Source organism: Panulirus ornatus, chromosome 17 (genome assembly GCF_036320965.1).
Source record: "Panulirus ornatus isolate Po-2019 chromosome 17, ASM3632096v1, whole genome shotgun sequence".
Classification (NCBI taxonomy): domain Eukaryota; kingdom Metazoa; phylum Arthropoda; class Malacostraca; order Decapoda; family Palinuridae; genus Panulirus; species Panulirus ornatus.
Window position 1 is genome coordinate 22693983 of NC_092240.1, and position 140514 is coordinate 22834496.

Consider the following 140514-nt stretch of genomic DNA (forward strand, 5'->3'; position numbering starts at 1 on the left):
AATTTCCCAAATCTGAATGTTTATGAGTTCCACTGTCATGAGATTCAAGTCCCATTTCCATGCCAAGGTCATCAATGGTTGCTTTCACATCATTACCAGGAAAGGGTATATCTGTTCTCCTCATTTTCTTTATCTAAAAAAAGGGATAAAAAGAGGAAATTCATTCAGAATCATAAACTATAATATCCTCCATGACTTATCATTACTAGCATGGCCAGTAAGACAAACTTTCTAGAAAACCACTTCATATCCTACACTGCAAATACACAGAGAGAGCTCATTCAGAATTGAGTAAGGCTTGGCAAAACTGCTTGTTTAGTTAAGAGCATTATTGAAAGTAAAAATTACTGAGAGCAAATTGGAAAGAATACTGGGAGGCATATACCCTTGGCTGCCACTCCCAGATCCAAAGGCAACCCTCAGTAACAATTTTGTCATAAAAATCATCTAATTTTTCCTGAAAGTACAATAACCCCTGCCATCTTAAAACAAGCTTCAATAATACATAGATTTGGACATGATTTTTCTCTATTCCATACAAGTTCATAATCTGACAAGTGAGGATATATCTTAGCCATTTACATCAAAAAGCTGACATAGCCATTTACATTAAAAAGCTGACATAAAGACTGTGGGTCCAAGGTGCTAAACAACTGAAGTGGCTGCTCTGAATATTAATACCATGTGTTCTCAGTTTTCTAATATTGTTCCCAGAGTATCAGCTCATAAATTTTGTTAAGTGAAAAAAATATATCCTATGAAACTAGTTTTTGAGTCAAAGATTCGCAGAAGTGTACCTGCATTCTTAGTTATTAAACTTTCTTCACAAATGACCAAGACCGGATTTTACTGTTCACTTGGAGTCTTAATGAAAAAATCTTGATGATAAACCCAAGCCTTCTCTGATGTCAATGAAAGATCATCATAAAGAAAAATCAATTAATGAAGCCATCAACCTGTATATGTGTTATGAAGCCATTTACTTTAAGAAAAAGATACACACACACACACACACACATTGTAATGTAAGCATCTATTGTTGATTCTAAATATTTTTGTTAATAATTAAATGAAAACTGGACAACTCACCTAGTAATAAATATCAATAGCAAACAAAAACACATTTGTCCAACACACACATTGTTTATACACCTAAAACAATTTTGGTAAATTTCATCCACAAAAAGAGAATTATTTCATAGATATCAAATCTTAATGCTAACTAAGCTTACAAAACACTTGATACTTATAATTCTTCACTGGCTTCCTGAACCTAATAGATGCATACATCTAATTCTCACTCATTTAATCAAGCCAGGTGCAAAAGCTTTGCCTCCTCTATGATCCCCAGCCCAGCCCGATACCTTGCCTATCTACAGTCCAATCAAGCAGAGGGGATTAGTCCAGTGAATTACATGACCGGAAGATGTGAGATTAATAAAATTCTTACTGTGAATAAATATTGCATTTCAAGTAATACCTATGATATTTAAATTACACAATGTATCATCAAATTATGACTAACTTTAGACCAATAAATAAGTGCACTAAGATAATTGAAACCATTACATGAACTGCTCACCTTTTCACTTGTCTCTTGTGGAGCTCCAGTATAAAAATCAGTTTTTCTGGCCAGAAAGCTGAAGAAGGTGTCCAGCAACTGAAAATAAAGACAAACAATATATATATATATCATCCAAGAAAGAAGTCATCAGTAAGGTTTTTCCACTGTGGTTTCTACTGCCAACTGATGGTTTACTTTCTATGGTCCTAGCCACAGTGAATTATTTGGTATCTTTAAAAATCCTGTATATCAAATATTTTCAAGGAAAATCATACTCAATGTAATACCACGTTTTCCTGTGAGAGCAAGCACTTTTTATGAAACCTCACACATTGGTCCAATTTTGCACATCCCCATAAGTGAAAGCAGTTCTCAAACTGCACCTTATCAACTTAAATATCTACAAGTATTATTTACAGTGATAAGTACCTGGATGCAAAGATACAAGAAACATGGACTTTCCAGGAAGCAAATCATCAGAGCTCTGATGAGAGCAAAAAAATAAAAACCATACAAGACATTATGAGCAAAAATTTTATTTGAATCTGAGATGGCAGAATACTTTGACAGAAAAAGTATCTTGATATTATTTCTTAAGAGGAGTTCAAGGTGAGAAGTGAACAAAATGCTGTATCATCTCATCTTTAAGTATTCAAAATCCTACCACTGCATTCTTTTCCTAACAATATTACTTAATTTTTCAGCTCATGCTTTTTTCTTTGGTTATCGATTTGTTCACATATGTGCAGTAAAAATGAAGCAGAGGATATTTGACTGAGAGTCCAAGCTGAATTACAATGGGTTACTTAACCAGGGTTATTGCTCAACAAATGAGAGATTATTTGATTATGACCTAATTAAACAGCCACTGGCTGTTGTACTAGGGAATATGTATGATTTTACCATGGCTTTAATATGCATTGTATAATCATCATATTCCTACGTAAATATCTATGATTTCTCTGTATTTTAGTAAAATATTGCCATGTAAGTATGTTTGATTTTATTGACGTATACTATGAATACAATTTTAGTAACTGGTAAATCAATATGCCAACTGATGTCATTAATAACTTTTGATGCATACTTTGATCAGGTCATAGTACTAAGTGCATGAATTTTCATCAAAAATATAGAAAAGGGACATTTAATGTCATCAGCCAATGCTGAAACATGGATATACAATAGTTCACAATCTAGTGCCTTTTACTTTTCATACTAGTTTCCCCAATAGAACATTCAGCTAAAAAAAATAATACTTATGGTCTATGTTGATGACATATGGTATGGGTGTTACATCAGTAATGGCATCTCCTACACTTGTGCAGTATTTTGCTTCTATATGCCATCATGCAAACAGAGCTCCCAATTTTTCTTCTCTTTTTATGGGTATTTTTTCTAAATATGCTTCTGCTCTTCACCAGATTATTGTCATTAAAAAGAAAGTTCCTAACTCTCTTTGCAATTTCCTCTTCATGTGGCTGTTGTAGCTATCTTCTTCCTCTCTTCTTAGAATTCAGAGCACCAAAGCACAAGGTGTGTAAGGTCTTCATTCATGGTGCTGCACAGAGTATGTCAAGAGCCTTTTCCTGTGATTTAGGAGGAGACTATTGCTTCTAGCTTTTCAGGTTACAGATGATGATCTGTTGTCATAAATTTCTCATTCACAGGCTTTCCTAAGTCTTGCATTTCTTTAATGTTTCTTTTGTGGCAAGTTCTTCCTCCCAAACTTTTTTATATACTAGAGGCTCCATTCAGGGTCAAAAGTCCACATCAAAGCCAGGCCTCAAACGAAATATAGAAAGGCAAAAAGAAGAGAAAAGGAAAAGAACCTACAAATTTTGGAGGAAGTGAAAAACCTGTCTTTTAAAAAGAGATCATACTTATTGGGAAAGACGAATGGATAGAGAGTAACATGCTCTTGCCTTATCTTTCCTTCTTCCTTTGAAATCATTTTCAGCTCTGTAACTTAAGGGGAGTGTTTCCAAGTATGCTGTTGTCTCTTCCATCCAATTGTTGCCTTCATCCTTCACAGATCCTAAAGATCCTTTCAGAAGCAGATTGTCTCCCTCCTTGATGCTTTTCATACATTGCAGTATGTCATTCATTAGCCTTGTCTGCAATTGCAGTGTCAAAGTTTCCACCTTAATATACAAGTCAGTGCATATCCTGGGGCATTAAGGATCTTTCTGAGCTCACCATTTTCTATATTTTGCAGTTTATTTGTCTTTTCTTTCCTTCTTCCTTTGAAATTATTTTCAACTCAGTAACTTAAGGGGAGCGTTTCCAAGTACGCTGATGTCTCTTCCATCCAATTGTTGCCTTCATCCTTCACAGATCCTAAAGATCCTTTCAAAAGCAGATTGCCTCCCTCCTTGATGCTTTTCATACATTGCAGTATATCATTCATTAGCCTCATTTTCAGTCAAGGTTTCCTCCTTAACATACAAGTCAGTGAGTATCTTTGGGCATTAAGGATCTTTCTGAGCTCACCGTATTCTATATTTTGTAGTTTATTTGTCTGTTGTTCATATCCATGTTTATTCCATCCAATACAGCTAGTAATGTTAGATTCTTCCAATACATTTTTCAATCAGGACTTTGTTCCTCCCTCTGGCAAAAATTGGATAGATCATATCTCCCAATCTATGTGCCATTCTTAACATCACCTTTTCTTCTAGTATATAAAAGCTTTTACTATACTTGGTACACACATACTGGGTAGATTATGATAGTACTGTATACAAAATTTCATTGAAAAATCTCAAAGGGTCTTATAATAATACTAAGTGCTTCTGGCCACAGCAAACTGTACATCTCAATTTATCAATAAATTCAAAATATTACAAAAATACCAAATCAAAATAAAGGCTAAAAATGGATATAGGATAGAATCTGATTATAATCAATATCAAAGGTTATAATTGTTAAAAACACCAGGAGTGAAAGGCACTAAACTGTAAACTCTGAAAGACGCTTACTACAGTATTGGCTAGTATAATAACACAACCTTTTGAAATATCCTTTACAAAAATATTCATATCCCTCAATATCAAGACCTATTTGAGATGTATGACGAATGTCATTACTGAAAACAGGTATCATATCAATCAAGATATCATTACAAGACCAACTCAAAATTTGTGGCAAATGTCATTAATGAAAACACGCAATCTATCAAGTTATCAGTTATAAGGTCATACAGATAATATACATTAGTTAAATCAGCTATATTCTTTTTCATACTTGACTGAGTTAGCAAGGTAGTGCCAGGAACAGAAAAAAAAGGCCACATCCACTCACATCCATTCTCTAACTGTCAAGTGTAATGTATTGAAAAGCACAGCTCCCTATCCACAACTAGGCACCATAGACCTTTACATGGTTTACTTTGGACACTTCACAACATGTCAACCCCAATTTGCCACATCATTCCAATTCACTCTATCCTATGCATACCTTTCACCCTCCTGCATATTCAGGCCCTAATCAGTGATCATTTTTACTCCATCCTTCCATCTCCTAACTTGTCTCCCTATTCTCCTTGTTCCCTCCACTTCTGACACATATATCCTTTGTCAAACACTCCTTGCTCATTCTCTACATGTGTCCAAATCATTTCAATTTCAACACACCCTCTTCTGCTCTACCAACCACACTCTTTTTATCACCACACTTTCTCTCTTACCCTTTCATTATTTCCTAAATCAAACCACCTCACATCACATATTGTCTTCAAACATATCATTTACAACACATCCACCCTCCTCTCCAAAGCCTTATCCATAGCCCATGCATCACATCCAGATAATATTGTTGGAACTACTATTCCTTCAAACATACCTATTTTTGCCCTCCCAGATAATGTTCTCTCTTTCCACACATTCTTCAGTGCTTCCAGAACCTTTGTACCCTCCTCCACCCTATGACTCACTTCTGCTTCCAAGGTTCCTTTTGCTGTTATATCCTCTCCCAGATATCTTAAATACCTCACTTCTTCCATTTAAACTCACACCTCAATTAACCTGTTCCTCAATCCTGCTAAACCTAATAACCTTGACTGTGCTCTCAATCACTCTTAACTTTCTCCCTTGACACACTCTTCCAAACTCTGTCACCAACTTCTGCAGTTTCTTACTTGAATCTGCAACCAGTGCTGAATTATCAGCAAACAACAACTGACCCACTTCCCATGCCCCTTCATCCCCCACAGACTGCACACTCCCCATCTCTCCAATACTACTGTATTTACCTCCCTCACCACCCCATCCACAAAAAAGCTGAACAACCATAGTGACATCACACAGCCTTTCTTCCTACATGTACGCAAGCCTTACACCCTCAATAAAAATTTCTCACAGCTTCTAGCAGCTATCATCATCTCTCAGCTATAATCATAGCATTAATAAAGGCATTCATGATCAGCAATGAAGATAAGAAGCTTATAAATACATAGGAACGACAAAATCTATCTATCTATCTAGCTATATCTATGATGCCTGTTCCAATTTGAACTCCCTCAAAGGGGTGGCCATGGCAACACAATATATGTCATAATGCATGAAATTACATATTTACCATATTCATATAGTAAGGTTATATACAAATACAACAAAATCATAAACATTTATGGTAATATTGTGCTTATAAAATGAATATCAAAATCTGGGTAAAATCATACACAACCTCTAGTCCTGATCAAATAAGATTGGTTATTTAGTAGAAAACCAACACCTGTGGTTATTTAGCCAGAATCCCAGTCAACTAATGATTTAATCCTTCCAGTATTTATTGAACTACATTGATTAAATCATCAATAAAGCTCTCAATCATTGTCTCATCATTCAAAGACAGACATAATAACAGGGTTGGGATGATATTGCCATCATTTCCTTTTGTATATTTCATTTGAACAGTTTAAATAAATAATCATACAAACTGTCAATTATTGTCTGATGATCTCTTAACTATAATCATAGCATCAATAAGGGAGCTAAGATAACTAATGGTGACAATAAACTTAAAAATACATAATAATGAAACAAAATGCCATAATGCATGAAACTACTTAAACATCTTCAGAAGCAATATAGACATGAAGAACAAGGAGGAATTTGTGCTAATAAAAACAGAAGAGTATCAAAACTATAGAAATGAGATAACATTTTTAGGACAACAATGGTTAAATCATCCATAAAGCTCTCAATCATTGTCTCATCATCATTCAAAGACAATCATAATAATAACAGGGTTGGGATGATATTGCTGGTGCTAACATCTGAAATCATTTCCTTTTGTATATTTCATCTGAACAGTTTTTTGTTGTGCGTCTAAGCATGTACTAAAGTTAAATAAATAATCATACAAAATATCAATTATTGTCTGATCATCTCTCAACTTAATCATAGCATGACAACTATAATATTTCTCCCAGGGTAGGTGGAGGCCTATAGCATTTGTTTCTTACCTGTTCTAGTATCATACAAGTCTCATTCATTTCATATGAGAAATAGTTTTCCCCTTACTATTTTCAATATCTAAGTAGTACTTCATTGTTTTCAGAGACTGATCAGGGAAGCACAATAATTCTTTTTTCTTTACTCAAAATTCTTTCCTGTTTCATTTCAACCTTTCTTCAGTGTTTTATCAGAAAGAAGAAATGTGTGTATGTGTGTGTGTGTGCTTTAATTGAAGATTTTAATAAAAGTGGTACCAATGGATTCTACATCCCTTCAAAGAGGACAGGGTTTTGAAATACAGTAGGGAGAAACTGTGGAGTAAAACTTTCAAACCATAAGAAATTGATTGGTACCTTTCCATCAAAATCACACTAACAAGTAATATAAGAAGGACAACTACAGCACCCCAGGGTAGTTTGCAAATGTCATCCAGATAGCTGAGGACATACATCAGCCTGAACCTTGTTCAGATTCTGTACAGCATCTGGTTTGTAAATCAATGTACAAACTCATTACAACCTGCAGAGAAGGGTAAAAATTCATATAACATATAATGCAGTATTTTGTAGCTAAGCCACTACTTTCTCTCTTGCCTCCTCCACAGCAACATGCATACTTTGTCACAGTGGAAATGCAGTGTCTTCCAATTTAAATTCGCTTCAGCACTACAATGTGGACACTATGTTATCTTCTCAATTAACATATATGCAAAAAGGAAGGAAACTTATGAGTCTTGGTCTGAAACAGGGGCCACAGTTCAAAACTAGTAAAATCAGTCTTCAATAACTTATCCCATTATGGAATGCCAGAAAAGACACCATAAATCATATCATCAATCATAAACTTCTAATAACTAACCTATGGGGAAGTAAATAAAATATTCATCATTGACAAGTACTGGTGGCAGATATGAGAGAAACTGAGAAACTGCAGAAGTTGGTGAATGAGTTTGGAAGTGTGTGAAATGAGAAAGTTAAGAGTAAATGTGAAAAAAGCAAGGTTTAGAAGGATTAGGGGACAAGTTAGTTGGAGCATTGAGGGACAAGTTAGTTGGAGCATGAGTTTAAATAGAAAGAAATTGGAGGAAGCAAAGGGCTTTAGATGCCTAGGAGTGAACATGGCAGCGAATGTAACCTTGAAAGCAGAAGTGAGCACAAGGTTGGGGAGGGGACGAAGGTTCTGGGAGTGAAGAAAAATGTGTGGAAAGAGAAAACATTGTCAGGGAGGGTGAAAATAGGCATCTTTGAAGGAGTACTATTACAAAGATGCGAGGGATGGACTACAGATAAGGCTGTGTGGTGGAAGGTGGATGTGATGGAAATGTTTATGGACAATGTGCAGCGAAGTGGTTTGATCGAGTAAGTAAATCATAGGGTGAGAGATATTTTTTATTATTTTTATTATACTTTGTCGCTGTCTCCCGCGTTTGCGAGGTAGCGCAAGGAAACAGACGAAAGAAATGGCCCAACCCCCCCCCCCATACACATGTATATACATACGTCCACACACGCAAATATACACACCTACACAGCTTTTCATGGTTTACCCCAGACACTTCACATGCCTTGATTCAATCCACTGACAGCACGTCAACCCCGGTATACCACATCGCTCCAATTTACTCTATTCCTTGCCCTCCTTTCACCCTCCTGCATGTTCAGGCCCCGATCACACAAAATCTTTTTCACTCCATCTTTCCACCTCCAATTTGGTCTCCCTCTTCTCCTCGTTCCCTCCACCTCCGACACATATATCCTCTTGGTCAATCTTTCCTCACTCATCCTCTCCATGTGCCCAAACCACTTCAAAACACCCTCTTCTGCTCTCTCAACCACGCTCTTTTTATTTCCACACATCTCTCTTACCCTTACGTTACTCACTCGATCAAACCACCTCACACCACACATTGTCCTCAAACATCTCATTTCCAGCACATCCATCCTCCTGCGCACAACTCTATCCATAGCCCACGCCTCGCAACCATACAACATTGTTGGAACCACTATTCCTTCAAACATACCCATTTTTGCTTTCCGAGATAATGTTCTCGACTTCCACACATTTTTCAAGGCCCCCAGAATTTTCGCCCCCTCCCCCACCCTATGATCCACTTCCGCTTCCATGTTTCCATCCGCTGCCAGATCCACTCCCAGATATCTAAAACACTTCACTTCCTCCAGTTTTTCTCCATTCAAACTCACCTCCCAATTGACTTGATCCTCAACCCTACTGTACCTAATAACCTTGCTCTTTTTCACATTTACTCTTAACTTTCTTCTTCCACACACTTTACCAAACTCAGTCACCAGCTTCTGCAGTTTCTCACATGAATCAGCCACCAGCGCTGTATCATCAGCGAACAACAACTGACTCACTTCCCAAGCTCTCTCATCCCCAACAGACTTCATACTTGCCCCTCTTTCCAAAACTCTTGCATTTACCTCCCTAACAACCCCATCCATAAACAAATTAAACAACCATGGAGACATCACACACCCCTGCCGCAAACCTACATTCACTGAGAACCAGTCACTTTCCTCTCTTCCTACACGTACACATGCCTTACATCCTCGATAAAAACTTTTCACTGCTTCTAACAACTTTCCTCCCACACCATATATTCTTAATACCTTCCACAGAGCATCTCTATCAACTCTATCATATGCCTTCTCCAGATCCATAAATGCTACATACAAATCCATTTGCTTTTCTAAGTATTTCTCACATACATTCTTCAAAGCAAACACCTGATCCACACATCCTCTACCACTTCTGAAACCACACTGCTCTTCCCCAATCTGATGCTCTGTACATGCCTTCACCCTCTCAATCAATACCCTCCCATATAATTTACCAGGAATACTCAACAAACTTATACCTCTGTAATTTGAGCACTCACTCTTATCCCCTTTGCCTTTGTACAATGGCACTATGCACGCATTCCGCCAATCCTCAGGCACCTCACCATGAGTCATACATACATTAAATAACCTTACCAACCAGTCAACAATACAGTCACCCCCTTTTTTAATACATTCCACTGCAATACCATCCAAACCTGCTGCCTTGCCGGCTGTCATCTTCCGCAAAGCTTTCACTACCACTTCTCTGTTTACCAAATCATTTTCCCTAACCCTCTCACTTTGCACACCACCTCGACCAAAACACCCTATATCTGCCACTCTATCATCAAACACATTCAACAAACCTTCAAAATACTCACTCCATCTCCTTCTCACATCACCACTACTTGTTATCACCTCCCCATTTGCGCCCTTCACTGAAGTTCCCATTTGCTCCCTTGTCTTACGCACTTTATTTACCTCCTTCCAGAACATCTTTTTATTCTCCCTAAAATTTAATGATACTCTCTCACCCCAACTCTCATTTGCCCTTTTTTTCGCCTCTTGCACCTTTCTCTTGACCTCCTGTCTCTTTCTTTTATACATCTCCCACTCAATTGCAATTTTTCCCTGCAAAAATCGTCCAAATGCCTCTCTCTTCTCTTTCACTAATACTCTTACTTCTTCATCCCACCACTCACTACCCTTTCTAATCAACCCACCTCCCACTCTTCTCATGCCACAAGCATCTTTTGCGCAATCCATCACTGATTCCCTAAATACATCCCATTCCTCCCCCACTCCCCTTACTTCCATTGTTCTCACCTTTTTCCATTCTGTACTCAGTCTCTCCTGGTATTTCCTCACACAGGTCTCCTTCCCAAGCTCACTTACTCTCACCACCCTCTTCACCCCAACATTCACTCTTCTTTTCTGAAAACCCATACAAATCTTCACCTTTGCCTCCACAAGATAATGATCAGACATCCCTCCAGTTGCACCTCTCAGCACATTAACATCCAAAAGTCTCTCTTTCGCACGCCTGTCAATTAACACGTAATCCAATAACGCTCTCTGGCCATCTCTCCTACTTACATAAGTATACTTATGTATATCTCGCTTTTTAAACCAGGTATTCCCAATCATCAGTCCTTTTTCAGCACATAAATCTACAAGCTCTTCACCATTTCCATTTACAACACTGAACACCCCATGTATACCAATTATTCCCTCAACTGCCACATTACTCACCTTTGCATTCAAATCACCCATCACTATAACCCGGTCTCGTGCATCAAAACCACTAACACACTCATTCAGCTGCTCCCAAAACACTTGCCTCTCATGATCTTTCTTCTCATGCCCAGGTGCATATGCACCAATAATCACCCACCTCTCTCCATCAACTTTCAGTTTTACCCATATTCTCGATTAATATGGGTGAGAGAGATATGTGGTGATAAAAAGAGTATGGTTTGAGAGCTAAATAAGTTGTGCTTAAATGGTTTTGACATATGGACAGAATGAGGGAAGAAAGGTTGACAAAGAGGATATATGTGTGTCAGAAATGGAAGAAACAAAGAGAATGGGGAGACTATATTAGAGAGGTAAACCATGGAAAAGTCTGTGGAGTTGGTTAGGCATATGGAGCTTTGGTTCCATTGCATTGCAAATGGCAGCCTTTCTCAGTCTGTTCCTAGAGCTACCTAACTAATGCAGGAATCAGCAATTAAGAGTGAAAAGGAAATATTGACAAGTAATAATTTTCAAAGAAAAACAATAACAAATCCTACTAAATGGTTCATTCTTTTATTAATTCCAATTTTTCCAAATATCATGTCATTCCATCAATATACAAAGCCAAAATCACAATAATAAAGATGTCAGATTCTATCTGAAAGAAACACAATTGTATTCAGAGATGTCAATTACCCTTCAAAACACTGGTTAGGATATCTATCCCAGTGTCTTCCTCATAACACCCATAACAGATGCCCGCAAACATTAGCACCAACAACACTGGTATGTGTCCACCAAGATGGGGAAATTCAGCTAATATCACATAATACACATCTTATCAATAGCTCTTATATATCTTAACTATCACTTACTATCATCTAAACTCACGTTTTCCATAACTCCACACTTTATGTCTATTAATAGTCATCATCTTACCCCACATTATCCTTTCCCCAATAACCCTCTCACTATCAAGTTACTTTAAAGATAAGATATATGAGCAATAATGAAAAGCTCCACACTCTTAAATTATCTTTTATATTGAAACAAATAAATCCACAGTAGAAATCTCAAACCTAAAATATGATCATCCTGTTTCTGTTAAATCATTCTGGTATAATTCTGGTATAATTCAAAACAAACCTGCACATTACAGGGTTTGTGTGTCACACTCCCATATCATTCTATGCAACTATCATTCCTTAAATACTACACAAGCAGTCCAGGACAAGTTTGGTATTATTACCATTTTGTTCATCCAGTGAATTTCTTTAAGTAAGATTAGGTTAGGTTAGGTTTGGTTTGATTCGATTGATATTGTCTTCTAATGGTTTTTGATGTCTGAGTGACTATGACTTTCATTTCTATCACAAACAAGATGATGTTTATGACGGTAATCTTACCACAAAATCAATCTATCGTCAAAACAAATAGCAATACAGAGCTAATCTACACAATAACTTGGTTCTCACATTTTCTTTATAAATCTTTTAAACTTTAATTAATCCCACATATCTACTGTTATACACAACTCTCACTACTACCACCTTAACGCTGTAGAACAAAATACAATGCTCACAAACTATGCTCCACGATTCATATTGTATTCTCTAAATATAACGCTAGTGCTGCAGAGCAAAATCACTCGACATGCAAAGCAAATTTTGTCGCATGGTTTACTTGATAATATACCACCTGCCTCATATTAAATCATTTATACTGTGTGGCGAGTCCAATGACATATATTTCTTCTAAATTCTATTATTTCTGAGGTGCCTCTATGTAAAATCTATATCTTAATAACAAAGTCATCCAGCCCACAATCTCCCTAGGTCTAAATATGTCCAATTATTGGAAAATACGGGCCAAAAAATGATGTACCAAAGAGGCTAAATTAGTTAGAATTAACTAAAGTGATATAGTCCATATGCACAAACCTAACACCATTTCATATACCAAAATTTACCTGTTCACTACGGACGTGAAACTAACGAAGAATCGCTCACCATAACTGTCATTCAACTTTGAACTAATCTATATTTCACAGATATTCTTACCTCAATTACACCACCCGTGTGCTGCTGAGCCATGGCTAAAAGCATCCCGTCAAATTTTTCTTCGCTGTTCGCCATTTCGTCAGATGTTCTAGAATCGGCCGTGTGTTCCTGGCCAGCAGTTCGTACTTGGGCACCTCTCAGTCAGCCGCTCGATGTAAACAAACAGTCATCCACGTGAGTTACCACAAACCTATTGTCTGGAAATCTAAGATAAAACACTCTTGTAAACTTTAAAACATGATTCATGATGATATTTCATAAATATATACAAAGTCCAAACAAGTATTAGAATATAAGACTGTAAAGGATTTCATTTGTACCAATATCAATTTCCTGCGCAAAGTAGCCTTCAATTTATCAGGTAAGGGCGTGCAAGCTTTAGGAAAAATATCTAACATTTATTTACCCTCTTCCTTACGTCATTCATCCGTATACAGGAGCACTTTTATATTTCTTATTATTTTATTCATAACGTAAAATTGATTACCATATAAAGACAATATATCGTACAAATAATTAATCGGGGGAGGGGGGCAGGGAGGGGGGGAATGTTGTTGCCATGGACGCGTTGCTAGGCACAGAGTTTCATCATTGCAAGAAGGGCGTATAGCACAGTTTCTTTCCTTGACAGAACAACACAGAAAATCTAATCAACTATTAAATCAATATCATTTGCATTTTGGCCTACAGGATCTCGATTAGAAAATGATGGAAGAATTAACAACATACTATTCATTGAAAAGTTTAGTAGACATGAATACATGGGAGTAACGACATAGTGCATATGCAGGTATGCCCAAAATGGCATGCGACACATGCTTTGGTCACTTACATACGGTGGTTTAAATGTACGTTGTCCAGTCGCTGACTACTCGTGAAGGCCCGTGAACCGCTATGAACCTCGAGCCTATGGTCACAGAGTGAACTCAGGAGACTCGGTCTGGTAACAGGGTGTTTCTGGTGTGAAGATAACAGATACGGACTTATCAGTAAATTATTAATGGGGAAAATTTGAGGGGTTTAATCACATTACTTCAGAATTGCCGTACTCGGTTGGTGGTTATCTCTAGTTCATTTCACCATCTCGGATTATTTCAAGCCTAATTTTTCTCCGGATTGTGTTGTAATCGATAGCGACCGGTACCTCGACACGGAACCCTGCTCCCTCTCCCTGTGAGTGTCACATAATGAAATAGTTGTCTAGGGTTAGATTAACATCCCAGAGAAGGGTACATGAGTGGTGCTTTACCATTTAAAGGTTTCTTGAACCTAAACACTGGAGAGTGAGTGTACGTAGCTCATAGATATGTATTAAAAGAATGTTACACTATTTTCAGCAATTCTACTTAAGGGAGACTGATGGTGTGTGACCAGAATAAACATATAGAACGAACAGGAACTTTAGTTTATTACAGTGACATGATAGATTAGCCTTAATTATATCGTGATGTCCAACCCCCAAGGGCGTCGAAAACCTCCTGAAACCTTGTGGGAACATAATGGACGAGGCTTCTGCAAACACAGGCGGCGACGAAGACTGTCCGATACCTCGCGTGCAGTGACCATGATGCCTTGTCGGCTCTAGGTTCACCCACGTTCATGTTGCACCCTATTGTGGGCCAATCCAAGACGAATTTCCGGATGGGCACTAAACCACTCACACACTGCTCTACTAGTGTGTATTGAGCACATCCTGCACGAGCTTTATGATATTTAGCCCTTGAGCATGACACCAACAGAAGGAAGAATATCCTCTAATGTTTCAATGTTTTGGTGGGTGTTAAAGCGACCTTCAGTTCCTACCAGCTCGCCAGACGCAGTTTTCCACAAACCAACACGACACGAGAACTCTGCCACAGTGCTGAGCTCGGGGATATTATCAAAATTGTAACGGACATTTCGAGGGCACCAACACAGCCTGAAACCTATAAGAGGAAAATATTTTTTCATCCGTAAATATTACGTCTTCCCAGTAATCTCTCCCAGTCCGAAATGTTGTACGGCAAATCCAATTCGTGCTTCACGAGTGCTTGGTTCATTTCCTCTTTCTGAGCAGAAATGTGGCAGTGTACATATTGTTCCTGGAGATGGCTTATGGTGATGAGTGGATGACACTGTAGCTGTAACTGACAGGTCACGTGGGCTGCTGACATCATGGGTGTATCCCTCACGACCTGCCTCATCCGTTCATCCTCCTCACGCGTCCTGCACTGTGGTCGTCCACTTCGTGGCCTCGTCCGAACTGAGACTTCCTCCTGCCATCTTATCCGCAACCGAACTGGTGTTCGAGGCTTCCACATTCCAATTATGAAGGCCCAGCTGGTGATTAATGGCCATCTCTGTAGGGGGCAATAAAGATATGAATTAGAAATGCTGTTATTAAGGTATTTTAGGCAATTATACGGCAAATTATTAAAATTAAGCACAACAGCTAATTACATACACTAGTGCCAAACACTTAGCAACTCTTGGTCGATCAGTTTGGAATCGGGAACACTTGTGTAGGGCTATGTGACCATTTCACTTACCCTTTTGCCCTTGGAGACAAGGAAGCGTAACACTCAGTCTGGAGCACTTTCAAAAATACTCTCAGAAATACGTCTGCTCTCGTAGGTGAAACTACTATCCACTAAGTATGACACCTAAGCTTCCTATACCGACCGTTGTAGATGTTCGTAATTTTCCGAGTATCACCACTTTATCTAACCGTCCAGGAAATCTACCATCCATCACCTTGATAAGTTTCATGTGTGCATTTTTAGGAACATTTGTCCAAACAAAGTGTGAGACATTACGTTCTCCTGTGTGGCGGAACATTTTAAGGCTAAATGACAATCTTGGAAGCTGTGCGACTGGCCGAAAAAGTTGTCAGGTACCTGTAAAGTGAACTATTTCCAAAGTTGCCACACTCTACGTAACACACACACACACACACACACACACACAAGGACGGAGCTGTGCACACAAAATCTTTCATGTTCATGTGAGCCAAAATTCCCAATTCATTAAATATTACGTGGCTTCAATAATTCGGAAACAAATGAGTCTAGAAATAGCAAACATCTACAACTGTCACTATTTCTGAAACTTGACAGGAAGTTTATACTTAACTCAGTAAAGGCCTCACTTAAAAGCGATTCTCTCAGCAATATGCTCTCCTGCGAGGATTTATCTCATCATAAATATTCTCTCGTACGAGGTTGTAGCTGCATGTTATCGTAGAACTACAAAGGCACTCAGTAGGCCGCATATCACCGCCACACTCGTGACGGATCATTATTGTTACTTCTTAAACTGATCTTAGATATGAAGATATGGCCACTTTACGATTAGAGGAATGTACACTGAGTTTCACAGCAACATCTTATGATTCTTAACATTTATTCCCTACAGTTTAACAGAACATATAACTGAGACCACTTCAGGCCGCTGCACTCAAGACGTTAGCAACATCTGCAGGGTTTCGGTAAATCAAATATAGATACTGACCTGACCGAACACACATAACCTAGAATGCATTAAAACCAGGGTGGAGGTTGCGAAATATTGGAATGAATCACTGAAAGATGAGAGAAACTGTCTCTAGGTACAGGGTCGTTTAGTTTTGACGAACCCAGCAGGTTCCGATGGCACACGAGCGAGAGAAACCCATAAACAAAAGTTTGGCCCAACACTTTCAGCACAATCACTCTCCTTCGCACATTCTCATTTATAGTCCATGCCTTACATCCATACAACATCGCCGGGACTAAGATACGTCCAAACGCACCCATTTTCGCCCTCCCAGATAACAACTTTCCACAAATCTAGTGCTCGCAGAAACTTCGTACCCCCATCCACCCTATAACTGACTCCCGCTTCCATGCTTGCATTCGCTGTCGAGTGCACTTCCAGCTACTTAAAACACTCCATTCCCTCCAAATTTTCTCCATTCAAACTCACACCCTAACTAACCTGTTCCTCTTCACTGCTAAACCTCACAACCAAGCTGTTATGCATATTTACTCTCAGCTTCTTGCTCTCATACTGTCTCAAACTCAGACAAAAGCTTTTGCAGTTTATCTCTCAACTCTATCACCACAGTCATCAGCAAACAACAACTGACTTACTTCACATGCCCTCTCAATCCCTACAGACTGTATACCCGCCCTTGTCTCCAAGACCCAGTCCATGATCCAACAGCCATGTGCAGCAGACCCTCCTTCTCATAGAACCATTAACTCTCCTCTCTACCCACTCCCACATACGTTCTACCTTTTTGTTAAAAACTCCTCACTGCATTTAATAGCTTTCCTCCAACACAATATATTAATAACATTTTCTCTAAGGCATCTCTATAAAATCTTAACGCACGCTTTCTCCAGATCCATAAATGCTATATGCAAGTCCTATTTATCTTTATACACATTTACCAAAGAACACATCTGATCCGCAAATCCTCCTATCACATTGTTCCTCCCAATCCGGTGCTCTGGACATACCCTCACTTTCTCAATCACCATTTTCCCATACAACTTACTAGATACACTAACAAACTCATACCTGTAGAATACCCAATTCTAAACATGCAAATTTTTCTTGATCGCTTTGCTCTTGACAGGCAAACCTGCGATTATATGGTCGATGAAAACGGCATAAACTTAGCTTGGAAAAGGTTCAGTAAAACCTTCAAAACAGTGGAAGGAAGGTATGCGCCAATACATAGCAGACGGTCTATTTCTAGAATAAAGCCGAGGTTGTGGAACGGAGAAATAAAAGTGTCTGTTGTCTGCGAAAGTTGTCCATAAGAAAGAGACTAGTAACCAACATGATAGTAAGTTTTATAAATTTGCGTAAAGTAAGAGTTGTACAACAAAGTAAACGTCAATATAGATCGTATATTGCTGAAAATAGAAAAAGAAACCCTAAGGAGTGATAGTTATATTTGAAGCGACAGAGCCATTACCCAGTCAATTGGTGCAATGATTAGGGAAAAAGCTGACCTGGTTCAAAACAACGAAGCCATAGCAGAAATCTTATATTACTTTTTTGCTTTTTTATATATGATCGAAGAAACCTAATACACTCTAGAGAGAATAGTTGTTCCATGTTTACACGTTTGATTATGCAAAATTGGTCATTCTATTCCTACAAAGGTGAAAAACAAGGTTAACATATTACTCACTGCTTCCTGACCCAGTCATTGAGTTCACAGTCATCATTTGCTGAATCTTAGTCAAAAATTATTATCATTACTATATATTATTATTTTTATTTTTTTTATTTTGCTTTGTCGCTGTCTCCCGCGTTTGCGAGGTAGCGCAAGGAAACAGACGAAACGAAATGGCCCAACCCACCCCCATACACATGTATATACACACACGTCCACACACGCAAATATACATACCTATACATCTCAATGTACACATATATATACACACACAAACACATACATATATACCCATGCACACAATTCACAGTCTGCCTTTATTCGTTCCCATCGCCACCTCTCCACACATGGAATACCTCCCCCCTCATGTGTGCGGGGTAGCGCTAGGAAAAGACAACAAAGGCCTCATTCGTTCACACTCAGTCTCTAGCTGTCATGCAATAATGCCAGAAACCACAGCTCCCTTTCCACATCCAGGCCCCACACAGCTTTCCATGGTTTACCCCAAACGCTTCACATGCCCTGATTCAATCCACTGACAGCACGTCAACCCCGGTATACCACATCGATCCAATTCACTCTATTCCTTGCCCGCCTTTCACCCTCCTGCATGTTCAGGGCCCGATCACTCAAAATCTTTTTCACTCCATCTTTCCACCTCCAATTTGGTCTCCCACTTCTCCTCGTTCCCTCCACCTCCGACACATATCCTCTTGGTCAATCTTTCCTCACTCATTCTCTCCATGTGCCCAAACCATTTCAAAACACCCTCTTCTGCTTTCTCAACCACGCTCTTTTTATTTCCACACATCTCTCTTACCCTTACATTACTTACTCGATCAAACCACCTCACACCACGTCCTCAAACATCTCATTTCCAGCACATCCACCCTCCTGCGCACAACTCTATCCATAGCCCACGCCTCGCAACCATACAACATATATATATATATATATATATATATATATATATATATATATATATATATATTTTATTTATTTATTTTGCTTTGTCGCTGTCTCCCGCGTTTGCGAGGTAGCGCAAAGAAACAGACGAAAGAAATGGCCCAACCCACCCTCATACACATGTATATACATACACGTCCACACACACAAATATACATACCTATACATCTCAATGTACACATATATATACACACACAGACACATACATATATACCCATGCACACAATTCACACTGTCTGCCTTCATTCATTCCCATCGCCACCTCGCCACACATGGAATACCATCCCGCTCCCCCCTCATGTGTGCGAGGTAGCGCTAGGAAAAGACAACAAAGGCCCCATTCGTTCACACTCAGTCTCTAGCTGTCATGCAATAATGCCCGAAACCACAGCTCCCTTTCCACATCCAGGCCCCACACTACTTCCCATGGTTTACCCCAGATGCTTCACATGCCCTGATTCAATCCACTGACAGCACGTCAACCCCGGTATACCACATCGATCCAATTCACTCTATTCCTTGCCCACCTTTCACCCTCCTACATGTTCAGGCCCCGATCACTCAAAATCTTTTTCACTCCATCTTTCCACCTCCAATTTGGTCTCCCACTTCTCGTTCCCTCCACCTCCGACACATATATCCTCTTGGTCAATCTTTCCTCACTTATTCTCTCCATGTGCCCAAACCATTTCAAAACACCCTCTTCTGCTCTCTCAACCACGCTCTTTTTATTTCCACACATCTCTCTTACCCTTACATTACTTACTCGATCAAACCACCTCACACCACACATTGTCCTCAAACATCTCATTTCCAGCACATCCACCCTCCTGCGCACAACTCTATCCATAGCCCATGCCTCGCAACCACACAACATTGTTGGAACCACTATTCCTTCCAACATACCCATTTTTGCTTTCCGAGATAATGTTCTCGACTTCCACACATTCTTCAAGGCTCCCAGGATTTTCACCCCCTCCCCCACCCTATGATTCACTTCCGCTTCCATGGTTCCATCCACTGCCAGATCCACTCCCAGATATCTAAAACACTTTACTTCCTCCAGTTTTTCTCCATTCAAACTTACCTCCCAATTGACTTGACCCTCAACCCTACTGTTCCTAATAACCTTGCTCTTATATATATATATATATATATATATTTTTTTATACTATTCGCCATTTCCCGCGTTAGCAAGGTAGCGTCAAGAAGACGACTGAGCCTTTGAGGGAATATCCTCACTTGGCCCCCTCCTCTGTTCCTTCATTAGGAAAACTAAAAACAAGAGGTAAGGACTTCCAGCCCCCCGCTCCCTTCCCTTTTAGTCGCCTTCTACGACACGCAGGGAATACGTGGGAAGTATTCTTTCTCCCCTATCCCCAGGGATACATATATATATATATATATATATATATATATATATATATATATATGTATATATATATATATATATATATATATATATATATATATATATATATATATATATATATGTATATATATATATATATATATATATATATATATATATATATATATATATATATATATATATATATATATATATATATATATATGTTTGGATGGTATTGCAGTGGAATTTACTAAAAAAGGGGGTGACTGTATTATTGACTGGTTGGTAAGGTTATTTAATGTATGTATGACTCATGGTGAGGTGCCTGAGGATTGGCGGAATGCGTGCATAGTGCCATTGTACAAAGGCAAAGGGGATAAGAGTGAGTGCTCAAATTACAGAGGTATAAGTTTGTTGAGTATTCCTGGTAAATCATATGGGAGGGTATTGATTGAGAGGGTGAAGGCATGTACAGAGCATCAGATTGGGGAGGAGCAGTGTGGTTTCAGAAGTGGTAGAGGATGTGTGGATCAGGTGTTTGCTTTGAAGAATGTATGTGAGAAATACTTAGAAAAGCAAATGGATTTGTATGTAGCATTTATGGATCTGGAGAAGGCATATGATAGAGTTGATAGAGATGCTCTGTGGAAGGTATTAAGAATATATGGTGTGGGAGGCAAGTTGTTAGAAGCAGTGACAAGTTTTTTATCGAGGTTGTAAGGCATTTGTACGTGTAGGAAGAGAGGAAAGTGATTGGTTCTCAGTGAATGTAGGTTTGCGGCAGGGGTGTGTGATGTCTCCATGGTTGTTTAATTTGTTTATGGATGGGGTTGTTAGGGAGGCGAATGCAAGAGTTTTGGAAAGAGGGGCAAGTATGAAGTCTGTTGTGGATGAGAGCTTGGGAAGTGAGTCAGTTGTTGTTCGCTGATGATACAGCGCTGGTGGCTGATTCATGTGAGAAACTGCAGAAGCTGGTGACTGAGTTTGGTAAAGTGTGTGAAAGAAGAAAGTTAAGAGTAAATGTGAATAAGAGCAAGGTTATTAGGTACAGTAGGGTTGAGGGTCAAGTCAATTGGGAAGTAAGTTTGAATGGAGAAAAACTGGAGGAAGTAAAGTGTTTTAGATATCTGGGACTGGATCTGGCAGCGGATGGAACCATGGAAGCGGAAGTGAATCATAGGGTGAGGGAGGGGGCGAAAATTTCCTGGGAGCCTTGAAGAATGTGTGGAAGTCGAGAACATTATCTCGGAAAGCAAAAATGGGTATGTTTGAAGGAATAGTGGTTCCAACAATTTTGTATGGTTGCGAGGCGTGAACTATGGATAGAGTTGTGCGCAGGAGGATGGATGTGCTGGAAATGAGATGTTTGAGGACAATGTGTGGTGTGAGGTGGTTTGATCGAGTAAGTAACGTAAGGGTAAGAGAGATGTGTGGAAATAAAAAGAGCGTGGTTGAGAGAGCAGAAGAGGGTGTTTTGAAATGGTTTGGGCACATGGAGAGAATGAGTGAGGAAAGATTGACCAAGAGGATATATGTGTCGGAGGTGGAGGGAACGAGGAGAAGTGGGAGACCAAATTGGAGGTGGAAAGATGGAGTGAAAAAGATTTTGTGTGATCGGGGCCTGAACATGCAGGAGGGTGAAAGGAGGGCAAGGAATAGAGTGAATTGGATCGATGTGGTATACCGGGGTTGACGTGCTGTCAGTGGATTGAATCAGGGCATGTGAAGCGTCTGGTGTAAACCATGGAAAGCTGTGTAGGTATGTATATTTGTGTGTGTGGACGTGTATGTATATACATGTATATGGGGGTGGGTTGGGCCATTTCTTTCGTCTGTTTCCTTGCGCTACCTCGCAAACGCGGGAGACAGCGACAAAGCAAGAAAAAAAAAAAAAAAAAATATATATATATATATATATATATATATATATATATATATATATAGGAAACAGGAGTGGTGGGAGTATGTGATAAAGTGTAAGAAAGTAAATTCTAGATTGATATGGGTAAAGCTGAAAGTTAATGGAAAGAGATGGATGATTATTGGTGCATATGCACCTGGGCATGAGAAGAAAGATCATGAGAGGCAAGTGTTTTGGGAGCAGCTGAATGAGTGTGTTAGTGGTTTTGATGCACGAGACCAGGTTATAGTGATAGGTGATTTGAATGCAAAGGTAAGTAATGTGGCAGTTGAGGGAATAATTGGCATACATGGGGTGTTCAGTGTTGTAAATGGAAATGGTGAAGAGCTTGTAGATTTATGTGCTGAAAAAGGACTGGTGATTGGGAATACCTGGTTTAAAAAGAGAGTTATACATAAGTATACGTATGAAAGTAGGAGAGATGGCCAGAGGGCATTATTGGATTACGTGTTAATTGATAGGCACGCGAAAGAGAGACTTTTGGATGTTAATGTGCTGAAAGGTGCAACTGGAGGGATGTCTGATCATTATCTTGTGGAGGCGAAGGTGAAGATTTGTAGAGGTTTTCAGAAAAGAAGATAGAATGTTTGGGTGAAGAGAGTGGTGAGAGTAAGTGAGCTTGGGAAGGAGACTTGTATGGGGAAGTACCAGGAGAGACTGAGTACAGAATGGAAAAAGGTGAGAACAAAGGAGGTAAGGGGAGTGGGGGAGGAATGGGATGTATTTAGGGAAGCAGTGATGGCTTGCGCAAAAGATGCTTGTGGCATGAGAAGCGTGGGAGGTGGGCAGATTAGAAAGGGTAGTGAGTGGTGGGATGAAGAAGTAAGATTATTAGCAAAAGAGAAGAGAGAGGCATTTGGACGATTTTTGCAGGGAAAAACGCAAATGAGTGGGAGATGTATAAAAGAAAGAGGCAGGAGGTCAAGAGAAAGGTGCAAGAGATGAAAAAGAGGGCAAATGAGAGTTGGGGTGAGAGAGTATCATTAAATTTGAGGGAGAATAGAAAGATGTTTTGGAAGTAGGTAAATAAAGTGCTTAAGACAAGGGAGCAAATGGGAACTTCAGTGAAGGGGGCTAATGGGGAGGTGATAACAAGTAGTGGTGATGTGAGAAGATGGAGTGAGTATTTTGAAGGTTTGTTGAATGTGTTTGATGATAGAGTGGCAGATACAGGGTGTTTTGGTCAAGGTGGTATGCAAAGTGAGAGGGTTAGGGAAAATGATTTAGTAAACAGAGAAGAGGCAGTAAAAGCTTTGCGGAAGATGACAGCTGGCAAGGCAACGGATTTGGATGGTATTGCAGTGGAATTTATTAAAAAAGGGGTGACTGTATTGTTGACTGGTTGGTAAGGTTATTTAATGTATGTATGATTCATGGTGAGGTGCCTGAGGATTGGCGAAGTGGTTGCATAGTGCCATTGTACAAAGGCAAAGGGGATAAGAGTGAGTGCTCAAATTACAGAGGTATAAGTATGTTGAGTATTCCTGGGAAATTATATGGGAGGGTATTGATTGAGAGTGTGTGGATCAGGTGTTTGCTTTGAAGAATGTATGTGAGAAATACTTAGAAAAGCAAATGGATTTGTATGTAGCATTTATGGATCTGGAAAAGGCATATGATAGAGTTGATAGAGATGCTCTGTGGAAGGTATTAAGAATATCTGGTGTGGGAGGCAAGTTGTTAGAAGCAGTGAAAAGTTTTTATCGAGGGTGTAAGTCATGTGTACGTGTACGAAGAGAAGAAAGTGACTGGTTCTCGGTGAATGTAGGTTTGCAGCAGGGGTGTGTGATGTCTCCATGGTTGTTTAATTTGTTTATGGATGGGGTTGTTAGGGAGGTGAATGCAAGAGTTTTGGAAAGAGGGGCAAGTATGAAGTCTGTTGTGGATGAGAGAGCTTGGGACATGAGTCAGTTGTTGTTTGCTGACGATACAGCGCTGGTGGTTGATCCATGTGAGAAACTGCAGAAGTATGTATACATATATATACACACACATATATGTACATATATACACATGTACATGATTCATACTGTCTGCCTTTATTCATTTGCATTGCCACCTCGACACACATGGAATAACAACCCCCCTCCCCCCTCATGTGTGCGAGGTAGCGCTAGGAAAAGACAACAAATGCCCCATTCGTTCACACTCAGTCTCTAGCTGTCATGTAATAATGCGCCGAAACCACAACTCCCTTTCCACATCCAGGCCTCACAGAACTTTCCATGGTTTACCCCAGATGCTTAACATGCCCTGGTTCAATCCACTGACAGCACGTCGACCCCGGTATACCACATCATTCCAATTCCCTCTATTCCTTGCCTGCCTTTCACCCTCCTGCATGTTCAGGCCACGATAACTCAAAATCTTTTTCACTCCATCCTTCCACCTCCAATTTGGTCTCCCACTTCTCCTTGTTCCCTCTAGCTCTGACACATATATCCTCTTGGTCAATCTTTCCTCACTCATTCTCTCCATGTGACCAAACCATTTCAAAACACCCTCTTCTGCTCTCTCAACCACACTCTTTTTATTACCACACATCTCTCTTACCCTTATATTACTTGCTCGATCAAACCACCTCACACCACATATTGTCCTCAAACATCTCATTTTCAGCACATCCACCCTCCTGCGCACAACTTTATCCATAGCCCACGCCTAGCAACCATATAACATTGTTGGAACTACTATTCCTTCAAACATACCCATTTCTGCTTTCCGAGATAATGTTCTCGACTTCCACATATTCTTCAAGGCTCCCAGAATTTTCGCCCCCTCCCCCACCCTATGATTCACTTCCACTTCCATGGTTCCATCCGCTGCCAGATCCACTCCCAGATATCTAAAACACTTTACTTCCTCCAGTTTTTCTCCATTCAAACTTACCTCCCAATTGACTTGACCCTCAACCCTACTGTACCTAATAACCTTGCTCTTATTCACATTTACTCTTAACTTTCTTCTTTCACACACTTTACCAAACTCAGTCACCAGCTTCTGCAGTTTCTCACATGAATCAGCCACCAGCGCTGTATCATCAGCGAACAACAACTGACTCACTTCCCAAGCTCTCTCATCCACAACAGACTGCATACTTGCCCCTCTTTCCAAAACTCTTGCATTCACCTCCCTAACAACCCCATCCATAAACAAATTAAACAACCATGGAGACATCACACACCCCTGCCGCAAACCTACATTCACTGAGAACCAATCACTTTCCTCTCTTCCTACACGTACACATGCCTTACATCCTCGATAAAAACTTTTCACTGCTTCTAACAACTTGCCTCCCACACCATATATTCTTAGTACCTTCCACAGAGCATCTCTCTCAACTCTATCATATGCCTTCTCCAGATCCATAAAGGCTACATAGAAATCCATTTGCTTTTCTAAGTATTTCTCACATACATTCTTCAAAGCAAACACCTGATCCACACATCCTCTACCACTTCTGAAACCACACTGCTCTTCCCCAATCTGATGCTCTGTACATGCCTTCACCCTCTCAATCAATACCCTCCCATATAATTTACCAGGAATACTCAACATACTTATACCTCTGTAATTTGAGCACTCAATCTTATCCCCTTTCCTTTTATACAATGGCACTATGCACGCATTCTGCCAATCCTCAGGCACCTCACCATGAATCATACATACATTAAATAACCTTACCAACCAGTCAACAATACAGTCACCCCCTTTTTTAATAAATTCCACTGCAATACCATCCAAACCTGCTGCCTTGCCGGCTTTCATCTTCCGCAAAGCTTTTAATACCTCTTCTCTGTTTACCAAATCATTTTCCCTAACCCTCTCACTTTGCACACCACCTCGACCAAAACACCCCATATCTGCCACTCTATCATCAAACACATTCAACAAACCTTCAAAATACTCACTCCATCTCCTTCTCACATCACCACTACTTGTTATCACCTCCCCATTAGCCCCCTTCACTGAAGTTCCCATTTGCTCATTTGTCTTATGCACTTTATTTACCTCCTTCCAGAACATCTTTTTATTCTCCCTAAAATCTAATGATACTCTCTCACCCCCAACTCTCATTTGCCCTCTTTTTCACCTCTTGCACCTTTCTCTTCACCTCCTGTCTTTTTCTTTTATACACCTCCCACTCATTTGCATTTTTTCCCTGCAAAAAATCGTCCAAATGCCTCTCTCTTCTTTTTCACTAATAATCTTACTTCTTCATCCCACCACTCACTACCCTTTCTAATCAACCCACCTCCCATGCTTCTCATGCCACAAGCATCTTTTGTGCAAGCCATCAGCTTCCCTAAATACATCCCATTCCTCCCCCACTCCCCTTACCTCCTTTGTTCTCACCTTTTTCCATTTTGTACTCAGTCTCTCCTGGTACTTCCTTACACAAGTCTCTTTCCCAAGCTCACTTACTCTCACCACCCTACTCACCCCAACATTCTCTCTTCTTTTCTGAATACCCATACAATCTTCACCCTCGCCTCCACAAGCTAATGATCAGACATCCCTCCAGTTGCACCTCTCAGCACATTAACATCCAAAAGTCTCTCTTCTGCACGCCTGTCAATTAACATGTAATCCAATAACACTCTCTGGCCATCTCTCCTACTTACATACGTATACTTATGTATATCTCGCTTTTTAAACCAGGTATTCCCAAATCACCAGTCCTTTTTCAGCACATAAATCTACAAGCTCTTCATTTCCATTTACAACACTGAACACCCTATGTATATCAATTATTCCCTCAACTGCCACATTACTCACCTTTGCATCAAATCACCCATCACTATAACCCGGTCTTGTGCATCAAAACCACTAACACACTCATTCAGCTGCTCCCAAAACACTTGCCTCTCATGATCTTTCTTCTCATGCCCAGGTGCATATGCACCAATAATCACCCATCTCTCTCCATCAACTTTCAGTTTTACCCATATTAATCTAGAATTTACTTTCTTACATTCTATCACATACTCCCACAACTCCTGTTTCAGGAGTAGTGCTACTCCTTCCCTTGCTCTTGTCCTCTCACTAACCCCTGACTTTACTCCCAAGACATTCCCATAATATGAGTCCACAGGGAAAATGAAACACAATAAGTTCCTAAGTGGACTTTCATGTAATAATCACATCTTCAGGGGAGATACAACGAAGGGACGTAGCTAGGAAGCCATTCGGTAAACAAATGATTGTCGAAGACAGACAACAAGCGTATCATAAACTTATTATGTGGACAAGAAGGGGAAATGTTTACAAATTTTATCAACAATAAAACTATCCAATTTGTACAGACCTTCACTACTATTAAGGTTATAATTCTTTGTGTATTAAACAATACAGGATTCAATGATATTTCTCGTGGTACTGGAGTTAGAGCTAGTAACTGAGATGGCGTTACTCCAGTCAGTACAATGATAATAGTTTTTAACGTGATTAAACAAGGCATTTGATTCTCGTCCTGTCTTTACACTATACTTATATTGCTTAAGTCTAACTGAAATATCCTTACCAGTCTGCCCAACATAAAACTTATCACAATTTCTACATGGCACTTTATAGATGCATTCAGGAGAAATTTCTGGTGAGTTCCTGATTAAGATATTCTTTATAGGATTATTGTTGCTGAAGGCAACATTTACATTAAAGGATTTAAGCAACATGGGAAGTAAAATTATAAAATGGCATAAGATGGGCTATTGTGCATATTTTCTTTTTTGTCCTGAAAAATACACAATTGCAAAATATACGGTGTCTGCTCGCAAATTTATGTATTACTTTATGACGTATTACTCTCACCCGGAAAAAAAAAATCTTGATCTTTGGACTTTCCAGAAATCCTTGTTAATCACAAAAGTATCAAAATTGCATTAGACTTTACCATGACTGATGACTTACAAGGTAGACTGAACAGCACCAAATAACCTTCCTACCCCGGGCGAGGTCGGGGACAAACTGAAGTGATGGAGCTTGTCATGGGTGTTGGTGAGACCAAGTAACTGCCGATCATAACCAGCAGTTTGAGCATCAGATCACTACTCCTGCTGGGTTGTTACATGGGTAATCTTATTAAGCTCATTAGGAAATAATAATAAATATCTAATTACCACAGTAGGATTAGGTTTATACATGGTCTATTGTTTAACTGCTGTTAATGTAATAAAACCAAAGGATTTCATCGACCTCGGCCTGTGCGGATCTCAACCCATCAGAAATTATTAATGATCGTTTCATCAACTCAACGCAATATCTGTAGGGGTGGACTGCAACTGACACACACACTGACTACTGAAGCTTGACATCGAACAAGTTTTTATATTTATATGGGTGGACTGTGACCGACACACACACTGACTATTGAAGCTTGACATCGAACAAGTTTTTATATTTACATGGGTGGACTGTGACCGACACACACACTGACTATTGAAGCTTGACATCGAACAAGTTTTCATCAATCTTTGTCTCATCTCTCAATGACATACAATAAAGACGGTCTGAAATCGGTACCTAACTGACCGTAAGAGTTCAAGTGTCCGCCAAAAATAGAGGAGGTAATTTGTGTGATAGAAAGTATGTTATTCTGGGATATTTCATTAATTGTGGTGTAAAACTATGAGAAACCAAGAGGACAGTTAAATGTATTTACATCAATTTTCAATTCAGATGGTCTGTTCCTGCCCATTCGTTTGTTGCTTTTTCTTTGTAGAAATGAAAAATCCAAGACTTTCATGTGCTGAGCGTATGCAGTTGAGAACAGTCCGCATTTCACCATGTTTTGGTGTGCAAGAATATCATCATCATAACTAATGGTGATTATCTTGTGACTTTCTGGAATTAATTTCAATAATGCATCAACTAGTATAATGAGAAAAGTGGGGTTAAGTACTCCACCTTAAGAGGTGCCAAGTAACACATCTTTAACTTCACTTTTGTAACCTTTGAAACACAGCAGTGTATCTGTTCGAGATAAACCCAACATCTAGTGCAGGATCAAGCCACTATTAATTTTTGCTAAATTTTATCTTATGTATATAGGGAGAGAGACTGGAAAAGGTGAGAGAATTTAAGTATTTTGGAGATGTCTTGGGTAAGTTTGGAGAGAGCAGTACAGGGAAGAGTCACTGGGCCCCTTAACAGAACAATGAAGGGTAGAGGTGCAAGTACGAAAGTAAATAGTGGATTAGGGGACAACATAGTCCTCCCTACCCCGATCTATGCAGCCGAAACATGGACATGGAATAAGTTGCAGAGGTCAAGAATCCAGGTTGTGGAAATGAGCTATTTGAGAAGAGAATGATGAGTAATTAGATGGAATGAAGAAAGAAATGAACGTGTGTATGAGAGATGTGGTACGGCAGGGGATGCAAAAGGATTGAATTGAGGAATGGTAGTGCAGAAGAAACATAATTCTTTGTTTGAGCATGTGGAAAGAATGCAAGACTGGGAGTTTAAAAGGAGTGTGTATGATAGTACAATTAAAGGGGTTGGTAAGAGAGGAAGACCAGCTATGACATGGGCAAATAGAGTGGAATACTGGAGAGAGAAATGCTGGAAGAATGCCTTGTATAGTGTATGTGAGGGAGGCATGTAAGGACAGAGATGAGAGGAGTAACTCTTTTGCTGTGGCCACCCCTTGATAGAAGTTCCTGAAGGGAGTGGGAGTCAGTCAGAGATATAGATAGATAGACAGACATACAAAATAAATTACCTTTTAGTAATATCAAAAGCAGCTTTTAGGTCAAAAAAATGTGTACTCATGCCATCTGTCCCCATGGATTGTCAGAAAAGCAGTGATACAGTTGAGGAGGACATAGAAAATATGTAAGTTGGTGAGTTAAAATGATGAAGGGCTGTAACCTGAATTTCTGCTCTACTCAGACTCAGTGCATGATAATTCTAAGAATATCAGTTCTTTTACACACAATTTTACATATATCATAGTTGTATAAGCAGAGCTCTATAATGGAAACACTTTACAAGTGACTCCATGATTGCCTTCCTTTAGTGACAGGAAAGATTACATGAGCTTAAAATCTACAAATGGTATCTTTCTTCATAAACATTTTAAAATAACTTATTTTCTTTCTTAAAACAGTAATACTTACACTTGCTTCTATCAACTCATGCAACATGTTCCTCCACCTATTAATAATTCTTGTACCAAAGAACCTACTGTTTGAATTTATGCCTAATCTTAAAATACTTTAAGCTATTTATACCTGGGTTTAAGAAGCTCAAGAAACATAAAGCTACTGATATATTGAGTTAATTCAAGGAGCTTCAAGATGTCTATACCTTGGATCAAAAAGCTTCAAGTCATCTACAGCTACAATGAAGAAGCCTATATCTATCTGTTCCTCACATTAAAAAACTGTAGCTATCTTTACAATGGTTTACAATGTAAGGAGATACGTACTCTTATAGCAACATAGATATCCCTTGATGGTACATTGAAAAACTGTTAAATAACAGTCACTGCCATTCAGTATCTTAAGAACACCTCAATGGTAGAGTGGTTAGTATTACTTACTGTCATGGATGAAGTTGTGCCTAGGATGAACCGCATAAGTTCCAATTCTGGTCGTTGCAATTGGTCCACTGTCCACCCAGCAGTTCAATCTCACCTAGAGGCTGAACAACAGAATGGGCACCTGGCATAGGATTGGGTTTGTGCATACATGCATAGGAGTAAAAACATGGTACATACACTGGGAAACAACAAATAGTATTTTTTCATGATTGACTGCCGTTTCCCACATTAGTGCCAGGAACAGACGAAAAAAGGCCACATCCACAAACATCCATTCTCTAAATGTTATGTGTAATGCACCGAAACCACAACCCCCTATCCATAGCCAGGCACCACAGACCTTTCCAAGGTTTACCCCTGGTCCTTCACATGCCTTAGTTCAGTCCGATGATAGCAAGTTGACCACAGTAAACCACATCGTTCCATTTCATTCTATCCCGTGCACGCCTTCCACCCTCCAGCATGTTCAGGACCCTATTGCTCAAATTCTTATTCACTATTTCCTTCCATCTCCAAATTGGCCTCCCTGTTCTCATTGTTCCCTCCAATTCTGAAGTATATATCCTCCTAACCTTTCCTCACTCATTCTCTCCACATGTCCAAAACATTTCAACACACCTTCTGCTTTCTCAACCACGATCTTTTTTATTAACATCCATCTCTCTTACCCTTTCATTACTTACTCGATCAAACCACCTAACACCACATACTGTCCTCAAACATTTCATTTGTAACACATCCACCCTCCCCTGCACAGTCTTATCTATAGCCCATGCCTTGAAGCCATAAAATATTTGGACTGCTATTCCTTCAAAAATACCAATATTTGCCCTCCAATATAAGGTTTTCTCCTTCCACACAAATTTCAGTGTTCCCAGAATCTTCATGCCCTCCCCAACCCTTGAACTCATTTTCCACTTCCATGGTTCCATTTGTTGCCATGTCCACTCCCAGATATCTAACACACCTCATCTCCTCCAATTTTTTCTTTATCAAACTCACACCCCACCTAAACTGTCCCTCAACCCTGCTGAACCTAATCATCTTCCTTTAATTCACATTTACACTAAACTTTCCCCTTTCACACTCTTCCAAACTCAATCACCAATTTCTGTAGTTTCTCACTCGAATCTGGTACTCGTGCTGTATCTTCAGCAAAATACAACTGATTCACTTCCCAGGTCCTCTCATCCCAAAAGATGGCATACTTACCCCTCCATCCAAGACTCTTGCATTTATGTCCCTCACCACCCCATACATAAACAAATTGAACACCCATTGTGACACACATCTCAGCCACAGACCAACCTTCACATCATACCATTCACTCTCCTCTCTTCCTACTTGTACACAAGCCTTAAACCCTTCAAAAAACTTCTCTGCTTTAGGCATTTTTCCTCCTCCACCATATATTCTTAAGACCTTTCACAGAGCATCTCTATCAACCCTATCATATGCCTTCTCCAAATCCATAAATGCCACATATGGTCCATCTGTTTTTCTAAGAATCTCACACAATTTCTTTAAAGCAAACACCTGATCTACACATCCTCTACCACTTCCTTTCCAAGCAATTTCCATGCAACTTATACCTCTGGTTTGAGCACTCACCTTCATCCTTCTTACCTTTATATAATAGCACTATACATGCAATCTTCCAATCCTCAGGCACCTCACCAAGATCCATATACACACTGAAAATCCTTACCAACCAATCAACAACACACTCATCCCCTTTCTTTAAAAATTTAACCACAACACCATGCACTCCAACCACTTTGCCACGTTTCATCTCTCTTCTCCAAACAAATCTCCCCGACTCTTTCACTTAGCATACCATCCATCTGCCTCTTTATACCATCCATCTGCCACTCTTTCTTCAAACACATTTAACAGTCCTTCAAAGTACCTCACAAACTTTCTCTGTGTACATTGAGGATCTCATCTAGTAGAAAAACCCTCTATTTTTCAAACTTCAAGCTTCACTTCTCATTGCTGACAGGAAGCACTTGATTTTACTTAGCAAAACTGTAATATACTTTATCTGTGTTTGAGGGTTTAAGTCAAGTATCTGACAACACAATTTTCAAAAATATACAGACATTCATGCATCTGGGACACATCATGCAGGTGCCATCCTGTAATATTGGATATCTCACTTAACAAAAACATATCCTGTTTAATTTCATTGTATTTCTCATTCTAACTTATAATTTCTAATGAGATAAAAAAAGGGACAAAAAAAGATTGTACAATAGCTGGTTTATTAATTAACCATAATGCACTGACTAAAGAAAATAAGTCTGTTTCTCAGTATAACTCCTTAAAGCAGAGTCCAATAAGAATAACATGAAACCAGATTCTGGTCAACATCATCTGCTACACCAGGTAACAGCTGCTTTCCTTACATCTGTCCTTACATCTATTCCTCACTTCAGATGATCTTCCAATCCTAGGGTATTTGCAGGCTTGTATTATGCTTAACATACATATATCACAAGTATGTTACCTTTAACCAATGCACTCTAGCTATTTAATCATAAGATTACAAGACATAATCCAGTCATTCTACACACAGCAGATCGTATCATTGTCAAACAATCATGCACATTACAGATAGGATATTTGAAGAAAACATCAGAAAAGATGTTAAATGTCATCATATTTATAAATATATACATAAAATCGATCTATGAAAGGATGGACTTGCATAAACCACATAAACAAGTATTACTGAGTAACCCTAAAATATTTAGCTTCAGGGTTATACCACTCTTGTACATCAATTACTGACAAAATATTCACTCTGTAAACTTTATGCCTTAAAATTTCTTACACTTTTGATAAAAACTCCCTCAAGACATCACAGAGATGTTACTTATCAGACATCTATTTCCAATATCTATATGCTGTTTTTTAATGATAATTTCCAGTCACTTCCATCACTTTTACTATATAGCACAGCAGAGTCTTGTTTCAGATGTCTAAATAGAAACTTAGCATGTTCTCATTAAACTATTTTCAGAAATTCTACACACCTCAAATATTCAGATGTGCTTTACAACAATGATCCCATTTCACAAAATTGTTTCAATACTGTGTGCCATGGGGAGCATATAAAACCTTTCTTTTATATACCCAACAGTAAGAAAGATTTTACAAATATATAAGTATCCATAAAAGAAGAGAGATTTCTCTTTGTGTTAGGTATTAAAGAGAAAAGGTCATGAATGACAGAGATGTAAAGCTACTGTCTGGAATAATACAACTGATGAAAATTAGGTCAGAAATGTATCATTATTTCATTGACATTTTTAATGATTTGTAAATATATAACCCTAAGACTCCCACTTAAGGAGTTCCTGCAGCAACTAGGCTGTGTTACGATATGTAACAGGTAAAGGAATGGCTCTTTTGGAGTAAGAAGTTCTTCAATCAAATTTTACTTCACTTTTTCCATTGACAATGACAGTCTCACCAGGAAACGAACGAGGAAAGACCCATCCACTCATATACACACATATATACATACATGCATATGCATGTACATAAACATATCAACATATACATACACTTACATAGACATATACATATAATCACATGTACAAATTCATACTTGCTTGCCTTCATACATTCCCGGCAGCATCCTGCCCGATATGAAACAACAACGACACCCCTTGCATCAGTGAGGTAGCGACAGGAAAACAGACAAAAAAGGCCACATTTGTTCACACTCAGTCTCTAGCTGTCATGCGTAATTCACCAAAACCACAGCTCCCTACCTAGGGAGCTTTCCGTGGTTTACCCCAGATGTTTCAAAAGCCCTGGTTCAGTCCACTGACAGCACATCAACCCTGGTATACCACATCATTCCAATTCACTTTATTCCTTGCATGCCTCTCACCCTCCTGCATGTTCAGGTCCTGATCATTCGAAATCTTTTTCACTCAATCCTTCCACCTCCAATATGGTCTCCCACTTCTTGTTCCCTCCACCTCTGACACGTATATCCTCTCTTTCAATCTTTCCTCAATCATTCTCTCCATATATCCAAACCATTTCAACACACCCTCTTCTCTGCTCTCTACCACACACTTTTTATCACCACACATCTCCCTTACTCTTTTATTAATATTTCGTCAAACCACCTCACACCATAAACATTTCATTTCCAATACATCCATCCTCCTCAGTACAACCCTATCTATAGCCCATGCCTCGCAACCATATAATATTGTCGGAACTACTATTCCTTAAAGCATACCCAGTTTTGCTATCTGATACAACATTCTCTCTTTCCACACATTTTTCATTGTTCCTAGAACCTTTGCCACCTCCCCTGCCCTATGTCTGTGTATGTATATGTGTATGTGTATATTCTTTTTTTTATTATCATTTGCTATGTCACTGTCTCCCGTGTTAGCGAGGTAGCGCAAGGAAACAGACAAAAGAATGGCCCAACCCACCCACATACACATGTATATACATACATGTCCACACACAGCACATATACATACCTCTACATCTCAATGTATACATATATATACACACACAGACATATACATATATACCCATGTACATAATTCATACTGTCTGCCTTTATTCATTCCCATCGCCACCCCACCACACATGGAATAACAACACTCTCCCCCCTCATGTGTGCGAGGTAGCACTAGGAAAAGACAACAAAGACCACATTCATTCACACTCAGTCTCTAGCTGTCATGTAATAATGCACCGAAACCAAAGCTCCCTTTCCACATCCAGGCCCCACACAACTTTCCATGGTTTACCCCAGACGCTTCACATGCCCTGGTTCAATCCATTGACAGCAGGTCAACACCGGTATACCACATCGTTCCAATTCACTCTATTCCTTGCACGCCTTTCACCCTCCTGCATGTTCAGGCACCAATCACTCAAAATCTTTTTCACTCCATCTTTCCACCTCCAATTTGGTCTCCCACTTCTCCTCGTTCCCTCCACCTCCGACACATATATCCTCTTGGTCAATCTTTCCTCACTCATTCTCTCCATGTGACCAAACCATTTCAAAACACCCTCTTCTGCTCTCTCAACCACACTCTTTTTATTACCACACATCTCTCTTACCCTATTATTACTTACTCGATCAAACCACCTCACACCACACATTGTCCTCAAACATCTCATTTCCAGCACATTCACCCTCCTGCGCACAACTCTATCCATAGCCCACGCCTCGCAACCATACAACATTGTTGGAACCACTATTCCTTCAAACATACCCACTTTTGCTTTCCGAGATAATGCTCTCGACTTCCACACATTCTTCAAGGCTCCCAGAATTTTCGCCCCCTCCCCCACCCTATGATTCACTTCCACTTCCATGGTTCCATCCGCTGCCAGATCCACTCCCAGATATCTAAAACACTTTACTTCCTCCAGTTTTTCTCCATTCAAACTTACCTCCCAATTGACTTGACCCTCAACCCTACTGTACCTAATAACCTTGCTCTTATTCACATTTACTCTTAACTTTCTTCTTTCACACACTTTACCAAACTCAGTCACCAGCTTCTGCAGTTTCTCACATGATTCAGCCACCAGCGCTGTATCATCAGCGAACAACAACTGACTCACTTCCCAAGCTCTCTCATCCACAACAGACTTCATTCTTGTCCCTCTTTCCAGAACTCTTGCATTCACCTCCCTAACAACCCCATCCATAAACAAATTAAACAACCATGGAGACATCACACACCCCTGCCGCAAACCTACATTCACTGAGAACCAATCACTTTCCTCTCTTCCTACACGTACACATGCCTTACATCCTCGATAAAAACTTTTCACTGCTTCTAACAACTTGCCTCCCACACCATATATTCTTAATACCTTCCACAGAGCATCTCTATCAACTCTATCATATGTCTTCTCCAGATCCATAAATGCTACATACAAATCCATTTGCTTTTCTAAGTATTTCTCACATACATTCTTCAAAGCAAACACCTGATCCACACATCCTCTAAACACTTCTGAAACCACAATGCTCTTCCCCAATCTGATGCTCTGTACATGCCTTCACCCTCTCAATCAATACCCTCCCATATAATTTACCAGGAATACTCAACAAACTTATACCTCTGTAATTTGAGCACTCACTCTTATCCCCTTTGCCTTTGTACAATGGCACTATGCACGCATTCCGCCAATCCTCAGGCACCTCACCATGAGTCATACATACATTAAATAACTTTACCAACCAGTCAACAATACAGCACCTCCTTTTTTAATACATTCCACTGCAATACCATCCAAACCTGCTGCCTTGCCGGCTTTCATCTTCCACAAAGCTTTTACTACCTCTTCTCTGTTTACCAAATCATTTTCCCTAACCCTCTCACTTTGCACACCACCTTGACCAAAACACCCTATATCTGCCACTCTATCATCAAACACATTCAACAAACCTTCAAAATATTCATTCCATCTCCTTCTCACATCACCACTACTTGTTATCACCTCCCCATTTGCGCCCTTCACTGAAGTTCCCATTTGCTCCCTTGTCTTACGCACTTTATTTACCTCCTTCCAGAACATCTTTTTATTCTCCCCAAAATTTAATGATACTCTGTCACCCCAACTCTCATTTGCCCTCTTTTTCACCTCTTGCACCTTTCTCTTGACCTCCTGTCTCTTTCTTTTATACATCTCCCACTCAATTGCAATTTTTCCCTGCAAAAATTGTCCAAATGCCTCTCTCTTCTCTTTCACTAATAATCTTACTTCTTCATCCCACCACTCACTACCCTTTCTAATCAACCCACCTCCCACTCTTCTCATGCCACAAGCATCTTTTGCGCAATCCATCACTGATTCCCTAAATACATCCCATTCCTCCCCCACTCCCCTTACTTCCATTGTTCTCACCTTTTTCCATTCTGTACTCAGTCTCTCCTGGTACTTCCTCACACAAGTCTCCTTCCCAAGCTCACTTACTCTCACCACCCTCTTCACCCTAACATTCGCTATATATATAAATATATAAGTATGTATATGTGCATGTATGGGCGTTTATGCGTATATATATTTATAAGAGTGGATGGGCCATTCTTTGTCTGTTTCCTTATGCTACCTTGCTGATGCAGGAAACAGTGATCAAGTATAATAATAATAAAAAAAATATATATATATATATATATATATATATATATATATATATATATATATATATATATATATATATATATTCCCAGTGAATGTCGGTTTGCGGCAGGAGTGCGTGATATCGCCATGGTGGTTTAATTTGTTTATGGATGGGGGTTGTTAGGGAGGTGAATGCAAGAGTTTTGGAGAGAGAGACAGGTATGCAGTCTGTTGTTAATGAAGGCTTGGGAAGTGAGTCAGTTGTTGTTCACTGATGATACAGCGCTGGTGGCTGATTCGGGTGAGAAACTTCAAAAGTTGGTGACAGAGTTTGGTAAAGCGTGTGAAAGAAGAAAGCTTAGAGTAAATGTGAATAAAAGCAAGGTTATTAGGTTCAGTAGAGCTGAGGGTCAAGTAAATTGGGAGGTAAGTTCAGAGGTAGTAAAGTGTTTTAGATATCAGGGAGTGGATTTGGAAGTGGACGGAACCATGGAAGCAGAAGTGTCACAGGGTGGAGGAGAGGGTGAAGGTTCTGAGAGCAATAGAGAATGTGTGGAAAGCCAGAACGTTATCTTGGAGAGCAATAATGGGTATGTTTGAAGGAATAGTGGTTCCAACAATGTTATATGGTTATGAGCCATGGGCTATAGATAGGGTTATGTGGAGGAGGGTGGATGTGTTGGAAATGAGCTGTTTGAGGACAATACGTGGCGTGAGGTGGTTTGATCGAGTAAGTAATGAAAGGGTAAGAGAGATGTGTGGTAATAAACAGAGTGGGGCTGAGAGAGAAGGTGTATTGAAATGGTTTGGTCATATGGAGAGAATGAGTTAGGAAAGATTGACAAAGAGGATATGTCAGAGGTGGAGGGAACGAGGAGAAGTGGTAGGAGATGAAATTGGAGGTGGAAGGATGGAGTGAAAAGGATTTTGAGCGATTGGGGCCTGAGTATGCAGGAGGATGAAAGGCGTACAAGGAATAAAGTGAACTGAAACAATGTGGTATACCGGGGTGGACGTGCTGTCAATGGATTGAACCAGGGCATGTGAAGCATCTGGGGTAAACCATGGAAAGTTTTGTGGGGCCTGGACATGGAAAGGGAGCTGTGGTTTCAGTCCATTACACATGACAGCTAGAGACAGTGTGAACGAATGTGGCCTTTGTTGTTTTTTCCTAGAGCTACCTTGTGCGCGCGCGAGGGGAGGGGTGCCATTTCATGTGTGGCGGGTTGGTGACAGGAATGGATGAAGGCAGCAAGTATGAATAAGTACATGTGTATATATGTTCATGTCTGTGTATGTAAATGTATGTATACATTGAAATGTATAGGTATGTATATGTGCACATGTGGGCGTGTATGTGTATACATGTGTATGTGGATGAGTTGGGCCATTCTTTCATCTGTTTCCTTATGCTACCTTGCTAACGCGGAGGACAGCAACAAAGTATAATACAAAAATAAAAAATATATATATATATGTTGTAGAAGGTGACTAAAATGGTTGGGAGCAGGGGGCTGGAACTTCTCCCCTCCTGTTTTACTTTTGCAAAACGAGGAACAGATAAGGGGGCCAAGTGAGGGTTTTCCCTCTAAGGCAAAGTCATCTGTTCTTGATGCTGCTTCAATAACACAAATATGTATCATAAAAAATTTTCATGCTAGAGGTCTTAGTCATGGACGAAAGTCAACATAAAGGCCAGACCGTAATTGAAATTTAAAGAAATGGGAAAGAAAAGACAAGGAAAAGTATTTATGAACTTTAGAAGGATAAAAACCTGTCTCTTAAAAGTGCCACATCATAGTTACTGGAAAAGACATGGAAGGCTAGAGAGTTCCAAAGCTTCCAGGTGTAAGGAGAGAAAATTATCAAAATGGCCCATCCCTGAGTTGTCCTAATAACCTATTTGTACTGCACAGGCATGAGGGAAGGAGTCTTACACTCATGCTGACCCATTTCTTTAACATTCTCTACCATGCAACTTCTTTATTTCTCTGTGCTGTCTGAATTAACTATGTTTGTAGTTATTTCATTGCATTCATCCATTCAATTTGGGTAGAAGTTGATAGGCAGCCACTGACTAGGGATATATATTACTGGTACTACCTGTCTGGGTATCAGGAGGGTTAGTGATGGATGTGGAGTGAGCCAGTACTTCAGTGATCTTAAAGCTGCGTTCCTCTGACCTAGGTAGCTGTCTTCTCTTTCTGCATCACCCACACATGGAATGCTGGCATTCTGTCTATAGTTATACAATCTCCTTGTCACATAACATTTGACATCGCTTAACTCATACAGTAGTAGGTAGGAACATTAGACAGAAGCATTAGATTGAAACATTAAAAGTAGCAGGTAAGAACACAAGGTGGGAGCATTAGGTAGAAATAATAGGTAGTAGTAGTCAATAGGAACATTAGGTAGGACCCTCTGAAAACAAAGTGCTAGAGATACTCTCTGCCAATGGCATTAGGGGTAATGCACTAATGGCTAAGAAGCAGGATTGGAGTTCACCAGTTATGGAGAGGTTTGCTGTGGCCACTCCCTTGAGGGAGTTCCTGAAGAGAACGGAGGTCAAAAAGATCAACCACTCATCCACAACACAACTCTTACACTATAAAAACTCCTGCACAAGATTGCATTAAGTCCTCTAGTTGTTCTTTCCTTACATCTCTCAAAGAAGTCTTCACTGTCCATGTACCTGATCTGTGAGTGTTATCAAAATCTGCCTGTTTGGCTTGTGCTTACAAAGCATGTGAAAAGTCACCATTGATGTGGAAACATCGTCATCAGTTGACAAAAAGGAGTACAGTCTCCTTAAAGAACTACTCCATCCTAAGGAGTCCATCATCTTCTGATTGTAGTGCAGCCTTGATACAGCAGAAGCCTCATAAAAAGGATCCTAGGGTTATAAAATAATATCATATATATAAATTAATCTAAAAGAGTATTAATCCTTAGTCATCATCGCTAGCAATCAGGCTATAATAGTGATCACTGTCTACCTCTACTGACATGGGGCCCACTCTTCTCCTGCTTGATAACTTTGAACGTAAATCTAGCCTACTCCTAATATCTCTACCCTTTGGGGTTGGCACATCTGTTAACCTATCTTGAACCCCACCAGATGTTCGCGACTTTCTACCTGAGAGGCGATTCCAGAGGTCGCCAGATTTCTTAAGCTTCTTTTTCTTCTGCTCATCGTCAGCATACATCTTCATCCGAGGACTCTGGTAAAGAAATATGGAGGTCTTACTCAGAAAAAAACAGGGAATATAGGATAACCCATATCTAAAAACAAAATTATCTAAACTTTAACAAAGAATGTTGACTTTACTGTGTTACTTTATCAATCATCAACTACTTGCCTGTATCTATAACGTAAAGGCTTCTTTGAAAGAAATAAGAACACAAATGGTGAAACGGCTTGTTTTTCTACTGAAGCAGGATGCCTAACTCTGAAACCAATCATCAAATTCGAAAGTGAAATCAAAGATTCCACCAACACCTACAAAGAAGCCTATTGCAGCTCTCCAAATGCACCATAACTTACACCAACCTTCAGCAGGCAACCTAGTCTGTTACAAAGTGCTCATAAATCATGAAAACAACAATGGGATGGGATGGAAGCAAGTTACAGTTTGTATGCTTACATTCAACAAGCAGCTATCTTTTCAAAGCTATTTGTCTGTATCTAACATCTGTAAGCTGAAAAATTACTATCATGTATGAGGAGTTTCATTCAGTAGGAGGAGGAAACTCTTAATCACATTTTCCCAACAGAAAAAATGCTCAACACCAACAAAATTTCAAGCCGATTAAGGAGAATGCCATGCACATTTTCCCAAAGAACATTTCATACTATCCTTCAGTTCCCATTTCCATAAGGATTATCAAGTGTATATACTTTTTCAGTTCACTTATACATTATCTCAAATCAGGTCCAAGTTCATAGCTGTCATTCTTAATAAAATGTACCTTTTTCATTAACATTACATTTGTTATCCATCCTTTTCAGAAATACCACATTAAAGGCTTTTGTGCATGTTTCTCTCCAACCATATCTCCTTACCACATATCTTTTAACCATTTATCTGTGGCAATCATAATATCCAGGGATACTCTGTGTGTAGGAAATTCTTCAAGAGTTCGTTAACAGGAATGTAAATTTCTAAATAAAATGACATGAAACTTAACCTGGTAAGACATTCTTCAGATTTCCTTTGCGCCCTTTAACTTAAACTGCTTTACTGCCAAGCACATGAAGTACTCGGGAGTATTTTCAGGCATATGTTGTGAAATGCAAGGCATTTTTGTATGAGTTTCTGCCAAAAACAAATATTTACTATGAAGTTTCATCAGGAATATTTTACCTCATAACTGTGACTTTGTTTCAAATGTTTTTATATAACGTGACTGAGCACAGCAAAAGACACTTCCAATCCAAAACACTCCACAACTAACCACACACACCCAAGAAGAAATAAAAGCCTCAACCTGCTTTACACTTCAACAACATATAGATTCTCCCACCCACAATACACACAACACTGTCACTGAATTGTTCTAACAAGCACTGAACAACAGCTGTTCTCACTCAAGTCTTAAACATCACCCTTACAGACACACAGAGGTATCACTGTGCTTAGTCTTACACATTACCCTCACAGACATACCCATATGAAACCACATACCCCAGACAGATACAAGTTAAAATTTCTTGTCTATGCTCTGTTTCTTGTCTATGCTCTGGACATCATAAATCCCTTACAACATTACAAAACTGATCAAATATATTTCAACGCCCTTCAATCCCATGATGCAACTACCAAAATGAAAAACTTCAACAGCTGCAGCATGTTATCCTTGGGGATACTAGAATTCCCTAATATTCCCAGGTATCTCTGGTATCTGGGCAGTATTTGAATGAATACTGCACAGACACAAATATTTACTATGAAGTTTCATCAGGAATATTTTACCTCATAACTGTGACTTTGTTTCAAATGTTTTTATATAACGTGACTGAGCACAGCAAAAGACACTTCCAATCCAAAACACTCCACAACTAACCACACACACCCAAGAAGAAATAAAAGCCTCAACCTGCTTTACACTTCAACAACATATAGATTCTCCCACCCACAATACACACAACACTGTCACTGAATTGTTCTAACAAGCACTGAACAACAGCTGTTCTCACTCAAGTCTTAAACATCACCCTTACAGACACACAGAGGTATCACTGTGCTTAGTCTTACACATTACCCTCACAGACATACCCATATGAAACCACATACCCCAGACAGATACAAGTTAAAATTTCTTGTCTATGCTCTGTTTCTTGTCTATGCTCTGGACATCATAAATCCCTTACAACATTACAAAACTGATCAAATATATTTCAACGCCCTTCAATCCCATGATGCAACTACCAAAATGAAAAACTTCAACAGCTGCAGCATGTTATCCTTGGGGATACTAGAATTCCCTAATATTCCCAGGTATCTCTGGTATCTGGGCAGTATTTGAATGAATACTGCACAGACACCCTGAATGCTATAAAATGCAACTAAGAGGATCAGAGCCAAGGGGGTGGACATCCCTCCCTGTGTATTACCTTCCAAAAGAATGAAAAGAAAAAGGGGGAAGTGAGGATTTTTTTTTTCCCTATACGGCTCACCTAATTAATCTGAGGCTACCTCGCTAATGTGGGATATGTCAAACTCATACGAAACATGAGAGACTGAGAGCAGAATGGCAGATGAGAATCCATGAAGCCCATGAAGCCACAGGGATGGGTGAGGTATGGTAAATATGGAAGTATTGCTTACATATGTAAAAGTGTGTGGCATGCAGGAAGTGGAAGGTAGAAAAGAGAAGTGAGTGGTAGGATGAGGAAATTAACACACTGGAAATTAAATGTTTGAGTACATTATGTGGTGCGAGTTGGCTTGATCAAGTAAATACTGAAAGGGTAAGTGAGATGTGTGTTAATAAAAAGATTGCCCGGAAGTAGTACAAGTGATTGTGAGATGTACAAGAGAAAGCAGGAGGTCATAGGGAAAGTGCAGAGAGTGAAAAAGAGCAAATGAAAGTTGGGGTCAGTGAGTATAAGAACATCAGGAAGAATAAGAAAATATGTTGCAAGAAGATCAGTAATGTCAGAAAAACAAGAGAACAAAGGGAATATCAATGAAAAGGGCAAATTATGAAGAGGTAATGAGAAGAAATGAGGTGAAGAGGAGATGGAGTTATTATTCTGAAGGACTGCTGAATGTATTGGAAGACATGATTGAACATGTGGGATGTTTTGGACACAGTGGTATGCAAAGTAGTAAGGTGAAACGAGAGTAGGCAGCAAAAGCCTTGTGTGACGAAAAGCAGCAAAGTGCCTGGAATGGATGGGAATGCAACTGAATTTCTTTGAGGGTGATTGCATCATTGGTTAGCTAGTTATAATTTCTAATGTTGGCATGATGCAAGAAGCAGTGAAAAGTTTTTATCAAGGATGTAAGGCATGTGTACAAGTAGGAAGAGAGGTAAGTGATTGGTTCTCAGTGAATGTTGGTTTGCTGCAGGGGTGTGTGATGTCTCCATGGCTGTTTCATTTGTTTATGGATGGGGTTGTTAGGGAGGTGAATGCAAGAGTTTTGGAAAGAGGGGCAAGTATGCAGTCTGTTGTGGATGAAAGGGCTTGGGAAGTAAGTCAACTGTTGTTCGCTGATGATACAGTTCTGGTGGCTGATTCAGGTGAGAAACTGCAGAGGCTGGTGACTGAGTTTGGGAAAGTGTGTGAAAGAAGAAAGGTGAGAGTAAGTGTGAATAAGAGCAAGATTATTAGGTAAAATAGGGTTGAGGACATGTCAATTGGGAGGTAAGTTTGAATGAAGAAAAACTGGAGGAAGTGAAGTGTTTTAGATATCTGGGAGTGGATTTGGCAGCGGATAGTACCATGGAAGCGGAAGTGAGTAACAGGGCAGGGGAGGGAGTGAAAAGTCTGGGAGTTTTAAAAAATGTGTGGAAGGCGAGAACATTATCTCAGAAAGCAAAAATGGGCATGTTTGAAGGAATAGTGGATCCAACAATGTTATATGGTTGCGAGGCATGGGCTATAGATAGGGTTGTGCAGAGAAGGGTGGATGTGTTGGAAATGAGATGTTTGAAGACAGTATGTGGTGTGATCGAGTAAGTAATGAAAGGGTAAGAGAGATGTGTGGTAATAAAAAGAATGTGGTTAGGAGAGCAGAAGAGGGTGTTTTGAAATGGTTTGGTCACATAGAGAGAATGAGTGAGGAAAGATTGACAAAGAGGATATATGTGTCAGAGGTGGAGGGAACAAGGAGAAGTGGGAGACCAAATTGGAGGTGGGTAGATGAAGTGAAAAAGATTCTGAGCAATCGAGGCCTGAACATGCAGGAGGGTGAAAGGTATGCAAGGAATAGAGTGAATTGGAACGATGTGGTATACCAGGTTCAATGAGCTGTCAATGGATTGAACCAGGGCATGTGAAGCACCTGGGGTAAACCATGGAAAGTTCTGTGGGGCCTGGATGTGGAAAGGGAGCTGTGGTTTCAGTGCATTACACATGACAGCTAGAGACTGAGTGTGAACGAATGTGGTCTTTGTGGTCTTTTCCTGGCGCTTCCTTGCGCGCATGTGGGGGGGAGGGGGTTGTCATCTTATGTATGGTGGGGTGGCGACGGGAATGAATAAAGGCAGCTAGTATGAATTATGTACGTGTGTATATTTGTATATGTCTGTGTATGTATATATATGTATACGTTGATATGTACGTATAGGTATGTATATGTGCATGTGTGGATGTGTATGTATATGCATGTGTATGTGGGTGGGTTGGGCCATTCTTTCGTCTGTTTCCTTGCGCTTCCTCGCTATCGTGGAAGATGGCGGCAAAGCATAATAAAATAAAATATGAATAAGTTAGTTTGTAAAGTGTATCTGCAAAGTTCCCTGGGAGAGTAGTGATTGGGAAGGTGGTGGCATGCACAGTATCAGAGTACAGAGGAACAATGTGGCTTCAAGAGTGGTAAGGATTGTGTAGATAAGCTGTGTGCTTTAACAAAAGTGTGCAAAAAAATACTTAAAGAAAACAAAGGAGATGTATATGGAGTTTATGGATCTGGAGAAAGCATATGTTAAGGTTTAAAGAGATGCTCTATGGAAAGCATTACATATATATGGCGTTGGAGAAAAGCCACTAGAAGTATGAAGTTTTTATCAAGGGGTACAACAAGTACAAGTAGGCAGAAAGGAGGGAGAGTGTTCCAAGTGAAGGGTCTGTGGCAGAGGTGTTTGATGGCTCTGTAATTTATTTATGGTTGGGGAAGTGAGGGAGCTGGATGCAAGAGACAGGAGCAGGCATGCATTCTGTTGAGGGTAGAAGGACCTGGAAGTAAAGTCTGTTGTTGTTTGCTGATGAAATGGCTAGTTAAAAACTTGTGTGAGAAACTGCAAAAGCTGGTGTTTGAGTTTGGAGGATTGTATAAATGGAGAAAACTGAAATAAATGTAAAGTACAGTTACTAAAGTTAGCAGTGGAGAGAGACAAGTTAGCTGAAGTGTGAGTTGAAATGGAGAGAACTTCAAGGAATGGGGTGTTTTTGATATCTGGAAGTGAACATGGTTGTGAATGGAACCAAAGAATATAAATTGAGCCATAGGGTGGGTGAGGGGGTCAAGGATCTGGATGCATCAAGGAGTGTGTGGAAAGACGTCATTGTCAGTATGGGTAAAGATGGGCATGTCCCAAGAGTGTTATATGTATACGGGGCATGGGTTCTAGATGTTAAAGTTTACAGGAGGGTGAAGGTGTTGGAAATGAAATCCTTAGGGACAATAGGTAGCATGAAGAGGGTTGATTGAAGAAATGATAGGTTAAGAGAAAGGTGTGTTAATAAAAAAGAGTATGGTTGAGAGACCTGGAAAAGGTGCACTGAAATGGAAAGAGGATGGGTGAAGAGGGGTTAACAAAGTGGAGGGTACAAGAAGAGGGAGACTACACTAGAGATGAGTGGATGGAGCAGAGAAGGTTTTGAGTGCATGGGAACTAAACATCAAGGAAGGTGTATGTTGTGCACTGGATATTGAATTGGAGTGATGTGGTATACTGGGGGCAATGTGCTGTCAATAGGCTGCGCAAGGGAATATCAGTAAAGTGAAACCACATCCACGCACATGGATGAAGATACAGGGTTGTGGTTTCGGTTTCTCATATGAGACATACAAAGCAGATATAAGCAAATGGTATTCAATCTTTGTCTCTTCCTGTCACTAACTTGCTAACATGAGAAATAGCAAGTAAACATGATAAAAGTAATTAATAAACCATTCTTCCCTGAGGTGCCTGAGGATTGGCGGAATGCATGCATAGTGCCATTGTACAAAGGCAAAGGGGATAAGAGTGAGTGCTCAAATTACAGAGGTATAAGTTTGTTGAGTATTCCTGGTAAATTATATGGGAGGGTATTGATTGAGAGGGTGAAGGCATGTACAGAGCATCAGATTGGGGAAGAGCAGTGTGGTTTCAGAAGTGGTAGAGGATGTGTGGATCAGGTGTTTGCTTTGAAGAATGTATGTGAGAAATACTTAGAAAAGCAAATGGATTTGTATGTAGCATTTATGGATCTGGAGAAGGCATATGATAGAGTTGATAGAGATGCTCTGTGGAAGGTATTAAGAATATATGGTGTGGGAGGCAAGTTGTTAGAAGCAGTGAAAAGTTTTTATCGAGGATGTAAGGCATGTGTACGTGTAGGAAGAGAGGAAAGTGATTGGTTCTCAGTGAATGTAGGTTTGCGGCAGGGGTGTGTGATGTCTCCAGGGTTGTTTAATTTGTTTATGGATGGGGTTGTTAGGGAGGTAAATGCAAGAGTTTTGGAAAGAGGGGCAAGTATGAAGTCTGTTGGGGATGAGAGAGCTTGGGAAGTGAGTCAGTTGTTGTTCGCTGATGATACAGCGCTGGTGGCTGATTCATGTGAGAAACTGCAGAAGCTGGTGACTGAATTTGGTAAAGTGTGTGGAAGAAGAAAGTTAAGAGTAAATGTGAATAAGAGCAAGGTTATTAGGTACAGTAAGGTTGAGGGTCAAGTCAATTGGGAGGTGAGTTTGAATGGAGAAAAACTGGAGGAAGTGAAGTGTTTTAGATATCTGGGAGTGGATCTGGCAGCGGATGGAACCATGGAAGCGGAAGTGGATCATAGGGTGGGGGAGGGGGCGAAAATTCTGGGGGCCTTGACGAATGTGTGGAAGTCGAGAACATTATCTCGGAAAGCAAAAATGTGTATGTTTGAAGGAATAGTGGTTCCAACAATGTTGTATGGTTGCGAGGCGTGGGCTATGGATAGAGTTGTGCGCAGGAGGATGGATGTGCTGGAAATGAGATGTTTGAGGACAATGTGTGGTGTGAGGTGGTTTGATCGAGTGAGTAACGTAAGGGTAAGAGAGATGTGTGGAAATAAAAAGAGCGTGGTTGAGAGAGCAGAGGAGGGTGTTTTGAAGTGGTTTGGGCACATGGAGAGGATGAGTGAGGAAAGATTGACCAAGAGGATATATGTGTCGGAGGTGGAGGGAACAAGGAGAAGAGGGAGACCAAATTGGAGGTGGAAAGATGGAGTGAAAAAGATTTTGTGTGATCGGGGCCTGAACATGCAGGAGGGTGAAAGGAGGGCAAGGAATAGAGTGAATTGGAGCGATGTGGTATACTGGGGTTGACGTGCTGTCAGTGGATTGAATCAAGGCATGGAAAGCTGTGTAGGTATGTATATTTGCACGTGTGGACGTATGTATATACATGTGTATGGGGGGGGGTTGGGTCATTTCTTTCGTCTGTTTCCTTGCGCTACCTCGCAAACGCGGGAGACAGCGACAAAGTATAATATCTTCCCCTTTACCCTTGAGCTTCGTTTCACTCATCCAGAACATCCAGGTTTCTTTCCTCAAACATACTACCTATCCCTCCTCTCTTCTCATCTTGGTTACATCCACACACATTCAGATACCCCCAATCTGAGCCTTCACAGAGGATGAGCACCCCCAGCTTGACTCTTTCTTCTGTTTCCAGCCCATTTTATCAACTTCTATGACATGTGGGGAATGTGGAGGTAGAATCCTTTCTCCTCTACTTCTGGGTAGTGTTGTAGAAGGCAACTAAAAGGGGTGGGAGTGAGGGATGAAAATCCTTCCCTTCTTGTGTTTCAATTTCTAAAAGAGGAAACAAGAGTCAAGCGGGAAGTGCTCATCCTCCTCTAAGGCTCAGATTGGGGTGTCTGGATGTGTGTGGATGTAACCAAGATGAGAAGAAAGGAGAAATAGGTAGTATGCTTGAGGAAAGAAACCTGGTTGTTCTGGCTCTAAGCAAAACAAAGCTCAGGGGTAAAGGTGAAGACTGGTTTCAAAACATCTTCACAGTAAAGTCAAGGGTTAGTGAGAGGACAGACTTTGGAAGGAGTAGCACTATTCCTAAAGCAGGAGTTGTGGGAGTATGTGATAAAGTGTAAGGAAGTAAATTCTAGACTGATTTTGGTAAAAATGAAGGTGGGTGGCAAGAGATGGGTGATTACTGGTGGTTAAGCACCTGGTCATGAGAAGCAAGTAATTTGGGAGCAGCTGAGTGGGTGTGTCAGCAGTTTTGGTGCATGAGACTGGATACAAGTGATAGGTGATTTAAATACGAAGGTGAGTAAGGTGCCAAATGAGGGTATAATTGGTATGCATGAGGTATTGTGTTATGACTAGAAATGGAGAAGAGCTTGTTGATTTTTGTGCTGAAACAGTAATGCCACCCCATGTGTTAGTGAGGTAATGCCAAAAAACAGATGAAGAAAGGCCACATCCATGCACCCATTCTCCAGTTGTCATGTGTAATGCACTGAAACCACAGCTCCCTATCCGCATCCAGACCCCACAGACCTGTTCATAGTTTACTCACTCTATCCCCTCACTTCATCACTGCTTGTTATTACCACCCCATTTGCCCCCTTCGCCAATGTTCCCATTTGTTCCCTTGTCTTACGCACATTATTTACCTCCTTTCAAAACATCTTCTATTCTCCCTGTAACTTAATGATACTTTATTACCCAACTCTCATTTGCCCTCTCTTTCACCTCTTGCACCTTTCTTTTGACCTCCTGCTGCTTTCTTTTATACATCTCCCAGTCATTTGCACTACTTCCCTGCAAAAATCGTCCAAACACCTCTCATTTCTCTTTCACTAACAACTTAATTTCTTCATCCCACCACTCACTACCCTTGCTAATCTGCCCACCTCCCACCTTTCTCATGCAACATGCATCTCTCGCACGTGCCATAACTGCACCCCTACAAACATCCCATTCCTCACCCACTCCCTTCACATCTTTTGCTCTCACCTTTTGCCATCCTACACTTAATCTCTCCTAGTACTTCCTCATGCAAGTCTCCTTTCCAAGCTTACTTACTCTCACCACTCTCTTCCCCATGACATTCTCTTCTTTTTTGAAAACCTCAACACATCTTCACCTTAGCCTCCAAGAGTAGGAAGAAGGGAGAGTGATATGTTCCCAGTAAAGGCTGGTCTGCGGCAGAGGTGTGTGACGTCCCCATGGTTGTTTAATTTGTTTATAGATGGGGTGGTAAGGGAAGTAAGTGCTAGAGTTTTGGAGAGAGGGGCGAGTATGCAGTTGGTTGGGGATGAGACGGCCTGGGAAGTGAGTCAGTTGTTGTTCGCCGATGATACAGCTCTGGTGGCTGATTTGTGTGAGAAACTGTAGAAGTTGGTGACTGAGTTTGGAAAAGTGTGTGAAAGGAGAAAGTAGAGAGTAAATGTGAATAAGATTAAGGTTATTAAGTTCAGTAGGGTTGAGGGACCAGTTAAATGGGATGTAAGTTTGAATGGAGAAAAATTGGAAGTGAAGTGTTTTAAATATCTGGGAGTGGACTTAGCAGGAGATAGAATCAGAGAAGCAGAAGCGAGTTGCAGGGTGAGGTAGGGGGCGAAGGAACTGGGAGCGATGAAAAATGTGTGGAAGGAGAGAACATTATCTTGAAGAGCAAAAATGAGTATGGTTGAAGAAATAGTAGTTCCAACAATGTTTTATGGTTGCAAGGCATCGGCTATAGATAGGATTGTACAGAGGAGGGTGGATGTGTTGGAAGTTCAATGTTTGAGGACAATATGTGGTGTGAGGTAGTTTGATCAAGTAAGTAATGAAAGGGTAAGAGAGATATGAGGAAATAAAAAGAGTATGGTGGAGATAACAGAAGAGGGTGTGTTCAAATGGTTTGGAGATATGGAGAGAATGAGTGAGGAAAGATTGACAAAGAGGATATATGTGTCAAAGGTGGAGGGATCAAGGAAAAGCAGGAGACCAAATGGGAAGCGGAAGGATGGAATGAAAAAGATTTTGGGTGATTGGGACCTGAACATACAGGGGGTGAGAGGCGTGCAAGGAATAGAATGAATCAGAACAATATGGTATACCGGTGTTGGCATGCTGTCAACAGACTGAACTAGGGCATGTGAAGCATCTGGAGAGTAAATGTGCATAAGAGCAAGGTTATTAGGTACAGTAGGGTTAAGGGTCAAGTCAATTGGGAGGTAAGTTTGAATGGAGAAAAACTGGCGGGAGTGAAGTGTTTTAGATATCTGGGAGTAGATTTGGCAGAAGATGGAACCATGGAAGCAAAAGTGAATCATAGGGTGGGGGGAGGGGGGCAAAAGTTTTGGGAGCATTGAAGAATGTATGGAAGTCGAGGACATTATCTCGGAAAGCAAAAATGGGTAAGTTTGAAGGAATAGTAGTTCCAACAATGTTATATGGTTGCAAGGTGTGGGCTTGAGATAGAGTTGTGCGGAGGAGGGTGGATGGGCTGGAAATGAGATGTCTGAGGACAATATGTGGTGTGAGGTGGTTTGATCGAGTAAGTAATAATAGGGTAAGAGAGATGTGTGGTAATAAAAAGAGTGTGGTTGAGAGAGCAGAAGAGGGTGTTTTGAAATGGTTTGGTCACATGGAGAGAATGAGTGAGGAAAGATTGACCAAGAGGATATATGTGTCAGAGGTGGAGGGAACGAGGAGAAGTGGGAGACCAAATTGGAGGTGGAAAGATGGAGTGAAAAAGATTTTGAGTGATCGGGGCCTAAGCATGCAGGAGGGTGAAAGGCAGGCAAGGAATAGAGTGAATTGGAACGATGTGGTATACCGGGGTCGACATGCTGTCAATGGATTAAACCAGGGCATGTGAAGCGTCTGGGGTAAACCATGGAAAGTTCTGTGGGGCCTGGATGTGGAAAGGGAGCTGTGGTCTCGGTGCATTATTACATGACAGCTAGAGATTAAGTGTGAATGAATGGGGCCTTTGTTGTCTTCCTAGCGCTACGTCGCGCACATGAGGGGGGAGGGGGTTATCATTTCATGTGTGGCGGGGTGGCAAAGGGAATGAATAAAGGCAGACAGTATGAATTATGTACATGTGTATATATGTATATGTCTGTGTGTGTGTATATATGTTGAGATGTATAGGTATGTATATTTGCATGTGTGGATGTGTATGTATATACATGTGTATGTGGGTGGGTTGGGCCATTCTTTCGTCTGTTTCCTTGCACTATCTCGCTAACACGGGAGACAGCGACAAAGCAAAATAATACAAAAAAGAACATGTACATATTCATACTTACTTGCCTCTAATTCATTCCTGGTGCCACCCCACCCCACAGGAAACAGCATCGCTGCCCCCTGCTTCAGTGAGGTAGCACCATGAAAACACATAAAAGAGGCCACATTCGTTCACACTCAGTCTTTAGTTGTCATGTGTAACACACCGAAACCTCACCTCCCTATCCACAGCCAGGCCCCACAGACCTTTACATGATTTACCCCAGACATTTCACATGCACGACTCTCACCCTCCTGTATGCTCAGGCCACAATTGCTCAAAATATTTTTCACTCCATCCTTCCATCTCCAGTTTGGTCCCCAACTTCTCGTTTCCTCCACCTCTGACACATATATCATTATTTTGTGGAAGCGACAGTGAAGATTTGTAGAGGCTTTCAGAAAAGAAGAGAGAATGCTGGGGTGAAGAGAGTGGTGAGAGTAAGTGAGCTTGGGAAGGAGACGTGCGAGGAAGTACCGGGAGAGACTGAGTACAGAATGGAAAAAGGTGAGAACAAAGGACGTAAGGGAAGTGGGGCTGGAATGGGATGTATTTAGGGAAGCAGTGATGGCTTGCACAAAAGATACCTGTGGCATGAGATACATGGGAGGTGGGCAGATTAGAAAGGGTAGTGAGTGGTGGGATGAAGAAGTAAGATTATTAGTGAAAGAGAAGAGAGAGGCATTGGGACAATTTTTGTAGGGAAATAATGCAAATGACTGGGAGATGTATAAAAGAAAGAGGCAGGAGGTCAAGAGAAAGGTGCAAGAGGTGAAAAAGAGGGCAAATGAGAGTTGGGGTGAGAAAGTGTTATTAAATTTTAGGGAGAATAAAAAGATGTTTCGGAAGGAGGTAAATAAAGTGCATAAGACAAGGGAACAAATGGGAAAATCAGTGAAGGGTATAATGGGGAGGTGATAACAAGTAGTGGTGATGTAAGGAGATGGAGTATTTTGAAGGTTTGTTGAATGTGTTTGATGATAAAGTGGCAGATATAGGGTGTTTTCGTCGAGGTGGCATGCAAAGTGAGAGGGTTAGGGAGAATGATTTGGTAAACAGAGAAGAGGCAGTGAAAGCTTTGTGGAAGATGAAAGCCGGCAAGACAGCAGGCTTGGATGGTATTGCAGTGGAATTTATCAAAATAGGGGGTGATTGTATTGTTGAATGGTTGGTAAGGTTATTTAATGTATGTATGACTCATGGTGTGGTGCCTGAGGATTGGCAGAATGCTTGCATAGTGCCATTGTACAAAGGCAAAGGGGATAAAAGTGAGTGCTCAAATTACAGAGGTATATGATTGTTGAGTATTCCTTGGAAATTACATGGGAGGGTATTGATTGAGAGGGTGAAGGCATGTACAGAGCATCAGATTGGGGAAGAGCAGTGTGGCTTCAGAAGTGGTAGAGGATGTGTGGATCAGGTGTTAGCTTTGAAGAATGTACGTGAGAAATACTTAGAAAAGCAAATGGATTTGTAAGTAGCATTTATGGATCTGGAGAAGGCATATGATATAGTTGATAGAGATGCTCTGTGAAAGATATTAATATATGGTGTGGGAGGCAAGTTGTTAGAAGCAATGAAAAGTTTTTATTGAGGATGTAAGGCATGTGTATGTGTAGGAAGAGAGGAAAGTGATTGGTTCTCGGTGAATCTTGGTTTGTGGCAGGGGTGTGTGATGTCTCCATGGTTGTTTAATTTGTTTGGGGATTGGGTTGTTAGGGAGATGAACGCAAGAGTTTTGGAAAGAGGGGCAAGTATGCAGTCTGTCATGGATGAGAGAGATTGGTAAGTGAGTCAGTTGTTGTTCGCTGATAATAAAGCGCTGGTGGCTGATTCGGGTGAGAAACTGCAGAAGCTGGTGACTGAGTTTGGTAAAGTGTGTGAATGAAGAAAGCTGAGAGTAAATGTGAATAAGAGCAAGGTTATTAGGTACAGTAGGGTTGAGGGACAAGTCAATTGAGAGGTATGTTTGAATGGAGAAAAAATGGAGGAAGTGAAGTGTTTTAGATATCTGGGAGTGGATTTGGCAGCTGATGGAACCATGGAAGCAGAAGTGAATCATAGGGTGGGGGAGGGGGCAAAGGTTCTGGGAGCAATGAAGAATGTGTGGAAGGCCAGAACATTACCTTGGAGAGCAATTATGACTATATTTGAAGGAATAGTAGATCCCACAATGTTATATGGTTGCAAGGCATGGGCTATAGATAAGGTTGTGCAGAGGATGGATGAGTTGGAAATGAGATGATTGAGGACAATATGAGGTGTGAGGTGGTTTGATTGAGTAAGTAATGAACAGGTAAGAGAGATGTGTGGTAATAAAAAGAGTGTGTTTGAGAGAGCAGAAGAGGGTGTAATGAAATGGTTTGGTCATATGGAGAGAATGAGTGAGGAAAGATTGACAAAGAGGATAAATGTGTCGGAGGTGGAGGGAATGAGGAAAAGTGGGAGACCAAATTTTAGGAGGAAAGATGGACTGAAAAAGATTTTGAATGATTGGGGCCTGAACATGCAGGAGGGTGGAATGATGTGGTATACCGGGGTCGACGTGCTGTCAATGGATTGAACCAGGGCATGTGAAGCGTCTGGGGTAAACCATGGAAAGTTTTGTTGGGCCTGGATGTGGAAAGGGAGCTGTGGTTTCAGTGCATTATGCATGACAGCTAGAGACTGAATGTGAACGAATGTGGCCTTTGTTGTCTTTTCCTAGCGCTACCTCACACACATGCAAGGGGAGGGGTTTGTCATTTCATTTGTGGCGAGGTGGCGACGGAAATGAATAAGGGCAGACAGTATGAATTATGTACATGTGTATATATGTATATGTCTCTGTGTGTATGTATATATATATGGTGAGATGTATAGGTACATTTATGTGCGTGTGTGGACGTGTATGTATATACATGTGTATGTGGGTGGCTTGGGCCATTCTTTCGTCTGTTTCCTTGTGTTGCCTCGCTAACATGGGAGACAGCAACAAAGTATTATAAATAAATATAAAATAAAAAAGATATTTTGGAAGGAGGAAAATAAAGTGCGTAACACAAGAGAAAAAAATGAGAACATTGGTGAAGGGGGATAATGGAGAGGTAATAACAAGTAATGGTGAAGTGAGAAGGAGATGGAGTGAGTATTTTGAAGGTTTGTTGAATGTGCTTGAGTGGCAGATATAGGGTGTTCTGGTCAAGGTGGTGTGCATACTGAGAGGGTCAGGGAGAATGGTTTGGTAAACAGAGAAGAGGTAGTGAAAGCTTTGTGGAAGATGAAAGCCAGCACGGTGATGGGTTTGAATGGTATTCCAGTGGAATTTATTAAAAAAGGGGTGACTGTGTTGTTGACTGGTTGGTAAGGATATTCAATGTATTTATAGTTAAGTGCCTGAGGATTGGTGGAATGCATGCATAGTGCCATTGTAAAATGGTAAAGGGGATAAAGGTAAGTGTTCAAATTACAGAAGTATAAGTTTGTTGAGTATTCCTGGGTAAGTGTATGGGAGGGTAGTGACTGAGAGGGTAAAGGCATTTACAGAGCATCAGATTAAGGAGGAGCAGTGTGGTTTCAGAAGTGGCAGAGAATGTGTGGATCAGGTGCTTGCTTTGAAGAATGTATGTAAGAATTACTTAGAAAAACAGATGGATTTGTATGTAGCATTTATGGATCTGGAGAAGGCATATGATAAGAGTTGATAGAGATACTCTGTGGAAGGCATTAAGAGTATATGGTGTGGGAGGTAAGTTGCTAGAAGCAGTGAACATCTTTTATCAAGGATGTCAGGCATGTGTACAAGTAGGAAGAGAGGAAAGTGATTGGTTCCCAGTTAATGTCGGTTTGCAGTGGGTGCATGATGTCTCCATGGTTGTATAATATGTTTATGGATGGGGTTGTTAGGGAGATGAACGCAAGAGTTTTGGAGAGGGCCAAATATGCAGTCTGTTATGGATGAGAGGGCTTGGGAAGTAAATCAGTTGTTGTTCGCTGATGATACAGTGCTGGTGACTGAGTTTAGTAAAGTGTGTGAAAGAAGAAAGCTGAGAGTAAATGTGATTAAGAGCAAGGTAATTAGGTTCAGGACGGTTGAGGGACAAGCTAATTGGGAGGTGAGTTTGAATGGAGAAAAACTGGAGGAAGTGAAGTGTTTTAGATATCTGGGAGTGGATCTGGCAGCGGATGGAACCATGGAAGCGGAAGTGGATCATAGGGTGGGGGAGGGGGCGAAAATTCTGGGAGCCTTGAAGAATGTGTGGAAGTCGAGAACATTATCTCGGAAAGCAAAAATGGGTATGTTTGAAGGAATAGTGGTTCCAACAATGTTGTATGGTTGCGAGGCGTGGGCTATGGATAGAGTTGTGCGCAGGAGGATGGATGTGCTGGAAATGAGATGTTTGAGGACAATGTGTGGTGTGAGGTGGTTTGATCGAGTAAGTAACGTAAGGGTAAGAGAGATGTGTGGAAATAAAAAGAGCGTGGTTGAGAGAGCAGAAGAGGGTGTTTTGAAATGGTTTGGGCACATGGAGAGAATGAGTGAGGAAAGATTGACCAAGAGGATATATGTGTCGGAGGTGGAGGGAACGAGGAGAAGAGGGAGACCAAATTGGAGGTGGAAAGATGGAGTGAAAAAGATTTTGTGTGATCGGGGCCTGAACATGCAGGAGGGTGAAAGGAGGGCAAGGAATAGAGTGAATTGGAGCGATGTGGTATACCGGGGTTGACGTGCTGTCAGTGGATTGAATCGGGGCATGTGAAGCGTCTGGGGTAAACCATGGAAAGCTGTGTAGGTATGTATATTTGTGTGTGTGGACGTATGTATATACATGTGTATGGGGGTGGGTTGGGCCATTTCTTTCGTCTGTTTCCTTGCGCTACCTCGCAAATGCGGGAGACAGCGACAAAGCAAATAAATATTGGTGGCATCAGCAGGCAAATGAGTCAGTCATGATAGGGACCTTTCACTTGGCATGGGTAGATGGCAACACCTACTGGGTGCCCGTGGCATCCATATGATGTCCATAAGTTACATATATTAAAGTTTAAATAAAGGTATAAAAGAGAAAAGATATGTAAATCATTAGAAGGGTGACATTACAGAGTGAACTGCTCATTGTTGTGTATGAGGTGTTCAAACTTAGGTGCAGGAAGAAACAAAACTATCTGGGTTCTCAAGGCCATTTTCTGATCATAAAAATTTTAGCCAATGGCAGAGGCTGTTCAAACTTTTCTATTTGCTGCTGACTTCCACCATTCTTCATAGTGAACTGTTGTCCTGAGTTGACGATCGCAGACAAAAGGCTGAAGAAATGATAATGCTAAAAAAAACAAGAATATAGCAGACAAGACAACCCAGCAGCACACTACTGTTGACGGGAAAAGAGGAAAGACAAATCTGCCTAGGAGGAAGCTACATATCATGGAACAAAGTGATAGAGAAAAGCAAAAGTTGAGCTTGGAGGTTAGAACTTGATGCCCTACCCATCAAAAGCTTTTGACACATCAAGGGCTACAATATTAAGATAATTTGGAGGCTCTCAGAGATTAACAGATATTAGCAAGATAAACGACGATATAACTGGAGGATCTTGCCTCACAAAAGCCATCCTGGTGATCAAATAGAAGTGAGCTTCAAGAAATTTCAGGATATTGGAGTTTCGAAGAGATTCAAAGACTTTGGATATAGAAGTCAAAGAAACAGGATGACAGCAAGAAGAGTTAGAACAGTCAAAATTCTCTGAAATAGACTATATCAAAGCATGTTTCTTAGAAAGAAAAGAGGACAAGAGGATGGATGCCATCTGGTCCAATTGTCTCGCTTGTGTCCACAGCAGAAAGTGCTTTTTGGACTAAGGAAAGAATTTATAGGCAGGGGCATAGAATTAGTAAATGAAGTTAATCATCCAAGGTGGAGTTTGAAGAGAAAAAATCCAAAAACAGTTGTTTTATCAATGGAAGAAAGAGCAACAGTACTGTCAAAGCAAAAGCATCGGAAAAGCAAAGGAAAGGCAGACAAGAGATATTGTTATGGATGCTTTTGGTTAAGGACCCAGATAGACCTATCAGTACATGAAGAGGAGAGGTTCTTGCACTTCCTTCAGATAAAAGCATGTTTTATATCATGGATAACCCAAGTTCAATGCTTTTCAGCAAAGAAGAATGTTGAACACAAGTCTGAGGAAGGAGGATTTTTCTAGGCCTGGTAAGCCAAGTCCCTTGTCCAAAAACAGGAATGTTGAAATCAAAGACAGGAAGAAACAGTCATCATTAAAAAAGAGGGGATGTATGCTTCCATTACCATTACACTAGCTTCTGCAACATGATAAGCAGAGGCAGTAATCTAACCAAGAATAATAATCTTTTCATGTATGTTCACTGTAAGGGAGAATAAATACTTTCCATGAACTCCCTTTATGTCACAGAAAGCAAGTAAGTGGGGTGAGAGCAGGCAGCTGGATACTGTCCACTTCTTGTATTTCAATTTCTAGATGATGGAATGGAAAGGCAATCTTTTTCTTAAATTAGTCCAATCAATGCTATTAACAGTGGATGTACATAAACATGGCCTTTGTTCATTTGTTCCTCCTGCTATTTCATGTGGTAGAAGTAATTAGGTGTAATAAATCATAAAAACATTCAATGTCACTAGTACATGAAATGAATCTATAAGCAACAGAAATTCACTTGATACTGTACCATGTTTCTGGTGCTGCCGAAGGAGTGCTTGATAATCAAATCTGTCCTCTTCCTGACTCTCCTTTCGTCCCCAGTTCTGCGCAAGTGCTCCCCATGGGTTCTTTGGTCCGTCATCTACAATTCTATCTTCTCTTCCCCACATGCGGCTTTCTTCAAGTTCTCTTCTTCGCTGTGCTTCACGTATTCGTCTTCTTCCACTTTCACTAAGCAAACCTTTAATTCCTGCAAGAAGCCATATAACTTGAGTGAAATTAACAATGTAACCAAATCATAATCAAGAAACTCTACCTCTCATTTCTTCCATAAATTAAGGTGAGAGTTTTATCAAAAAGAAGCAAATGTCACCTTCAGCAGGTAAGTTTCAAAAACTGAAAACCTTTTCCATATGAAGCAGTTCCCACGAGTATGGGATATATTCTTTTGGAAACTATGGGTCTGGACCTTCCAACCCTCAGTAACTGCGATGAGAAAACACAAGCCTTCTTTCACACTTTGCTTAAAGCACATAATCACAATCATGGCATCTCACTTGTTCCAAGCTTGCCATCAGTCAATGTGTGTCCACCACTGGACTAATATCATCAACTTATGAAACCAAATTATAATCAAGAAACTCTACCTCTCATTTCTTTCATAAACTAAGGTGAGAGTTTTATCAAAAAGAAGCAAATGTCACCTTCAGCAGGTAAGTTTCAAAAACTGAAAACCTTTTCTATATGAAGCAGTTCCCACGAGTATGAGATATATTCTCTTAGAAACTATGGGTCTGGACCTTCCAACCCTCGGTAATTCTGATGAGAAAATGCAAGCCTTCTTTCACACTTTGCTTAAAGCACATAATCACAATCATGGCATCTCACTTGTTCCAGGCTTGCCATCAGTCAATCTTTGTCCACCACTGGACTAATGTCATCAACTTATGTCCAGTGTATCATAGCTCACCACTTGCAGGTTCAAGATGTCAAGGCAAAGGTTTTCAACAAAAAAAATAAAGGGGGGGGGGGGCAGTGTGAAGCAAAACCAGAAAAAAAAAATGCTTGTGATACACAGCTTCAGAAAGAAATGCCTTTTCAATCTTAAAAACCTATAATTCTTTACTCTGGGGTCTGTTCAACAAGCATGAGAGGATACCAACAAGGAGATGGGTTTGAGGAAAATTTTCAGAAGCAACCAAATCAAGAGGCAAAGAAGAAAATAAATAGTGAACAGGAAGTACACTGACAATCCTGAAAAAGCAATCCCCATACCCACTCAGGGAAGATGTGCAATAACTAAACTAAGTTACAGTACCATTTGAAGAAAACAGAAGACGTCTGCCAAAGAACACTTTTCGTGATTTTCTCCAATGGAAGGCTTTGAGGTTGGCTAAGGAATAGACCACCTTCTCGCATCATGTGCTCCAGTGTAAAGCCCAGGATGAGCCAATGAAATGAGTTTCTAAATCCATATAGAAATATTCCTTGCCAAAGGGGGTTTTAAAGTTCCTGGGTGAGCAAATACAAGGTTTCCTCATCTTCTGGGTATGTCCAATGGGTCTCTAAGAGATTTCACCGGGCATAAGACAATGACACTCTCTAGATAAAGTTCATTATAATAGAGCTATCTATAAATGTAAAAATTTTATCCTCTGCCAAAAGTCTATGGCTTTATCTTAATCCATAAATGATTGGAAATGAAGCCAAAAGATTTTATTGTATGAAAATGATGTGAAATTCACTAACTCCCCTCCTAAGGACCTACGCTATAACCTCTCACCCTCCTCTCTAGCTGCTAACACATGCCTTACTCTCTTACTAAAAACTCATCATTAGCTTCTTACAGCTTTCTTCCCACACCATACATGCATAGTACCTTCCACAGAGGATTTCTACTAATGTTATAATATGCTTTCTCTAATTTCATAAATGCCACATACACATTCTTCTGTTTCTCTAAGTATTTCTCACACACATTCTTCATTGCAAACATCTGATCCACAAATCCTCTTCCACTTCTAAAACCACTGTTCCTCCCCAGCTGGATGTTCTGTGCATGCCACCACCCTGTCAATCACCACCCTCCCATAAAAGTTACCTAGTTCACTCTCAACAACTGAATACCTCTGTAATTCTAACATCCACCCTTGTACTCCTTGCCTCTATACAATGGCACTATACAAGCATGTTGCCAATCTTCATTCTAACATTCACCCTTATATTCCTTGCCTTTATACAATAACACTGTACAAGCATTTTGCTAATCTTCAGGATCTTCAACCGGATTTATACACACAATGAAAATTCCAGCCAACCAATCAACAACAGTCACACCCTTTCCTAAAGATATTCAATTGCAATATCATCCACACAAGCCACCTTACCACATTTCATCTTATGCATGGCTTTCAACAATTCTTCTCTTTTCTCCAGCCCATTTCCATTGACTCTTTCACTTCAAATACCTCCCAAACCAAACATCCTATATCTACCACCCTATCATCAAACAGATTCAACAGTACTCACTCCATCTCCTTTTCACCTCATCACTGCCTGTTACCTCTTGCTCATTTGCTTTCTTTACCAGGTTTCCCATTTGTTCCCCAGTTTTTTCCACTCTATCAACCTCCTTCCAAAACATTTTCCCATTTTCCTTAAAATTTGTTGAAAATCACCCAAACTCTCATTTGCCACCTGCTTACCATCTTTTCTCCTCCACATATACTCATGCATGTTACTCTTTTTGAACCAAGTATTCAAAATCATCAGTCCTTTTTCAGCAGACAACTCCACAAGCTGCTCCACATTTCTATTCACCTCACTACATACCCTATCCCCAATCATACCCTCAACTGTCACATTATCCACATTTGCATTCATATCTACTATCACTAATGCCTGACCACTTGCACCAAAACTGCTGACACAAACTAAGTTGCTACAAAAACACTTGCTATATTTTTTCTCTGTCATCCACCTCATGGCCAAAAGCATATTCAATAATAGTAGTAGTAGTAATAATAATAACAATAATAATAGGGGAGAAAGAATACTTCCCACGCATTCCCCGCATGTCAAAGAGGGCGACTATGGGGGACGGGAGCGGGGGACTAGAAACCCTCCCATCCTTGTACTTTAACTTTCTAAAAGGGGAAACAGGAGTCACACAAGGAGTAATCATCCTCCTTGAAGGCTCAGATTGGGGTATCTAAATATGTATGGATGTAACCAAGATGAGAAAAAAGGAGAACAGGTAGTATGTTTGAGGAAAGGAACCTGAATGTTTTGACTCTAAGTGAAATGTAGCTCAAGGGTAAAGGGGAGGAGTGGTTTGGGAATGGTTTGAGAGTAAAGTCAGAGGTTGGTGAGAGGACAAGAGCAAAGGAAGGAGTATCACTGCTCCTGAAGTAGGAGTTGTGGGAGTATGTGACAGAGTGTATAAAAGTAAACTAGAATGATATGGGTAAAACTGAAAGTGGATGGTGAGAGATTGGTGATTATTGGTGCCTATGTACCTGGGCATGACAAGAAAGATCACAAGAGGCAAGTGCTTTGGGAGCAGCTGAGTGAGTGTGTTAGCAGATTTGATGCATGAGACCGGGTTTTAGTGATGGGTGATTTGAATGCAAAGGTGAGTAATGTGGCAGTTGAGGGAATAATTGGTGTAAAGTGGGTGTTCAGTGTAGTAAATGGAAATGGTGAGGAGCTTGTAGATTTGTGTGCTGAAAAAGGACTGGTGATTGGGAATACCTGGTTTAAAAAGAGAGATATACATAAGTGTTTTAGATATCTGGGAGTGGATCTAGCAGCGGATGGAACCATGGAAGCGGAAGTGGATCATAGGGTGGGGGAGGGGGCGAAAATTCTGGGGGCCTTGAAGAATGTGTGGAAGTCGAGAACATTATCTCGGAAAGCAAAAATGGGTATGTTTGAAGGAATAGTGGTTCCAACAATGTTGTATGGTTGTGAGGCGTGGGCTATGGATAGAGTTGTGCGCAGGAGGATGGATGTGCTGGAAATGAGATGTTTGAGGACAATGTGTGGTGTGAGGTGGTTTGATCGAGTGAGTAACGTAAGGGTAAGAGAGATGTGTGGAAATAAAAAGAGCGTGGTTGAGAGAGCAGAAGAGGGTGTTTTGAAGTGGTTTGGGCACATGGAGAGAATGAGTGAGGAAAGACTGACCAAGAGGATATATGTGTCGGAGGTGGAGGGAACGAGGAGAAGAGGGAGACCAAATTGGAGGTGGAAAGATGGAGTGAAAAAGATTTTGTGTGATCGGGGCCTGAACATGCAGGAGGGTGAAAGGAGGGCAAGGAATAGAGTGAATTGGAGCGATGTGGTATACCGGGGTTGACGTGTTGTCAGTGGATTGAATCAAGGCATGTGAAGCGTCTGGGGTAAACCATGGAAAGCTGTGTAGGTATGTATATTTGCGTGTGTGGACGTATGTATGTACATGTGTATGGGGGGGGTTGGGCCATTTCTTTCGTCTGTTTCCTTGCGCTACCTCGCAAACGCGGGAGACAGCGACAAAGTATAATAAATAAATAAATAATGTATGTAAGTAGGAGAGATGGCCAGAGAGCGTTACTGGATTACGTGTTAATTGATAAACGCGTGAAAGAGAGACTTTTGGATGTTAATGTGCTGAGAGGTGCAATTGGAGGGATGTTTGATTATCATATTGTAGAGGCTAAGGTGAAGATTTGTACAGGTTTCCAGAAAAGTAGAGAAAATGTTGGGATGAAGAGAGTGGTGAGAGTAAGTGGGCTTGGGAAGGAGACTTGTGTGAAGAAGTACCAGGAGAGATTGAGTACAGAATGGAAAAAGGTGAGAGCAAATGACGTAAGGGGAGTGGGGGAGGAATGGGATGTATTTAGGGAAGCAGTGATGGCATGCACAAAAGATGCTTGTGGCACGAGAAGCGTGGGAGGTGGGCAAATCAGAAAGGGTAGTGAGTGGTGGGATGAAGAAGTAAGATTATTAGTGAAAGAGAAGAGAGAGGCATTGGGACAATTTTTGCAGAGGAAAAGTGTAAATGACTGGAAAATGCATAAAAGAAAGAGGCAAGAGGTCAAGAAAAAGTGAAAGAGGTGAAAAAGAGGGCAAATGAGAGTTGGGGTGAGAGAGTATCATTAAATTTTGGGGAGAATAAAAAGATGTTTTGGAAGGAGGTAAATAAAGTGCGTAACACAAGAGAACAAATGGGAACATCAGTGAAGGGGGCTAATGGGAAGGTAATAACAAGTAGTGGTGATGTGAGAAGGAGGAGTGAGTATTTTGAAGGCTTGTTGAATGTGTTAGATGATACAGTGGCAAATATAGGGTGTTTTGGTCGAGGTGGTGTGCAAAGTAAGAGGGTCAGAGAGAATGGTTTGGTAAACAGAGAACAGGTAGTGAAAGCGTTGCGGAAGATGAAAGCTAACAAGGCGGCGGCAGGTCTCGATGGTACTGCAGTGCAATTTATTAAAAAGGGGGTTGACTGTGTTGTTCACTGGTTGATGAGGATATTCAATGTATGTATGTATGGCTCATGGTGAAGTGCCTGATGATTGGCAGAAAACATGCATAGTGCCATTGTACAAAGGCAAAGAGGATAAAAATGAGTGTTCAAATTACAGAGGTATAAATTTGTTGAGTATTCCTGGGAAATTATATGGGAGGGTATTGATTGAGAGGGTGAAGGCATGTACAGAGCATGAGATTGGGGAAGAGCAGTGTGGTTTCAGAAGTGGTAGAGGACGTATGGATCAGGTGTTTGCTTTGGAGAATGTATGCGAGAAATACTTAGGATTGGCAGAAAACATGCATAGTGCCATTGTACAAAGGCAAAGAGGATAAAAATGAGTGTTCAAATTACAGAGGTATAAATTTGTTGAGTATTCCTGGGAAATTATATGGGAGGGTATTGATTGAGAGGGTGAAGGCATGTACAGAGCATCAGATTGGGGAAGAGCAGTGTGGTTTCAGAAGTGGTAGAGGACGTATGGATCAGGTGTTTGCTTTGGAGAATGTATGCGAGAAATACTTAGGAAAGCAAATGGATTTGCATGTAACATTTATGGATCTGGAGAAGGCATATGATAGAGTTGATAGAGATGCTCTGTGGAAGGTATTAAGAGTATATGGTGTGGGAGGCAAGTTGTTAGAAGCAGTGAAAAGTTTTTATCAAGGATGTAAGGCATGTGTATGAGTAGGAAGAGAGGAAACTGATTGGTTCTCAGTGAATGTTGGTTTGTGGCAGGGGTGCGTGATGTCTCCATGGTTGTTTAATTTGTTTATGGATGGGGTTGTGAGGGAAGTGAATGCAAGAGTTTTGGATAGAGGGGCATAGATGCAGTCTGTTGTGGATGAGAGAGCTTGGCAAGTGAGTCAGTTGTTGTTCGCTGATGATACAGTGCTGGTGGCTGATTCGGGTGAGAAACTGCAGAAGCTGGTACCTGAGTTTGGTAAAGTGTGTGAAAGAAGAAAGCTGAGAGTAAATGTGAATAAGAGCAAGGTTATTAGGTACAATAGGGTTGAGGGACAAATCGATTGGGAGGTAAGTTTGAATGGAGAAAAACTGGAGGAAGTGATGGAGAAAAACTGGAGGAAGTGAAGTGCTTTAGATATCTGGGAGTGGATTTGGCAGCAGATGGAACCATGGAAGCGGAAGTGAGTCACAAAGTTCTGGGAGCATTGAAAAATGTGTGGAAAGCGAGAACATTATCTTGGAAAGCAAAAATGGCTATGATTGAAGAATAGTGGTTCCAACAATGTTATATAGTTGTGAGACGTGGGCTATACATAGAGTTGTGCGGAGGAGGGTGGATGTGTTGGAAATGAGATGTTTGAGGACAATATGTGGTGTGAGGAGGTTTGATCAAGTAAGCAATGAAAGGGTAAGAGAGATGTGTGGTAATAAAAAGAGTGTGGTTGAGAGAGCAGAAGAGGGTGTTTTGAAATGGTTTGGCCACATGGAGAGAATGAGTGAGAAAAGATTGACAAAGAGGATATATGTGTCAGAGGTGGAGGGAACAAGGAGAAGTGGGAGACCAAATTGGAGGTGGAAAGATGGAGTGAAAAAGATTTTGAGCGATCAAGGCCTGAACATGCAGGAGGGTGAATGGCGTGCAAGGAACAGAGTGAATTGGAATGATGTGGTATACCAGGGTCAACGTGCTGTCAATGGATTGAACCAGGGTATGTGAAGCATCTGGGGTAAACCTGGAAAGTTTTGTGGGGCCTGGATATGGAAAGGGAGCTGTGGTTTCAGTGCATTATTCATGACAGCTAGAGACTGAGTGTAAACGAATGTGGCCTTTGTTGTCTTTTCCTATCGCTGCCTCGCATACATGCAGGGGAAGGGGGTTGTCATTCCATATGTGGCGGGGTGGTGACGGGAATGAACAAAGGCAGCAAGTATGAATTATACACGTGTATATATGTATATGTCTGTGTATGTAAATATATGTACACGTTGAAATGTATAGGTATGTATATGTGCGTGTGTGGCAGTGTATGTATATACATGTGTATGTGGGTAGGTTGGGCCATTCTTTCGTCTGTTTCCTTGCGCTACCTCGGTAACATGGGAGACAGCGACAAAGTATAATAAATATAAAAATAATGATATTTATTTTATTATTTTATTTATTTTGCTTTGTCACTGTCTCCCGCGTTTGCGAGGTAGCACAAGGAAACAGATGAAAGAAATGGCCCAACCCACCCCCATACACAATGTACACACATACATGTCCACACACACAAATATACATACCTATACATCTCAATGTACACATATGTACACACACAGACACATACATATAAACCCATGCACACAATTCACACTGTCTGCCTTTATTCATTCCCATCGCCACCTCGCCACACATGGAATACCATCCCCCTCCCCCCTCATGTGTGCGAGGTAGCACTAGGAAAAGACAACAAAGGCCCCATTTGTTCACACTCAGTCTCTAGCTGTCATGCAATAATGCCCGAAATCACAGCTCCCTTTCCACATCCAGGCCCCACACAACTTTCCATGGTTTAACCCAGACCTGAACATGCAGGAGGGTGAAAGGAGGGCAAGGAATAGCGTGAATTGGATCGATGTGGTATACCGGGGTTGACGTGCTGTCAGTGGATTGAATCAGGGCATGTGAAGCGTCTGGGGTGAACCATGGAAAGCTGTGTAGGTATGTATATTTGCGTGTGTGGACGTATGTATATACATGTGTATGGGGGTGGGTTGGGCCATTTCTTTCGTCTGTTTCCTTGCGCTACCTCGCAAACGCGGGAGACAGCAGAAAAAAAAAAAAAAAATAATAATAATAATAATAATAATAGAGTTGTTAGAAAAGTTGTTAGAAGCAGTGAAAAGTTTTTATCGAGGATGTAAGGCATGTGTACGTGTAGGAAGAGAGGAAAGTGATTGGTTCTCAGTGAATGTAGGTTTGCGGCAGGGGTGTGTGATGTCTCCATGGTTGTTTAATTTGTTTATGGATGGGGTTGTTAGGGAGGTAAATGCAAGAGTTTTGGAAAGAGGGGCAAGTATGAAGTCTGTTGGGGATGAGAGAGCTTGGGAAGTGAGTCAGTTGTTGTTTGCTGATGATACAGCGCTGGTGGCTGATTCATGTGAGAAACTGCAGAAGCTGGTGACTGAGTTTGGTAAAGTGTGTGGAAGAAGAAAGTTAAGAGTAAATGTGAATAAGAGCAAGGTTATTAGGTACAGTAGGGTTGAGGGTCAAGTCAATTGGGAGGTGAGTTTGAATGGAGAAAAACTGGAGGAAGTGAAGTGTTTTAGATATCTGGGAGTGGATCTGGCAGCGGATGGAACCATGGAAGCGGAAGTGGATCATAGGGTGGGGGAGGGGGCGAAAATTCTGGGGGCCTTGAAGAATGTGTGGAAGTCGAGAACATTATCTCGGAAAGCAAAAATGGGTATGTTTGAAGGAATAGTGGTTCCAACAATGTTGTATGGTTGCGTGGCGTGGGCTATGGATAGAGTTGTGCGCAGGAGGATGGATGTGCTGGAAATGAGATGTTTGAGGACAATGTGTGGTGTGAGGTGGTTTGATCGAGTGAGTAACGTAAGGGTAAGAGAGATGTGTGGAAATAAAAAGAGCGTGGTTGAGAGAGCAGAAGAGGGTGTTTTGAAGTGGTTTGGGCACATGGAGAGGATGAGTGAGGAAAGATTGACCAAGAGGATATATGTGTCGGAGGTGGAGGGAACAAGGAGAAGAGGGAGACCAAATTGGAGGTGGAAAGATGGAGTGAAAAAGATTTTGTGTGATCGGGGCCTGAACATGCAGGAGGGTGAAAGGAGGGCAAGGAATAGAGTGAATTGGAGCGATGTGGTATACCGGGGTTGACGTGCTGTCAGTGGATTGAATCAAGGCATGTGAAGCATCTGGGGTAAGCCATGGAAAGCTGTGTAGGTATGTATATTTGCGTGTGTGGACGTATGTATATACATGTGTATGGGGGGGGTTGGGCCATTTCTTTCGTCTGTTTCCTTGCGCTACCTCGCAAACGCGGGAGACAGCGACAAAGTATAATAAATAAAAAAAATAAAATAATAATAGAAGAGTGAGAAGAGTGGGAGGTGGGTTGATTAGAAAGGGTAGTGAGTGGTGGGATGAAGAAGTAAGATTATTAGTGAAAGAGAAGAGAGAGGCATTTGGACGATTTTTGCAGGGAAAAAATGCAATTGAGTGGGAGATGTATAAAAGAAAGAGACAGGAGGTCAAGAAAATGGTGCAAGAGGTGAAAAAGAGGGCAAATGAGAGTTGAGGTGAGAGAGTATCATTAAATTTTAGGGAGAATAAAAAGATGTTCTGGAAGGAGGTAAATAAAGTGCGTAAGACAAGGGAGCAAATGGGAACTTCAGTGAAGGGCGCTAATGGGGAGGTGATAACAAGTAATGGTGATGTGAGAAGGAGATAGAGTGAGTATTTTGAAGGTTTGTTGAATGTGTTTGATGATAGAGTGGGAGATATAGGGTGTTTTGGTCGAGGTGGTGTGCAAAGTGAGAGGGTTAGGGAAAATGATTTGGTAAACAGAGAAGAGGTAGTAAAAGCTTTGCGGAAGATGAAAGCCGGCAAGGCAGCAGGTTTGGATGGTATTGCAGTGGAATTTATTAAAAAAGGGGGTGACTGTATTATTGACTGGTTGGTAAGGTTATTTAATGTATGTATGACTCATGGTGAGGTGCCTGAGGATTGGCGGAATGCGTGCATAGTGCCACTGTACAAAGGCAAACGGGATAAGAGTGAGTGCTCAAATTACAGAGGTATAAGTTTGTTGAGTATTCCTGGTAAATTATATGGGAGGGTATTGATTGAGAGGGTGAAGGCATGTACAGAGCATCAGATTGGGGAAGAGCAGTGTGGTTTCAGAAGTGGTAAAGGATGTGTGGATCAGGTGTTTGCTTTGAAGAATGTATGTGAGAAATACTTAGAAAAGCAAATGGATTTGTATGTAGCATTTATGGATCTGGAGAAAGCATATGATAGAGTTGATAGAGATGCTCTGTGGAAGGTATTAAGAATATATGGTGTGGGAGGCAAGTTGTTAGAAGCAGTGAAAAGTTTTTATCAAGGATGTAAGGCATGTGTATGTGTAGGAAGAGAGGAAAGTGATTGGTTCTCAGTGAATGTAGGTTTGCGGCAGGGGTGTGTGATGTCTCCATGGTTGTTTAATTTGTTTATCGATGGGGTTGTTAGGGAGGTAAATGCAAGAGTTTTGGAAAGAGGGGCAAGTATGAGGTCTGTTGTGGATGAGAGAGCTTGGGAAGTGAGTCAGTTGTTGTTCACTGATGATACAGCGCTGGTGGCTGATTCATGTGAGAAACTGCAGAAGCTGGTGACTGAGTTTGATAAAGTGTGTGAAAGAAGAAAGTTAAGAGTAAATGTGAATAAGAGCAAGGTTATTAGGTACAGTAAGGTTGAGGGTCAAGTCAATTGGGAGGTAAGTCTGAATGGAGAAAAACTGGAGGAAGTAAAGTGTTTTAGATATCTGGAAGCGGATCTGGCAGCGGATGGAACCATGGAAGTCGAAGTGGATCATAGGGTGGGGGAGGGGGCGAAAATTCTGGGAGCCTTGAAGAATGTGTGGAAGTCGAGAACATTATCTCGGAAAGCAAAAATGGGTATGTTTGAAGGAATAGTGGTTCCAACAATGTTGTATGGTTGCGTGGCGTGGGCTATGGATAGAGTTGTGTGCAGGAGGATGGATGTGCTGGAAATGAGATGTTTGAGGACAATGTGTGGTGTGAGGTGGTTTGATCGAGTGAGTAACGTAAGGGTAAGAGAGATGTGTGGAAATAAAAAGAGCGTGGTTGAGAGAGCAGAAGAGGGTGTTTTGAAATGGTTTGGGCACATGGAAAGAATGAGTGAGGAAAGATTGACCAAGAGGATATATGTGTCGGAGGTGGAGGGAACGAGGAGAAGTGGGAGACCAAAGTGGAGGTGGAAAGATGGAGTGAAAAAGATTTTGTGTGATCGGGGCCTGAACATGCAGGAGGGTGAAAGGAGGGCAAGGAATAGAGTGAATTGGATCGATGTGGTATACCGGGGTTGACGTGCTGTCAGTGGATTGAATCAGGGCATGTGAAGCGTCTGGGGTAAACCATGGAAAGCTGTGTAGATATGTATATTTGCGTGTGTGGACGTATGTATATACATGTTTATGGGGTGTGTTGGGCCATTTCTTTCGTCTGTTTCCTTGCGCTACCTTGCAAACGCGGGAGACAGCGACAAAGCAAAAAAAAAATAAAAAAAAAATAATAGAAATAAATAATAACAAACCATAGAATGGTCTCTGGGGTTTGACACTGGATGGTGGGCTTTACTTTTGGTGCAATATACATGACTGCCTGAGAGTGAAGAAGAGCAAATGGGGCTATTGTTTGACTGTTCCGTGCATGACCTCACTAATGGGAAAGCAAAAAATTAATATAAAACAATAATAACACTGTGTCTATTTACATGTCTGACACCCATTCCCACTTGGAACTCCCTAATAGGGGTGGCCATAGCAATAAAGTCTCCATAACTAGTGAACTCCAGTGCTGCTTCTTAGCCTTCAGTGCCTCACCCTTAACTAGCCACTGGCAGAGCAGCTCTAGGGCAGTGTTTGCATAGGCACCTACCTAATGGTAGTTCCTACCAACTACTACCTAATGCTCTTGCCTGACATTCCTACCTACTACTTTTATTGTCTTCATAGATTCCCAATTAGTGATGGGAGGTGCTGGAAAAGCTAACTACTGTGCATATTTTTTTTTTCATCTTATGGGGTCTCAGCAAGTGACCTACTCTACATGTAGATAGTCAAGGAAGTTGTTAGTTGAATGAAGGAATATATGGACACACCAAGAGGAAGATGGTGGATCAGAATGCTGATAGCATAGATAGAAGTAAGCAGAGAGGTGGCAGTTAGACGATGGTTCGATATATGCTTACCTACCTACACAGTAGACCCCCCCCAGCACCGCTCACCTTCCAATGCGGCCTGTTGCACGGGAGTAGCAGACAAACCCTGCCAAGGTACCCACTCCTCGCTACAACAAATCGCCCTCAGGAACTGGTACCTGCCCTTGTAGCTTCGGAAGAACAGCCTAGTCCTGCTCACCACAAGTGCACAAAGGGGGAACCACCTCCACCAGCCCGACGGCTGACACCAGATGTACAAGGTAAGCCCAATTGTTAACCTGTGCTCTTGGACCACATCCTGTGAAGGGAGTGGGTTCAGGTTAGGGCTTTTACTGAGCACACCTCTAGGTCCCGGTAAGTAAGCCCTAACCCTCTGAGAGCACTCGCACTTTCTTGGCACCATGAGCCACACCAATTTAATGTGGCAGATGTCACATGAGCGGTGCCTTTCCCAGTGAAATCCCATATACCCTGAAGGACTTCCGGGGTGCCGTAATAGCTGCACTTGTGTTGGTGTGCAGCTGAAAGTGCGACATGGACTCCAGAGATTTGCATGTCAATTATAATAGCCTCTGTACCTTTGGAAGCCATGATGTCCGGCTTCCTAAAGGACCCCACAATCAGAATGCAAGGTTCACAGGACACTTTGTACCCCCTCTGCCTCAGCCATCCAGCCAAACAGGCATTGATGTTATCATGCCTAAATGTTCCTACCTACTACATCTATCAATTGCTCTTACCATTTAGCCAAAAGGCAGGGCTAGTGCATAGAGCTAACAACAAAAAATCTAGTTACGAAGAATGAGCTGTGGTTTTGTAAAGTGTTACGTATGACAAGGAGAGATTTGTAAGTTTGTAGACAGAATGCCAGTAGTCCATGTGTGGGTGAGGCATAAAGAAAAGAAAACTACCTAGGTCAGAGGAGTGCAACTTGACAGCCACTGAAGTGTTGGCTAACTAAGCAGCCGTCAATATCCCTCCCAATACTCTGGCAGGTAGTACTGGCAATCTACCTCTCTGGTCATTCGCTGCCTATCAACTACTACTTACAAATAATAACAGTAACAATCATTTTTTTATGCACATTTGCCTGTCCCTTATCAGTGAGGTAGCACTGGAAACAGACAAAGAAACGGTCTCCTTCACTTACATTCACTCTCTAACTAAGATGTTCGATACACTGAAAACTGAGCCCCATATCCACAGCCATGCTCCACAGAGTTTTCTGTGATATCATAATAACAATAACAAAAATAATGATAAAACTCACCTCCAAAGTTAGGATTGCCATATTTGCGGTAATATTCTGACTTTCTTTCTGCGCCATCTAATTTTCTATCTTTACGACTGGAGAAACGCAAGAGAACTGCTTTAGTACGTGGGCATGGAACTCCCAGTCTCCATCGTCCTGGAGGCACTGGGACAGCTACATCTTCTATACGAACACTGCCCTAAAAGTAGACCAATAACAGTATCTTTTATAACAAAGTACAGCGCATCCTCTAAACTCACACTAAAAGGAGTGCAAGAGTGTGGAATAGATATATTCTGCACTTTTAGTAGAAAAACTTATATCTCCAACAGTCATACCACTTTTTCCCAAAACATGACCATATCCTCCCATGCCTGAACTCTATGGTCTGGGTTTGGGACATAATGGAAAAGTAGGTTTCCAAAAAGTTTTTGAAGGATGTGGCATTTAATGTGTCTGGATGTGGGAGGGTACATCAAATTTAAGTTTTATGGATATATATCCCTCAAACTGTATTTGCCTATTCTTATCTTACCATAAGTGGTGTATCATAAGGTATATCTGTCTACTAAAGTCATAGTAATGGTAGCAGATGTTAAAAAGAGAACACATCATAAAATCCCCCAGTACATCTCTGCTTCTGTTCCATTTAGTATTATTTCTTTTTTCTTTCGCATCTGTATGCCATTTCTCATGATCAGCAAGGTGACACCATGAACAGACAAAGAAAAAGGCCTCATTCACCCACAATCATTCTCTAGATACCATCTGTAATGCACCAAAACCACAGCCCAATTTATCACTACCACATCCTACATACATATCTGTGGCTCCCCTATCTGCTTCACATGCCCTGGTTCACTCCAGTGACAGCATATATAACATATTGCTCCAGTTCACTCTATCCCATTCACACCTTTCACCCTCCTGAATGTTCAGGCCCTAAGCACTCAAATCTGTTTCACTCCATCCTTCCATCTCCAGTTTGGTCTCCCCCTTCTCCTTGTCCACTCCAATTCTGAAACAAATAACTTCTATGTCAATCTCTCCTCACTTATTCTCTTCATATGTCCAAACCATTTCAGCTAACCCTCTTCAGCTCTCTCAAACACACTCATCTTATCACCTCACCTTTATCTTACCCTTATATTACTCAATCAACCCTCCTCACACCATATAATGCTCTCCATTTAATTTCCAACACAATATAGCACACCATATATTCATTTATTCATATATTCATAACACGACTGGTAGAAGCAACAGATAGAAGTAGTAAGTAGGAACATTAGACAAGAGCATTATATAGAAATATTACGAGGGAATAATGGGTTCGAACATTATACAGGAACGTTAGGAAGACACATTAGGTAGAAGTGGTCAACAGGGACATTAGGTAGGAGCCTCTAAAAACACTACATTAAAGTTACCCCCTGCCAATGGCCTGCTAAGGGTAAGGCATTAAAGGCTAAGCAGTGGAGTTCACCAGTTATGGAGACTCTTTTGCCCTGGCAACCTCAATGAGGGAGTTACCAAAGGGAGCAGGCATCAGAGATATAGATATAAAGAAAAAAAAGACTACCCTTTTCTGTACATTCTCACCTACAGCTCATTCGCATCCATACAACATTGTTGGAACTTCTATCCTTCAGACACCCATTTTCACCCTCCCAGATAGTGACCATTCTTTCCACATATTCCTCAATACTCTTAAATACCTTCATCCCCTCACCCACCCCATGACTCACCTCTGCTTCCATGGTTCTAATAACTTCCATATCAACAATCAGGTATCTAAAATGCTTCACTTCTAGTTTTTCTTCATTCAAACCCCCATCCCAACTAACCAGTCCCTCTGTTCTGGTAATCCTAATAACCACTTTTAATCACATTCACTCTCAACCTTCCCCTTTCACACACTTTCCCAAACTCACTCCAATCTGCCATCTCTGTCCCTCTGTTTTGGTAATCCTAATAACCACCTTTAATCACATTCACTCTTAACCTTCCCCTTTCACACACTCTCCCAAACTTAATCCAATCTGCCATCAGCACAAATGTCATAAGGAAACAACAACTCACTCACTTCCAAGTTTCCGAATCCTTACAGATTGCATACTGCCACTCACTCCAATACCCTCACATTTATCTCCTTTACCAGCCCATCCATAAACGTATTAAACAGCAATGGTGAATCACACACCCTAGCCACTGACCCACCTTCATCTGGAATAACTCACCCTTCTCCCAGCCTACTGTCTCACATGCCTTCCTCTCTAGACAAAAATTCTTCAAAGCTTCAAATAGCTTTCTTCCTCTGCCATATACTCATAATACCTTCCATAAAGCATCTCCATCAATCTCATCATATGCTTTCTCCAAATCCATAAATGCCACATACAAATCCTTGTTTCACTAATTATTTCTCACACATGCTTCAAACCAAAAAATCTGATCCATATATCCTCTACCATCCCTGAAATCAAAGTTCCTCTGCAACCTGACGCTCTGTGCATGGCACCACCCTCTTAATCAACACTCTTCCACATAACTAATCAGGTACACACAACAAACTTATACCTCTGTAATCTGAAAATTCACCTATTTCCCCCCCTCACTTTTATACAAAGGCACTATACAACTATCCTGTCAACCCTCAGGCACCTCAATATGATCCATACAAATACCAAAAATTCTAATTCACCAAGCAAGAACAAAGTCACACCCTTTCTTAAGAAATTCAATCACAAAACCATCTACACCAGCCACTTTACCACATTTCATTATATACAAGGCTTTCACCATCTCTTCTCTCTTCACCAAACCAATTGCCATAACTCTCTCACTTCTTATACCTCCCTGACTCAAACACCCAACATCTGCTAATAATTATCAAACACATACAACAATCTTTCAAAGTACTCACTCCATCTTTTCCTCACTTCATCACTGCCTGTTACCACTTCCCCATTTGACCTCTTTGTCAGTGTTCCACTCTCTCACTTCTCACACCTCCCTGACTCAAACACCCAACATCTGCTATTAATCATCAAACACATACAACGATCCTTCAAAGTACTCACTCCATCTTTTCCTCGCTTCATCACTGCCTGTTACCACTTCCCTATTTGACCCCTTTGCCATTGTTCCAATGAATTCTTTTGTTCTCACATTATCAGCCTCTTTCAAAAACATACTCTTTTTCAACCCCTGCAGCTTTCTCTTGACTTCTTGCCACTTTATCTTGTATGCTTCCCAATGAAACATACACCCTCCCTGTAAGTACCACCCATACATTTCTCTTCACTCTTTCCCTAGCAACATTACTTTGTCATCCCACCTCTCACTACTCTTTCTTGCACGCCACATACCACCCACTTCTCTCACAAATATCAACACTGCTTTCCTAAGTAACTCCTATTCTTCACCCTCTCCCCTAGCATTGTCTCCTCTTACCTTTTGCAATTAAACATTCAATCACTCCTGATATTTCTTCACACATCTCTTCTTCAAGCTCACTTACTTTCATCATACTCTTCTCATTCATAAAATCTCAACAAAACTTCACCCTCACCACTTAATGATCAGACATCCCACCAGCTGCCCCTCTCAGCATATTCACATCCAAGAGTCTCTCTTTTGCTCACGTATCAATCAGTATGTAATCTAATATTATATATCAATACCCATGTATCATTTATATCTCTCTTTTTAAACTAGGTATTTCCAGTCACTAGTGCTATTTCAGCACACAACTCCAAAATCTGTCCACCACTTTCACTGACCCAGTTATACCCTCAACTGCAACATTACTCACTATTGCATTTAACACACTGTTAATACTTGGTCTCTTAAAAAAAAAAAAAAGGCTAATACACTTATTCAACTGCTCCTAAAACAATTGCCTCTCTTCATTTATCTTCTCTTGGGCATGTGCATAAACAATAATAATCACCCGTTTCTTGTAATCCACTTTCGTTTTACCCACATCAGTTTGGAGCTCATCCAATAATCTTTTCAAAGTTTCTTTGCTCTTCCTTTCTTATCCTGGTTTACTTGTTCCTCACTCTTATATACCTTGAAAGTGCTGGCTGGCTGGCATACGGTCTATATCTTCACCACTACACACACCTTAAAGTTCCTAGGCTTTTTGATCGTCATTTGTTAAACCATTATTTCCTCTTTCTGACCATTTCCTTTGTACTTGAGGCTAAAGGTACCCATGCTCCTACTCCCTCATTATAAATTTCTCTCTGCAAGAGCCCTGTTTCCTGGCTACTGAGATCCATTCTTCTTGTATGGGTCTTGACCCACAGAAGACTCATGGTCTTGGTGAAATTTCACCAAATGTGTTGAAAATGTGTGCAGAAATGGTGGATGAACATCTTGAAATACTGTTTAAGATATCACTAGAGAGAGACAAAAAGCCAAGGAAATGAAAATGGGCAAACATCACATATATCTACAAGAAATGAGACTTGGAGCACTGAACACTGATGAGTGTGGTCTGTACAGTTCGGAAGATTGCCTAACTGACACACAGCATGGTTTAAGGGACAGACAGGAGGTCATATATACCTAAACTCTCATATTTCTATGAGTGAAAGGGTACTGGAGGGTGAGAAATGGGGGAAGAACATGTGGAATAGTGTACGTGAGGGAGGGATGTAAGGAAAGGAATAATGGTGATTCTCTTGCCATGGCCACACTCTCTTGATGGGAGCTTCCAGAGGGAATGGGTGTCAGAGATATAGATAAATGGATAGTGAAATCTTTCATAGACAAAAGGGAAGAATAAGTGGACTGTTTGTAGAAGAATCACCAAGCAGGAATAAGAATGAAATTCCTTCAGTGGAGAATATTACCTAAATGGAAGGGAACAGAGAACACATGCCGAAATAGCCTTCTAAAAATGAGTCAACATAAATGTGTGCAATCATGCCTTGAAAAGATTTGTAAACTGTGTGTAATGATACTGGGAGCATATAAAATGCATTCACTCCTAAAAAACATAATTTTCACTTAAAGAGACAAGGAGCATCCATGCAACTAGCACTGAACACCCTTCCACATCATCACAGAGTGAAATGTGCATATGCCTCTTCTGGCATTTTCTTCAAAAATATATGATATAGATTTACTATATATTCATTACACTTAGTTGCTGTCTCCCGCATTAACGAGGTAGCTTAAGGAAACAGACGAAAGCGTGGCCTAACCCACCCACATACACATGTATATACATAAATGTTCATACATGCACATATACATACCTGTACATTTTTAACATCTACATACATATACATATATACACATGTACATATTCATACTTGCTGCCTTCATCCATTCCCATCACTACCCCGCCACACATGAAACAGCACCCCCTCCTACAGCATGCACACGAGGTAGTGCTAGGAAAAGACAGAAAAGGCCACATTCGTTCACACGCAGTCTCTAGCTGTCATGTGTAATGCACCAAAACCACAGCTCCCTTTCCACATCCAGGCCCCATAAAACTTTCCATGGTTTACCCCAGAAGCTTCCCATGCCCTGGTTCAATCCATTGACAGCATGTCCACCCTGGTATACCACATCATTCCAATTCACTTTATTCCTTGCACGCCTTTCACCCTCCTGTATGTTCAGGCCTTGATCGCTCAAAATCTTTTTTAGTCCATCCTTCGACCTCCAATTTGGTTTCCCACTTCTCCTCATTCCCTCCACCTCGGACACATATATCCTCTTTTTTTCAATCTTTCCTCACTCATTCTGCTCTCTCAACCACACTCTTTTTATTACCACACCTCTCTCTTACCCTTTCATTACTTATTCATTCAAACCATCTCACACCACGTATTGTTCTCAAACATTTAATTTCCAATGCATCAACCCTCCTCCACACAACCTTATCTATAGCCCATGCCTCACAACCATATAACATTGTTGGAACCACTATTCCTTCAAACATACCCATTTTTGCTCCTTTAGATAATGTTCTCGCCTTCCACACATTCTTCAACGCTCCTAGAACCTTCGCCCCTCCCCCATCCTATGACACTTCCAATTCTATGGTTCCACCTGTGGTTAAATCCGCTCCCAGACATCATTTTCAGAATTTTCTTCATTTTTTGCACATATGGAGATGGATCATGGAGACAATGCTGCTATTCAAGAGATAAACAACCATGGTGAAGTAACACATCTGTGATACATTCCTACAGTTACTTTAAACCTTACTCACACAATAATTTCCTTTCACTTATATCTATCTTAAAAGTTCTTAACAGGATTCAGATGTCTTCCATAAACCATATGGAGGAATAAATTCGTAGAGAGAACTTTCCAATTTACTTTATTATATGCTTTTTCTAAATCAATACTTGTTATATACATCTTATTCTCAAAAATCCATCTTGCTCACCAGGGTTCATTCATCATTTCAACATAATCTATCATGACCCCACCATACATCTTTCCATCTATGCTAATGCTAAGAACAGCTATTCTTTCGTAACTATTAAACCCTTTTACTCTTTTTCCTTTTTGCAGTGGAACCATTACTGTTTTAACCACTCACCTGAGATGCAATCTAATCAACACCAGTGTTGTCAAACTTCTATATCGTGCCCAGCCCTACGGTTATATCCCCAGCTTTTGTCAGGCATTTGAGCCTCCTAGTCTACTGTACCCTCTATTTTCATACAAATTTCTATCAATCTATTTACTTCTAACCAGTAAAGTATTGTCCTCATTCAACACTTTAATTTCTCCCAATGTCATCTAAAAATTCTTAAAGAACATCTCCCATTGTTACTTGACAATCTAACCTTTCCCACCTGCCTAAATACCCACTTGTAAGCTACAGAGGTTTCTTCCATTGCTTAGGTGAAGGAAAAAATTTTGTTCTCAGTATCCCTAAAACCATTAATAGAGGTGCATGGTTGCTGACCTGAAGGTTATTCATGCATGGCAACCAAAGAAAATAAAAAAAATTGGACAATTAAGTGATAAGGAAAAGCACTTACGTATCAGTTGGTAAGGAAAGTGAAGAAAAAAAATGAAATATGTGGAAAATTAAATTTTTTTAGTGGGATTACATAAAAAGGAAGAAAGCCAGCACAAAAGGCTACACTCATTAACTCCTATGGAATTATGTAACAAATGAGTTAACTTCTCTTTATGTAATCCTAGGGTGCTGGAGGACTTTGATCAGATGACAGATAAAGTGCTACCCTATTTCCACGGAAAAACACCTCCAGTATTCTCCATATACACGACAACCACTCTCCATCACACTTAAATTTAGTTGTCCAATATTTTCTAACCAATCTCAAGTTATTCACCATCAACAATGTGTCTGTGTACAAAAAAAGAGTAGTACGGGAAACTAAATTCAAGAGCGAAACAAAAACCTTCATTCTTTTCCCACAATGTGCCAGCCACTCTACCTCATCATGCTCAATTTTAGTGTGTGAACTGTAACATTTCTTTATACTTTCATGTTATTTGCCACCAACAATGAACTGGCCTGTGTATGAAATAAAAGTAGCATGTGACACCAAGCTGAATGATAAGATTCAAACACATCTCCAATTCCTTTTTTTCTTGTTGGGAGCTGTCAGACAGATCGCAAATACACCCTATCTCCACCGCTCACTCAACAGCAGACAAGGCCAACACAAAGGTACTTGTATAACTATCTGAGAACTTTTTCTTACTGCTGAATGCTCATGTGTCATCTCATTGAGCAAAACATTTTTTTTTATTTCTTTAAACTGTACATCTGCAGATGGAAACTGCATCCAACACCACCAGTTAAGAAAAACTTTTTTTTAAAGAAATTTCTTCAGATATCTTTATCTACTTTTCCTTGCTCAATTCATTCCAGGCATTCTATTCTTTATCTACCTTCCATTCATTTCAACCACTTGAAAGATCCTGTTTCCAATTAACATTCTAGCATTTCCCATCCACCTTAGTGCTTCTTTCTTTCTATATCTGTGGCAGGTACAACTGATGCATTTTTCATATACCTCGACATCACTTCAAACTCATGTTGTATGTTTCATCAGCACTGTTCTGAGTCTTGTCAGAATTCTATGCATCTATCTATTCATCATCAGTAATCCATTCCCAATTCAAAAGAGAGGATCAAGTACATAAAGCCTCCAAGACATCACACAAAAACATCCTCAACATATGTCTAGTTTGTTTAATTGAAGCATATTAGTCCATACTTATAAAACTGCTTTTTATTTCTTCAATTCATTAAATATATTGATTTAGCAAGTTAGACTAGTGCCTTCATTCATATCATCTCCAAAGATAAAATGCTTCCACTGCATCCAAGCTTCAATCATTTATCTGACAGCTTTATCTGAAATATCCCGACCCAAAATATTTCATCTCTTACATGGTCTATCTCTTCTCTGTATCTTCTAGTGTACTGCTATACACCTTCTTGATATGAAGCAGTACAAATTACATTTCCCAGCTTTGCCATACTTACTTTTGTGTCTCAAGTACACTTCTAGCAGGACCATCTATGATAAAATGCTAACCTACATACTACCATCATACATCTAACAAGCTCCTAGCTACTCTCCTGACAGCATTTATATTATGTATATAACCCAAGAGGTGAAAAAAAGGGCAAATGAGAGTTGGGGTGAGAGACTATCAGTAAATTTTAGGGAGAATAAAAAGATGTTCTGGAAGGAGGTAAATAGGGTGCGTAAGACAAGGGAGCAAATGGGAACTTCAGTGAAGGGCGTAAATGGGGAGGTGATAACAAGTAGTGGTGATGTGAGAAGGAGATGGAATGAGTATTTTGAAGGTTTGTTGAATGTGTCTGATGACAGAGTGGCAGATATAGGGTGTTTTGGTCGTGGTGGTGTGCAAAGTGAGAGGGTTAGGGAAAATGATTTGGTAAACAGAGAAGAGGTAGTAAAAGCTTTGCGGAAGATGAAAGCCGGCAAGGCAGCAGGTTTGGATGGTATTGCAGTGGAATTTATTAAAAAAGGGGGTGACTGTATTGTTGACTGGTTGGTAAGGTTATTTAATGTATGTATGACTCATGGTGAGGTGCCTGAGGATTGGCGGAATGCGTGCATAGTGCCATTGTACAAAGGCAAAGGGGATAAGAGTGAGTGCTCAAATTACAGAGGTATAAGTTTGTTGAGTATTCCTGGTAAACTATATGGGAGGGTATTGATTGAGAGGGTGAAGGCATGTACAGAGCATCAGATTGGGGAAGAGCAGTGCGGTTTCAGAAGTGGTAGAGGATGTGTGGATCAGGTGTTTGCTTTGAAGAATGTATGTGAGAAATACTTAGAAAAGCAAATGGATTTGTATGTAGCATTTATGGATCTGGAGAAGGCATATGATAGAGTTGATAGAGATGCTCTGTGGAAGGTATTAAGAATATATGGTGTGGGAGGCAAGTTGTTAGAAGCAGTGAAAAGTTTTTATCGAGGATGTAAGGCATGTGTACGTGTAGGAAGAGAGGAAAGTGATTGGTTCTCAGTGAATGTAGGTTTGCGGCAGGGGTGTGTGATGTCTCCATGGTTGTTTAATTTGTTTATGGATGGGGTTGTTAGGGAGGTAAATGCAAGAGTCCTGGAAAGAGGGGCAAGTATGAAGTCTGTTGGGGATGAGAGAGCTTGGGAAGTGAGTCAGTTGTTGTTCGCTGATGATACAGCGCTGGTGGCTGATTCATGTGAGAAACTGCAGAAGCTGGTGACTGAGTTTGGTAAAGTGTGTGGAAGAAGAAAGTTAAGAGTAAATGTGAATAAGAGCAAGGTTATTAGGTACAGTAGGGTTGAGGGTCAAGTCAATTGGGAGGTGAGTTTGAATGGAGAAAAACTGGAGGAAGTGAAGTGTTTTAGATATCTGGGAGTGGATCTGGCAGCGGATGGAACCATGGAAGCGGAAGTGGATCATAGGGTGGGGGAGGGGGCGAAAATTTTGGGAGCCTTGAAAAATGTGTGGAAGTCGAGAACATTATCTCGGAAAGCAAAAATGGGTATGTTTGAAGGAATAGTGGTTCCAACAATGTTGTATGGTTGCGAGGCGTGGGCTATGGATAGAGTTGTGCGCAGGAGGATGGATGTGCTGGAAATGAGATGTTTGAGGACAATGTGTGGTGTGAGGTGGTTTGATCGAGTAAGTAACGTAAGGGTAAGAGAGATGTGTGGAAATAAAAAGAGCGTGGTTGAGAGAGCAGAAGAGGGTGTTTTGAAATGGTTTGGGCACATGGAGAGAATGAGTGAGGAAAGATTGACCAAGAGGATATATGTGTCGGAGGTGGAGGGAACGAGGAGAAGAGGGAGACCAAATTGGAGGTGGAAAGATGGAGTGAAAAAGATTTTGTGTGATCGGGGCCTGAACATGCAGGAGGGTGAAAGGAGGGCAAGGAATAGAGTGAATTGGAGCGATGTGGTATACAGGGGTTGACGTGCTGTCAGTGGATTGAATCAAGGCATGTGAAGCGTCTGGGGTAAACCATGGAAAGCTGTGTAGGTATGTATATTTGCGTGTGTGGACGTGTGTATGTACGTGTGTATGGGGGTTGGGCCATTTCTTTCGTCTGTTTCCTCGCGCTACCTCGCAAACGCGGGAGACAGCGACAAAGTATAAAAAAAAAAAAAAAAAAAAAAAAAAAAAAAAAAAAAAATATATAACCCAATATAATCCTCCTTTCCAAAAACATATAAAAAAAATCCTCTTCTCTATTTTCCCTGGATCTATGCTACACATCTTTCTGTATAACCATATGTATAATATTAGTAACCTTCTCACCTACAGATGCACATATTTTCTGCATTCTTTCACCCTCTAAAAAAAGTTATCACATGAAACCTAATACCTAGTGCAACCTGAATTGTGCTTTTAATAAATCTATAAAGTACACATATCTCAGGCATAATCAGAAAAATGTAATTTACTTTTAAAGCATATAAAAAATATATCACTTTACCTCTTCATCTGTTACTGTCTTTGTGTCGACTCTGTCTTCATCCATCTTCTCTACCTTTACTCTCAAACTTTTCTTTTTCTTCTTTGCCTTCTCTTTAATAATGTTTATCTCATTTTCTGATGAGTGACTATCACTACTACTACTACTACTGCTGTTACTTCCACTAGTCTTGCCACTATTACTACTACTGCTACTTGAAGAATCAGACAGTGAACTTTCCCCATCACTCTCACTACTGCTGCTACTGCTACTTGAACTACTACTACTGTTATCTTTTTTATTTTTCTTCTTTTTTGATCTGTCTTTCTTTTCTTTTTTTATTTTAATCTTAGGTCTTCCTTCATCACCATTACCACCATCACTGGCACAATCTTGCATCTGAAAAGAAAAATATACATGTGATACCAAATGAATCAAATTACAATGGTTATCAAATATCTAAACACAATCAACATTTGAGTAGAAGGAAAAATTAACAATGTCAGACTGAAAGCATACTCAGTATATTAATCAATAATTAATTTCTAAGTAAATTCAACCTTAAGTACAGTACCCAGAAACACTCCATGTAATTTCAAAGAAATAGTTCTTTTCTTTTCTGTTCATATTTGTTCACCATTTCCCACATTAGCAAGGTAGCACCAGAAACACACAAGGAAAAGGCTTCATTCACACATCCATACTCTAACATATCCACAATCTGGCCCCACAGATCTTTCCATGGTTTCCTCTAGGTACTTCTTATGCTTCATATCCCATGCACACCTTTCACCTCCTCAATGTTAAGGCCCTGAGCACTTGAGCCTTTTTTTTAATCCATCCTTCATCTCCATTTTGGTGTCCCCATGCTCCTTGTCCACTGTAGTTTTGATACATATATCCTTTTTGTTGACATGCTGTCAATGGATTGAACCAGGGCATGTGAAGCATCTGGGGTAAACCATGAAAAGGCCTGGATTGTGGAAAGGGAGCTGTGGTTTCGGTGCATTACACATGACAGTTAGAGACTGAGTGTGAATGAATGCAGCCTGTTTTTTGTCTGTTCCTGGTGCTACCTCACTGCAAGGAGGGGATACTATTTCATGTGTGGTGGGGTGGTGATGGAATGGATGAAGGTAGGAAGTATGAACATGTACATGAGTATATAAGTATATGTCAGTATATGTTGAAGTGTATATGTATGCATATGTGCATGTGTGGTAGTTTAAGTATATACATGTGTATGTGGGTGGGTTGGGCCATTTTTCGTCTGTTTCCCCTGCGCTATCCGCTAATGTGGGAGACGGCAATTAAGTATTTATTTTATATTTTGTCTATTATACTTTGTCATTCTCCCGCGTTAGCAAGGTAGCGCAAGGAAACAGATGATAGAATGGCCCAACCCACCCACAGTCACATGCATATACATACATGTCCACACACGCACATACACATACCTATACATCTCAACGTATAGATATATATACGCACACAGACATATACATGTGTGGTTTCAGAAGTGGTAGAGGATGTGTGGATCAGGTGTTTGCTTTGAAGAATGTATGTGAGAAATACTTAGAAAAGCAAATGGATTTGTATGTAGCATTTATGGATCTGGAGAAGGCATATGATAGAGTTGATAGAGATGCTCTGTGGAAGGTATTAAGAATATATGATGTGGGAGGAAAGTTGTTAGAAGCAGTGAAAAGTTTTTATCGAGGATGTAAGGCATGTGTACGTGTAGGAAGAGAGGAAAGTGACTGGTTCTCAGTGAATGTAGGTTTGCGGCAGGGGTGTGTGATGTCTCCATGGTTGTTTAATTTGTTTATGGATGGGGTTGTTAGGGAGGTAAATGCAAGAGTTTTGGAAAGAGGGGCAAGTATGAAGTCTGTTGGGGATGAGAGAGCTTGGGAAGTGAGTCAGTTGTTGTTCGCTGATGATACAGCGCTGGTGGCTGATTCATGTGAGAAACTGCAGAAGCTGGTGACTGAGTTTGATAAAGTGTGTGAAAGAAGAAAGTTAAGAGTAAATGTGAATAAGAGCAAGGTTATTAGGTACAGTAGGGTTGAGGGTCAAGTCAATTGGGAGGTGAGTTTGAATGGAGAAAAACTGGAGGAAGTGAAGTGTTTTAGATATCTGGGAGTGGATCTGGCAGCGGATGGAACCATGGAAGCGGAAGTGGATCATAGGGTGGGGGAGGGGGCGAAAATTCTGGGAGCCTTGAAGAATGTGTGGAAGTCGAGAACATTATCTCGGAAAGCAAAAATGGGTATGTTTGAATGAATAGTGGTTCCAACAATGTTGTATGGTTGCGAGGCGTGGGCTATGGATAGAGTTGTGCGCAGGAGGATGGATGTGCTGGAAATGAGATGTTTGAGGACAATGTGTGGTGTGAGGTGGTTTGATCGAGTAAGTAACGTAAGGGTAAGAGAGATGTGTGGAAATAAAAAGAGCGTGGTTGAGAGAGCAGAAGAGGGTGTTTTGAAATGGTTTGGGCACATGGAGAGAATGAGTGAGGAAAGATTGACCAAGAGGATATATGTGTCGGAGGTGGAGGGAACGAGGAGAAGAGGGAGACCAAATTGGAGGTGGAAAGATGGAGTGAAAAAGATTTTGTGTGATCGGGGCCTGAACATGCAGGAGGGTGAAAGGAGGGCAAGGAATAGAGTGAATTGGAGCGATGTGGTATACCGGGGTTGACGTGCTGTCAGTGGATTGAATCGGGGCATGTGAAGCGTCTGGGGTAAACCATGGAAAGCTGTGTAGGTATGTATATTTGTGTGTGTGGACGTATGTATATACATGTGTATGGGGGTGGGTTGGGCCATTTCTTTCGTCTGTTTCCTTGCGCTACCTCGCAAATGCGGGAGAAAAAAAAAAAAAAAAAAAAAAAAAAAAAAAAAAAAAAAACATAATTCATACTGTCTGCCCTTATTCATTCCCATCGCCACCCTGCCACACATGAAATGACGACAACCCCCTCCCCCCACATGTGCGCGAGGTAGCACTAAGAAAGGACAACAAAGGCCACATTCGTTCACACTCAGTCTCTAGCTGTCATGTATAATGCGCTGAAGCTACAGCTCCCTTTCCACATCCAGGCCCCACAAAACTTTCCATGGTTTACCCCAGACGCTTCACATGCCCTGGTTCATTCCACTGACAGCACGTCCACCCCGGTATACCACATCATTCCAATTCACACCTTTCACCCTCCTGTATGTTCAGGCCCCGATTACTCAAAATCTTTTTCACTCCATCTTTCCACCTCCAATTTGGTCTCCCACTTCTCCTTGTTCCCTCCACCTCTGACATATATATCCTCTTTGTCAATCTTTCCTCACTCATTCCCTCCATGAGACAAATTCATTTCAAAACACCCTCTTCTGCTCTCTCAACCACACTCTTTTTATTACCACACATCTCTCTTACCCTTTCATAACTTACTTAGTCAAACCACCTCACACCACATATTGTCCTCAAACACCTCATTTCCAGCACATCCACCCTCCTCCACACAACTCTATAGCCCATGCCTCGCAACCATATAACATTGTCGGAACCACTATTCCTTCAAACATACCCATTTTTGCTTTCCGAGATAATGTTCTCGCTTTCCACACATTTTTCAATGCTCCCAGAACTTTCATCCCCTCCCCCACCCTATGACTCACTTCAGCTTCCATGGTTCCACCCGCTGCCAAATCCACTCCCAGATATCTAAAACACTTCACTTCCTCCAGTTTTTCTCCATTCAAACTTACCTCCCAATTGACTTGTCCCTCAACTCTACTGTACCTAAGAACCTTGCTCTTATTCACAGTTACTCTCGCTTTCTTCTTTCACACACTTTACCAAACTCAGTCACCACATTCTGCAGTTTCTCACCCGAATCAGCCACCAGCACTGTGTCATCAGCGAACAACAACTAACTCACTTCCCAAGCTCTCTCGTCCACAACAGATTGCATACTTAACCCTCTCTCCAAAACTCTTGCATTCACCTCCCTAACAACCCCATCCATAAACAAATTAAGTATAAAGAATATATATATCCTTTTTGTCAAGCTCTTCTCACTCACTCTCTCCATATGTTGAAAACATTTCAGCAAAACCTCTTCTCTCTCAACCACACTCTTTTTATTACCACACCTCTCTCTTAACTTTCATTACTCATTCGATCAAACCACCTTACACCACATACTGTCCTCGAACATTTTATTGCAAACACATCCATCCTCCTCCAAACAGCCAATGCCTTGCATGCATAAAATATTGTTGGGACTACTGTTCTGTCAAACATACTCATTTTTGTCCTCCCATATATCATTCTCTCTTTCCAAACATTCTTTAGCGCTCCCAGAACCTTCACCCCCTCCCCCATCCAATGACTCGCTTCTGCTTTCATGGCTCCATTCATTGTCATATCCACTCCCAGATATCTGCAACACTTCACTTCCCCAATTTTTCTCCATTCAAATGCACACCCCAAGTAACCTGACCCTCAATCCTGCTGAACCTAACAACTTTGCACTTATCCACATTCATTCTCAACTTCCTCCTCTCGCACACACTTCCAAACCCAATCATCAACTCCTGCAGTTTCTCACTCGAATCTGCCACCAGTGCTGTATCATCAGCACAACTGACTCACTTTCCAAGCCCTCTCATTTCCCATAGACTGTATACTCGCACCCCCTCTGCAAGACCCTCACATCTGCCTCCCTCACCTTTCATCCATAAATAAACTGAATAACTATGGTGACATCACACACCCCCTGCAATGGACAAACATTCACTTGGAACTAACTCACCCCTCTTTTCTTGAGCACATGCCTTACACCCTTAACAAAAACTTTCACTGCTTCTAGCAGCTTTACTCCCTCAACATATATTCTTAAGACCTTCCACAAGGCATCTCAATCAACCCTATCATATGCCTTCTCCAAATCCATAAAATATTCTATCTTTCCAAACATTCTTCAGAGCTCCCTGAGCCTTTGCCCCCTCCCCCACCCTGACTCACTTATGCTTCTGTGGTTCCATTCACTGCTGTGTCCCAGATATCTAAAACATTCACTTCCTCCAATTTTTCTTCATTCAAACTCACACCCCATCTAACCTGTCCCATAACACTTATGTACCTAATAACCTTGCATTTATTCACATTCACTCTCAACTTCCTCCTTTCACACACTCTTCCACACTCAATCCCAACTTCTGCAGTTTCTCACTTGAATCTGCAACAAGTGTTATATCATCAACAAACATCAACTGACTCACTTCCCAAGCCCTCTCATTTTCCACAGACTGCATACTCGACCCCTCTCTACAAGACTTACATTTGCCTTCCTCACCATATCATCCATAAACAAACTGAGCAAACGAAGTAATACCATACACCCCTGCCACCAACCAGCCTTCATTTGGAACCATTAACTCTCCTCTCTTTCTACTCATAAACATGCCTTACATCCTTGACAAAAACTTCTCACTGCTTCTAGCAGCTTTAATCCCACACCATATATTAGTACCTTTCACAAGAAATCTCGATCAACCCTCACATATGCCTTCTTCAGATCCAAAAAACTACATACAAATCAATGTTTCTCAAAGTTTTTCTCACACATTCTTCAACATCCTCTAACACTGCTGAAATTACCCTCTCAATCAATGCCCTCCCATACAACTTACCAGGTATACTAAAACATTTATATCTCTGTAGTTTGAACGCACCTTTTATCACCCCTCCCTTTATACAATGGTACTATACATGCATTCTGTCAATCCTCAGGCACCTTACCCATAATCCATACATACATCAAAAACTCTAGCCACCCAATCAACACAGTAACCCCATTTCTTAATAAATTCAACTGCAATATCATCCACTTCATGTCACCTTGCCAAATTTCATCTTACATAAGGTTTTCACAACCTCTTCTCTCTTCACCAAACATCTCTCCATGACTTTTTCACTTTGCATATCACCCCAACACAAACACCTTACATTCACCATCCTCACATCAAACCCATTAAACAGTCCTTCACAATCCCCACTCCATCACCTCACTTTATCACTAACTGCCACAACTTCCCCTTCTGCTCCCTTTACTAATGTTCCTGTTTGTTCTCTTGTTTTTCACACATCATTAATCTCCTTCCAAAACATTGTATTCTCCCTAAAGTTTACTGATATCCACTCATCCTGACTCTCATTTGCCCTCTTTTCCAACTCCTGCACCTTCCTCTTGACCCCATTCTGCTTTCTCTTATACATCCCCTGATCACACACACACACACACACACACATATACACTTTTTTGTAATTGATTGCTGTTTTCCACATTAGTGAGGCAGCTCCAGGGACAGGCAAAAGGAAGGCTGCATTAACTCACATCCATTCTCTATTTGTCATATGCAATGTGCAAAAAACTATAGCCCCTTTCCACAACCAGGTCTCACAGACCTTTCCATGGTTTCCCCTTGCTGTTTTACATGCTCTGGCTCAATCCATTGACAGCACTTCAACCCAGTATACCACATCATTTCAATCTACTATATTCCTGTGCAAATCTTTCAACTAATGTACGTTCAAGTCCCAATCACTCAAAATCTTTTCCATTTCATCCCTTCATCTCCAGTTCAGTCTCTCCCTTTTCTTTGTCCCCTACAATTCTGAAATTTATATCCATCTAAGAACTTTTCCTCACTCATTCTCTCAATATGTCCAAGCTACTTCAACACACCCTCTTCAGCTCTCTCAACCACACTCTTTTCTTTACCAATTCTCTCCCTAACCCTATTACTATCCTTTTCTTTACCAATCCTCTCTCTAACCCTATTACCATCAACTCAATCAAACTACCTTACACCACATACTGTCCTGACACATGTCATTTCCAACTTCCTGCCTACGTAAACTCTCCCAGATGGTGTAGGGGTCCACATTCCTGACCGTGACGCATTCACAAGCTGTCCAGGGTCAAGTGTATAAGTTCGAATCCTGGTTACAGCAGTCAGTCCACAGTTAACTCAGCTGTTCGTCAACCCCTGAGGGTTGGTCAATAAAATGGGTACCTGGCTCAGGCGATGCTGTTTCCTGTGGGCCGGGGTGGTGCCCGGAATGGTCGAAGGCAAGCGAGTATGAATATGTATGTACATGTGTATATATGTATATGACTGTGTATGTATATGTATGTATATATGTTGATATGTACATGTATATTTATTCCTATGAGTCCACGGGGAAAATGAAACACGAAAAGTTCCCAAGTGCACTTTCGTGTAATAATCATCACATCAGGGGAGACACGAGAGAAATAAAAGTCAGTTGATATACATCAAAGAGACGAAGCTAAGACGCCATTTGGTAAACATGTGATTGTCCAAATTGTGATCCTTTCCAACATGTATATTTATGTATATGTACATGTATGAGTGTATATGTATACATGGATCTTTCTTCGTCTGTTTCCTGGCGCTACCTCGCTGACACGTGAAATGGCAATCAGGTATAATAAATAAATACTCGCAAGAAAGGAGCGCAAATGACTGAAAGATGTATAAAAGGAAACAGCAGGAGGTAAATAACATGCATAAGACAAGAGAACAAATGGGACCATCAGTGAAGGGGGCAAGTGGAGAAGTAATAACAGGTAGTGAGGAAATGAGTACTTTCAAGGTTTGTTGAATGTGTTTGATGACAGAGTGGCAGACATAGGGGGTTTTGGTCAGGGTGGTGTGCAAAGTGAGAGGGTTAGGGAGAAAGGTTTGGTTAAGAGAAAAGAGGTAGTGAAAGCTTTGCATACGATGAAATTTGGCAAGGCAGCGGGTTTGGATGGTATTGCAATAGAATTTATTAAGAATGGTGGTGACTGTGTTGTTGATTGGTTGGTCAGGATATTCAATGTATGTATGGATCATGGTGAAGTGCCAGAGGATTGGCATAATGCATGCACAATGCCACTGTACAAAGGCAAAGGGGATAAAGATGAGTGTTCAAACTACTGAGGCATAAGTTTGTTGAGTATTCCTAGGAAAAATATGTGGGAGGGTGTATTGAATCAGAGGGTGAAGGCATGTACACAGCATCAGATTGAGGAAGAGCAGTGTGGTTCCAGAAGTGGTGGAGGATGTGTGGATCAGGTGTTTGCTTTGAAGAATGTGTGAGAAATACTTGGAAAAACAGATGGATTTGTTGTGGCATTTATGGATCTGGAGAAGGCAGATGACAGAGTTGATAGAGATGCTTCATGGAAGGTCTTAAGAGTACATGGAGTGGGAGTTAAGTTGCTAGAAGCAATGAAAAGTTTTTACCAAGGATGTAAGGCATGTGTACAAGTAGGAAGAGAGGAGAACGACTGGTTCCCAGTGAATGTCAGTCTGCGGCAAGGGTATGTGATGTCCCCATGGCCATCTAATTTGTTTATAGATGAGGTGGTTAGGGAGGTAAATGTAAGAGTCTTGGAGAGAGGGGAGAGTATGCAGTCTGTTGGGGATGAGAGGGCTTGGGAAGTGAGTCAGTTGTTGTTCAACGACAATACAACTCTAGTGGCTGATTCGAGTGAGAAATTTGCAGAAGTTGGAGACTGAGTTTGGAAAAGTGTGCGAAAGGAAAAAGTTGAGGGTAAATGTGAATAAGAGCAAGGTCATTAGGTTCATCAGGGTTGAGGGACATGATGACAGGGATGTAAGTTTGAATGGAGAAAAATTGGAGGTAGAAGTGTTTTAGATATCTGGGAGTAGACTTAGCTGCAAATGGAACCATGGAAGCAGAAGTGGCAAAGGTTCTGGGAGTGAAGAAGAATGTGTGGAAGGAGAGAACATCATCTCATAGAGGAAAATGGGTGTGTTTGAAGGAATAGTAGTTCCAACAATATAATATGGGTGTGAGGCATGGGTTACTGATAGGGTTGTGCAGAGGAGGGTAGATGTATTGGAAATGAAATGTTTGAGGACAATATTTGGTGTGAGGTGGTTTGATCGAGTAAGCAATGAAAGGGTAAGAGAGATGTGTGGAAATAAAAAGAGTTGTTTGAGAGAGCAGAAGAGGGTGTGTTGAAATGGTCTGGACATATGTGGAGAAAATGAGTGAAGAAAGATTGACAAAGAGGATATAAGTATCAGGGGTGGAGGGAACAAGAAGTGGGAGACCCAATTGGACATGGGAGAATGGAGTGAAAAAGATTTTGAGTGATTGGGGCCTGAGCATACAGGAGGGTGAGAGGCATGCAAGGAATAGTGTGCTTCTCCTTGTTCCCTCCACCTCTGACACATATATCCTCTTTATCAATCTTTCCTCACTCATATAAAGCATTAATGGGATGGCCTTGATTTGGGCCTCAACTGCCTGTGCCCTCTCAGCTAAAAGAAAAAAAAAAGCTCAGTTTTTATATATCCATTAGTTTCATACAAATTTCTTTCATTCTATGTTGGGAAACAAAATTCTAAAACTTTCTTTTTTGGCATTACTGAGTGATGAATGGCAAGTTACAGGAATGTAACCTTTAATGTTGTCTCAGTAAGTTTTCATTTTTTCAAGCTGTTTGAAAGGGTATTTAACCTTGCAGTTTCAAAAGTAATCATCATCTATATCTATTATACTTAATCGCCGTCTCCTGCATTAGCGAGGTAGTGCAAGGAAACAAATGAAAGAAAGGCCCAACCCACCCACATACACATTTATATACATAAACGCCCACACACGCACATATACATACCTATCATTTCAACATATACATATATATTTTTTTTTATTTTGCTTTGTCAGTCACCCGCGTTTGCGAGGTAGCGCAAGGAAACATATACATATATACACATGTACATAATCATACTTGGTTGTCTACATCCTCCATTCATGTCGCCCCCCCTGCTACACATGGTTTACCCCAGATGGTTCACATGCCCTGGCTCAATCCACTGACAGCAAGTTGACCCCAGTATACCACATCATTCCAATTCACACTATTCCTTGCACGTCTCTCACCCTCCTGTGTGTTCAGGCCCCGGTCGCTCAAAATCTTTTTCGCTCCATTCTTCCACCTCCAACTTGGTCTCCCACTTCTTGTTCCCTCCACCCTTGACACATTTATCCTCTTTGTCATTCTTTCCTCACTTATATAAAGCGTTAATGGGATGGCCTTAATTTGGGCCTCAACTGCCTGTGCTGTCTCAGCTAAAAGAAAAAAAATTAGCTCACTTTTTATATATACATTAGCTTCATATGAATTTCTTTCATTCTATGATGGGAAACAAAATTTTAAAACTTTCTTTTTTTGGCATTACTGAATGATAAATGGCTAGTGTCACAGGAATGAAACCTTTAATGTTGAATCTCAGTAAGTTTTCATTTCCAACCATCAAAATTCATTTTTTCAAGTTGTTTGAAAGGTTATCTAACCTTGCAGTTTCGAAAGTAATCACTATCTATATCTACTATACTTAATCGCCATCTCCTGCATTAGCGAGGTAGCGTTGAGAACAGAGGACTGGGCCTTTGAGGAATATCCTCACCTGGCCCCCTTCTCTGTTCCCTCTTTTGGAAAATTAAAAAAAAAAAGCGAGAGGGGAGGATTTCCAGCCACCCGCTCCCTCCCCTTTTAGTCACCTTCTACGACATGCAGGGAATACGTGGGAAGTATTCTTTCTCCCCTATCCCCAGGGATAATATATATATATTTTTTTTTATTTTGCTTTGTCATGCACCCGCGTTGCGAGGTAGCGCTAGGAAAAGACAAAAAAAAACACATTCGTTCACACTCAATCTCTAGCTGTCATGTGTAATGCATTGAAACCACAGTTCCCTTTCCACATCCAGGCCTCACACAACTTTCCATGGTTTACCCCAGATGCTTCACATGCCCTGATTCAATCCACTGACAGCACGTCAACCCCGGTATACCACATCGATCCAATTCACTCTATTCCTTGCCCTCCTTTCACCCTCCTGCATATTCAGGTCCCGATCGCTCAAAATCTTTTTCACTCCATCTTTCCACCTCCAATTTGGTCTCCCACTTCTTGTTCCCTCCACCTCTGACACATATATCCTCTTGGTCAATCTTTCCTCACTCATATAAAGCATTAATGGATGGCCTTGATTTGGGCCTCAACTGCCTGTGCCCTCTCAGCTAAAAGAAAAAAAAAAAAAAGCGAGAGGGGAGGATTTCCAGCCACCCGCTCCCTCCCCTTTTAGTCACCTTCTACGACATGCAGGGAATACGTGGGAAGTATTCTTTCTCCCCTATCCCCAGGGATAATATATATATATATAATATATATATATATAATATATATATATTATATATATATATATATATATATATAATATATATATATATAATATATATATATATAATATATATATATATATATATATTTTTTTTTATTTTGCTTTGTCGCTGTCTCCCGCGTTAGCGAGGTAGCACAAGGAAACAGATGAAAGAATGGCACAACCCACCCACATACACATGTATACACATACACACCCAAATACGCACATATACATACCTATACATCTCAATGTACACATATATATACACACAGACATATACATATATATTTTTTTTTTTTTTTATACTTTGTCGCTGTCTCCCGCGTTAGCGAGGTAGCACAAGGAAACAGATGAAAGAATGGCCCAACCCATCCACATACACATGTATACACATACACACCCAAATACGCACATATACATACCTATACATTTCAACGTATACATACAAATACATACACAGACATATACATATATATTTTTTTTTTTTTTTATACTTTGTTGCTGTCTCCCCCGTTAGAGGTAGCACAAGGAAACAGACGAAAGAATGGCCCAACCCACCAACATACATATGTATATACATAAACGCCCACACACAACACACACACATATAAATACCTATACATTTCAATGCATACATACATATACATTTTTTTTTTTTCATACTATTCGCCATTTCCCGCATTAGCGAGGTAGCGTTGAGAACAGAGGACTGGGCCTTTGAGGGAATATCCTCACCTGGCCCCCTTCTCTGTTCCCTCTTTTGGAAAATTAAAAAAAAAAAGCGAGAGGGGAGGATTTCCAGCCACCCGCTCCCTCCCCTTTTAGTCACCTTCTACGACATGCAGGGAATACGTGGGAAGTATTCTTTCTCCCCTATCCCCAGGGATAATATATATATATATATATATATATATATATATATATATATATATATATATATATATATATATATATTTTTTTTTTTTTTTTTTTTACTTTGTCGCTGTCTCCCGCGTCTGAGAGGTAGTGCAAGGAAACAGACGAAAGAAATGGCCCAAACCCCCCCCCATACACGTGTACATACACACGTCCACACACGCAAATATACATACCTACACAGCTTTCCATGGTTTACCCCGGACGCTTCACATGCCTTGGTTCAATCCACTGACAGCACGTCAACCCCTGTATACCACATCACTCCAATTCGCTCTATTTCTTGCCCTCCTTTCACCCTCCTGCATGTTCAGGCCCCGATCACACAAAATCCTTTTCACTCCATCTTTCCACCTCCAATTTGGTCTCCCTCTTCTCCTCGTTCCCTCCACCTCCGACACATATATCCTCTTGGTCAATCTTTCCTCACTCATTCTCTCCATGTGCCCAAACCATTTCAAAACACCCTCTTCTGCTCTCTCAACCACGCTCTTTTTATTTCCACACATCTCTCTTACCCTTACGTTACTTACTCGATCAAACCACCTCACACCACACATTGTCCTCAAGCATCTCATTTCCAGCACATCCATCCTCCTGCTTACAACTCTATCCATAGCCCACGCCTCGCAACCATACAACATTGTTGGAACCACTATTCCTTCAAACATACCCATTTTTGCTTTCCGGGATAATGTTCTCGACTTCCACACATTTTTCAAGGCTCCCAAAATTTTCGCCCCCTCCCCCACCCTATGATCCACTTCCGCTTCCATGGTTCCATCCGCTGACAGATCCACTCCCAGATATCTAAAACACTTCACTTCCTCCAGTTTTTCTCCATTCAAACTCACCTCCCAATTGACTTGACCCTCAACCCTACTGTACCTAATAACCTTGCTCTTATTCACATTTACTCTTAACTTTCTTCTTCCACACACTTTACCAAACTCAGTCACCAGCTTCTGCAGTTTCTCACATGAATCCGCCACCAGCGCTGTATCATCAGCGAACAACAACTGACTCACTTCCCAAGCTCTCTCATCCCCAACAGACTTCATACTTGCCCCTCTTTCCAAAACTCTTGCATTTACCTCCCTAACAACCCCACCCATAAACAAATTAAACAACCATGGAGACATCACACACCCCTGCCGCAAACCTACATTCACTGAGAACCAATCACTTTCCTCTCTTCCTACACGTACACATGCCTTACATCCTCGATAAAAACTTTTCACTGCTTCTAACAACTTGCCTCCCACACCATATATTCTTAATACCTTCCACAGAGCATCTCTATCAACTCTATCATATGCCTTCTCCAGATCCATAAATGCTACATACAAATCCATTTGCTTTTCTAAGTATTTCTCACATACATTCTTCAAAGCAAACACCTGATCCACACATCCTCTACCACTTATATATATATATATATATATATATATATATATATATATATATATATATATATATATATATATATATATATATATATATTTTTTTTTCATACTATTCGCCATTTCCCGCGATAGCGAGGTAGCGTTAAGAACAGAGGACATACATAGACATATATTTACACGTGTACCTATTCATACATGCTGCCTTCATTCATTTCTGCCACCACCCCGCCACACATGAAATGCAATTCACATGTAATTCTTAATATTCTATAGATTTTCAGTCATAATGCCTTTCACAATGATCTCAAAGCTAATTGACTGTAAGATCCCTATCCTACGTGCACAGTAAAAATTGTCTGGAGACATATTACACTTGCTGATGGTCAATCTATAAGAAACCCAAGGTTTACATTCACTAACATTCTTAATAAGCCATCTAAGTGAGAATAACCCAACTTTAAAAACTAAAGATGTATTCTATACAGTGCCATGAAACAATAGGACCCTGCATACCAAATAATTTTCTATAGAGATAAGGAAAAACTGCCTTGCAGACAACAGTGAAGATATCCTACTGGGGTATAAGTCAAAATTCATTTCCACACTGACTGAGGAACATGGCTTTTAAATCAATTTACTGTACCATCACTATGAAATACATGACTAAAAAATCCTTGAAATACCTTCTTTCTCTACTAGCATCATATTACCGAAGAAAAAGAATACTAGTACATCATAATCCTTGAAAAAAACAAACAAATAAATCAGGTCTATATTTCTAATTTGCTGTATAAAACACCCATAATTCTTCTTTCACACTTAGGAATAAGGGTAAAAGGCTATTTCCCATGTATTCCCTGTGTGCCATAGAATGGCAAGGGCAAAAGTTGGGAGCTGCGAACCCTCCTCTCCATGTATTTCAATTTCTAAAACCTGGAGTTAGGTTGTAGTTGGTAGCCAGCAACTGAACAGGGAAGTATATTACCTTTACTACCCAAGTGGGTATCTGGAGGATTAGGAAAGGTTGTGTAGAGCCACCAATTCAGTGGTTGTCAAGTTGCACTCTACTGACTTAGGTAGCAGTCTTTTCTTTCTGCCTTACCTACATATGGACTGTTGGCATTCTGTCCACAAAATTATTCTCTCTTTGTTACATATGACATTTGACAACACAACTCATTCTCCAGAATTCTAAATCTTCCAGCAGAGAGAGCTATGTGCTAGCCCTGCCTCCGGCAAAATGGCAGGAGTAATGAACAGGAAAAGTATGTAAGAACATTAGACAGGAGCATTAGTTACAAACATCAGGTAGATGTAATATATAGTAACTTTTGGTGAGAGCATGGTAGAAGTAGCACAGGATGCAACATTAAGAAGTGGTAGTTTGTAGAAACATTAGGTAGAAGCCTCTGAAAACACTGCACTCAAGTTGCCCTCTGCCAATTGCCTGTTTAGGGAGAGGCACTACAGGCTAAGAAGTGGCACTAGAGTTCACCAGTTATGAGACTTTTGTAGTGGCCACCTCCTTGAGGAAGTTCCTGAAGGGAATAGGTGTCAGAGATACAGACAGATGGAAAACCTGGAACAAAAGAAAGAGCCGAGTGAGGAGGGATCATTCTCCTCAGAGTCTGAGACTAGGGTGTATGAATGTAACCAGGTTGAGAAGGGAGAAACCAACAGGATGTTTGAGGAGAGAAAACTGGATGTTTTAAATATGAGTGAAAGTAAGCTCAAGAGAAGAGGCAAAGAATAGTTTGTGAATGTATTAGGAGTAAAGTTTGAAGTTAGAGAGGGGGCAAGAAGGAAGAGTGGTGGGGGTGTGAAAGCATAATGAAGTGAGCCCCAAACTGATGTGGGTAAAAATTAAATTGGATTACAAAGGTGGATGACTATTAATGATTATGCACCTGAAACAAGAGAAGGGCATTATTGGAATCCAGCTGTGAAAAGTCAACTTCGGTGAGTCTGCAACAACATCTCTTGACAAAAGGAAATAGTCTTGTAAAAGACATTCCATCCAAACAAGTCCAGTCCATCACTTCTGTGCTAATAGAAGTAGTATAGCCTTGGAGCTTCAAGAACTCCTGGAAAAGGGGTCTTGCAGTAAGACTAGGGCCCTTTAAAAGAGATCATGAGGCAATTATGAATAATATTTACTTATTTATTTTGCTTTGTCGCTGTCTCCCGCGTTTGCGAGGTAGCGCAAGGAAACAGACGAAAGAAATGGCCCAACCCACCCCCATACACATGTATATATACACATGTCCACACACGCAAATATACATACCTATACATCTCAATGTACACATATATATACACACACAGACACATACATATATACCCATGCACACAATTCACACTGTCTGCCTTTATTCATTCCCATCACCACCTCGCCAGACATGGAATACCATCCCCCTACCCCCCTCATGTGTGCGAGGTAGCGCTAGGAAAAGACAACAAAGGCCCCATTCGTTCACACTCAGTTTCTAGCTGTCATGCAATAATGCCCGAAACCACAGCTCCCTTTCCACATCCAGGCCTCACACAACTTTCCATGGTTTACCCCAGATGCTTCACATGCCCTGATTCAATCCACTGACAGCACGTCAACCCCGGTATACCACATCGATCCAATTCACTCTATTCCTTGCCCGCCTTTCACCCTCCTGCATGTTCAGGCCCCGATCAATCAAAATCTTTTTCACTACATCTTTCCACCTCCAATTTCGTCTCCCACTTCTCCTCATTCCCTCCACCTCCGACACATATATCCTCTTGGTCAATCTTTCCTCACTCATTCTCTCCATGTGCCCAAACCATTAGCGCTTTGGAAAGAGCTAAGTGAGTATGCCGGCATTTTTTATGTGAGGGCCTAAGTAATCATATCAGCAAAAATTGGCAAATGTGGTGACATACACATAACCGGTGCCCTTTCTTCCATCATGTCTGCAAGGCAACTAAATGATTGTCCTGTTGAAGCGTTCAGCACCCATACGTTCCCCTATCCCTACTCAAAGCACAGCCTTGAAATTGTGTTATATTTCTTTTACTCTTTTCTCATACTTTGTCGCTCTCTCCTGCTTTAGCGAGGTAGAGCAAGGAAACAGATGAAAGAATGGCACAACCCACCCACATACACATGTATACACATACACACCCAAATACGCACATATACATACCTATACATTTCAATGTATAAACACATATACATTTTTTTTTTTTTTTTTTTTTTTTATACTTTGTCGCTGTCTCCCGCGTTTGCGAGGTAGCGCAAGGAAACAGACGAAAGAAATGGCCCAACCCCCCCCCCCATACACATGTACATACACACGTCCACACACGCAAATATACATACCTACACAGCTTTCCATGGTTTACCCCAGACGCTTCACATGCCTTGATTCAATCCACTGACAGCACGTCAACCCCTGTATACCACATGACTCCAATTCACTCTATTCCTTGCCCTCCTTTCACCCTCCTACATGTTCAGGCCCCGATCACACAAAATCTTTTTCACTCCATCTTTCCACCTCCAATTTGGTCTCCCTCTTCTCCTCGTTCCCTCCACCTCCGACACATATATCCTCTTGGTCAATCTCTCCTCACTCATTCTCTCCATGTGCCCAAACCATTTCAAAACACCCTCTTCTGCTCTCTCAACCACGCTCTTTTTATTTCCACACATCTCTCTTACCCTTACGTTACTTACTCGATCAAACCACCTCACACCACACATTGTCCTCAAACATCTCATTTCCAGCACATCCATCCTCCTGCGCACATCTCTATCCATAGCCCACGCCTCGCAACCATACAACATTGTTGGAACCACTATTCCCTCAAACATACCCATTTTTGCTTTCCGAGATAATGTTCTCGACTTCCACACATTTTTCAAGGCTCCCAAAATTTTCGCCCCCTCCCCCACCCTATGATCCACTTCCGCTTCCATGGTTCCATCTGCTGACAGATCCACTCCCAGATATCTAAAACACTTCACTTCCTCCAGTTTTTCTCCATTCAAACTCACCTCCCAATTGACTTGACCCTCACCCCTACTGTACCTAATAACCTTGCTCTTATTCACATTTACTCTCAACTTTCTTCTTCCACACACTTTACCAAACTCAGTCACCAGCTTCTGCAGTTTCTCACATGAATCAGCCACCAGCGCTGTATCATCAGCGAACAACAACTGACTCACTTCCCAAGCTCTCTCATCCCCAACAGACTTCATACTTGACCCTCTTTCCAGGACTCTTGCATTTACCTCCCTTACAACCCCATCCATAAACAAATTAAACAACCATGGAGACATCACATATACATAAAAAGGCAAATACATATGTACACATGTATGTATTCATACTTGCTGCCCTCAGCCATTCCCGTCACTAGCCCGCCAAACATGAAATGGCACCCCCTTCCCCCTACACGCACGCGAGATAGCGCTAGGAAAAGACAACAAAGGCCACATTTGTTCACACTCAGTCTCTAGCTGTCATGTGTAATGCATTGAAACCACAGTTCCCTTTCCACATCCAGGCCCCACAAAACTTTCCATGGTTTACCCCAGACACTTCGCATGCCTTGGTTCAATCCATTGACAGCACATCGGCCCCAGTATACTACATAGTTCCAATTCACTCTATTCCTTGCACGCCTTTCACCCTCCTGCATATTCAGGTCCCGATCGCTCAAAATCTTTTTCACTCCATCTTTCCACCTCCAATTTGGTCTCCCACTTCTCCTTGTTCCCTCCATCCCTAACACATAAAAGCTCTTTGTCAATCTTTCCTCACTTATTCTCTCCATGTGACCAAACCATTTCAATACACCCTCTTCTGCTCTCTCAAACACACTTTTTATTACCACACATCTCTCTTAACCTTTCATTACTTACTCGATCAAACCACCTCACACCACATATTGTCCTCAAGCATCTCATTTCCAACACATCCTCCCTCCTCCGCACAACCCTGTCTATAGCCCACGCCTCGCAACCATATAACATCGTTAGAACCACTATTCCTTCAAATATACCCATTATTGCTTTCCAAGATAATGTTCTTGCCTTCCACACATTCTTCAACACTCCCAGAACCTTTGCGCCCTCCCCATCCTGTAACTTACTTCTGCTTCCATGGTTCCATCCACTGTGAAGTCCACTCCCAGATATCTGAAACACTTCACTTCCTCCAGTTTTTCTCCATTCAAACTTACCTCCCAAATCACTTGTCCCTCAACCCTACTGTACCTAATAACCTTTTACCCTCAGCTTTCTTCTTTCACACACTTTACCAAACTCAGTTACCAGGTTCTGCAGTATCTCACCCGAATCAGCCACTAGTGCTGTATCATCAGCAAACAAAACCTGACTCACTTCCCAAGCTCTCTCATCCACAACAGACTGCATACTTGCCTCGCGCTCCAAAACTCTTGCATTCACCTCCCTAACAACCCCATCCACCAACACATTAAACAACCATGGAGACATCACGCACCCCCTACCACAAACCGACATTCACTGGGAACCAATCACTTTCCTCTCTTCCTACTCGTACACATGCCTTACATCCTCAAAAAAAAACTTTTAACTGCTTCTAGCAACGTGCCTCCCATGCCATATACTCTTAATACCTTCCACAGAGCATCTCTATCAACTCTATCATTTGCCTTCTCTAGATCCATTTGCTTTTCTAAGTATTTCTCACATGCATTCTTCAAAGCAAACACATGATCAACACATCCTCTAACACTTCTCAAACCACACTGCTCTTCCCTAATCTGATGGTCTGTACATGCCTTCACCCTCTCAATCAATACCCTCCCATATAATTTCCCACGAATACTCAACAAACTTATACCTCTGTAATTTGAACATTCACCTTTATCCCCCTTGTCTTTATACAATGGCACTATGCATGCATTCCACCAATCCTCAGGTGCTTCACCAAGAGTCATACATACATTGAATATCCTCACCAACCAGTCAACAACATAGTCACCCCCTTTTTAATAAATTCCACTGCAATACCATCCAAATCCGCTGCCTTGCCAGCTTTCATCTACTGGAAAGCTTTCACTACCTCTTCTCTGTTTACCAAACCATTCTCCCTGACCCTCTCACTTCGCATACCACCTCAACCAAAACACCTTATGTCTCCCACTCTATCATCTAACACATTCAACAAACCTTCAAAATACTCACTCCATCTCCTCACATCACCACAACTTGTTATTACCTCCCCATTATCCCCCTTCACCGATGTTCCCATTTGGTCTCTTGTCTTATGCACTTTATTTACCTCCTTCCAAAACATCTTTTTATTCTCCCTAAAATTCAATGATACTCTCTCACCCCAACTCTCATTAGCCCTCTTTTTCACTTCTTGCATCTTTCTCTTGACCTCCTGTCTTTTTCTTATATACATCTCCCACTCATTTGCACTATTTTCCTGCAAAAGTCATCCAAATGCCTCTCTCTTCTCTTTCACTAATAATTTTACTTCTTCATCCCACCACTCACAAACCTTTCTAATCTGCCCACCTCCCATGTATCTTATGCCACAAGCATCTTCTATGCAAGCCATCACTGCTTCCCTAAATACATCCCATTTCTCCCCTACTCCCCTTACGTCCTTTTCCATTCTGCACCCAGTCTCTCTGTCCTTCCTCACAGAAGTCTCCTTTCCAAGCTCACTTACTCTCACCCCTCTTCACCCCAACATTCTCTCTTCTTTTCTGAAAACCTCTACAAATCTTCACCTTCGCCTCCTCAAAATACTGATCAGACATCCCTCCAGTTGCACCTCTCAGCACATTTACATCCAAAAGTCTCTCTTTCACGCGCCTATCAAATAATACGTAATTCAATAACGCTCTCTGGCAATCTCTCCTACTTACATACATGTACTTATGTATCATTATTATTTCTATTTTTATTTATTTTTATTTTTTTATTTATTATACTTTGTCGCTGTCTCCCGCGTTTGCGAGGTAGCGCAAGGAAACAGACGAAAGAAATGGCCCAACCCCCCCCATACACATGTATATACATACATCCACACACGCAAATATACATACCTACACAGCTTTCCATGGCTTACCCCAGACGCTTCACATGCCTTGATTCAATCCACTGACAGCACGTCAACCCCGGTATACCACATCGCTCCAATTCACTCTATTCCTTGCCCTCCTTTCACCCTCCTGCATGTTCAGGCCCCGATCACACAAAATCTTTTTCACTCCATCTTTCCACCTCCAATTTGGTCTCCCTCTTCTCCTTGTTCCCTCCACCTCCGACACATATATCCTCTTGGTCAATCTTTCCTCACTCATCCTCTCCATGTGCCCAAACCACTTCAAAACACCCTCTTCTGCTCTCTCAACCACGCTCTTTTTATTTCCACACATCTCTCTTACCCTTACGTTACTCACTCAATCAAACCACCTCACACCACACATTGTCCTCAAACATCTCATTTCCAGCACATCCATCCTCCTGCGCACAACTCTATCCATAGCCCACGCCTCGCAACCATACAACATTGTTGGAACCACTATTCCTTCAAACATACCCATTTTTGCTTTCCGAGATAATGTTCTCGACTTCCACACATTCTTCAAGGCCCCCAGAATTTTCGCCCCCTCCCCCACCCTATGATCCACTTCCGCTTCCATGGTTCCATCCGCTGCCAGATCCACTCCCAGATATCTAAAACACTTCACTTCCTCCAGTTTTTCTCCATTCAAACTCACCTCCCAATTGACTTGACCCTCAACCCTACTGTACCTAATAACCTTGCTCTTATTCACATTTACTCTTAACTTTCTTCTTCCACACACTTTACCAAACTCAGTCACCAGCTTCTGCAGTTTCTCACATGAATCAGCCACCAGCGCTGTATCATCAGCGAACAACAACTGACTCACTTCCCAAGCTCTCTCATCCCCAACAGACTTCATACTTGCCCCTCTTTCCAAAACTCTTGCATATATTTTTTTTTTTTTTTTTTTTTTTTTTTTTATACTTTGTCGCTGTCTCCCGCGTTTGCGAGGTAGCGCAAGGAAACAGACGAAAGAAATGGCCCAACCCCCCCCATACACATGTACATACACACGTCCACACACGCAATATACATACCTACACAGCTTTCCATGGTTTACCCCAGACGCTTCACATGCCTTGATTCAATCCACTGACAGCACGTCAACCCCTGTATACCACATCGCTCCAATTCACTCTATTCCTTGCCCTCCTTTCACCCTCCTGCATGTTCAGGCCCCGATCACACAAAATCCTTTTCACTCCATCTTTCCACCTCCAATTTGGTCTCCCTCTTCTCCTCGTTCCCTCCACCTCCGACACATATATCCTCTTGGTCAATCTTTCCTCACTCATTCTCTCCATGTGCCCAAACCACTTCAAAACACCCTCTTCTGCTCTCTCAACCACGCTCTTTTTATTTCCACACATCCCTCTTACCCTTACGTTACTTACTCGATCAAACCACCTCACACCACACATTGTCCTCAAACATCTCATTTCCAGCACATCCATCCTCCTGCGCACAACTCTATCCATAGCCCACGCCTCGCAACCATACAACATTGTTGGAACCACTATTCCTTCAAACATACCCATTTTTGCTTTCCGGGATAATGTTCTCGACTTCCACACATTTTTCAAGGCTCCCAAAATTTTCGCCCCCTCCCCCACCCTATGATCCACTTCCGCTTCCATGGTTCCATCCGCTGACAGATCCACTCCCAGATATCTAAAACACTTCACTTCCTCCAGCCTCTCACCATTCAAACTCACCTCCCAATTGACTTGACCCTCAACCCTACTGTACCTAATAACCTTGCTCTTATTGACATTCACATTCTATTTTTATTATTTTCCTTATTTTCCTTTGTCGCTGTCTCCCGCGTTAGCGAGGTAGCACAAGGAAACAGGCGAAAGAATGGCCCAACCCATCCACATACACATGTATATACATACACGTCCACACAGGCAAATATACATACTTATACATCTCAGCGTATACATATATATATACACACAGACATATACATATACACACATGTACATAATTCATACTATCTGCCTTTGGTCTCCCACTTCTCCGCGTTCCCTCCACCTCTGACACATATAACTTCTTGGTCAATCTTTCCTCACTCATTCTCTCCATGTGACCAAACCATTTCAAAACACCCTCTTCTGCTCTCTCAACCACACTCTTTTTATTACCACACATCTCTCTTACCCTATTATTACTTACTCGATCAAACCACCTCACACCACATATTGTTCTCAAACATCTCATTTCCAGCACATCCACCCTCCTCCGCACAACTCTATCCATAGCCCAAGCCTCGCAACCATATAACATTGTTAGACCAACTATTCCTTCAAACATACCCATTTTTGCTTTCAGACACAATGTTCTCAACATCCACACATTCTTCAACGCACCCAGAACTTTCGCCCCCTCCCCCACCCTATGATTCACTTACGCTTCCATGGTTCCATCCACTGCCAAATCCACTCCCAGATATCTAAAACACTTCACTTCCTCCAGTTTTTCTCCATTCAAACTTACCTCCCAATTAAGTTGTCCTTCAACCCTACTGTACCTAATAACTTTGCTCTTATTCACATTTACTTTCAGCTTTCTTCTTTCACACACTTTACCAAATTCAGTAACCAGCTTCTGCAGTTTCTCACACAAATCAGCCACCAGCGCTGTATCATCAGCAAACAATAACTGACTCACTTCCCTAGCTCTCTCATCCACAACAGACTGCATACTTGCCCCTCTCTCCAAAACTCTTCCATTCACCTCCCTAACAACCCCATCCATAAACAAACTAAACAACCATGGAGACATCATGCACCCCTGCCACAAACCAACATTCACTGAGAACCAATCACTTTCCTCTCTTCCTACACATACACATGCCTTACATCCTCGATAAAAACTTTTCACTGCTTCTAACAACTTGCCCCCCCCCACACCATATATTCTTAATACCTTCCACAGACCATCTCTATCAACTCTATCATATGCCTTCTCCATATCCATAAATGCTACATACAAATACATTTGCTTTTCTAAGTATTTCTCACATACAGCCTTCAAAGCAAACACCTGATCCACACATCCTCTACCACCGCTGAAACCACACTGCTCTTCCCCAATCTGATGCTCTGTACATGCCTTCACCCTCTCAATCAATACCCTCCCATATAATTTACCAGGAATACTCAACAAACTTATACCTCTGTAATTTGAGCACTCACTTTCATCCCCTTTGCCTTTGTACAATGGCACTATGCAAGCATTCCTCCAATCCTCAGGCACCTCACTATGAGTCATACATACATTAAATAACCTTACCAACCAGTCAACAATACAGTCACCTCCTTTTTTAATAAATTCCACTGCAATACCATCAAAACCCACTGCCTTGCCGGCTTTCATCTTCCGCAAAGCTTTTACTAACTCTTCTCTGGTTACCAAGTCATTCTCCTTAACCCTCTCACTTTGCACACCACCTCGACCAATACACCCTATATCTGCCACTCTATCATCAAACACATTCAACAAACCTTCAAAATACTCACTCCATCTCCTTCTCACATCACTACTACTTGTTATCGCTTCCCCATTAGCCCCCTTCACTGATGTTCCCATTTGTTCCCTTGTCTTACACACTTTATTTACCTCCTTCCAAAACATCTTTTTATGCTCCCTAAAATCTAATGATACTCTCTCACCCCAACTCTCATTTGCCCTCTTTTTCACCTCTTGCACCTTTCTCTTGACCTCCTGCCTCTTTCTTTTATACATCTCCCACTCATTTACATTATTTCCCTGCAAAAATCGTCCACATGCCTCTCTCTTCTCTTTCACTAATAATCTTACTTCTTCATCCCACCACTCACTACCCTTTCTAATCTGCCCACCTCCCACACTTCTCATGCCACAAGCATCTTTTGCGCATGCCATCACTGCTTCCCTAAATACATCCCATTCCTCCCCCACTCCCCTTCCCTCCTTTGTTCCCACCTTTTTCCATTCTGTACTTGGTCTCTCCTGGTACTTCCTCACACAAGTCTCCTTCCCAAGCTCACTTACTCTCACCACTCTCTTCACCCCAACATTCTCTCTTCTTTTCTGAAAACCTCTACAAATCTTCACCTTCGCCTCCACAAGATAATGACCAGACATCCCTCCAGTTGCACCTCTCAGCACATTAACATCCAAAAGTCTCTCTTTCGCGTGCCACTCAATTAACATGTAATCCAATAGTGCTCTCTGGTCATCTCTCCTACTTACATATGTGTACTTATGTATACTTCTCTCTTTAAACCAGGTATTCCCAATCACCAGTCCTTTTCCAGCACATAAATCTACAAGCTCTTCACAATTTCCATTTACAACACTGAACAACCCATGTACAACAATTATTCCTTCAACTGCCACATTACTTACCTTTGCATTCAAATCACCCGTCACTATAACCTAGTCTCGTGCATCAAAACTACCAACACAGTCACTAAGCTGCTCCCAAAACACTTGCCTCTCATGATCTTTATTCTCATGCCCAGGTGCATATGCACCAATAATCACCCATCTCTCTCCATCCACTTTCAGTTTTACCCACATCAATCTAGAGTTTACTTTCTTACACTCTATCACATACTCCCACAACTCCTGTTTCAGGAGTAGTGCTACTTCTTCCCTTGCTCTTGTCCTCTCACTAACCCCTGACTTTACTCCCAAGACATTCCCAAACCACTCTTCCCCTTTACCCTTGAGCTTTGTTTCACTCAAGAGCCAAAACATCCAGGTTCCTTTCCTCAAACATACTACCTATCTCTCCTTTTTCTCATCTTGGTTACATCCACACACATTCAGACACCCCAATCTGAGCCTTCGTGGAGGATGAGCACTCCCCGCATGACTCCTTTTTCTGTTTCCCCTTTTAGAAAGTTATAATACAAGGAGGAGAGGGTTTCCAGCCCCCTGCTCCCGTCCCCTTAAGTCGCCTTCTACGACGCGTGTACACTTATGTATATTTCTTTTTTTAAACCAGGTATTCCTAATCACCAGTCCTTTTTCAGCACACAAACCTACAAGCTCTTGACCATTTCCATTTACAACACTGAACACCACATGTACACCAATTATTCCCTCAACGGCCACATGACTCAGCACTCAAATCACCCATCACTATAACCCAGTCTCGTGCATCAAAACTGCTAACACACCCACTCACCTGCTCCCAGAACACTTGCCTCTCATGATCTTTCTTCTCATGACCAGGTGCATAGGCACTAATAATTACCCATCTCGCTCCATCCACTTTCAGTTTTACCCATATCAATCTAGAGTTTACTTTCTTACACTCTATCACATACTCCCACAACTATTTCAGGAGTAGTGCTACTCCTTCCTTTGCTCTTGTCCTCTCACCAACCCCTGACTTTGCTCCCAAAACATTCCCAAACCACTCTTCCCCTTTACCCTTGAGCTTCGTTTTACTCAGCCAAAAAATCCAGGTTCCTTTCCTCAGACATACTACCTATCTCTCCTTTTTTCTCATCTTGGTTACATCTACACACATTTAGACACCCCTAACCTCAGCCATCGAGAAGGATGAGCACTCCCCGCATGACTCCTTCTTCTGTTTCCCCTTTTAGAAAGTTGAAATACAAGGAGGGTAGGGTTTCTAGCTCCCCGCTCCCATCCCCTTTAGTCGCCTTCCATGACACACGGTAAATTCGTGGGAAGTATTCTTTCTCCCCTATCCCCAGGGATAGTTATTATCAGAGCAAATATATAAATATCTGGATGCTGATAAATCTGGAAAGGTACACATCTGCAAATGTTGATGAACCTACAAAGATAAATGTCTGTGAATCTTAAAGGATTAAATCCAGCAAGTAAGTGCTGTCTTAAGAGTTCACAGGGTTCTGTTTGTCGATACCGGTACGCCATCAATTTTCCCACAACTCATAGCTCGGGACCTCCTTTAGTCCAGACAAAATTATGCGAGGGAACTTGAAATTACCGCAGCCACCAGACTAAAGCTTACTGGGTGGCCACAGATGTCATTGTGGGTAGGGCATGCTTATCTACATTCTTTACGCTGCACTTGTTGGTGGTGACACCGCAATTCTGTGAGATTCTTAGCTTATTTTGCTTAAATTCAACACCACGACTGACATATGAGAGTGTCAGTCGTGGTGTCAGACGTAAACACCCATCCATATTGATCCAAGATAAAGTAGAACTGTTGAAAAAATGGACTGTGTAGTGTTTCAATGTGTAAGCTGTGCAACATCTACAGTACTGTTTCATCAACTGTTTAAGATATAAAGAAACAAAGGGAGAAAATGTTGAAATTCTATGCAGAGAGCGATTCCAAGAAGCAAATGACGATTAGAATAACTATTAAAGATGGTAAGAGTACTGAGCAAAAGTGAGTGATGATAGAATGGTTTCAACAGTGTCAGAGTGATGGAGTGGACTTGTCAGGGTGTATGATAATGGACCAGGCTTAGTTGTTCCATAAAGAACTTAAAGTACAATATGAGCATGACTACAGTGAAGAATGGCTTCAAAGATTCAAAAAGCGTCATGGAATTTCCATTAATAAAGTGTGGAGAAAAGCGGACTGCAAACCATGAAGGAGCTACCGATATGTGGACAAATTTGCGAAACTCATAGCTGACAAACATCTTAGTCCTGAGCAGGTTTACAATGCAGACAAACTCCATTATTCTGGCGATGCACACCTAGGAAAACACTACAACAAAAGATGAAGAAGACCCCACAGGATTCAAGCAATTACAATGCAGACAAACTCCATTATTCTGGCAATGCACACCTAGGAAAACACTACGACAAAAGATGAAGAAGACCCCACAGGATTCAAGCAATTTAAGGACAGACTTACCATCTTAGGGTGCTCAAACATTTAAATATTTGTTCAATTTAAATTTAATTCAAATTTACTTTAGACACATGGGAGATGTATAATTAGTGGTTAGAGGTGTGTTGATGAATTATCATTACGTGACCATGGTTGGTCCACCAAAATAGTTAATCCGGTAAAGCACTAGAACCAAGAGTGCCAGAAAATCAGTGGTGTACCAGTAACAATGAAAATAGGTCCACACAGCATATAAAGGTTGTATGGCCACACTGAATAAAAAATTAATAAATAAGTTACACCTAAATCACAGGCTTCATAAACAGGGTGCTTTTCAAGGGTGAAGAAACCTTTAACTATAAAAAAGAATAATCATTAAATAACATAAAGGTAATACATATGGCTGCAAATCTACTAATGTTATTGGTGTTCATAGCCTTTGATTCACCAAAATATTATGCAAATAACAAGCTGAGCAATCATCTCAATTCTGTATTTATCAATATATGGACCAAGCACAGAGTATCAAACAAGTCTGAGATCATTTATGGTTTCAACATTTTGTGCCAATTTAGTCATCTTCATATTCCACAGATGTCTACAAAAATTACGCAATACAAATCAAACTTTAAAAATCAATAGCATCAATACCTATCTCTTTCTGAGAACATACCACAGATACACACAGATTGCTGAATACCATATGCTTGTAATGTTTACAGCTGAGACATAGCTCATACTGACACAAACATAAGCCCTCACAACCCGAGATTTTACAGGAATACAATCTTAAGCTCTAGTAAACCTTTTCAATATTTTCGTTCAGTCAAGATCAATCAACATGAAACAAGGTACATGATTTTCTTCACCTTTATATCAACCCAAGTAAGGTTGAAACTTTCGTGTCCTTCTAATAATAAAGACAATCATACTCATATAACGTTTTACTATTCCTGATTAACGGGTGGCTAGGAACAGTATAACTACATACAACTAAAATGAACTCACAGCTATTGTCATTAATCCATTCTATACTGGCAGCAGCATAAGCCTGGAAGTATTCAAACACATCTTTGGTACTAAGATCTTCTGTACCTCGCACATACAGGGCATCTGCACGATAATAACCTCGTGCAAAGTCTTCATCTGTCACATCCAAGCTGTAAAGTAGAAGAAAAATATCCTGAAAGAGGGGCAGTTGATAATAAAATGCTTTACTAGTAATTGACTGAGGATTAAAGATTTATGCAATATGTTTCTATGTACTGATTTTTACTATACAGTAATAATACAGCATAAAGTATTGAAAACTAAAATGCTTTGCCTTTAAAACTGAGTAAAGAGTTACATGCATTATCTTATTCAAACTAAAGTACTTCTATTGTAAGATCACTTTGAAAAAATCAAAAGTAAGCTAAATGCATTGTATACAAACAGATTCAACCTTCTTTCTCAATCAGTGCAACTATGAAGTGAGTATTATTTAATCATACAACCCCTAGGCCCCTTTAAGTGTTGTCAAATGTTATGTATGACAAAAAGAGATTGTATGCTTGTGGACAGCAGTCCATGTGTGGGTGAGACAGAAAGAAAAGACAGCTACCTGGGTTAGAGGAGTGCAAATTGACAACCATTAAGGTGGTGGCTCAGTACACAGCTGTCATTAACCCTCCTGATACCCAGGCAGGTAGTACTGATAATGTACCTATCTGGTCGTTTGCTGCCTACCAACTACAACCTACATGCTAATATCTCTTAAGTGAAATAATATGAAATCATATGACATATGAATTCTATTGTTTTATTGAATAAATTGATGGCAATACCTTTTATACAACTTGGCTATAGCCTCAGGTGTAGGGGCAGCCTTAGGTGCATCAGTAACCCCAAACCTTCGTGCTCTCTCAGACAAGACTTTGTTGCTAACCTATGGGTTAAAACATCCATTAATTTTGTCGATAACAATGATTACAGTGTTTAAATCTACAGCATGCAAATGTCCACTACAAATAGAAATCTAAAACCCCTCCTCATAAAAATGCAAATGTTCTGGGGGAAAAAAGTTCAAATCTATCTTACGGAAAACGGACTTATTAGATCCAATAAATATTCATCAGGACACTATCTACTTAATCATCATCCTGATATGTAAATAATATTGCCATGGGGTAAACCATCTAATGGTTTATCTTAGTGATGGTTAATACATATAAAGAAGTGTTTTTGCTTAATAACTAACTCAATCTTTGGCCTCTATGCATCACAAAATATCAGTATGCAATGAAAAATTCCAGTCTTCAGATTAGAGCTTTACTGCAGTGACCAAATACCCTGTAAGCAACACCCATACGAATGAAAAATATTTCACATCCGAAGTAAATTTCCATTAGTCTCAATCATTCAAACACTGTTCATCACCTAATCTTCTGAAGGTCAGACATCAAATGTTTTTCTTGACTATCTTATTACCTTGCTTTCTACTGGATTCATGAGGAGCAAAATAAAGAGTAACAATAATATAACCTTAAAAAATAAATCCTGAATAGGGTCAGCTGTGCATACATTTTGAGAGGCATTAAGAACATATCAATATATGTCTAGATAAGGCAAATGGATCCACCTAACCACAGCAGCAAAGCATCACACACTACCAAACAAATGCATAGAAGGGCTAAATAATCTAAAATCAATTCAATACCCCATTCCACAAGGTAAAAAAGCTAACACAATCTCAGTTAACCCATACACATTCTTATGTCCACTGTGCTAAAGTGAAACATAACGTCCTACACCAATAAAAACACTTCTTACTTTTTCACTCTGCATACATCAAATCAATTCACAATGCCACAGAAAATAAACAGTACCTACAGCCTCAAAACTTACCTCAACACATCCACAACCAATATCCGTTATGTTACACTGAAACACAACTTCCAACACTAAAAGAAAACTTCATATTTTTTTTAAGCTCTGTATAACCCCATATACACAATGCTTCAACTGCAATAAATCCAAAATTATTCCTCTAGCATGATCCTCTGAAATACCTCTATCCCTAATTAATTTTCTCCATACCAATACCTCTCTTCTGCTGTCTAACTCTCAGCCCAGAACTTTCAACTTTACTAATGCACAAGCTTTATCCAACTCTCAGCCCAGAACTTTCAACTTTACTAATGCACAAGCTTTAAATCATTTTTTTTCATTCATGTTCGCCGTTTCCTATGTGAGCGAGGTAGCATCCACAACAAATGACGGAGCCTTAGAGGGAAAATCCTCATCCAGCTCCTTGCTCTGTTCTTTCTTTAGAAAGTAATTTGGGAAGAGAGGATTCCCAGCCACCTGCTTCTGCCCCTATTATTCAACTTCTACAACATGCAGGGAATACGTAGGCAGTATTCCTTCTCCCCATCCCTATACATATGATCAACATCTTTCTTTTCTTTCATACTATTCACCATTTCCCGGGTTAGCAAGGTAGCGTTAAGAACAGAGGACTGGGCCTTTGAGGGAATATCCTCACCTCGCCCCCTTCTCTGCTCCTCCTTTTGGAAAATTAAAGAAAAAAAAGAGAGGGGAGGATTTCCAGCCACCTCACACCACATATTGTCCTCAAACATCTCATTTCCAACACATCCACCCTCCTCCGCACAACTCTATCTGCAGCCCATGCCTCACAATCATACATCATTGTTGGAACCACTATTCCTTCAAACAACCCATTTTTGCTTTCCAAGATAATGTTCTCGACTTCCACACATTCTTCAGCGCTCCCAGAACTTTCGCCCCCTACCCCACCCTATGATTCACTTCTGCTTCCATGGTTCCATCTGCTGCCAAATCCATTCCCAGATATCTAAAACACTTCACTTCCTCCAGTTTTTCTCCATTCAAACTTACCTCCCAATTGACTTGTCCCTCAACTCTACTGTACCTAATAACCTTGCTCTTATACATCATTTACTCTAAGCTTTCTTCTTTCATACACTTTACCAAACTCAGTCATCAGCTTCTGCAGTTTCTCACCCGAATCAGCCACCAGCACTATATCATCAGCGAACAACAATTCATCCACTTCCCAAGCTCTCTCATCCACAACAGACTGCATACTTGCCCCTCTTTCCAAAACTCTTCCATTCACCTCCCTAACAACCCCATCCACAAACAAATTAAACAACCATGGAGACATCACACACCCCTGCCGCAAACCAACATTCACTGAGAACTAATCACTTTCCTCTCTTCCTTCATATACACATGCCTTACATCCTCGATAAAAAAATTTCACGGCTTCTAACAACTTGCCTCCCACACTATATATTCTTGATACCTTCCACAGAGCATCTCTATCAACTCTATCATATGCCTTCTCCAGGTCCATAAATGCTACACACAAATCCATTTGCTTTTCTAGTATTTCTCACATACATTCTTCAAAGCAATACCATTTCTAACTGTATAAATTCATTTTTCTTTTTTTCTTCACTCTACTCAGAAATCAGTGCAATACATTTGGCCAACACACTTCTTCACTTTAAGGGGAAGAAAGTTGAAGAAATCGTGAGGAAACTTAAAGTAGCCAATCTCTCACCTCATAGACTCCAGAAACAAAGCCACCGCCACTCTTGTTCTCATACTTCTTCTCTGGCCAGTTTGGTTTATCCTGGTAAGAATGACTACTTTTAATGTAATTTCATAGAAAGATAAAGATTTAAATATGAAATGTCAATGATTTATCAGATGCAAACCTAATGAACACCAAAAGACCTAGATCGTATTTTAATTAGTATATGAATCTGAGTAAGCAAGTAAGCTGAGAGTCAGTCATTTGGTCTGAAGTATATCACTTCTCAAGAAAAAAATGTAAATAATGTATGCTTTAATCTTCAAACTGACAACATGCATTTCCTAAAACTCTGGTACAAAGCAAATATAGTAAACTTTTACTCATCCCTGCGCATTTCATAGTTAAACTGACAAATGATTAACTTTAAGCAGTATGTTACACTGCAGACATAAAATAATCTTTATCTGAAAATACAGGACATGAATTCAAAAGTAATGACAAGTCAAAGGAAAAGTTTCAGTTTGCCATGAAAAAACAATGACTAGTTTTCTGCATACTTATGTATCAGGACAAATGTAAGAATATTTCACTTACACGAAATAAAAATCACCGGTATTAGCATATTCTTAACCATCTACAGATAAGGTAATCTCTGAAAAATACACCAAAACACAGCCCTCTTTTCATATGTGCTGAAGGACGCCTGTGACTTTTTTGTCACATTTGGATTTTTTCAATACAAGTCAATTCACACTTTATTAACTCTACTGGGAACATGAAAACAGTCTCCAGTATTTTTTCCTGGTGAAAAGATGATTAAGGCATTTCAGGGTTAGGGAAATGTAGATTATCCAGAAAAAAATGGGAATGATGGATTTTTTTTTTTTTTTGTAGAATACTGTTTGACCCATCATTGCCAACTAAACAGCAAAACTACTAATGCAAATGAAAATTCAGCATTGGTATCTACGAATCTGGTATTTGCAAAAACTTTTTTCAATAAAGTTGGTGAATCAGGGAAAATAATACTAGTACTTTAGTCACCAAGCACTAAAACCTTTGGCCAGTGATTTTCTTTGGCAATGGTAAAAGTGTTTAAAAAAGACGGAGTGGGAGAGTGCGATCTGGAGTACCATAATAATACCGTATTCAGCAATATCTTGACAGGTAGTGACAGTGGTGAGGCTTATGATAATCAGGCATAATGTGGGGTTAACTATCGTAATAGATGAAGAAACACTTCTCAAAATCAATAGAACATATGAAAATCTTACTAACTTCCCCTAACTATATTCTTATTTCTTATTTATTTGAAAAATAAGTAATCTTAGGGAAACATTTCCATGTCGTACGTGGACAATGTTTACATTCATGTAAATTAAAACAGATTTCATCTAATACTTGACCACGTAATGCTTCATAGATGACAATGGTACTGTATCATATTTGTCTATCTCCAAAACATTACTAGAAGTTATGGTAAATCTCAGCTTCTAAGGTAAGCTAGGTGATAATTTCTTAGGTTATGTTAATTCAACTTAAACTTCAATTTTTGGTTGAAATAAACCAAAATGCAGCATGACATCAAGTGATCATGCATCCAATGGAATGTTTTCTTGTCTATTGGAACAGAAACAATGACTAGTCATGGCTAGCAAATGAACACAATACTATTTACTATGCCATTAACACACTTTTGAAATAATAAAAAAAATGATGAGTTAAGCTGCCACAGGAGGCTAGGTTAGGTTTTCAAAGATTCAGTTGATTTTCTTTCCATACAGGTTTCATCCACTTTTACATTAGCAGTGCTTTAACTAAAATCTTCCTTAAACTTTATTACCCTTAACATTGTCGCCTTTCTTTTTTTCTTAAAACAAAATGCTATACTCAAAATCAGCTCCAACAAATATTCTGTAAACAATAAACTATCACTGCAAAACTAAATCCCTCAACATCTAAACATCTTAACACTACATTGCCAGAAAGACTACAATACTTAACAACAAGAGGTCTCTGTAAATGAAAAAATCCATCTAAACCCAGAGGACTGAAGTGCAAACAGTGAAATACACCCTATGCACTGAAGAAACTCCAATGCACTAACAGAATCAATGGTATGTTTACATCTAAATTTACTGCTTTTCAGGACCAGCGTATTTTCGTGATTTTGTTCCCAATGAATAGTTTTCATACTTCCCATTACACAGTGGAAAGCACTATACAAACTCATATGACAAATAATACCTTAATTAACCGATACTTTTGAAATCTGGTACATTTCATTCAGGGGGGGATACTGAACTACATTCACCCATAAAGAGGCATAGGAAAAACAGGTGATACTTTAAATGAAAGATGAGCTTTTTCTAGTATTATGACCTGCGTTCTATTCTCAAGATATTGTTGCTAGTACAGACTGATTTCAGAATGTGGGCTTTTTCTCTGTCACTATGAAAAGTTACGAGGGAGTGGAAAAATATGTGGTAAAAAAAAAATAAGTAACATAAAATACCAGTAATATAAAATCATAACACTATCCACCACATCTTAATACTTCACATGTTTTGTGACTTATGTTGTCATTGAAATTTTATTGTTAGAAAAATATGTACTTCACTTTAAAGTGCTATAATCCTTTCGGTATTGTAGGTAAACTGTGAATTCAAACGTATATAGATATAGAATCTGATAGGCATTTATTCGAGCCATAAATCTATGTAGACATCTATACTCGCCCAACATATTTGCAACAATTGGATCCAGTCTGACTCAGATTTTATGCACATGACATCATTCATAGAATGCATAAATAGTGAAGGAAAACAAGCATTTTTCGACTTCAAGGCAAGTTTTCTTGTTTTCTTACAGCAACAATGCATTTGTATATCAATATGCAAACTAAACAGAGCTCAGAGGAATTTGAACAAGCACCAGGTGATATAAAACATTTTCCTTTTTTGTCAGCTGGGCTATAAGCCTTAAATATGAACGAAATTTTTAAAAATGCATTACTTACACTCTAAGTCTTCCTTCAGAGTGTTTCTAACTCAATATTCCTCTACTTCGAACCCGTGGTAACTTTAAGAAAATAAAATCGATAGTGTTTAAAGTGCTACACCTAAATTGCTACATTTCATGTACACTCTACACATTGTAAAGATGCCATTGGTACCAAAATTTCTATTTTCTATGTCTTTAACACGCATCCGTCCTCTACACTTTACCACAAAGTAAACGCTAATGGTACCATACCACTTGGCTGCCAGACACTTCGACTCATATAGGCAATTCGTCTTCTAATATTTCCCTAACTCGAGTGAGCCAAATATATCTGAAACTACCTAATGAACCGTCAAGAGAAGCCCCTGTGTCGGCTAATCTAACATTCGACCCACTAATCATAGCCATAAAACGAAGTGGATGATATATTACACTATTCCAATAACCCCGTCGCTACAGTTATGAGGCATCACATCTGAAAATGTATATTTCGAAGCATTAGACCATCACATTTTTAAATACCCTACAGGCAGGAACCTCAGCATGCATGAAGAATTGTCTTCCGCAATGCATATAAGGAATTGGGTTATCCCATTTCATTTTGCCATGAAACACATACTATTCAACGGCTGCGCCCCAGAACATCATGATGAATATATTTGTGCATTACTTACGGTTTCCTTAGCAGTGCGACCTTCAACCCCGGCGTCACCCTCACCGATAATAACGTTTACTTCTACGTCGTCCTCAGATGCCTCTCCTTCTTCCAACTCGTCCTCTTCCATTCTTGTGTCTCCTGGATCATCTATTAATTCACCTTCTTCAGTTTGAAGATCATTTGGGACTTCAATCTTAAGATTTGTAAAACTTCCACCACTACCCTCCAATCCCGCCATGTTTGTTGTTTACTATTGTTTACACTGAAAACTTAAATTTGTTTTGGTTATATATCAGTTTTTGTTTCTAGTTAGATTTGTCATTCTATGAATATTACATTTTTGTTTCGATTAATAAGACAGATAATTAAAGTCCAAATAGCGGAATACAAAAGCTATCATTACCCATAGCGTATCCCAGGGGTAACTGGTGTACAAATTTTACAAGAATACATAATGCCTGATGAGGGTTTCGTTATCATTAAGGCGTACAGGGAATCAAAAAAGTTTATTTGCAAATTTTGTTTCACAGAAAAATTCATTTCAAAAACATCGTTACTTGCAAAAGTTTGTTGGTTTATACATGGTTAAACAGCTGAACTCTGGTTGAATGTGTTCGCTTCCTTAGCATTAACTCTTAGGAATCTTCTTTATAACTTAAGCCCAATATCGTCATGTCTTTTCCACCTGTCTGACTTCTTCAAAGTCCTGATCTCAGTCATACACGGAGATAAACAGTTCCACAGGTCAAATACTCTGAGACTGCCTGCAAATTTTCTAACATTCATTACCTTATTTCTTTCACGTCTCGCTACCGTCACATTTCAACATTTACTCTCCGAGTAGGAACCTCATCCACAATGCAGAGAGGTGCCTGCATTACAGTGATACCAGATGCAACTGGCTCTTCATGTATCTTTATATTGCTCCACGAGAGTTTTACTCCTGCCTACATGCTATTTAAGTATAGCCAAAGGTCGACAGCCAACTAGTTAGATTTTCCCTTAGCCTTCTATGTGATAAACCGTTAATGTTAAAGCTTCCATTCTTCTTCAGATGCAAAACTATGCAGACAAGATACCATCTGAGCTGCTCTCTTCTGTGCGTTCTCGATTATATTTACATATTTTGGATTGGAATAAAAGCTAGAAAAGCGGGGAATAGCCCAGAACAGCATTTCAACATCAGTACATTGGGAAGAGAACACAGGAAAACTTATACAATGTGAAAAAAATAGTAAGTGTAAAGATTTTTTTCACTATGATCATTCTAAACCAATTCCGGCCAAATCCCATTTTTCCCCCAGTAATCAAAGTCCAAGAACACCAAGTTCCAATGATTGAACTTAGGGCATCCAAAATCACACACATTATACAAATAATTATGAGCTACACAGTCATACCAAAGAAATTAAAACTCAGTTCCGGGCTCAAGTAGCATTACTAACCAATCATAATCAAATCTACCGTTAAAACACAGTTCGGGGTTCTGCAGACCATTGTTAACAAACTGGCCAAGAAACCGGTTCGGTGAGTCTCGGCTTTCTCAACATGGCAATGTTACCTAGATAATTAATGCAAAATGCAAAGTAACTTTAGTGACAAATCGGCCTGGAACACTCTGATCTAAAAGTTCCAGTTTGATCAAAATGGTATACTTTGCCAACATAAATAGCATTCATGCAATAAAAAAAAATCACCTACCTTCCGGGCTCTGTACAGCACTTTTAAAAATCGGTATGGAACACCCAGTTACGAAGGTTTCAGCATATCCAAATGACATCACTAAAATAAAAGCGATCTGCATAATATATCAAGTAACGAAAAGTCACACCAACTGTACATCCAAAACTCCGATCCGGCCTCCAAATATAATTCCTGACAAATCGGCCCAGAACACAGGGTTCCTTACATACTAACTTAACCATGATAGCACATGGCACTTAAATAAATATGTCATTTACGCAATTATAAAGAAAAACAAACCTACCTTTAAAACTCCGTTCGGGCTCTTATCAGCTATATTTTCAATTCGGCCTAGAACACCCTGTTTTTTAAGTGTAACATCACTCTAAATCATATACTTACAGTAAATAAAAACGGATGGGACAATACCAATGAGACACACAACAAACCTGCCTTTCAATAGCATTTTTGGCAACTGATCTCGGGAAGATTCGATTCTGAAATTATCAACTCACCCAAAACTGCCCACATAACTTCCTTGTGTGTGATTTACGCGTTATCGTAAGGGTAAAAACGACCAGGTTTAACATGTAAAACTCCGTCCCGACCTCCAAATTACCATGTTGAAAAATCGGTCCAGAACACCTGATTACGAAAGCCTTAGCCTCGAAATGACACTCCTTACTTATATGACTGAGATCGACGCGACTGTAAGTAGAGGGAATTCCACCAAGCGTACTTTAAAAGCTCCATTCCGGGATCAAAGTATAGTGATTGACAAATCGGTTCGGAACTACGTTTCATACCTCTCAGCTCTCTCAGATAGATGCAGGTTATTTAGGTAACTGCAATATACACAATGCTAAAGAAAAAAGGGAAAACTGCCTTTAAAACTCCGTTATCGCACTTAATAGCACTATTGCATGAAATGCCCGGAATATCTGGTTCCAAAGGTCCCAGCTACCAATATACGAGTGTGGAAAAAAAGCAACAAACCTTTACAAACCATCGTTCCGGGCTCTACATAGCATTACTGACAATTCGGCGAGGAATATCTATTTCCACAGTCTCAGCTAACGCAAGAGTACACATGGTATTTATATGAATGTGATTTAGACAATCACCGGGAGATGGAAATCACAAACTTGCCTTTAGAACTACTTTCCGGGCTCTAGCTACCAATGTTGAGAAACCAGCACAAAGCTGAATTTCAAAGGTCTCAGCTCACTCAAAATGAATGTGAAACTATGCAATCATAAGGAAAAATTGATGAGATCTGTCAATTTATAACCCCAGCCGAACTCTAGAAAGCCTTATTCATAAATCAGCCCGGAGCACACAGTTCCTTAGAGTTTACCTCAGTTTAACTGATACAAGTTACTTAACTAAATGTCATATACACAGTATCATAGGTAAAATATAAACCAAAAAACCAACATTTGAAATTCAGTTCCGGTGGCTAAATACCATTATCAACAACTCGGCACGGTATACCCAGCTCCATGTCTCAGTTTACCACAAAGGGTAAGGATATATCGATGACTGAATTACTATGGTTTACACAATATTAAAGAAACACAAATCAGGTTTAAAAACTCCATTCTTGGCTCTCAATCATTATTAACAAATTAGCCTGAAACACCCAATTCCAAAAGTATACCCAGCTCCATGTCTCAGTTTACCACAAAGGGTAAGGATATATCGATGACTGAATTACTATGGTTTACACAATATTAAAGAAACACAAATCTGGTTTAAAAACTCCATTCTTGGCTCTCAATCATTATTAACAAATTAGCCTGAAACACCCAATTCCAAAAGTTTCGGCTCACTGTAAATGGCATAAAATAGATTAATGGGATCAACACACTCATAAGAAAATAAAAAAAAGATACGTCACAATTAACACTATGCAGCGCCAATTTTTCTATACTGCTCAGACCGAATCTTTAAGGTATATTTCTTTTATCTCAGAACTGTGAAGATCTTTATCTAAGGAATGAGTATCATTTTGAGAGACCCAACTGTTGAGACCTAAGAAACTCAGTGTTCCAGGACGATTTGTCAATAAAGCGACGTAAGAATCCGGAGCGGAATTTCATATCCTTTTTATTGCGTACATGACAATCATTGAGGTGATTTATGTCATTTTGGCAGACTTAAGACCTTTGACACCAGGTGTTCACATTCGAGTAGACCGGAACAGTCTTCGGAGATTGATTCATGGTGTGTTTTCTCATTACTATGCTGAGACCTTCAGTCATTGGGTGTTCTGGGCTGATTTTTCAATGATGTTATCTAGAGCTCGTAACGGAGTTTTAAAGGTAGATCTAGTAATTTCCCCCTTTTGTATTGTATAGACCTTTTTCCTGAGAAATGGTCAGTCATCATTTGGAGATACCTCAGACCTATGAAACAAATTCGGGCCTCTTTGTCCACTTTGCTATCCAGAGTCCGGAAGATAGAGAGATCTTAAGGTTTTCCTTCATGTTGTGTAGGTTTTATTTATATCAATTTGAATATCATTTTACGAGAGAGTTGAGACATACGGAACTGAGTGTTCCTGGCCGATCTGTCAGTGATGCTGCTTAGAACCCGGAACGGAGTTTTAAGATGGGTTTGTTCTTATCCATTTGAAAATTCCTTTCATTCAAATACTTTGTATCATTTTGAGAGAGGTAAGATGTCCAGAATCGGATGTTCAAGGTCGATTTATTAATGATGCCATTTACATCCCGGAATGGCGCTTTAATGGGAGTTTTACTTTAGCATCTATTTTTCTCTTATTGAGACCTCTTATTGAAGATCCTAAATAATACTCCCCAGAGCCAGATAGGAATGGTAAAGGTAAGGTTGGGGAGTCTTCTGCTCATATTAGCGTAGATGATAGATGAATATCTTCTTGATTTCGGGTTAAGCTTCAGACCTTTGAAATTGGGTATTTCGGTCCATTGTTTCAAAAGTACCTTTTTTTGAGTCAAGAAAGAAGTTTTAAAGCGAGTTTATTTTCATTCTGTAAATCCTATTTAAGTAATGTGTATCAATTTGACTAAACCGAAACTTGAAACCGGGTGTTCAAGGGCTATTTGAATAGTGCTAAATAGAGTCCGAAACAAAGTTTAAGAAGTAAGTTTTCATATTTTGTATAACAAATGTCATTAATTGATGTATGTCATTTCGGCTTTGTTGAGACCTTCAGTACCAGGCGTTTCTCGCCGATTTGTGTGTAATGTTATTTAAAACCGAGACGGTGTTTTTAAGGTTTTCTCCCCCAATGGTTTGTGTACTTAAATATCTTGGTAATAAAGAGTATTTCTCAGGAGCTGAAGTCTACATCCTATGTGTTTCGGGATGCTTTATCAATAATGCAATATAGTGCTCGGCAATGATGTATGTAACTTTTACCGAGGTTTTCTTTCGATTCGTATATCACATTCATTTATGTACTATTTTTTTTTTATTATACTTTGTCGCTGTCTCCCGCGTTTGCGAGGTAGCGCAAGGAAACAGACGAAAGAAATGGCCCCATACACATGTATATACATACGTCCACACACGCAAATATACATACCTACACAGCTTTCCAGGTTTACCCCAGACGCTTCACATGCCTTGATTCAATCCACTGACAGCACGTCAACCCCGGTATACCACATCGCTCCAATTCACTCTATTCCTTGCCCTCCTTTCACCCTCCTGCATGTTCAGGCCCCGATCACACAAAATCTTTTTCACTCCATCTTTCCACCTCCAATTTGGTCTCCCTCTTCTCCTCGTTCCCTCCACCTCCGACACATATATCCTCTTGGTCAATCTTTCCTCACTCATCCTCTCCATGTGCCCAAACCACTTCAAAACACCCTCTTCTGCTCTCTCAACCACGCTCTTTTTATTTCCACACATCTCTCTTACCCTTACGTTACTCACTCGATCAAACCACCTCACACCACACATTGTCCTCAAACATCTCATTTCCAGCACATCCATCCTCCTGCGCACAACTCTATCCATAGGCCACGCCTCGCAACCATACAACATTGTTGGAACCACTATTCCTTCAAACATACCCATTTTTGCTTTCCGAGATAATGTTCTCGACTTCCACACATTCTTCAAGGCCCCCAGAATTTTCGCCCCCTCCCCCACCCTATGATCCACTTCCGCTTCCATGGTTCCATTCGCTGCCAGATCCACTCCCAGATATCTAAAACACTTCACTTCCTCCAGTTTTTCTCCATTCAAACTCACCTCCCAATTGACTTGACCCTCAACCCTACTGTACCTAATAACCTTGCTCTTATTCACATTTACTCTTAACTTTCTTCTTCCACACACTTTAGCAAACTCAGTCACCAGCTTCTGCAGTTTCTCACATGAATCAGCCACCAGCGCTGTATCATCAGCGAACAACAACTGACTCACTTCCCAAGCTCTCTCATCCCCAACAGACTTCATACTTGCCCCTCTTTCTAAAACTCTTGCATTTACCTCCCTAACAACCCCATCCATAAACAAATTAAACAACCATGGAGACATCACACACCCCTGCCGCAAACCTACATTCACTGAGAACCAATCACTTTCCTCTCTTCCTACACGTACACATGCCTTACATCCTCAATAAAAACTTTTCACTGCTTCTAACAACTGTACTGTTGTGTAATTTTGGGTGAGCCAAAGCTTCCGAAACCACATGTTCCGGTACAATTCATTCATGAAAAAGAAATCTCGAACGGAACAGGTTAAAGTTTTATATATATATATATATATATATATATATATATATATATATATATATATATATATATATATATATATATATATATATATATGCAATTGAGTGGGAGATGTATAAAAGAAAGAGACAGGAGGTCAAGAGAAAGGTGCAAGAGGTGAAAAAGAGGGCAAATGAGAGTTGGGGTGAGAGTATCATTAAATTTTAGGGAAAATAAAAAGATGTTCTGGAAGGAGGTAAATAAAGTGCGTAAGACAAGGGAGCAAATGGGAACTTCTGTGAAGGGCGCAAATGGGGAGGTGATAACAAGTAGTGGTGATGTGAGAAGGAGATGGAGTGAGTATTTTGAAGGTTTGTTGAATGAGTTTGATGATAGAGTGGCAGATATAGGGTGTTTTGGTCGAGGTGGTGTGCAAAGTGAGAGGGTTAGGGAAAATGATTTGGTAAACAGAGAAAAGGTAGTAAAAGCTTTGCGGAAGATGAAAGCCGGCAAGGCAGCAGGTTTGGATGGTATTGCAGTGGAATTTATTAAAAAAAGGGGGTAACTGTTTTATTGACTGGTTGGTAAGGTTATTTAATGTATGTATGACTCATGGTGAGGTGCCTGAGGATTGGCGGAATGCGTGCATAGTGCCATTGTACAAAGGCAAAGGGGATAAGAGTGAGTGCTCAAATTACAGAGGTACAAGTTTGTTGAGTATTCCTGGTAAATTATATGGGAGGGTATTGATTGAGAGGGTGAAGGCATGTACAGAGCATCAGATTGGGGAAGAGCAGTGTGGTTTCAGAAGTGGTAGAGGATGTGTGGATCAGGTGTTTGCTTTGAAGAATGTATGTGAGAAATACTTAGAAAAGCAAATGGATTTGTATGCAGCATTTATGGATCAGGAGAAGGCATATGATAGAGTTGATAGTGATGCTCTGTGGAAGGTATTAAGAATATATGGTGTGGGAGGCAAGTTGTTAGAAGCAGTGAAAAGTTTTTATCGAGGATGTAAGGAATGTGTACGTGTAGGAAGAGAGGAAAGTGATTGGTTCTCAGTGAATGTAGGTTTGTGGCAGGGGTGTGTGATGTCTCCATGGTTGTTTAATTTGTTTATGGATGGGGTTGTTAGGGAGGTGAATGAAAGAGTTTTGGAAAGAGGGGCAAGTATGAAGTCTGTTGGGGATGAGAGAGCTTGGGAAGTGAGTCAGTTGTTGTTCGCTGATGATACAGCGCTGGTGGCTGATTCATGTGAGAAACTGCAGAAGCTGGTGACTGAGTTTGGTAAAATGTGTGAAAGAAGAAAGTTAAGAGTAAATGTGAATAAGAGCAAGGTTATTAGGTACAGTAGGGTTGAGGGTCAAGTCAATTGGGAGGTAAGTTTGAATGGAGAAAAACTGGAGGAAGTAAAGTGTTTTAGATATCTGGGAGTGGATCTGGCAGCGAATGGAACCATGGAAGCGGAAGTGGATCATAGGGTGGGGGAGGGGGCGAAAATTCTGGGAGCCTTGAAGAATGTGTGGAAGTCGAGAACATTATCTCAGAAAGCAAAAATGGATATGTTTGAAGGAATAGTGGTTCCAACAATGTTGCATGGTTGCAAGGCGTGGCCTATGGATAGAGTTGTGCGCAGGAGGATGGATGTGCTGGAAATGAGATGTTTGAGGACAATGTGTGGTGTGAGGTGGTTTGATCGAGTAAGTAACGTAAGGGTAAGAGAGATGTGTGGAAATAAAAAGAGCGTGGTTGAGAGAGCAGAAGAGGGTGTTTTGAAATGGGTTGGGCACATGGAGAGAATGAGTGAGGAAAGATTGACCAAGAGGATATATGTGTCGGAGGTGGAGGGAACGAGGAGAAGTGGGAGACCAAATTGGAGGTGGAAAGATGGAGTGAAAAAGATTTTGTGTGATCGGGGCCTGAACATACAGGAGGGTGAAAGGAGGGCAAGGAATAGAGTGAATTGGATCGATGTGGTATACCGGGGTTGACATGCTGTCAATGGATTGAATCAGGGCATGCGAAGTGTCTGGGGTAAACCATGGAAAGTTGTGTAGGTATGTATATTTGCGTGTGTGGACATGTATATACATGTGTATGGGGGTGGGTTGGGCCATTTTTTTCGTCTGTTTCCTTGTGCTACCTCACAAACGCGGGAGACAGCGACAAAGAAAAAAAAATATATATATATATATATATATATATATATATATATATATATATATATATATATATATATATATATATATATATTTTCTTTGTCGCTGTCTCCCGCATTTGCGAGGTAGCACAAGGAAACAGACGAAAAAAATGTTAAGACGCGAGAATGAAGAGATAAAGAATCGACTTTCCAACCTCCAACATGAGTTTTCTTTGTAGCATGCTTTCCGACATGTTTCATGAGCTCCTCTTCGCCAAAGGAACTACCTTGGCCCAACAGTGATGCTACTACATTTGTGAATCAAGAACCATTGCAACACAAACCTCGCCAGGTGGTAGAGTGGCCCGCAGTGTATCGAGACAGACTTCCCCAGAACTTTTTTTTAAAGGGGAAGTAAATGTTTATAGTTGTGCTACTGGAGTGATAGTTTTCATACATGGTGCTTTGACAAGAAAATAGTGAAAATGGAAAAAATGTAGCTGACATTGAAGCTTATTGATACAGTGGTCAAATTGATGAGAACTAGTATTGACGTTTGTGTAAATAAATTATACATTTCCTTTTTCCATAGCCAGAGGTTGAACCATTATGTGACATCCATTTTTTCATTTCATTTCAAGCTAGAAGTTTCAGTTTTCTAAATTGTTTCTTACATTCTTCATATGTATATATATGTATGTGTGTGTGTGTGTATATGTGCGTATGTATGTGTGTGTGTATGTGTATATATATATATATATGTATTATCCCTGGGGATAGGGGTGAAAGAATACTTCCCACGCATTCCTCGCGTGTCGTAGAAGGCGACTAGAGGGGACGGGAGCGGGGGGCCAGAAATCCTCCCCTCCTTGTATTTCTTAACTTTCTAAAATGGGAAACAGAAGAAGGAGTCACGCGGGGAGTGCTCATCCTCCTCGAAGGCTCAGATTGGGGTGCCTAAATGTGTGTGGATGTAACCAAGATGTGAAAAAAGGAGAGATAGGTAGTATGTTTGAGGAAAGGAACCTGGATGTTTTGGCTCTGAGTGAAACGAAGCTCAAGGGTAAAGGGGAAGAGTGGTTTGGGAATGTCTTGGGAGTAAAGTCAGGGGTTAGTGAGAAGACAAGAGCAAGGGAAGGAGTAGCAATACTCCTGAAACAGGAGTTGTGGGAGTATGTGATAGAATGTAAGAAAGTAAATTCTCGATTAATATGGGTAAAACTGAAAGTTGATGGAGAGAGATGGGTGATTATTGGTGCATATGCACCTGGGCACGAGAAGAAAGATCATGAGAGGCAAGTGTTTTGGGAGCAGCTGAATGAGTGTGTTAGTGGTTTTGATGCACGAGACCGGGTTATAGTGATGGGTGATTTGAATGCAAAGGTGAGTAATGTGGCAGTTGAGGGAATAATTGGTATACATGGGGTGTTCAGTGTTGTAAATGGAAATGGTGAAGAGCTTGTAGATTTATGTGCTGGAAAAGGACTGATGATTGGGAATACCTGGTTTAAAAAGCGAGATATACATAAGTATACTTATGTAAGTAGGAGAGATGGCCAGAGAGCGTTATTGGATTACGTGTTAATTGACAGGCGCGCGAAAGAGAGACTTTTGGATGTTAATGTGCTGAGAGGTGCAACTGGAGGGATGTCTGATCATTATCTTGTGGAGGCTAAGGTGAAGATTTGTATGGGTTTTCAGAAAAGAAGAGTGAATGTTGGGGTGAAGAGGGTGGTGAGAGTAAGTGAGCTTGAGAAGGAGACCTGTGTGAGGAAGTACCAGGAGAGACTGAGTACAGAATGGAAAAAGGTGAGAACAATGTAAGTAAGGGGAGTGGGGGAGGAATGGGATGTATTTAGGGAATCAGTGATGGATTGCGCAAAAGATGCTTGTGGCATGAGAAGAGTGGGAGGTGGGTTGATTAGAAAGGGTAGTGAATGGTGGGATGAAGAAGTAAGAGTATTAGTGAAAGAAAAGAGAGAGGCATTTGGACGATTTTTGCAGGGAAAAAATGCAATTGAGTGGGAGATGTATAAAAGAAAGAGACAGGAGGTCAAGAGAAAGGTGCAAGAGGTGAAAAAAAGGGCAAATGAGAGTTGGGGTGAGAGAGTATCATAAAATTTTAGGGAGAATAAAAAGATGTTCTGGAAGGAGGTAAATAAAGTGCGTAAGACAAGGGAGCAAATGGGAACTTCAGTGAAGGGCGCAAATGGGGAGGTGATAACAAGTAGTGGGGATGTGAGAAGGAGATGGAGTGAGTATTTTGAAGGTTTGTTGAATGTGTTTGATGATAGAGTGGCAGATATAGGGTGTTTTGGTCGAGGTGGTGTGCAAAGTGAGAGGGTTGGGGAAAATGATTTGGTAAACAGAGAAGAGGTAGTAAAAGCTTTGCGGAAGATGAAAGCCGGCAAGGCAGCAGGTTTGGATGGTATTGCAGTGGAATTTATTAAAAAAGGGGGTGACTGTATTGTTGACTGGTTGGTAAGGTTATTTAATGTATGTATGACTCATGGTGAGGTACCTGAGGATTGGCGGAATGTGTGCATAGTGCCATTGTACAAAGGCAAAGGGGATAAGAGTGAGTGCTCAAATTACAGAGGTATAAGTTTGTTGAGTATTCCTGGTAAATTATATGGGAGGATATTGATTGAGAGGGTGAAGGCATGTATAGAGCATCAGATTGGGGAAGAGCAGTGTGGTTTCAGAAGTGGTAGAGGATGTGTGGATCAGGTGTTTGCTTTGAAGAATGTATGTGAGAAATACTTAGAAAAGCAAATGGATTTGTATGTAGCATTTATGGATCTGGAGAAGGCATATGATAGAGTTGATAGAGATGCTCTGTGGAAGGTATTAAGAATATATGGTGTGGGAGGCAAGTTGTTAGAAGCAGTGAAAAGTTTTTATCGAGGATGTAAGGCATGTGTACGTGTAGGAAGAGAGGAAAGTGATTGGTTCTCAGTGAATGTAGGTTTGCGGCAGGGGTGTGTGATGTCCCCATGGTTGTTTAATTTGTTTATGGATGGGGTTGTTAGGGAGGTGAATGCAAGAGTTTTGGAAAGAGGGGCAAGTATGAAGTCTGTTGGGGATGAGAGAGCTTGGGAAGTGAGTCAGTTGTTGTTCGCTGATGATACAGCGCTGGTGGCTGATTCATGTGAGAGACTGCAGAAGCTGGTGACTGAGTTTGGTTAAGTATGTGAAAGAAGAAAGTTAAGAGTAAATGTGAATAAGAGCAAGGTTATTAGGTACAGTAGGGTTGAGGGTCAAGTCAACTGGGAGGTGAGTTTGAATGGAGAAAAACTGGAGGAAGTGAAGTATTTTAGATATCTGGGAGTGGATCTGGCAGCGGATGGAACCATGGAAGCGGAAGTGGATCATAGGGTGGGGGAGGGGGCGAAAATTCTGGGAGCCTTGAAGAATGTGTGGAAGTCGAGAACATTATCTCAGAAAGCAAAAATGGGTATGTTTGAAGGAATAGTGGTTCCAACAATGTTGTATGGTTGCGAGGCGTGGGCTATGGATAGAGTTGTGCGCAGGAGGATGGATGTGCTGGAAATGAGATGTTTGAGGACAATGTGTGGTGTCAGGTGGTTTGATCGAGTAAGTAACGTAAGGGTAAGAGAGATGTGTGGAAATAAAAAAAGCGTGGTTGAGAGAGCAGAAGAGGGTGTTTTGAAATGGTTCAGGCACATGGAGAGAATGAGTGAGGAAAGATTGACCAAGAGAATATATGTGTCGGAGGTGGATGGAACGAGGAGAAGAGGGAGACCAAATTGGAGGTGGAAAGATGGAGTGAAAAAGATTTTGTGTGATCGGGGCCTGAACATGCAGGAGGGTGAAAGGAGGGCAAGGAATAGAGTGAATTGGAGCGATGTGGTATACCGGGGTTGACGTGCTGTCAGTGGATTGAATCAAGGCATGTGAAGTGTCTGGGGTAAACCATGGAAAGCTGTGTAGGTATGTATATTTGCGTGTGTGGACATATGTATATACATGTGTATGGGGGTGGGTTGGGCCATTTCTTTCGTCTGTTTCCTTGCGCTACCTCGCAAACGCGGGAGACAGCGACAAAGCAAAAAAAAAAAAATATATATATATATATAATTTTTTTTTTTTTTTTTTTCATACTTTGTCGCAAAGGTGGGTGTGTTTGAGGGAATAGTGGTTCCAACGGTGTTGTATGGTTGCGAGGCGTGGGCTATGGATAGTGTTGTGCGCAGGAGGATGGATGTGCTGGAAATGAGATGTTTGGGGACAATGTGTGGTGTGAGGTGGTTTGATCGAGTGAGTAACGTGAGGGTAAGAGAGATGTGTGGAAATAAAAATATATATATATATATATATATATATATATATATATATATATATATATTATATATATATATATATATATATATACATATATATATGTGTGTGTGTACATGCCTTCAGAAGTGGTTTCAGAAGTGGTAGAGGATGTGTGGATCAGGTGTTTGCTTTGAAGAATGTATGTGAGAAATACTTAGAAAAGCAAATGGATTTGTATGTAGCATTTATGGATCTGGAGAAGGCATATGATAGAGTTGATAGAGATGCTCTGTGGAAGGTATTAAGAATATATGGTGTGGGAGGCAAGTTGTTAGAAGCAGTGAAAAGTTTTTATCGAGGATGTAAGGCATGTGTACGTGTAGGAAGAGAGGAAAGTGATTGGTTCTCAGTGAATGTAGGTTTGCGGCAGGGGTGTGTGATGTCTCCATGGTTGTTTAATTTGTTTATGGATGGGATTGTTGGGAGGTGAATGCAAGAGTTTTGAAAAGAGGGGCAAGTATGAAGTCTGTTGGGGATGAGAGAGCTTGGGAAGTGAGTCAGTTGTTGTTCGCTGATGATACAGCACTGGTGGCTGATTCATGTGAGAAACTGCAGAAGCTGGTGACTGAGTTTGGTAAAGTGTGTGAAAGAAGAAAGTTAAGAGTAAATGTGAATAAGAGCAAGGTTATTAGGTACAGTAGGGTTGAGGGTCAAGTCAACTGGGAGGTGAGTTTGAATGGAGAAAAACTGGAGGAAGTGAAGTGTTTTAGATATCTGGGAGTGGATCTGGCAGCGGATGGAACCATGGAAGCGGAAGTGGATCACAGGGTGGGGGAGGGGGCGAAAATTCTGGGAGCCTTGAAGAATGTGTGGAAGTCGAGAGCATTATCTTGGAAAGCAAAAAATGGGTATGTTTGAAGGAATAGTGGTCCCAACAATGTTGTATGGTTGCGAGGCGTGGGCTATGGATAGAGTTGTGCGCAGGAGGATGGATGTGCTGGAAATGAGATGTTTGAGGACAATGTGTGGTGTGAGGTGGTTTGATCGAGTAAGTAACGTAAGGGTAAGAGAGATGTGTGGAAATAAAAAGAGCGTGGTTGAGAGAGCAGAAGAGGGTGTTTTGAAATGGTTTGGGCACATGGAGAGAATGAGTGAGGAAAGATTGACCAAGAGGATATATGTGTCGGAGGTGGAGGGAACGAGGAGAAGAGGGAGACCAAATTGGAGGTGGAAAGATGGAGTGAAAAAGATTTTGTGTGATCTGGGCCTGAACATGCAGGAGGGTGAAAGGAGGGCTAGGAATAGAGTGAATTGGAGCGATGGGGTATACCGGGGTTGACGTGCTGTCAGTGGATTGAATCAGGGCATGTGAAGCATCTGGGGTAAACCATGGAAAGCTGTGTAGGTGTGTATATTTGCGTGTGTGGACGTATGTATATACATGTGCATGGGGGTGGGTTGGGCCATTTCTTTCGTCTGTTTCCTTGCGCTACCTCGCAAACGCGGGAGACAGCGACAAAGCAAAAAAAAAAAAAAAAAAAAAAATATACAAGCTATTCACCATTTCCATTTGCAAAACCAATTTTTCCCTCAAATGCCACATTACTCATCTTTGCATTCAAATCAACCATCACAATAACCCAATCTCATGCATCAAAATTGCAAACACACTCACTCAACTGCTCTCAAAACACTTGCTTCTCATTATCTTTCTTCTCATGACCAGGTGTATAGGCACCAATAATCACCCATCTCTCTCCATCCAATTTCAGCTTTACCCATATCAATCTAGAGTTTACTTTCTTACACTCTATCACATACTCCCAAAACTCCTGTTTCAGGAGTAGTGCTACTCCTTCCTTTGCTCTTGTCCTCTCACCAATCCCTCACTTTACTCCCAAGACATTCCCAAGCCACTCTTCCCCTTTACCCTTGAGCTTTGTTTCACTCACAGCCAAAACATCGAGGTTCCTTTCTTTAAACATAATACCTATCTCTCCTTTTTTCTCATCTTGGTTACATCCACACACATTTAGACACCCCAATCTGAGCCTTCAAAGAGGATGAGCACTCCCCGCATGACTCCTTCTGTTTCCCCTTTTAGAAAAGTAAAGGAATGCAAAAAATTTTATATCGAGAATATATTTCAGTTGACTCGGTTCAAAGTATTCCATAATCCATTTCATTTCAGGTCTTTCATGGGGAGGACTGTACACTGGATTGACCAGGAAACCCTCTTCAGGCAGACGTTTGTCTTAGTGTGTAGATAACTCACCCAACAACACATCCTCAACATCCTTGTGAAGGAGATATACAAGGTCCACTTCTACTTTGCAACTGAGACAAAGGTCTGCAGGACTACTACTGACAATGGCAGCAACTTCATCAAGGCATATAAAAGAGCAGATTTTTTCTTTATTTTCATTATTTGCATTCCTTTACTTTTCTAATTATTTACATTTTTCATTTTTTCTATAACATTGAATAAAAATGTATGTTAATTGTGTTTCATTGTGTAGTGCCTTTGGCATAATGGACAAGGAGCTGCCTGAGGAGGTCCAGGAAGAGGAAGAAAGTGAGGGACGGACTGATGATGTGGATATCATTGAGGTCGAGGATTTCGCATCAGTATTGGAAGGTAAATAGGGATTATTGATTATTTCTTGATTTCTTTCACTTTTTACAAATTGTGTGAAGTATTTCATTTTCACACAAACACACTAATTGAATACATTTAACATTTATTTTCAGCTGGTTCCATGGACTCTGAATACGTCCTGCCAAAGCACACAAAGTGCACCACCCACACCATGAACCTTGTGGCCACCTCCGATGCTGACAAGGCCTTGAAGGGCTCGTCATCCTACAGGAATATGTACCAGACTGCTTTTGGTAAAGCTATGGAGCTGTGGAGCAAGTGGGCAAGAACTTCACATGCCTCAGACACCATCAAGGCTGAGACAGGGATCCTGCTGACTGTCCCAACCAGTACAAGATGGAACTCTGTCTACAAGGAAGTGTCTCATCTGATCAACATCTGAGACAGAGAAGTTTCATGGGGTACACCGCGTGTGTAACATTTTTGTGGTACCTTTGTCTCGTCTTATGAGCAAATTTTACTTTTTTTTATTTTACTTTTCTTTTTGAAAAGTATAAATGTTAAAGCTTAAAACTAAAAAATATAAAAACTAAAAAACTTAATAAAGGACTAAAATATTCAGTTTTCTTTCAGCTGATATTTGCTTCTTCAAAGACTATCTTGAGGTGATGCAACTGGTCTGTAAGTTACTGGACCTCATGCAAGGGGAGGACGAAGCCTACATGGGGGCGCTTCTGCCCACCTTGGCCATCAATCTCAAAATGTTGAAGGAGCTGATGGAAAGCACTGATGTCAAGATGTGTCAGCCACTGGTAGTTGCTGTCTGGAATGGTATCAAAAGCAGGTATGGTCCCCTTTTTGAGGACATAGACTTCCTCCTGGCAGCTGCATTACACCCTCAGTTCAAATTGGGCTGGGTGAGACTGTTGGAGGGCATCATGTATGATAGCGAGGAGATCACAACCAAGGTGAAGAAGCAGATGATGATTATGGTGGAGAAGATTCTAATGGACTTGGGCAAGGAACCCAGCAGTAGCAAGGGTGAGAATGACAAGGATGAGGACTTCTTGGGGGCTCTCTACAAGGGTGGTTCAAAAAGCAAAGAAATCGGGACCAAGATGGTGGAAACATTTCTCAGAGAGGCCTGTGAAACCCTGTATCATCAACAAATACTCATTCCCAAGCCTGGTGTTGAAGGACTTGTTCATAAAGTTTAATACACCTATGCCTTCCTGTGCCGCCATAAAGCGGCTCTTCTCTTTGGGGGAAGACATCCTAAAACCAAATAGATCAGAGTTCAGTGACAACCACTTGGAAATGCTGGTTTTCTTGAGGGGAAAATGAAGTATCATTGTAGCTACTTGTATCAAATACTATTTATCTTTATTATACTTAACCGCCATCTCCCGCATCAGCGAGATAGCGCAAGGACACGGATGAGGAATGGCCCAACCAACTCACATACACATGTATATACATAAACGTCCACACACGCATATATACATACACATACATTTCAATGTATACATAGATATACATACACAGACATATACATATATACATGTGTACATATCCATACTTGCTGCCTTCATCCATTCCCATCGCCACCGTGCCACACGTCTCCCACATTAGTGAGGTAGTGCAAGGAAACAGACACGGAATGGCCCAACCCACCCACATACACATGTATATAAATAAACGTCCACACACGCAAAAATACATACATATACATTTTAACGTATACATACATATAAATATCCCTGGGGATAGGGGATTAAGAATACTTCCCACGTATTCCCTGCGTGTCGTAGAAGGCAACTAAAAGGGGAGGGAGCGGGGGGCTGGAAATCCTCCCCTCTCGTTTTTTTTTTTTTTTTTTTTTTTTAATTTTCCAAAAGAAGGAACAGAGGGGGCCAGGTGAGGATATTCCAAAAAAGGCCCAGTCCTCTGTTCTTAACGCTACCTCGCTAACGCAGGGAAATGGCGAATAGTTTGAAAAAAAAAAAAATATACAGACATATACATATATACACATGCGCATATCCATACTTGCTGTCTTCATCCATTCCTGTCGCCACCCCACCACACACAAAGTATACACATAAATGTACACACATGCATATATACATACATGATAGTCCCTCAAAGGCCCAGTCCTCTGTTCTTAACGCTACCTCTCTAATGCGGGATATGGCGAATAGTATGAAAAAAAATACATTTCAATGTATAAATACATATACAGACACACACATGTATATATCCATACTTGCTGCCTTCATCCATTCCTGTTGCCATCTCACCACACATCTCCCGCATTAGGGCAAGGAAATAGACAAGGAATGGCCCAACCCACCTACATACACGTGTATATACATAAACATCCACACATGCATATATACATACATATACATTTCAACATATACATACATATACATAAACAGACATGTATTACATATATACACATGTACATATCCATACTTGCTGCTTTCATCCATTTCGTCGCCACCTTGCCACACATCTGCATTAGCGAGGTAGCACAAGGAAACAGAAAAGGAATGGCCCAACCCACCCATGTAGGCATGTATATACATAAACGTCCACACACGCACATATATACATACATATACATTTTAATGTATATATACATATACATACACAGATATATAGATATACAAATGTGCATATCCATACTTGCTGCCTTCATCCATTCCCGCTGCCACCCCACCACACACAAAGTATGTACATAAACATCCACACACACATATATACATACATATACATTTCAACATATACATGCATAAACCTACAGAGACATATACATTTTTTTTTTTTTTTGTCGATGTCTCCCGCGTTTGCGAGGTAGCGCAAGGAAACAGACGAAAGAAATGGCCCAACCCACCCCCATACACATGCCTTGATTCAATCCACTGACAGCACGTCAACCCCGGTATACCACATCGCTCCAATTCACTCTATTCTTTGCCCTCCTTTCACCCTCCTGCATGTTCAGGCCCCGATCACACAAAATCTTTTTCACTCCATCTTTCCACCTCCAATTTGGTCTCCCTCTTCTCCTCGTTCCCTCCACCTCCGACACATATATCCTCTTGGTCAATCTTTCCTCACTCATTCTCTCCATGTGACCAAACCATTTCAAAACACCCTCTTCTGCTCTCTCAACCACGCTCTTTTTATTTCCACACATCTCTCTTACCCTTACGTTACTTACTCGATCAAACCACCTCACACCACACATTGTCCTCAAACATCTCATTTCCAGCACATCCATCCTCCTGCGCACAACTCTATCCATAGTCCACGCCTCGCAACCATACAACATTGTTGGAACCACTATTCCTTCAAACATACCCATTTTTGCTTTCCAAGATAATGTTCTCGACTTCCACACATTCTTCAAGGCTCCCAGAATTTTCACCCCCTCCCCCACCCTATGATCCACTTCCGCTTCCATGGTTCCATCCACTGCCAGATCCACTCCCAGATATCTAAAACACTTCACTTCCTCCAGTTTTTCTCCATTCAAACTCACCTCCCAATTGAATTGACCCTCAACCCTACTGTACCTAATAACCTTGCTCTTATTCACATTTACTCTTAACTTTCTTCTTTCACACACTTTACCAAACTCAGTCACCAGCTTCTGCAGTTTCTCACATGAATCAGCCACCAGCGCTGTATCATCAGCGAACAACAACTGACTCACTTCCCAAGCTCTCTCATGCCCAACAGACTTCATACTTGCCCCTCTTTCCAAAACTCTTGCATTCACCTCCCTAACAACCCCATCCATAAACAAATTAAACAACCATGGAGACATCACACACCCCTGCCGCAAACCTACATTCACTGAGAACCAATCACTTTCCTCTCTTCCTACACGTACACATGCCTTACATCCTCGATAAAAACTTTTCACTGCTTCTAACAACTTGCCTCCCACACCATATATTCTTTAATACCTTCCACAGAGCATCTCTATCAACTCTATCATATGCCTTCTCCAGATCCATAAATGCTACATACAAATCCATTTGCTTTTCTAAGTATTTCTCACATACATTCTTCAAAGCAAACACCTGATCCACACATCCTCTACCACTTCTGAAACCACACTGCTCTTCCCCAATCTGATGCTCTGTACATGCCTTCACCCTCTCAATCAATACCCTCCCATATAATTTGCCAGGAATACTCAACAAACTTATACCTCTGTAATTTGAGCACTCACTCTTATCCCCTTTGCCTTTGTACAATGGCACTATGCACGCATTCTGCCAATCCTCAGGCACCTCACCATGAGTCATACATACATTAAATAACCTTACCAACCAGTCAACAATACAGTCACCCCCTTTTTTAATAAATTCCAGTGCAATACCATCCAAACCTGCTGCCTTGCCGGCTTTCATCTTCCGCAAAGCTTTTACTACCTCTTCTCTGTTTACCAAATCATTTTCCCTAACCCTCGCACTTTCCACACCACCTCGACCAAAACACTCTATATCTGCCACTCTATCATCAAACACATTCAACAAACCTTCAAAATACTCACTCCATCTCCTTCTCACATCACCACTTCTTGTTATCACCTCCCCATTTGCGCCCTTCACTGAAGTTCCCATTTGCTCCCTTGTCTTACGCACTTTATTTACCTCCTTCCAGAACATCTTTTTATTCTCCCTAAAATTTAATGATACTCTCTCACCCCAACTCTCATTTGCCCTTTTTTTCACCTCTTGCACCTTTCTCTTGACCTCCTGTCTCTTTCTTTTATACGTCTCCCACTCAATTTCATTTTTTCCCTGCAAAAATCGTCCAAATGCCTCTCTCTTCTCTTTCACTAATACTCTTACTTCTTCATCCCACCACTCACTACCCTTTCTAATCAACCCACCTCCCACTCTTCTCATGCCACAAGCATCTTTTGCGCAATCCATCACTGATTCCCTAAATACATCCCATTCCTCCCCCACTCCCCTTACCTCCATTGTTCTCACCTTTTTCCATTCTGTACTCAGTCTCTCCTGGTACTTCCTCACACAAGTCTCCTTCCCAAGCTCACTTACTCTCACCACCCTCTTCATATATGTGTATATATACATATATACACATATACATATCCATACTTG

The 140514-nt window shown here is 40.7% G+C and overlaps 2 protein-coding genes across 3 annotated transcripts in view; both read right to left on the reverse strand.

The window, feature by feature from the left end:
• The window catches only part of nudC (nuclear distribution C, dynein complex regulator), a 404242-nt gene extending 390737 nt beyond the window's left edge, over positions 1-13505 (reverse strand). The window contains exons 1-3 of one of the 2 annotated variants that reach the window (XM_071672093.1): positions 13483-13501; positions 13163-13367; positions 1583-1660 (exon numbers count right to left, since the gene is read on the reverse strand). In XM_071672093.1, coding sequence (XP_071528194.1) covers positions 1583-1660; positions 13163-13237 — 153 coding nt within the window. In that variant the 5' untranslated portion in view covers positions 13238-13367; positions 13483-13501. Of the gene's footprint in view, positions 1-1582; positions 1661-13162; positions 13368-13482 lie in introns of both variants that reach the window. The other variant, XM_071672092.1, reaches the window with a different exon arrangement.
• Positions 13506-33344: 19839 nt separating this feature from the next.
• LOC139754417 (uncharacterized) lies at positions 33345-120354 on the reverse strand. The gene is made up of 8 exons (XM_071671694.1): positions 119960-120354; positions 116307-116378; positions 113539-113639; positions 112626-112872; positions 84183-84620; positions 73223-73403; positions 59483-59783; positions 33345-41534 (listed from the first exon to the last, which is right to left on the reverse strand). Exons 1-8 carry the CDS (start codon positions 120179-120181, stop codon positions 41180-41182), a joined length of 1917 nt encoding a protein of 638 aa, XP_071527795.1. The 5' UTR covers positions 120182-120354; the 3' UTR covers positions 33345-41179.
• Between the last annotated feature and the right edge of the window lie 20160 nt (positions 120355-140514).

Bases quoted from the DNA above. Each gene is read 5' to 3' on its own strand.
- LOC139754417 (XM_071671694.1), bottom strand. From the start codon at position 120,181: ATGGCGGGATTGGAGGGTAGTGGTGGAAGTTTTACAAATCTTAAGATT. The intron at 112,873-113,538 runs GTATTGCCATCA...TCTACTTTACAG, and splicing joins ATAGCCAAGTTGTATAAAAG to CTTGGATGTGACAGATGAAG. The intron at 73,404-84,182 runs GTAAAGTGATAT...GTCTACTTTTAG, and splicing joins AGACAGTAACAGATGAAGAG to GGCAGTGTTCGTATAGAAGA.